Source organism: Amborella trichopoda, chromosome 13, assembly GCF_054954075.1.
Source record: "Amborella trichopoda isolate Santa Cruz 75 chromosome 13, AtrichopodaSantaCruz75HAP2 v2.0, whole genome shotgun sequence".
Classification (NCBI taxonomy): domain Eukaryota; kingdom Viridiplantae; phylum Streptophyta; class Magnoliopsida; order Amborellales; family Amborellaceae; genus Amborella; species Amborella trichopoda.
In genome coordinates this window covers 22,701,664-22,845,842 of record NC_142348.1, presented here as the reverse complement: position 1 = coordinate 22,845,842, position 144,179 = coordinate 22,701,664, and the positions used below count along the sequence as shown (strand labels likewise).

Below are 144,179 nucleotides of genomic sequence, written 5' to 3'. Positions count from 1 at the left end.
CAAAATTTCGTATTTCTTTGCATAGAATTAGGCATAAGAATGGGCTTCTTCTCTTGATGAATTGGGTACGCTAAATACCCAATTATGATAGACTATCTAAATTTTTTTTCTTATTTATACTTGTTTTTCTTATTGTTGATAAGTTTCATCTTCATCGAGTTTGCTTGTAAACCAACAACAATGAAAGCAGCTTTTCATCGAGGCAGATCTCTTTATGCTATTCATATTTGAGATCTTGATCTTGCATGCTTCATTTTATACAGTTGATTGCTAGCAGTTATATACAATTATCAATGTTTGTATACACATGATATTCCCACGCACATGCATTCGTACGTGTTGATAAGTGCATATATGCTATGTATGTTTATAATATAGACTGATATATATGACCATATAGACCCTTATTATCAGTTTGTATATATATACAGTGTGTATATATACGACATGTATATACTGAAGTGTTTATGCATGTATGTATAAACTTGCTATCAGTTATATATACACTGATATGCATATACACATGCACCATTACGCATTGATAGTGCATACAAACATTTATATATACACACCCTTATCAGTTTATATAGTTATTAACGTATATATACAGTGATATGTTTATTCGCACACTCATGTGCATATGTATAAACGATTTATGTGTACACCAATGTATAAGACCATGTATATACTTTATTATCAGTGGTACATAAAGTTATTAGCACAATTTGTGTATGTATTGATGTATAGTAGTATATACTATAGATTCAGTATATACTATTAGATTCAGTGCACACATATATTTTTATTTACATTGATATATATGACCATGTAGACTCTTATTATCAGTTTATACATTTATTAACCTATATGTACACTGATATGTAAATACGTACACTCATATGGATATGTATAAACGATTTATATATACACTAATGTATAAAACCATGTAGACATTTATTATCAGTGCTATATATAGTTATTAGCACAATTTGTGTACGTATTGATGTATCGTAATGTATACCATTGTTTTCAGTGTATATTTATTTACTGATGCATTTATCGTTACATAACATTAGTTATCAGCTTTATATACAGTTATTTGTGTATTAAAAATACAATGTTATATGTATGTGTGTGAGCGTTATGTCTGTATATATATGATGTGTATATATTGGTATGTGTGTGTAAAGTGCATAACCGTATATATACACTTATTATCACTTTATACTATTGTCAATATATATGTCACTCACACACGGTCACACTCACAGACACACTCACGAACACACACACACACTCACATGGACACATTCACTCACTCACAGACACATACACTCGCTTATATATTATACATACGTATATGAGTATACGTATATACATATCAGTGTACATATAAGCTAATAACTGATAAACTGATAATAAGTGTCTGAAAGGTCATATATATCAGTGTATATATAATGTATATATGAACTTATCAATGCATAATAAAGATGCATGTGCGTGTGCATATCAAGGTATATATAACGGATGCAAGTGTATACGTATACGCATAAATATATCAGTATATACATATCAAATATATAAACACTGTATATGTAACTGATGGCAAGCGTATACATACATGAATAAATGTATCAGTATATACATATCGTATATTAAATACTGTATGCTAATAAGTGTCTATATTATCATATATATCAGTGTATATAGAATACATGTATTATACATACTTTCATACACAATATATATTTACTTATCCACGCATAAAGGTGCATCTACGTCCGTTTATCAGTATATATATACATGTATAATTGTATATAATTGATAGCAAACAAGTGTATACATACACGCATAAACATATCGTAAATATACCTACATCAGTCCATACACAACACGCATATATGTATAGTATATATATATATATATATATACATAAACGTTAATAACTGTATAACCTGATGATAAGTGTATATATGGTCGTACACATAAATATATATATACTACACATATATGTTGTGTATTTTGATATTTATATATATATATGATATGTATATACTGATATGTTTATGTATACTATATATATTGTTATTAGTGTGTAAAAATGCATTGTTGTGTGTGTGATGTCTGTATAGACAATGTGTACATACTGATATATGTGTATGTGTGAAATGCATAACTGTATATATACAGTTATGAACATATATGTATACTGATTTATATACTACACCCACACACACACGTACTCACACTTACACTCACACTCACGATCACACACACACTCATATTCACAGTCACATACTCAGATATATATATTACACATATATGTGTGTTTATATACGATATGTACAATGATTTATATACTACATCTATATACCCACACACACGTGCACTCATACTCACTCACACACATTCACATCTCACTCACACTCACAGATATATATATATATATATACATATATATATATATATATTACATATATATGCATGTTGTGTATGGACTGATGTGCGTATATGTATGATATGTATATACTGATATATTTATGCATTTATGTATACAGTTGCTTGTTATCAGTTATTTACAATTATCAATGTATATATAAACTAATATGCACATGCATACACCCTTGCGCGTTGATTAATGCATATACAGTTATGAAGGTATATATGTATACTGAGTTATATACTACACCCACACACACATACGTACTGACACTGATACTCACACTCACACTCACACTCACACTGACACTCACACTAACACTCACATTCACTCACACTCACACTCATACTCACAGATGTATATATTACACATATATGCGTGTTGTGTATGGACTAATGTGTGTATATATATACACATATATATGATATGTATATACCATGTATACAGTTGCTTGCTTTTAGTTATATACAATTATCAAAGTATATACGCACGTATATGTGCACGAATGTACATTCCATGTACTTATTAGTAGTTTATATTTATATATAGTGTGTATAAACACGATATCCATATACTGATATGCTTATACGTTTATGTATAAACTTGCTTTCAGTGATATAGACACTGATATACATACACATATGCACCTTTACGTATTGATAGTGCTTACATATATTTCTATATAGACAGATATAAATGACCATATGGAGACTTTTTATCAGTTTTTATAGTTATTAGCGTATATGTACACTGATATGTATATACGTACACTCATATTCATGTGTTCAAAGGGTTTATATATACACTAATGTATAAGACCATGTATATACTTATTGTCAGTGATATATACAGTTATTAGCACAATTTGTTTACGTATTGATGTATAACAATATATACCGTTGTTTTCGGTGTGTATATATATACTGATGCATATAACCATACAATACATTAGTTATTAATATGCATAAAATACAATACGTATATACTGATAGGTGTGTATATGTAAACTGCATAACTGTTTATATACACTGCACTAATATATAGTTTTTTACATACATTGATGTGTATGACCATATATACACTATTTATCAGTTTATACGGTTATGAACGTATATGTACACTGATTTATATGGCACACACACACACTCACACTGACACTCATACTCACATACACACTCACACTAACACTCATACTCACACTCACACCGACACTCATACTCACACACAGTCACACACACACACTCACTCACACACACTCACACTCATTCACATTTACACACAGACACTGACACCCACACTCACACTTACACTTACACTTACATTCACTCACTCACACCCACACTCACACTTACACTTACACTTACATTCACTCACACACGCACCTCACACACACACACACAATCACAGTAACACTCACACTCTCAGATATGTATACTACACATATGTGCGTGTTATATATTGACTGATGTGAGTATATATATAAACTGATGCATTTAACCTTTCAATATACATTGATATATGCACTTATTATCAGTTTCTACAATTATCAACGTATATATACCTTGATTTATATAGTACACACCACACACTCACACTTACTCATACACTCACACTCACACTCACATTCACACTTACACACATTCATACACATTCACACTCACACTCACACTCACACTCACCCTCAAATATATATACTGCACATATATGCGTGTTGTGTGTGGAGTAATGTGTATATTTATATGATATGTATAAACTGATATGTTTATGTCTGTATGTATACAGTTGCTTTCTATCTGTTATGTACAATTATCAATGTATATACACTACTACGTGCATGCACATGCACCCTTACGTTGATGTGTATATATATACGATATGTATGTACTGATATGTTTATGCGTGTAAGTTATATTTGCTTGCTATCAATTAGATACAATTATCAAAGTATATATACATTGGTATACACATCCAGGCACCTGTAGGCGTTGATAAGTGCATCTATACTGTGTATGTGTACACTAATAGATGCATTCTATAGACATTGATATATATGATCATATAGATATGTATTTGCTGATTATATATATATAGTGTGTATATATGCAATGTATATACTGATATAGTTATACGTGTATGTATAAGTTGCTATCATTTTTATATACACTGATATGCGCATACATATGCATCCTTATGCATTTCATATATTTCGATTTACACTAATATATTCATATACAATTATTAGCGTATATGTACACTGATATGTATATACGCACACTCAAATACATATGTACAAAAGGTTTATATATACACTAATGTATAAGACTACATATATACTTATTATCAATGATATATACAATTATTAGCACAATTGGTGTACGTATTGATGGATAACAATATATACCATTGTGTTCAGTGTATATATATATACTGATGCATATAACCTTTCAATACATTAGTTATCAACTATATATACAGTTATCAGGGTGTATAAAATACATTGATATGTGTGTGTGTGCTTGATTAATGTATATATATGATGTGCATATCCTTATATGTGTGTGTAAAGTGCATAACTGTATATATACAACGTACTAATATATACATTTCTAGTAACATTGATGTATATGACCAAATATACACGTATTATAAGTTTATACAGTTATTAACGTATACGAACGCTGATATATATATATATACTATACACACACTCACATTGATATATATACTACACACACGGTCACACTCACACTCACACTCACAAACTCTCACACTGACACATTCACTCACTCACTCACACACACACACACTCACACTCACGTTCACACTCGCACACTCACACTTACACTCACATTCACACTAACGCTCAGTTATGTATATTATATATATGTGCATGTTGTGTATAGATTGATGTGTCTATATATACGACATATATATACTGATAGAATTATGCTTGCATATATATAGTTTGCTTGCTATCAGTTATATACAATTATCAATGTTTATATATACTGGTATGCGCATGCACAAGTGCCTTTACGTGTTGATAAGTGCATATGTACTGTGTATGTATACACTAATACATGCATTCTGTATACACTGATGTATTTAACCATATAGACCCTTATTATCAATTTATATATATGTAGTGTGTATATATATACGATATGTATATACTAATACGTTTGTGCATGTATGTATAAACTTGCTATCAATTATTTATACACTGATATGCGCACAAACATGCACTTTTACGCATTGCTAGTACATACGTACATTTTCTTACACACTGATATATATATGACCATATAGACATTTATTATCAGTTTATACGATTATTAGCATATATGAACATTGATATATATATACGCAAACTCATATGTATATGTATAAAAGGTTTATGTATAGACTAATGTATAAGACCATGTATATACTTATTATCAGTGATATATATAATTATTAACACAATTTGTGTACATATTGTTGTATAACAATATATATCATTGTTTTCAATGTATATATATATATACTGATGCGTATAACTATATCACACATTAGTTATCAGCTATATACAGTTATTAGTGTGTAAAAAATACATTGATGTATGTGATGTCTGTATCTATATGATGTGTATATATTGATATGTTTGTGTGTAAAGTAAAAATTGTCTATATACACTCACACTAACACTCATGCTCACACTCACACACTCACATTCATACTCATACTTACACTCACACTCACACTCTCACACTCACACTCACACTCTCACACTCGCACTCATACTCACACTCACAATCACAATCACAAAAATATATGCTACACATATGTGTTGTGTATAGACTGATGTGTGTTTATATACGATATGTATATACTGATATATTTATGTGTGTATGTATGCTTGCTATCAATTATATATAATTATCAATGTATATATACATTGAAATACGTATGCACATGCACCCTTACGCATTGATAGTGCATACATACATTTCTATTTATATTTATATATATGATCATACAATACATTAATTTATACAGTTATTAGCTTATATATACGCTGATATGTTTATACGCACACTCATATGCATATGTCTAGACGGTATATATTTAAACTAATGTATAAGACCATGTATATACTTATGATCAGTGATATATATAGTGATCAACACAATTTCTATACGTATTGATGTAAAGCAATATATATCAGTTTTTTCAGTGTATATAACCATATAATACATTAGTTATCTGCTATACATTAATTATACTGATGCATATTACAATACAATACATTAGTTATCTGTTATATATACAGTTATTAGTGTGTAAAAAATACTTTGCTGTGTGTGTGCGTGATGTCTGTATATATATGATGTGTTTACTGATATGTGTGTATGTGTAAAGTGCATAACTGTATATAAATAATGCATTAATATATGCATTTCTATATACATTGAAGTATATAACTATATATGCACTTATTATCAATTTATACAGTTATTAACGTATATGTCCATTGATTTATATACCACACACACACTCACACAATCGTTAAACACTCACTCACACATACAAACACACACACACTCACAGATATATATACTACACATATGTGCGTGTTATGTATGGCTTGATGTCTGTATATATACGTTATATATATACTCGTATGCACAGTTACTTGCTATCAGTCATATACAATTATCAATGTATATATACACTGCAATGCGCACGCACATTGATACGTACATGTATATTATCTGATGAGTATAAAATACGTGTATTAATTAATGTATACATACACAATATATATGCACTTATCAACTCGTTAGGGTGCATGTGTATACCCATATCAGTGTATATATACATTGATAATTGTATCTAACTGATAGCAAGCTACTATATAAACAAATAATAAGTGTATATATATGGTCATAAACATTAATGTATAAAAAAATGTATATATTAGTACACTGTATATATATAAATATGCACTTTACACAAACACACATACGTTATATATACAAACATCACACACACACGTATCAATGTAGTTTTTATTCGAGAGACCATGATGTCCAGTTTTTGGGTGCTGGATTGGGTGCATCGGTTAGACCGAGGATTATTTACCAGCGAACAAGTGCACTCTTTCTCCAGATATGGATACCTGGTTCTGAAAGCGGCTATATTGTGTGTATTCGAATTTTGAAAACCCTCATTAGTGCTTCTCTTTCTTCCTCATGGGTGGCCTTAAATGAAAAAGAGGGTATATATCACTGATTATCAGTTTATACAATTAATAATGTATATGTATATGGATTTATATACTACACACACACAAACACACACACACACACATACATATATATATATGTATATATATATATGCTACACATATATGCGTGTTGTGTATGGTTTGGTGTGTGTATATATACGATATGTTTATGCGTGTCTGTATACACTTGCTTACTATCAATTATATACAATTATCAATGTAGATTTACATTGATAAGCGTATGTACATACACCTTTACGCGTTGATAAGTGCATATATACAATGTATGTATAAACTAATATATGCATTTTATATACATAGATATATATAATCATAGAGACACTTATTAGTAGTATATATATATACAGTGTGTATATATAATATATGTATATACTGATTTGTTTATGTGTATATATAAACATTTGTTATAAGTTATATACACTGATATGTGCAGGCGCATGCTCTCTTACGCATTGCTAAGTTCAAACATACATTTCTATATACACTGATATAAATGGCCATATAGATACTTATTATCAATTTATACAGTTACTAGTGTATATATACATTAATATGTATATACGCACACTCATGCATATATATAAAGTGTTTATACATACACTAATATAAAAGACCATGTATGTATATAGAATTCATGTATTAGTGTATATATACCATATATATATATATATATCAATGTGTAAGGGTGCTTGTACGTGCGCATATCAGTGTGTATATACATTGATAATTGTATATAACAGATGGCAAGCAACTGTATAAGTACATGCATAAACATATAAGTATTTTACAAATCGTACATATACTCACAACAGTCTATACACAACACGCATATATGTGCAGTATATATATATATGTATATGTATATGTGTGTGTTTGTGTAGTATATAAATCAGTGAACATATACGCTAATACTTGTATAAACTGATAATAAATGTATATATAGTCAGATACATTAATGTATATTGATATGTTTATATTAGTGCATTGTATATATACAGTTTTGCAGTTTATACATACACACGTGTCAGTATATATACATTGTATATATACACACATCACATACGCATACATAAATATCAATGTATTTTTTACATATTAATAACTGTATATATAGCTGATAATTAATCTATTATATGGTTATATGCATCAGTAGATATACTGAAAACAATAGTATGTATTGCTATCCATTAATATGTACATAAATTATGCTAGTAATTGTATTTATCACACATAATAAGTAATACATGGTCTTATATATTAGTGTATAAATAAACACTTTATATATATGAACATGAGTGTGCGTAGATACATATCAGTGTACATATACGTTAATAACTGTATAAACTGATAATAAGTGTCTGTATAGTCCTATATATCAGTGTATAGAGAAATGTATGTATGAATTTATCAATACGTAATGGTGCATGTGCGTGCACAAATCGACGTATATATCACTGTTTATCAATTTATAATTTTCATAGCGTATATGTACATAGATTTATATTCTACACACACACACACACACATATATATATATACTACTACACATATATGCGTATTGTGTATGGACTGATGTGTGTATATATACGATATGTATATGCGTGTAATACGCTTGATTGTTATCAGTTATATATAATTATCAATGATATACAGTGATGTGCACACGTAAATACACCCTTACTTGTTGATAAGTGCATATATATTGTGTAAGTATGTATGTATACACTAATACATGCAATTCTATACACTGACACTCACACTTACACTCACACTCATATTCACACTCACACTCACACACATACTCACTCTCACTTGCAGTCTCACTCATGCTAACACTCTCACTCTCACTCTCAGTCTCAGTCTCACTCTCACTCTCACTCACACTCACACTAACAATTACACACACACACTCACACACACACACACAAACTCTCACACACAGACTCACACTCACACTCACACTCACTCACTCACACTCACTCACACTCACACTCACACTCACACTCACACACACTCACACTCACACTCACACATACATACACTCACTCACACTCACACTCACACTCACACTCACACTCACACTCACACTCACACTTACACATACACACTCACTCACACTCACACTCACACTCACACTCACACTCACACTCACACACACTCATGGACTCGCACACTCACACTCACATTCACATTCACATTCACACTCACACTCACACTCACACTCACACTCACACTCACGCTTATACACTCACACTCATAACTCACACACACACTCACACTCACAACTCACATACACACACTCACACTCACAGATATTTATACTATACATATTTGCATGTTGTGAATTGGCTGATGTGTGTATATATACGATGTGTATATTGATATCTTTATGTGTGTATGTATACAGTTCCTTGCTATCAGTTATAAACCAGTATAAATGTATATATTGTGTATGTATATACCAATAAATGCATTTTATATGTACTGATATATATGACCATATAGACACTTATTAGCAGTTTATATATATATATATATATATATATAGTGTGCATGTATACGATATGTATATGCTGATTTATACGCGTATGTATAAACTTGCTATCAATTATATATAGAATGATATGTAGATGCACATGCACTCCTACGAATTGATAGTGCATACATACATTTCTTTATACACTGATATTTATGACCATATAGATAATTATTTTCGGTTTATACAATTGCTAGTACATATGTATACTGATATGTATATTCGTACACTCATATGCTTATGTATGAAGGGTTTATTAGTGATATATACAGTTATTAGCTCAATTTGTGTATGTATTGATGTATAGCAATGTTTACCATTGTTTTCAGTGTATTTTTATATACTAATGCATATAACCATGCAAAACATTAGTTATTAGCTCTATATATAGTTGTGTGTACAAATACATTGACATGTGTGTGTGTGTATGTATATATACTGATATGTGTGTATGTGTAAAAGGCATAACTGTATATATACAGTGCACTATATGACCATAATATGTACATTTCTATAAATATTGATGTATATGATCATATATACACTTATTATCAGTTTATACAGTCAGTAACATATATGTATACTGATTTATATACTGCACACACTCATACTCACACTCACACTCACACTCACACTCACATTAACACTCACACTCACACTTACTCACACACATACTCACACTCACACTCACACTCACGCTCACACTCACGCTCACACTCACACACACTCACACTCACTCACACTCACACTCACACTCACACTCACACTCACATTTACACGCACACTCACACTCGCACTCACTCACACACACTCACACTTACACACTCACACTCACACTCAGATATTTATACTATGCACATATGTGTGTTGCGTATAGACTATTGTGTGTATATATACGATATGTATATGACTATATATACAGTTATTATCAGTTTATAAATTTATTAACGTATATGTACACTGATTTATAAACTACATACACACACACTCACACTCACACTCACACTCACACTCACACTCACACTCATACTCACAGTCACACACACATACACTGACATACTCACACTCACACTCACACTCACATTCACAGATATATATTTACTATCACTTCTAATCTGATAAGCCTAGGCGAAATTCCATATTACTTTGTATAGAATTCGGCATGAGAATGGGTTTCTTCTCTTGATGAATTGGGTATGCTAGATACCCAATTGTGATTGTCCGTTTAAATTTTTTATCTTATTTGTACATTTTTTTATTATTATTGATGAGCTTCATCTTCGTTGAGTTTTCCTGTAAATCAACAAGCATGAAAGCAATTTGTCTTCGAGGCGGATCTCTTTCCGTTATTCGATATTTGAGATCTTGATCTTACAAGCTTGATTTGCTTAATGGTTCTTTCTTCTGTAGTATAACACTGCTCTTGCTTCTTTCATGCAAATATGGAGTGATATATTACTGCTCTTGCTTCTTTCACACACTCACACTCACACTCACACTGACAAATATATATACTATCACCTGTAATTTGATTAGCCTTGGCGAAATTCCTTATTACTTTGTGTAGAATTAGGCATCAGAATGGGTTTCTTCTCTTGATGAATTGGGTATGCTAAATACCCTATTGTGATAGTCCATGTAAATTTGTTATCTTATTTGTACTTGTTTTAATTATTATTGATGAGCTTCATCTTCGTTGAGTTTTCCTGTAAATCAACAAGCATGAAAGCAATTTGTCATCGAGGCAGATCTCTTTACGTTATTCGATATTTGAGATCTTGATCTTGCAATCTCGATTTGCTTAATGGTTCTTTCTTTTGTAGTATAGCACTGCTCTTGGTTCTTTCATGCAAATATGGAGTGATATATTAGTGCTCTTGCTTCTTTCACACTCACACTCACACTCACACTAACAAATATATATACTCACCTGTAATTTGATTAGCCTTGGCGAAATTCCTTATTACTTTGTGTAGAATTAGGCATAAGAATGAGTTTCTTCTCTTGATGAATTGGGTATGCTAAATACCCTATTGTGATAGTCCATGTAAATTTGTTATCTTATTTGTACTGGTTTTCTATTATTGATGAGCTTCATCTTCATTGAGTTTTCTTGTAAATCAACAAGCATGAAGCAACTTATCATAGAGGTGGATCTCTTTACATTATTCGATATTGAGATCTTGATATTGCAAGCTTGATCTGCTTGATGGTTCTTTCTTCTCTATTATAGGACTGCTTTTGCTTCTTTCATGCAAATATGGAGTGAAATTTTTGGAGCTTTACTTGTGGTTTGCAATTTTATTAAGTATCGTTTTCTTAACACACACACTTTTGCTTCATTCATGCAAATATTTAGTGAATTTTCTAGAGCTTGACTTGTGGTTTGCAATTTTATTAACTTTTTCTTTACACACACGCACACACACCACACGCATATACTCGCACTCACACTCACACACACACACACACACTCACAGTCACACTCACACTCACACTCACACTCGCACATTAGTTATCAGCTATATATATAGTTATTAGTGTGTAAAAATAATATTAATATGTGTGTGTGTGTGGGATGTCTGTATAGATGCGATGAGTATATATTGATATGTTTGTATGTAAAGTGCATAGTGTGTAAAATGCATAACTATATATATACAGTTATTAGTGTGTTAAAATATATACGTTTCTTTATACATTGATGTATATGACAATATATATATACTTATTATCAGTTTATACAGTTAGTAACCTATATGTTTTCTAATTCCTATACCATACACACACTTATATACACACAAACACACTCACACAATCTCACTCACACTCACACTCACACTCACAGATATATATTTTACACATATGCGTGTTCTGTGTGGACTGATATGTGTATATGTACGATATGTATATACTATATGTTTACATATGTATGTATACAATTGTTTTTATCTGTTAAGTACAATTATCAATGTATATGTACACTGGTATGTACACATACATGCACCTTTACACGTTGATAAGTGCGTATATACTATGTATGTATACACTAATACATGCATTCTATATACACTGATATATATGACCATATGGACACTCATTAGTTGTTTGTGTATATATATACGAAATGTATGTATTGATATGTTTATTCGTGTATGTATAAACTTGTAATCAGTTATATATATACATTGTTATGCGCAAGCACATGCACCCTTAAATATTGATATATATGACCATGAGGACTCTTATTATCAGTTTATACAGTTATTAGCGTATATGTACACTGATATTTATATACGCACACTCATATGTATATGTATAAACGGTTTATATAGACACTAATGCATAAAACCATGTAAACACTTATTAGCAGTGCTATATATAGTTATTAGCACAATTTGTATACGTATTGATGTATAGCAATGTATACCCTTATTTTAAGTGTATATTTATTTACTGATGCAATTATCGTTACATAACATTAGTTATCAACTTTATATACAGTTATTAATATGTTAAAAATACATTATTATAAGTGAGTGTGTGAGTGTTATGTCTATATATATGTGATGTGTATATACTGATTTGTGTGTATGTAAAGTGCATAATTGTATATATACAATGCACTAATATATACATTTCTATATACATTAATGTATATGACTATATATACACTTACTATCAATTTATACTATTATTAACATATATGTACACTGATTTATGTACCACACACTCAGTCACACGCATAGTCACACACACTATATACATTGAAAACAATGATATGTATTGCTATATATATATGTACACAAATTATTTTAATAATTGTATGTATCATTGATAATAAGTATATACATGGTCTTATACATTATACATATGCGTTTTGAGTGTGCATATATATATATATATATATCAGTGTACATATAAGTTAATAACCGATAAACTGATAATAAGTATTTATATGCTCATATATATTAGTGTATACGTAATATATGTATGAACTTATCAATGCGTAAGGATGCATATGCGTGTGCATATCATTGTATATGTAACAGATAGCAAGTGTATACATACACGCATAAATATATCAATATATACATATCGTATATATAAACACTATATATATTAATGACAGCAAGTGTTTACATACACGCATAAATGTATCAGTATATATATATCGTATAGTAAACACTGTATATATATACATATAAACTGCTAATAAGTGTTTATATTATCATATATATCAGTGTATATAAAATGCATGTATATACATTTACTAATCAACGCGTAAGGGTACATCCACGTGCGCATATCATTATATATATACATGTATAATTGTATATAACTGATAGTGAGCAAGTGTATACATACACGCATAGACATATCGTAAATATACCCACATCAGTCTATACACAACATGCATATATGTGTAGTATATATTTAAATGTGTGTGTGTAGTATATAAATCAGTGTACATATACGTTAATAACTATATAAACTGATAATAAGTGTATATATGGTCATACACATAAATATATATATATACACATATATACTTGTGTATTTTGATGTTTGTATATATACGATATGTATATACGATATGTTTATGCGTGTACGTATACATTAGGTATCAGCTATATATACTGTTATTAGTGTGTAAAAAATACATTGATATGTGTGTGTAATGTCTGTATAGACAATGTGTATATACTGATATACGTATATGTGTGAAGTGCATGCCTGTATATATACAGTTATGAACATATATGTATACTGATTTATATACTACACCCATACACACACACGTATTCACATTTACACACACACACTCGCACTCACACTCACAGATATATATATTACACATACATGCGTGTTGTGTATGGACTGATGTGTGTATATCTATGATATGTACATTGATTTATATACTACATCCATATACTCACACACACGTGCACTCACACTCTCACTCACACATACTCACATTCACAGTCACAGTCACAGTCACACTCACACTCAAAGACATATCTATATATTACATATATATGCGTGTTGTGTACGGACTGATGTGTGTATATATAATATGTATATACTGACATATTTATGCGCCTATATATACAGTTGCTTGCTATCAGTTATTTACAATTATCAATGTATATATACACTGATATGTGCACGCACATACACGCTTACACATTAATTAGTGCATATACAGTTATGAAGGTATATATGTACACTGAGTTATATACTACATCCACAGACACACACTCACACTCACACACTCACACTCACAGATATATATATTACACATATACGTGTTGTGTATGGACAAATGTGTGTTTATATACACATATATACGATATGTATATACTGATATAGTTATGCGTCTATGTATACAGTTGCTTGCTATCAGTTATATACAAATATCAAAGTATATACGCACGCATATGTGCACGCACATGCATTCCATGTACTTATTACCAGTTTATATTTATATATAATGTGTATATATACGATATGCATATACTGATATGGTTATACGTTTATGTATAAACTTGCTATCAGTTATATATACACTGATATGCTCACACACATGCACCCCTACGCATTGATAGTACTTACATATATTTCTATATAGATCGATATAAATGACCATATGGACACCTTTTATCAGTTTATACAGTTATTAGCATATATGTACACCAAAATGTATATATGCTCTCTCTTATTCATATGTTTAAAGGGTTTATATATACACTAATGTATAAGACCATTTATATACTTATTATCAGTGAAATATACAGTTATTAGCACAATTTGTTTATATATTAATGTATAGCAATATATACCGTTATTTTCAGTGTGTATATATATATATATACTTATGCATATAACCATACAATACATTAGTTATTAGTATGTATAAAATTCATTGATATGTGTGTGTGTGATATCTGTATATATACGATGTGTATATACTGATATGTGTGTATACGTAAAGTGCATAACTGTTTATATACAGTGCACTAATATATATATTTTTATATACATTGATGTGTATGACCATATATATACTTATTATCAGTTTATACAGTTATGAACGTATATGTACACTGATTTATATACTACACTCACACACACTCATACTCTCACAAACACACACATACACATACACACTCACTCACACACACACACTCACTCACACTCACACTCACTCACACTCACACTCACACACACACATTCACACTCACACTCACACACACACACGTCACACACATACACACTCACACTAACACTCACACTCCTAGATATATATAATACACATATGTGCATGTTATATATGGACTAATGTGAGTATTTATACGATATGTATAAACTGATATGTTTATACGTGTATGTATCTAGTTGCTTGTTATCAGTTATATACAATTATGAATGTATATATACACTGCTATGCTCATACACATGCACCCCTACCTCCTTGATAAGTGCATATATACTGTGTATATATACACTAGTACATGCATTCTATATACATTGAAATATGTGACCATATAGATACTTATTTTATATATATATATATATATATATATATATATATATATATATATATATATATATATAGGCCCAATGCACAACTTTATAAGGCTTCAACTGTCTATGATATATGACTCTAAACTATTTATTATATGGTCCGTGATGCATGACTCTAAAATGCCTATAACTAGGTCCACAACATATGACCTAAAGCATCATCACATACTTCATGTATGACTATAAACTACAGTACTCCTTAGAGTCTTATGACTCCAAGTATTGTCCACCGTACGCATTTTAAGGGTGTGGAAGGGTTTTATATAGTCCTTCTTGTATGACTATAAACGACAATACTCCTTAGAGTCTTATGACCAAGCATTAGCTACCCATACCTTTTATAAGGGTGTGGAAGGCTTTTATATACAGTCCTTTCTATATCCCTATAAACTATAGAAAATCTTAGTGTCTTACGACACCAAGCATCGACTTACTCTTTTGTCGTAGGGAAGGCTTCAACACAACTCCCTCCCTATTCCTTTCCAGAGCACTAATTGGGGTGTAGTTTGTTTAAATATGAGGACGTTGCGAAAATACCTTTGAATTTCATAGGGCAATGGACGCTACCAAACCAAGAGATAGGATGCTTGAAAAAAAAATATATATGTGTATTTTCGATGTCAAAGGAAAGAAAAGCATAAGCAAGTTTATACATGCCACCAAGAGTTAAAATATATACACAAAACCACAAAGCCGTTTGTCTTCTCAAAAGAAAAAGAAAATAAAAAGTAGAGGAAAAGTGCATCAAGCACCCCTAAAGCACCTATGCCAGCACCTTCTCCTCTATTTGCTTCCTAGAAGTCCCATGGTTTTCCTTTGCTTCGTTAAGACTATTTAAGGATTCCTCGAAATTTTTGACGACATTATTCGCACGCTGCACAACTGTGAGTCATTAAGATTAACCATGTAAGCCTCCTGCTCATGGAGCTCCCTCTTCTGAGCCTCAAGAAAGGTTTTTGCCCATGCAATGTTCTCCAACATAATCTGTTGGTGAACCTGTGCCGTTACAGATTGAGCCTTAAGTTCTTCAACCCTAGCTTTAACTACTTAAAAGTCTTAATCAGCTTCTAGGATATCACTTCGATGATTTTCAACTGCCAATTCCCCTGAGGAGATGACGTCAGGGAACACAGTAACCAAAGCCTCTTGAGCGAAAGCAACTTCCTTAAGCATCTTAAATAATCTTGTTCACCGGTTAACGAAGCTTCTCTTTGTTAGCCCCCCATGAACCTACAACTGATATCAGTTGGGACATAGAAGTTGAAGTTGTCCTCAGGTCTGCCAATAAATAGTTGCCCAAAGATCTAAAACGGACCTCACCACTTCCTGACCCATCTTCTTCTGCCCTTCCCCTAGGTTTGTCGAATACTTCATCGTGAATTGAACCAAGGCCTCTGGAAGAGCAGGGACAATGACCAAATCCGTTTCAGGGTTAATGGCCTGCACCTCAGGAACATTGACCTCGACCAATGGAGGAGGAACAACATCAGTCTCATTGGAATCGGGAGCATTGGCTGTGGAAATGTTGGCCTCAGCTAATAAAAGAGGTTGGGCATTGACTTCACTTGGCTCAGTAGAGGGAGGAGTAGCAACCAAGACTTCTGCTTCAGTGATAATAATCTCAGCAGAAATAGTAGATGGTGTCTCGGCACCAATGCTGGTAAGCATGGGCTCAGGAGTATCCTCCGGGGGAATGAGCAAAGAAGTCCTTGTAGAAAGCCTAAAAGTTAGAAATGAAAATAGTCATGTAAAGAAGTATTGCAGCACGATGGTTCAATCAAATGCTTGAGGAACTGGCTTCGTCCATGCGAAGTATATAAATAGAGAATGGCAGACTTACATAAGAACAAGAGCTCAGGTTGTGGAGGTTGGATGAAAGCAAAATATTTGTTATTGCCACAATACTGACAGACACCTCAACCTGAGACAAGCCTTCTCTATAACGCTGGGGAGAAATACCACTGTTAGACATCATGATCATAAGGCATGGGGATATCCTCAACCGTAGGGGCCATTCGCCTGATTTTCCTTAACTACTCCTTAGTGGGAGGCTTGGGCAAGCCAGGAATACCTTTTAGCGCATCTATTAGCTCTTCGTCACTATCAAAAGAAGTTGCTTGCTTGGTTCATCACAGACAAAAAAAATCCTTCTCCTTGTGGTTCTGTCCCATGAACTGGAGAAGATGGTGCCATAGGAGATGGAGAACGGGTGTCCAGCTCAATCGTCTTCTTCTTAGCTATGCTTTTTCAGTATAGGAAAGGAGAAGGACTCAACTTCTTAGGAGGTATATGCTTCTCACTCCTCTTCGGAGGAATGGACATTGGATCACTGACTGCATGAACGTGAGCCTTTGAGATGTTCGTTAATTGAGAGCACCTTGTTCTACCCTCAGAAACCAATTTGGTAGCTGGTTCTTTGAGAGATGACTCTGAAGGCGAGATGCTACTTAATTTTCTTTTCCCCTTACCCTTTGGATCGGCTTCATGTTGTTCCGATTTGATAAATGGAGCATTTGATTCCTCGCAAGGAACCTTTGAAGCTGAAGGACTTTGAGCCTTCCTTTACCCTTAGCCGGTGGCTCAGTCTCTGAATGTGCAAAACTTATGGCTAAGTTCTTCGGCTCTCTTTCTTAAAGGAGACGGAGTCTTAGCTTTTCTTTTAATGGATTTGGCATGCCTGGGGTCAACCACCATTTTGATGTTTCAAACGAGAGGGTGTGAAATCTGTCTTGAACCCCTAGCTAGTTGGCAAACAATTTGGCTAGGTGATGATAGAAGGAATCCCTGCCTTCATCCATTTGTTCCACTATGAACTCAATGTCCATAGGATGTTCAACACTGAGGGTGTTCCAGTCAAAAGGAAAACTCATTCCACTGTCCAGTAGCTAGAGCCATCAGCGATGTGACTCTTAAAATTGGTTACTATCTTCCCATCAAGCCGAAACATAGGCATGTTCTGCATCGACTGAACATAATGGCCTCTTTGTGACCCGTGGTACCAATATTTTCCATAATGGGGAACAATGAACTTGCACACATGGTTAATCGTGGTGCAAGAATCCCACACAGTCTTCACACTATTCTAGTGCCAATTTGCTTGTAAATGATAAGGGGCAGTGTTAGTTCATCCCGTGCTGCCATATGCATTGGTGAGGACTGTATAATTCGATCATCTTCTTGATGCCAACTCGGTGGGAGTGTGGCACCATGAACGCTTAGGAGATACATTATCTCCCGATTGCTGGTTGGGTCATTGTCAACCTGAGATCCATACTCATCTTTGAAAAGACGGTCAGTTGGGCCCCCAATGGGAAATGGCTTGCCCTGAAAAAAAGTTTATCACCTTGGAAAAGCTTCCTCGCAATATTATCGGATTGAAAAACAACCTTGTGTCCCAACAAGTGCAGTAAAATTTGGAAGGTACTGCAATCTATGTCGCTTGCTAGATGGTAGGTGCTTGGAAGTAGGCACCCAGCCACCTATAAACATAATGGAGAGGGAAAACCCATGCGAGCATGTCCCAAACTCTTTGAAGTGTTAGTCGCCACATTGAGCCCATTATAGATACTGCATAAGTCGGGTTGGACTTATGGCCTTGGCCAAATCACAAGCCATATAAAGGTACTCGGTCCTAACTTCAGGACCCAATATAGGACGTCAAGTAGATGGTATCAACTAGGTCTGTGGGACGGGGAGGCATCTCAACCTTAAGGACAGGGGGCTTGTTACTTGAAGTTAAAATAGGGTTGCCTGGTTCCCCTATAGCCCTGTCTGAATCGAAGAAATGGGTGATCCACACTTTAGGGCCTCCTTAAAGAGAAGCCAACTTCCAAAACTCCTTGAATGGCCTTCTCAAGGCTGTCGGCTTTCGAAGGCCGGGATAAACTTTATCCTCAAGTATGATGTCATTATCTGGGATAAACTCCTCATAACGATCTCCAAGAAGGGAAAGATCGTCAATGAAATGAAGATCCAAGAGAGACATGACGGCCTCCCCATGGTCAAAGAAGTTGGTGTTTTTCGCTCAACACTAGGTCTCCAAGTATGCCCTCACCACGTTAGTGTAACGATCATATGGCTAGGTCAAACATTCGCAGGCGCCTAAGAGTTCTGTGCTTATGAGATCATTTTAGAAGCTGCTCTCTTCCTCACATCTAAACTTGAGGGATCCTGTCAGGCAGTACGCTTGGCAATTTGATGTGCAAGTATAGGAAATATTCTATTTCCAACGACAATTTTATGCTCATAATGGAGAAGGAGGCTTTATGGAGGAAGACCCCGATGATAATCCTTGCTAAACTTGCCAAGGCCAAGAGGCTCGATCAAATAATTGATAGAAAGGGGCCATCTTAGATATTCATTGACATTGCCGTTAGCTTGGCATACGGGTCTATGACGAGCTAATTCAACCCCGGTGGACTTTTCCCACCAATCCTCTACTCCTTCAAGAATTTCTTGGGACACATGACATCTAAAATAGGAGAAAAGAGTTTCATTTAATCGGAATTTATCTGCATATCATTCATATTAGTCTAAGGCTCTGACCAACTATCGATGCCTGTCATGGCTTTAGTCGAAAGTCTGACCTTACATTTCTCATATATTGGGTTAAGAATCTGACCGATCATTGATGTTTGTCACAATCACACACACACACACACACACACGCTCACACACACATACTCGCACTCACACTCACATTCACACACACTCAAACTCACACTCACAGATATATAAGCTATCACCTCTAATCTGATAAGTCTAGACAAAATTCCATATTACTATGTATAGAATTAGGCACTAGATTGTGTTTCGTCTCTTGATGAGTTTGGGTATGCTAAATACCCCAACTGTGATAGTCCATGTAATTTTTTTTCTTATTTGTACTTGTTTTTATTAATATTGATGAGCTTCATTTTCATCGAGTTTTCTTGTAAATCAACAAGCATGAAAGCAACTTATCATCGAGCCGGATCTCTTTTTGTTATTTGATATTTGAGATCTTGATCTTGCAAGCTTGATTTGCTTAACGGTTCTTTCTTCTCTAGTTTATTTCTGCTCTTGCTTCTTTCATGCAAATATGGAGTGAATTTGCTGGCGCTTTACTTGTGGTTTGCAATTTTATTAAGTAACGTTTTCTTAACACACGCACTCTCGCTACTTTCATGCAAATATAGAGTGAATTTTCTAGAGCTTTACTTGTGGTTTGCGGTTTTATTAATTAACTTTTTCTTAACACATACACTCTTGCTTCTTTCATGCAAATATGGAGTGAATTTTCTAGAGCTTTACTTGTGGTTTGCGATTTTATTAAGTAACTTTTTTTTAACACACACACTCTTGCTTCTTTCATACAAATATGGAGTGAATTTTCTGAAGCTTTACTTGTGGTTTGCAATTTTATTATGCAACTTTTTCTTAACACACACACACACACATGCACACCAAACACACACACACGCTAATGCATAAGGATGGGTTTATATATACACTAATGTATAAGACCATGTATATACTTATTATCAATGATATATACAATTATTAGCTCAATTTGTGTACGTATTTATGTATAGCGATATATACCACCGTTTTCCGAGTGTATATATATATACTGATGCATATAACCATACAATACATTTGTTATCCGTTATATATACAATTAATGTGTAAAAATACATTTATATGTGCGTGTGTGTGTGTGATGATTATACGATGTGTATATACGGATTTGTGTATATGTAAAGTACATAATTGTATATATACAGTGCATTAATATATACATTTCTATATACATTGATGTATATGACTATATATACACTTATTATCGGTTTATACATTGATTAACGCATTGTACATTGATTTATGTACTACACACACACATGCACTCACACTCACACTCACGCATTCACACTCACACTCACACTCACACTCAGACTCAGACTCACTCACACTCACACTCACACTCACACACTCACACTCACACTCACACTCACACTCACATATACGCACACAGACACACACACACACTCACACTCACACTCACTCACACTCACACTCACACTCACAGTTATATTTAGTATCACCTCTAATCTGATAAGCCTATGCAAAATTCCATATTACTTTGTATAGAATTAGACATAAGAATGGGTATGCTAAATTCCCAATTGTGATAGTCGATGTTAATTTTTTTTCTTATTTGTACTTGTTCCTTTTAATATTGATGAGCTTCATCTTCATCGAGTTTTCTTGTAAATCAACAAGCATGAAAGCAACTTATCATCGAGGCAGATCTCTTTACGTTATTCGATATTTGAGATCTTGATCTAGCAAGCTTGATTTTCTTAATAGTTCTTTCTTTTCTAGTACAGTGCTGCTCTTTCTTCTTTCATGCAAATACGAAATGAATTTTCTAGAGCTTTACTTGTGGTTTGCAATTTTATTAAGTAACTTTTTCTTAACATACAACTCTCTCTTCTTTTATAACTTTTTCTTAACACACACACATACATGCACACCACACACACACACTCACACTCACACTCGCACTAATGTATAAGTATGGGTTTGTATATACACTAATGTATAAGACCATGTATATATACCTATTATCAGTGATATATACAATTTCTTCTCTCCCAATTGTGATAGTCAATGTAAATTTTTTTTCTTATTTGTACTTGTTTTTATTAATATTGATGAGCTTCATCTTCATCAAGTTTTCTTGTAAATTAACAAGCATGAAAGCAACTTATCATCGAGGCGGATCTCTTTACGTTATTCGATATTTAAGATCTTGATCTTGATCTTGCACGCTTGATTTCCTTAATCGTTCTTTCTTCTTTCTTGCAAATACGGAATGAATTTTATAGAGCTTTACTTGTGGTTTGCAATTTTATTAAGTAATGTTTTCCTAACACACGCAATCTCTTGCTTCTTTCATTCAACTATGGAGTGAATTTTTTGGAGCTTTACTTGTGGTTTGCAATTTTATTTACTTTTTCTTAAGACACACAGCCCGCACACACACTCACACTCACACTCCCACTAATGTATAAGAATGGGTTTGTATATACGCTTCTGTATAAGACCATGTATATACCTATTATCAGTGATATATACAGTTAATAGCTCAATTTGTGTATGTACATACCATCGTTTCAGAGTATATATATATACTGATGCATATAACCATACAATACATTAGTTATTAGCTATATATACAGTTACTAGTGTGTAAAAATACATTAATATGTGTGTGTGTGATGTCTGTATATGTACGATGTGTATACACGTATTCGTGTGTGTAAAGTGCATAATAGTAAATTTTCAGTGCATGACTATATATATTTCTATATACATTGATGTATACACTTATTATCAGTTTATACATTTATTAATGTATAATGTACACTGATTTATATACTATATACACACACACACATGCATTCATACTCACACTCACACTCACACTTACACTCACATTCACACCCACGTACACACACACTCACACTCACACTGATATCGTACGCACATGCACCCTTATGCATTGATAGTGCATACATACATTTCTATATACACTGATATGTATGTCCATATAGATACTTATTATCAGTTTATACAGTTATTAGTATATATGTACATTGAAATGTATATACATACACTCATATGCATATGTATAAAGGGTTTATATTTGCACTAATGTATTAGACCATGTGTATACTTATTATCAGTGATATATACAGTTATTAGCTCACACTCATGCATAATCACACTGACACTTAGAAATATATATACTATCACCTCTAATCTGATATGCCTCGGCGAAATTCCATATTACTTTGTATAGAATTAAGCATAAGAATGGGTTTTTTCTCTTGATGAATTGGGTACGCTAAATACGCAATTGTGATAATTCATGTTAATTTTTTATCTTATTTGTACTTAATTTTATTATTATTGTTGAGCTTCATCTTCATCGAGTTTTCTTGTAAATCAACAAGCCTGATGCAACTTATCATCAAGGCGGATTTCCTTACGTTATTCGATATTTGATATCTTCATCTTGCTAGCTTGATTTGCTTAATGGTTCTTTCTTCTCTAGTATAGTACTGCTCTTGCTTCTTTCATGCAAATATTGTGTGAATTTTCTGATGGTTTACTTGTGGTTTGCAATTTTATTATGTAACTTTTTTTTAACACACACACATATGCACACCAAACACACACACATACTCTCACTCACACTTAGGTATATGACCATGTATGTACCTATTATCAGCGATATAGAACGTTATTAGCTCAATTTGCGTATGTATTGATGTATAACAATATATACCATTGTTTTCAAAGTGTATATATATATATACTGATGCATATAACTATACAATACATTAGTTATTCAATATATATACAGTTATTACTGTGTAAAAATACATTGATATGTGTGTGCGTGTGACGTTTGTATATATACGATGTGTATGTACGGATTTGTGTTTTTGTGTATATACAGTGCATTAATATATGCATTTCTATATATATTGATGTATATGATCATATATAAACTTATTATCAGTTTATACATTTATTAACGTATATGTACACTGATTTTTATACTACACACACGCACAAACACTCACACTCACTCACACGCACTCACACTCACACGCACACTCACACATATACACACGCACTCACACACACACACTCGCACTCACACTCACACTCGCACTCGCACTCGCACTCGCACTCACACTCACACTCAAACTCACACACTCACACTCACACTCACACTCACAGATATATATATTATCACCTCTAATCTGATATGCCTAGGAAAAATTCCATATTACTTTGTATAGAATTAGGCATAAGAATGGGTATCTTCTCTTGATGAATTGGGTATGCTAAATATCCAATTGTGATAGACCATTTAAATTTTTTTTCTTATTTGTACTTGTTTTTATTAATATTGAAGAGCTTCATCTGCATCGAGTTTTCTGTTAAATCAACGAGCAAGAAAGCAACTTAACATCAAGGTGGATCTCTTTACGTTATTCGATATTTGAGATCTTGATCTTGATTTGCTTAATGGTTCTTTCTTCTAATGTATCGTACTTCTCTTTCTTCTTTTATGCAAATACATAGTGAATTTTCTGGAGCTTTAGTTGTGGTTTGCAATTTTATTAAGTATCATTTTCTTAACACACAAACTCTAGCTTCTTTCATGTAAATATGGAGTGAATTTTTTGGAGCTTTAGTTGTGGTTTGCAATTTTATTAAGTAACTTTTTCTTAATACACACACACACCACACACACACACACTCACACTCACACTCACAGTCACACTCACACTAATGTATAAGAATGGGTTTGTATATACACTACTGTATAAGACTAAGTATATACCTATTATCAGTTATATATGCAGTTATTAGCTCAATTTGTGTATGTATTGATGTATAGCAACGTATACCAGTAGTTTCAGAGTTTATATATATACTGATGCATATAACCATACAATAAATTGTTATCAACTATATATACAGTTACTAGTGTGTAAAAATACATTGATGTGTGTGTGATGTCTGTATATATACGATGTATATATACAGATTTGTGTGTATGTGTAAAGTGCATAACTGTATATTTTCAGTGCATTATTATATGCATTTCTATATACATTGATGTACATGACTATATATACACTTATTATCAGTTTATACATTTATTAATGTATATATACACTGATTTATATACTACACACATATATACGCACTCACACTTGCACTCATACCCACACTCACACTCACACTCACACTCACACTCACACACATACACACACACTCACACTCACACTCACACTCACACTGATATGCGCTTGCACATGCACACTTATGCATTGATAGTGCATATATAAATTTCTATATACACTGATATGTATGACCATATAGACACTTATTATCAATTTATACAGTTAGTAGTGTATATGTATATTGAAATGTATATACATACACTAATATGTATATATATAAAAGGTTTATATATACATTAATGTATAAGACCATGTATATACTTATTATCGATGATATATACAGTTATTAGCTCAATTTGTATACGTATTGATGTATAACAATATATACCATTGTTTTCAGTGTATTTATATTTACTAATACATATAACTATACAATACATTAGTTATCTGCTGTATATATAATTATTATGCGTGTGTGTGTGTGATGTCTGTATATATACGATGTGTACATACTGATATGTGTATGTGTAAAGTGCATAACTGTATATATACAGTGCATTAGTATATTCATTTCTATTTACATTGATATATATAAAGATATATACACTATTTATCAGTTTATACAGTTATTAGTATAAATGTACATTGATTTACTCCCACCCACAATCATACTCCCACCCACACTCTCTCACACACACACTCACACTCACACTCACACTCATACACACACACACACACTCATACTCACACTAACACTCACACTCACACTCATACTAACACTCACTCACACACTTACACTCACACAGACTGACACACTCACACATTCACACACTCACACGCACACTCACACTCACCGCCACACTCACTCTTGCAAGCACACTCACACACTCTCACATACACTCACGCACTCACACTCACACTCACACTCACACTCACACTCACACTCACACACTCACACTCACACTCACACTCACACTCACACTCCCACTCCCAGTTACACTCACACTCACACTCACACTCACACTCACACTCACCCTCACACAGACACAGTCACAACTCACACTCACACTCACACAAACACTAGCACTGACATTGACCCTCACAGAGATGTATACTATACATGCGTGGTGTGTATGGACTGATGTGTGTATATTTACGATATGTATATGCATATCTTTTTGCGTATATGTATACAGTTGCTTGCTATCAGTTATATGCAATTATCGATGTATATATACACTGATATGCGCACACACATGTACCCTTACGCGTGGATAAGTGCATATATAATGTGTATGTATACACTAATACATGCATTCTATATACATTGACATATTTGACCATATTGACACTTACCATTAGTTTATATGTATATATGATGTGCATATAAATGATATGTATTTACTGATATGTTTATGTGTGTATGTATAAACTTGCTATCAGTTATATATGCACTGATATGCGACACACATGTGCACGCTCACCCATTGATAGTACATACATTTATTTCTGTGTACACTGATATATATGACCATATATAACACTTATTATCAGTTTATACACTTATAAGTGTATATATACAATGAAATGTATATACGCACATTCATATACATATGTATAAAGGGTTTATATGTACACTTATGTAAAAGACCATGTATGTACTTATTATCAGTGATATATACCGTTATTCGTTCAATTTGTGTAGGAATTGATGTATAGCAATATAGACCATTGTTTTCAGTATATATATACATACTGATGCATATAACCATACAATACATTAGTTATCTGTTATATGTATAGTTATTAGTGTGTGAAAAATACATTGATATGTGTGTATGTATGCGTGTGATGTCTGTATATATACGCTGTGTATATACTGATATGTGTGTATGTTTAAAGTGCGTAACTGTATATATACAGTACATTAATATATACATTAGTATATATGATGATATATATAGTATTTATCAGTTTATACAGTTATTAACATATATGTATTCTACACACACACTCGCACTCACACTCACCCACACACACACACTGGCGCTTACACTCACACTCACAGTCACTTACACTCACAAATATATATACTACATATATATGCGTGGTGTGTATCGACTGATGTGTTTATGTATAATACGATATGTATATACTGATATTGTTATGTATATGTATACAATTATCAATATATGTATGCACTGATATCCGCATGCACATGCACCTTTACGCGTTGATAAGTGTATATATACTGTATACACTAATACATGCATTCTTTATACACTTATATATATGACCATAAGGACATATATTAGAAGTTTATATATATACAGTGTGTATATATACGATATGTATATATTGATATGTTTATGCGTGCATGTATAAACTTGTCTGTTATATGTAACCATGGTATGCGTACGCACATGCACCCTTATGTATTAATATTGCATATATATATTTTTATATACACCGATGTTTATGACCATACATACACTTTTTATCAGTTTATACAGTTATTAGCGTAGATGTACATTGATATGTATATGAATGCACAGGTGGCAGTTGCAGCCAACAAGGTAAAGGGACAGATCCCTTGCCCCCTCCTTTTTGATTAGTTTTCCTCTCAATTCGTACCATTCGAATCATTATCTTCTCTGTAAATGATTTTTCCTACCATATACAATTTCCAAATTGTGATAAAATCAGGTATTAAAGAAGGAGATTATTTCTTCTGGCTATCACGTCTAATCAGATAAGCTTAAGCGAAATTCCATATTACTTTGTATAGAATTAGGCATAAGAATGGGTTTTTTCTCTTGATGGATTGGGTATATGCTAAAATACCCAATTGTGATAGTCCATCTAAATTGTTTATCATATATTTGTACTTGTTTTTATTATTGTTGATGAGCTTCATCTTCATTGAGTTTGCTTGTAATTCAACAAGCATGAATGCAACTTATCATCGAAGCGGACCTCTTTATGTACACTGATTTATATACTACACACACACACTCTCACTCTCACTCACTCACACACACACACTCTCACTCACTCACACACACACACACACTCACACTCGTGTTGTGTATGGATTGATGTGTGCATATATACGATATGTATATACTGATATGTTTATGCATGTATGTATACTGTTGCTTGCAGTTTTTGTATAAACTGATATATGTTCACTGATATTTATATATGCACACTCATATGTACATGTATAAAGGGTTTATATATACACTAATGTATAAGACTATGTATTATTCTCAGTGATATACACAATTATTAGAGCAATTTGTGTACGTATTGATGTATAGCAATATATATCATTGTTTTCAGTGTATATACAACTATTAGTGTGTAAAGAATACATTGATATGTGTGTGTGTGTGTGATGTTTGTATATATTCGATGTGTATATACTGATATGTGTGTATGTGTAAAGTGCATAACTGTATCTATACAATGCGCTAATATATATATTTCTATATATTGATGTATCAGTTCATACAGTTATTAACGTATATCTACATTAATTTATATACTACACACACACTCACTCACACTTACACTCACACTCACCACTCACACTCATACACACACAGACACATACACACTCGCACACACTCACACTTACACACACTCACACTCATACACACTCACACTCACAGATATATATACTACAGACATACACACACTCACACTCACACACACACAGATATATATACTATACATGTTTATGTGTTGTGTATGTACTGATATGTGAATATATACGATGTGTTTATACTGATATGTTTATGCGAGTATATATACAGTTGCTTGGCATCAATTATATACAATTAGCAATGGATATATACACATATATGCACACACACATGCACCGTTATGCGTTAATAAGTGCATATATATTGTGTATGTGTATGTTATTACATGCATTTTATATACATTAATATATATGATCATAGAGACACTTATATATATATATATATATATATATATATATATATATATATATATATATATATATATACAGTGTGTCTATATAAGATATGTATATACTGATATGTTTATGTATGTATACACTTGCTATTTATAAACACTGATATGCGCACACACATGTACACTTACGCATTGATAATGCGTACATACATTTCTATATATACTGATATATATAACTTTATAAACACTTATTATCAGTTCATACAGTTATTAGCGAATGTTATCAGTTTATACAGTTTATGCCTTTATTGACGTATACGTACACTGATTTTTATACTACACACACGCATTCACACTCACACTCACTCACAATCACACTGATACTCACAAATATATATACTATCACCTCTAATCTGATATGCCTTGCGAAATTCCATATTACTTTGTATAGAATTAGGCATAAGAATGGGTTTCTTCTCTTGATGAATCGGGTATGCTAAATACCCAATTGTGATAGTCCATGTAAATTTTTTTTCATCGAGTTTTCTCATAAATCAACAACCATGAAAGTAAGTTATCATAGAGTTGGATCTCTTTACGTTATTCAATATACGAGATCTTGATCCTGCAATCTTGATTTGCTTAATGGTTCTTTTTTCTCTAGTATACTACCGCTATACTACCGCTCTTTCTTCTTTCATGCAAATATGGAGTAAAATTTCAGGAGCTTTTCTTGTGGTTTGCAATTTTATTAACTTTTTCTTAACACACACAAACTCTTGCTTCTTTGATGCAAATATGAAGTGAATATTCTGGAGCTTTACTGGTGGTTTGCAATTTTATTAAGTTACTTGTTCTTAACACACACATACTCTTACTTCTTTCATGCAACTATGGAGTGAATTTTTTGGAGCATTACTATTGGTTTCCAATTTTATTAAGTAACTTTTTCTTAACACAGGCACACACACACACCACACACACTCACAAACACACTCACATACGCACACACACTCACACACCCTCACAAAAGCACACACACACACACACTCTCGCACACACACACTCACACTCTCACTCATACACTCGCACTCACACCCACACCCACACCCACATACACACTCACACACCCACACTCACACACACACTCACACTCACTCACATTCACACTCGCACTCACACACACCCACACTCACACACCATACACACTCACACTCACACTCATACTCATACACACACACACTCACTCTCACTCTCACTCACTCACTCACACTCACACTCACGCACACACTCACAATTACACTCGTTCACACACAAGCTCACACACTCACACTCATACTAATACCCGCACTCACACTCACACTCACAATGACACACACACTCACATTCACACTCACACTCACACACACACACACTCATACTCACACACACACACACACTCATACTCATGCTCACTCACACTCACATAGACTCACACTCCCACATTCACACACTCACACTCACACACACACTCACACACACACACTCACGCACCCTCACACTCATGCACACACTCACACTCAACTCACACTCACAGTCACAGTCACTGTACAGTTACACTCACTCAGATATATACTACACATATATGCGTGTTGTGTATGGACTGTTGTGTGTATATATACGAGATATATATATTGATAAGTTTATACGTGTATGTATACAGTTGCTTGCTATCAGTTGTATACAATTATCAATATATATATATACAATTATCAATATATATATATACTGATATGTGCTCATACATGCACCCATACGCGTTGATAAGTGCGTATATATTGTGTATGCATACACTTATACATGCATTCTATATACACTGAAATATATGACCATATAAACATATATTAACAGTTTATATATAAATATATATATACAGTGTGTCTATATATTATATGTATATACTGATATGTTTATACGTGTATGTATAAACTAACTATCAGTTATATATACATTAATATGCGCATGCACATGCACCCTTCTCAAGTATAGTACTTATCTTGCTTCTTTCATGCAAAAATGGAGTGAATTTTCTGAAACTTTACTTGTGGTTTGCAATTTTATTAAGAAACTTTTTCTTAATACATACACACTCTTAACACACACACATTCTTTATTAAGTAACTTTTTCTTAACACACACACACTCTTTCTTCTTTCATGCAAATATGGAGTGAATTTTCTAGAGTATTACTTGTGGTTTGCAATTGTATTAAGTAACTTTTTCTTAACACTCACCACATACACACACACTCACACTCACATTCACATTCACACTCACTCTCACTCTCACACTCACTCACACTCACTCACACTCACACTCACACTCACACTCATTCTCACACTCAGACACACACATATACACTCACACTCACACACACTCACACTCACACGAACACACACTCACACACACTCACACTCACACACACATACTCATACACTCACACACGCTCACTCTCACACATTTACGCTCATGCTCACATTCACACTCAGATATATAGTACACTTATACGCATGTTGTGTATAGACTGATGTGGGTATATATACTATGATGTGTTTATGCATGTATGTATATAGTTGTTTGCTTTCAGTTATATACAATTATCAATGTATGTATATAATGATACGTGCACGCACATGCACCCTTACGCATTGATAAGTGCGTATGTACTGTATATGTTTACACTAATACATACATACTATATACAGAAATATATGACCATATAGACATTTATTAGCACTTTACATATATATACATAGTGTGCATATATACGATATGCATATAGTAATATGTTTTTACGTGTATGTATAAACTTCCTATCAATTATATATACATTGATATGCGCCTGCACATGCACCCTTGCGCATTGATAGGGCATACATACATTTCTATATTCACTTATATGTATGACCTTATGGACACTTCTTATCAGTTTATACAGTTATTGGTATTTATGTACACTGATATGTATATACTCACACTCATGTGCATATCTGTATTGGGTTTATATATACACTAATATATAAGACTATATGTGTACTTATTATCAATGATATACATAATTATTAGCTCAATTTGTGTACGTATTGATGTATATCAATAGATACCATTCTTTGCAGAGTACATATATATATATATACTGATGCATATAACCATATAATACATTAGTTATAAGCTATATATACAATTATTAGAATGTAAAAATACATTGATATGTGTGTGTGTGATGTCTATATGTATATGATGTGTATATACGGATTTGTGTGTATGTGTAAAGTGCATAACTATATATATACAATACATTAATATATACGTTGATGTATATGACCATATATACACTTATTATTACTATATACCTTTATTAACGTATATGTACACAGATTTATATACTACACACACTCACAGTCACACTAACTCTCACCCTCACCTTCACAATCACACTCACACTCACACTCACACTCACACTCGCACTCGTACTCTCACTCTCACTCTCACTCTCACTCTCACTCTCACTCTTACTCGCACTCACACTGACACTGACACTTATAAACACTCACACTCACACTCACACTCACACTCACAAATATATATACTATCGCTTGTAATCAGATATACAATTGCGAAATTCCTTATTACTTTGTATAAAATTAGGCATAAGAATGGGTTTCTTCTCTTGATGAATTGGGTATGTTGAATACCCTATTGTGATAGTCCATGTAAATTTTTTATCTTATTTGTACTTGTTTTTTATTATTATTGATGAGCTTCATCTTCATTGAGTTTTCTTGTAAATCAACAAGCACGAAAGCAACTTATCATAGAGGCGGATCTCTTTACATTTTTTGATATTTGAGATCTTGATATTGCAAGCTTGATTTGCTTGATGGTTCTTTCTTCTCTATTATAGTATTGCTCTTGCTTCTTTCATGAAAATATAGTGTGAATTTTCTAGAGCTTTACGTGTGGCTTGCAATTTTATTAAGTAACTTTTTCTTAACACACACACATTCTTGCTTCTTTCATGCAAATATGGAGTTAATTTTTTGGAGCTTTACTTGTGTTTTTGCAATTTTATTAAGGAACTTTTTCTTTACACACACACATGCACCACACACACACACACTCACACTCACACTCACACTCACACTCACTCTCACACTCACACTCACACTAATGTATAGGAATGGGTTTATATATACACTAATGTATAAGGCCATGTATATACTTATTATCAGTGATATATACAGTTATCAGCTCTATATGTTTATGTATTGATGTATATAAGCATAGAATACATTAGTTATTGGCTATATATACAATTACTAGTGTGTGAAAAATATATTGATGTGTGTGTGATGTTTGTGTATATATAAAGTACATAACTGTATATATACAGTATATTAATATTTACTTTTATGAAAATACTGTTAATGGCACAAATTAAAGCTCAAAGCATAATTTTTTACTGATAAATAAGAAGCAGAGAGTGTGACTACAGGACCAAGTAATCAATATTTTAATGTTGATTGTGTAAACTGTAAACTTACAGGAGCAAGCAATTGTACATATAGGATTAGTTCCCCAAACTTAATCCTTCAGCTCTGTTTCCTCAAGAAAATGAAAAGCCCTCTTCAAACTATCCCAAATCAGAGAGAAAAACCCTTTTCAAACTATCCCAAATCAGCTTTTCATCTTCTTAAATCAGCATCCCATCTTCCTTTTCTCTCTCTAAAAATCAGTTAAGGCCTCTTCCATTAGAGTTCTTTCTTTTCTCTCTCTAAAAATCACTTAGGGCGGCCCCTTTAGGGTTTGTGAAAACTATTTTCTTCTTCTTTCTTCTTGCTATAAACCCTAATGGCCATGAGCCGAGCCATATTTTCTTCTCTTCCTTTCCTTCGTCGTTCTTCTTCTTCTCTTTACACAGTAAACATAGATGTAAATCCCAAATTTATATGAACTTCTTCCAACTAAAGAAATTTATAAAACTTTAACCATAGTTATGGAGTGACCATAGACACCATACCATAATTAAATAACTATCGTGACAAAACAAAAATCGTGTGTTTATTTTTTAGTACCTGCTAAGTAGGAGTTATGTTTAAGTATTTAATAAATAAATTTGTAGTATATTTATTTGTTTTTGTATGTAATAAGTAAGTGTGATGTTTCTTAAAGTATTTAATTGGTAGATTTATATGGTACTTTTTTTGGTATATACTAATTACTTATGTATTTAATATTGGATGAGAGTCACAAGACATCTAAATTAATTGACTTAATTATATTAGTTTAGTAAAGTTTTTATAGATGAATTAGTAAATTGATGGCTTTGACAAAATTTTTATTTTTTAGAATTTCAAAAATTCTAATATGATAAATTTATTCGATTTTTTTACTCTGATTTTTTTAGCCTAATCCGATATATTAGCGATATCTTTATATGAAGTATTTTTACCAATCCGTATTTTTTATCCGATTTTTCATCTGATTTATTAAAATAAAAAACGATTTATTTCCGATATGTATATACTTTATGCATGTATGTATAAACTTGCTATCAGTCATGTACACACTGATATGCGCACACATATGCAACCTTACGTATTGACAGTGCATATATACATTTCTATATACACTGATATAAATGACCTTTTAGACACTTATTATCAGCTTATACAGTTATTAGTGTATATGTACACTGAAATGTATATACGCACACTCATATGCATATCTATAGAAGGTTTATATATACACTAATGTATAAGACCCATGTATGTATTTATTATCAGTGATATGTACAGTATTGAGCTCAATTTGTCTACGTATTGATTTATAACAATATATACCATTATGTTCAATGTACATATATTTATACTGATGCATATAACCAAACAAAACATTAGCTATTTGCTTTATATACAGTTATTAATTTGTAAAAAATACATTGATATGATGTGTGATGTCTGTATATATACGATGTGAATATACTGATATGTGTGTATGTGTATGTGTATGTGCAAAGTGCATAACTGTATATATACAATGCATCAATATATACATTTCTATATACAATGGCATATATGACGATATATACATTACTTATCAGTTTATACTGTTATTAACGTATATGTATATTGATTTATATGCTACACACACACTCACACTCACACTCTCCCTTACACTTACATCACACTCACACACTCACTCACATACACACACGCACACACACTCACACACACTCACTCACATACACACACACTGACAATGACACTGACACTGACACTGACACTGACATTGACACTGACACTGACACTGACACTGACACTGACACTCACACTCACACTCACACTCACACTCACAGTCACAGTCACACTAACACTCACTCACACTCACACTCACACTCACTCACACTCACACTCACATTCACACTCACTCACACTCACATTCACTCACACTCACATACACTCACACTCACAGATATGTATACTACACATATGCATGTTGTGTATGGACTGATGTGTGTATATATACGATATGTATATACTAATATGTTTATGCCTATTTTTGCGATCTTGATCTTGAAAACTTGATTTGCTTAATGGTTCTTTCTTCTTTAATATAGTACTTCTTTCATGCAAATAAGAAGTGAATTTTCTGGAGTTTTACTTGTGGTTTGCAAGTTTATTATGTAACTTTTCTTAACACACACACTCTTGCTGCTTTTATGCAAATATGGACTGAATTTTTTGGAGCTTTAATTGTTGTTTCCAATTCCATTAAGTAACTTTTTCTTAACACACACGCACACATACACAATCACACTCACACTCACACTCACACTCACACTCACACTAACACTCACACTCACACTCACACTCACACTCACACTTACACTCACACTCACACTCACACTCACTCACACACACACTCACACGCGCACACACACACTCACACACACTCACACTCACACTCACACTCACACGCGCTCACACTCACTCACGCAGTCACAGTCACGGTCACAGTCACTATCAGAGTGACACACACACTCGCACACTCACACATTCACACACATAGGCACACACACTCACACTCACAACTCACACTCACACACACTCACATTCACACACACTCACAAACTCACACACTCACACTCACACTCACTCACACTCACTCACACTCACACTCACTCACACTCACTCACACTCACACAGACACTCGCACACGCTCACACATACTCACACACTCACACTCACACTCGCACTCACACACACACTTTCACACTTACACACACACACACTCATACACACTAACACACACTCACACAGACTCACACTCACACGCACTCACACTCACAACTTACACTCACACTCACAGATATATGCTACACATATATGTGTGTTGTGTATGGACTGATGTGTGTATATATACGATATGTATATACTTATATGTTTATGCGTTTATGTATACAATTGCTTGCTATCAATTATATATAGTTATCAATGTATATATACACTGATATACACACGCACATGTACCCTTGCACGTTGATAGGTTCATATATACTGTGTATGTATACACTAATACGTACATTCTATAAACATAGATGTATATGACCTTATAGACACTTATTTACAATTTATATTTATATATGGTGTTCATATATACTATATGCATATGTTGATATGTTTATGCATGTATGTTTAAACTTGCTATCGGTTATATATACACTGATATGCGCACGTACATGCACCTTTGCGTATTGATTGTGTATATACATTTCTATACGCACACACACTCACACACTCACATAGGCACACACACTCACACACACTCTCGCACACACACACTCACACTCCCACTCACACTCGTACACACACTCACACTTACACTCACACTCACACTCACACTCACACCCACACTCACATACACACACACACACACACACTCACACTCACACACTCACATTCACACTCGCACTCACACACACCCACACTCACACACACTCATGCACCGACTCACACTCACACTCATACTCATGCACACACGCACACTCACTGTCACTCTCACTCTCACTCTCACTTTCACTCACTCACACACACTCACACTCACGTACACACTCACAATCACACTCGTTCACACACAAGCTCACACACTCACACTCACACTCACACTCACAATCACGCTCACACACTCACACTCACACTCACACACACACACTCTCATACTCACACACACACACTCATACTCACACTCACACTCCCACTCACACTCACACTTACATAGACTTACACACACATTCAGACACTCACACTCACACTCACACTCACACTCACACACACACTCACTCACACACTGACACTCATAACTCACACTCACAGTCACAATCACTATCACAGTTACACTCACACTCACATATATATACTACACATATATGCGTGTTGTGTATGGACTGTTGTGTGTATATATACGAGATACATATATTGATATGTTTATGCGTGTATGTATACAGTTGCTTGCTATCAGTAGTATACAATTATATATATATATATATATATATACTGATATGTGCATACACATGCACCCATACGCGTTGATAAGTGCGTATATTGTGCATGCATACACTTATACATGCCTTCTTTATACACTGAAATATATGATCATATAAACATATATTAACAGTTTATATATAAATATATATAATTAGTGTGTCTATATATATACTGATATGTTTATACGTGTATGTTTAAACTAGCTATCAGTTATATGTTTAAACTAGCTATCAGTTATATATACATTGAAATGCGCACACATATGCATCCTTACGCATTGATAGCGCATATATACATTTTTATGTACATTGATATATATGAATATATATACACTTATTATCAATTTCTACTGTTATTAGCGTACACGTACATTACTGTGTATATGAATGCACAGGTGGCTATTGCAGCCAATAAGGTAAATCGACATATCCCCCCACCCCTCCGTTTTGATTATTTTCCTCTCAATTCTTTCCATTCGAATCATTATCTTCCATTTGAATGATTTTTCCTTATACAATTTTCCAAACTGTGATAAATTCAGACCTTAAAGGATTATTTGCTCTAGCTATCACCTCTAATCAGATAAGCCTAGGCGAAATTCTATATTAATTTGTATAGAATTAGGCATAAAAATGGGTTTCTTCTCTTGGTGAATTGGGTATGCTAAATACCCAATTGTGATAGTCCATCTAAATTGTCTTATTTGTACTTGTTTTTATTATTATTGATGAGCTTCATCTTCATCGAGTTTTCTTGTAAAGCAACAAGCATTAAAGCAACTTATCATCGAGATGGATCTCTTTACATTATTCGATATTTGTGATCTTGATCTTGCAAGCTTGATTTGATTAATGATTCTTTCTTCTCTAGTATCGTACTTATCTTGCTTCTTTCATGCAAAAATGGAGTGAATTTTCTGAAACTTTACTTGTGGTTTGCAATTTTATTAAGTAAATTTTTTTTAATACACACACACTCTTTATTAAGTAACTTTTTCTTAACACACACACACTCTATCTTCTTTCATGCAAAATATGGAGTGAATTTTCAAGAGTATTACTTGTGGTTTGCAATTGTATTAAGTAACTTTTTCTTAACACACACCACATACACACACACACACACACTCACACTCACATTCACACTCACACTCACACTCACTCTCACTCTCACTCTTTCTCACCCTCACACTCATACTCACACTCACACTCACTCTCACACTCAGACACACACACACACACTCACACTCACACGAACACGAACACACACTCACACTCACACTCACACACACTCACACACACGTACTCATACACACACACGCTCACTCTCACACATTCACGCTCATGCTCACATTCACACTCAGATATATAGTACACTTATACACATGTTGTGTATGGACTGATGTGTGTATATATACTATGATATGTTTATGAGTTTATATATACAGTTATTTGCTATCAGTTATATACAATTATCAATGTATGTATATAATGATACGTGCACGCACATGCACCCTTACGCATTGATAAGTGCGTATGTACGATATATGTTTGCACTAATACATGCATACTATATACAGATATATATGACCATATAGACATTTATTAGTACTTTACATGTATATATAGTTACGATATGTATATACTGATATGTTTTTGCATTTATGTATAAACTTCCTATCAGTTATATATACACTGATATGCGCCCACACATGCACCCTTACGCATTGATAGGGCATACGTACATTCCTATATACACTGATATGTATGACCCTATGAACACTTCTTATCAGTTTATACAGCTATTGGTGTTTATGTACACTGATATGTATATACTCACTCATGTGCATATCTGTATTGGGTTTATATATACACTAATATATAAGACCATATGTGTACTTATTATCAGTGATATATATAATTATTAGCTCAATTTGTGTACGTATTGATGTATATCAATATATATCATTCTTTTCAGAGTATATATATAAATACTTATGCATATAACCATATAATACATTAGTTATAAGCTATATATACAATTATTAGTATGTAAAAATACATCGATATGTGTGTGTGATGTCTGTATTTATATGATGTGTATATACGGATTTGTGTGTATGTGTAAAGTGCATAACTATATATATACAATACATTAATATATACGTTGATGTATATGACCATATATACACTTATTATTACTATATACCTTTATTAATGTATATGTACACTGATTTATATACTACACACACTCACTGTCACACTCACTCTCATTCTCACCCTCACACTCACACTCACACTCACTCACTCATACACACACACACTCACACACTTACACTCACACTCACGCTCGCACCAGCACTCTCACTCTCACTCTCACTCTCACTCGCACTCACACTGACATTGACACTTACACACACTCACACTCACAAATATATATACTATCACTTGTAATCAAATATGCAATTGCGAAATTCCTTATTACTTTGTATAAAATTAGGCATAAGAATGGGTTTCTTCTCTTGATGAATTGGGTATGTTGAATACGCTATTGTGATAATCCATGTAAATTTTTTATCTTATTTGTACTTGTTTTTTATTATTATTGATGAGCTTCATCTTCATTGAGTTTTCTTGTAAATCAACAAGCACGAAAGCAACTTATCATAGAGGCAGATCTCTTTACGTTATTCGATATTTGAGATCTTGATATTGCAAGCTTGATTTGCTTGATGGTTCTTGATTTGCTTGATGGTTCTTTCTTCTCTATTATAGTATTGCTCTTGCTTCTTTCATGCAAATAAAGTGTGAATTTTCTAGAGGTTTACTTGTGGCTTGCAATTTTATTAAGTAACTTTTTCTTAACACACACACTCTTGCTTCTTTCATGCAAATATGGAGTTAATTTTCTGGAGCTTTACTTGTGTTTTTGCAATTTTATTAAGGAACTTTTTCTTTACACACACACAATGCACCACACACACACACACACTCACACTCACACTCACACTCACACTCACTCTCACACTCACACTCACACTAATGTATAGGAATGGGTTTATATATACACTAATGTATAAGGCCATGTATATACTTATTATCAGTGATATATACAGTTATAAGCTCTATATGTTTATGTATTGATGTATATAAGCATAGAATACATTAGTTATCGGCTATATATACAATTACTAGTGTGTGAAAAATACATTGATGTGTGTGATGTTTGTGTATGTGTAAAGTACATAACTGTATATATACAGTGTATTAATATTTACTTTTATGAAAATACTGTTAATGGCACAAATTAAAGCTCAAAGCATAATTTTTTACTGATAAATAAGAAGCAGAGAGTGTGACTACAGGACCAAGTAATCAATATTTTATTGTTGATTGTGTAAACTGTAAACTTACAGGAGCAAGGAATTGTACATATAGGATTAGTTCCCCAAACTTAATCCTTCAGCTCTGTTTCCTCAAGAAAATGAAAGCCCTCTTCAAACTATCCCAAATCAGAGAGAAAAACCCTTTTCAAACTATCCCAAATCAGCTTTTCATCTTCCTAAATCAGCATCCCATCTTCCTTTTCTCTCTCTAAAATCAGTTAAGGCCTCTTCCATTAGGGTTCTTTCTTTTCTCTCTCTAAAAATCACTTTGGGCGGCCCCTTCTATTAGGGTTTGTGAAAACTATTTTCTTCTTCTTTTTTCTTGCTATAAACCCTAATGGCTATGAGCCGAGCCATATTTTCTTCTCTTCCTTTCCTTCGTCGTTCTTCTTCTTCTCTTTACACAGTAAACATAGATGTAAATCCCAAATTTATATGAACTTCTTCCAACTAAAGAAATTTATAAAACTTTAACCATAGTTATGGAGTGACCATAGACACCATACCATAATTAAATAATTGTCGTGACAAAACAAAAATCGTGTGTTTATTTTTTGGTACCTGCTAAGTAGGAGTTATGTTTAAGTATTTAATAAATAAATTTATAGTATATTTATTTATTTTTGTATGTAATAAGTAAGGGTGATGTTTCTTAAAGTATTTAATTGGTAGATTTATATGGTACTTTTTTTGGTATATACTAATTAATTATGTATTTAATATTGGATGAGAGTCACAAGACATCTAAAGTAATTGACTTAATTATATTAGTTTAGTAAAGTTTTTATAGATGAATTAGTAATTGATGGCTTTGACAAAATTTTTGTTTTTTAGAATTTCAAAATTTCTAATATGATAAATTTATCTGATTTTTTTACTCTGATTTTTTTAGCCTAATCCGATATATTAGCGATATCTTTATATGAAGTATTTTTACCAATCCGTATTTTTTATCCAATTTTTTCATCTGATTTTCAAAATAAAAACGATTTATTTCCGATATGTATATACTGATATGTTTATGCGTGTATGTATAAACTTGTTATCAGTCATGTACACACTGATATGCGCACACACATGCACCCTTACGTATTGACAGTGCATATATACATTTCTATAAACACTGATATAAATGACCTTATAGACAATTATTATCAGCTTATATAGTTATTAGTGTATATGTACACTGAAATTTATATACACACACTCGTATGCATATCTATAAAAGGTTTATATATACACTAATGTATAAGACCCATGTATGTACTTATTATCAGTGATATATACAGTATTTAGCTCAATTTGTCTACGTATTGATTTATAACAATATATACGATTATGTTCAATGTACATGTATTTATACTGATGCATATAACCAAACAAAACATTAGCTATTTGCTTTATATACAGTTATTAGTTTGTAAAAAATACATTGATATGTATGTGTGATGTCTGTATGTATACGATGTGAATATACTGATATGTGTGTATGTGTATGTGCAAAGTGCATAACTGTATATATACAATGCATCAATATATACATTTTTATATACATTGACATATATGACGATATATACATTACTTTTCAGTTTATACTGTTAGTAACGTATATGTATACTGATTTATATGCTACACACACACTCACACTCACACTCTCCTTTACACTTACACTCACACACTCACTCACATACACACGCACACACTCACACACACTCACTCACATACACACACACACACACTGACACTGACACTGACACTGACACTGACACTCACACTCACTTGCACTCACACTCACACTCACACTCACACTCACACTCACACTCGCACTCACACTCACTCACACACACTCACACTCACACTCACAGATATGTATATTACACATATATGCATGTTGTGTATGGACTGATGTGTGCATATATACGATATGTATATACGAATATGTTTATACCTTTTTTTGCGATCTTGATCTTGAAAACTTGATTTGCTTAATGGTTCTTTCTTCTTTAATATAATACTTCTTCTTTCATGTAAATAAGAAGTGAATTTTCTGGAGCTTTACTTGTGGTTTGCAAGTTTATTATGTAACTTTTCTTGACACACACACTCTTGCTTCTTTTATGCAAATATGGAGTGAATTTTTGGGTTTACTTGTTGTTTCCAATTTCATTAAGTAACTTTTTCTTAACACACACGCACACACACACACACTCACACTCACACTCACACTCACACACACTCACACGTGCACACACACACTTACACTCACACACACTCACGCTCACACTCACACTCACTCACACACTGTCACAGTCACGGTCACAGTCAGAGTCACACACACTCGCACACTCACACATTCGCACACACACGCACACACTCACACACACACTCACACTCAACTCACACTCACACTCACACTCACACACACTCACATTTACACCCACACTCACAAACTCATACACTCACTCACACACACTCACTCACACTTGCTCACACTCACACTCACACTCACACTCACACACACACACACACTCACATACACACTCACACACGCTCACACATACTCACACACTCACACTCACACTCACACTCACACACACACACTTTCACACTTACACACTCATACACACTAACACACACTCACACAGACTCACATTCACAACTTACACTCACACTCACAGATATATGCTACACATATGTGTGTTGTGTATGGACTGATGTGTGTATATATACGATATGTATATACTTATATGTTTATGCGTTTATGTATATAATTGCTTGCTATCAATTATATATAGTTATCAATCTATATATACACTGATATACACACGCACATGTACCCTTACACGTTGATAGGTTCATATATACTGTGTATGTATACACTAATACATACATTGACACTCACACTCACACTCACACTAACACTGACATTAACACTGACACTCACACTAACACTCACACTGACACTCACACTCACACTCACACACACTCACAATCACACTGACACTGACACTGACACTGACACTGACACTCACACACACTCACACTCACACTCACACTCACACTCACACTCACATTCACACTCACACTCACTCACACTCACACACACTCACACTCACACTCACAGATATATATATTACACATATATGCATGTTGTGTATGGACTGATGTGTGTATATATACGATATGTATATACTAATATGTTTATGCCTGTTTTTGCGATCTTGATCTTGAAAACTTGATTTGCTTAATGGTTCTTTCTTCTTTAATATAGTACTTCTTCTTTCATGCAAATAAGAAGTGAATTTTCTGGAGCTTTACTTGTGGTTTGCAATTTTATTATGTAACTTTTCTTAACACACACACTCTTGCTTCTTTTATGCAAATATGGAGTGAATTTTTTGGAGCTTTACTTGTTGTTTCCAATTTCATTAAGTAACTTTTTCTTAACACACACGCACATACACACACACTCACATTCACACTCATACTCACACTCACACTCACACTCACACTTACACTCACACACACTCACACGCGCACACACACTCACACTCACACTCACACTCACACTCACACACACTCACACTCTCACACACAGTCACAGTCACGATCACATTCACTATCAGAGTCACACACACCCTTGCACTCACACATTCACACACACTCACGTGCACACACACACACACACTCACACTCACAACTCACACTCACACTCACACTCACACACTCACAACTCACACTCACACTCACACACACAACTCACACTCACACTCACGCACACAACTCACACTCACACTCACACTCACACTCACTTACACTCACATTCACACGCACACTCACAAACTCACACTCACACACACACACGTTCACACTCACACTCACACTCACACTCACACCACACTCACACTCACACACACTCACACACGCTCACACATACTCACACACTCACACTCACACTCGCACTCACACACACACTTTCACACTTACACACACTCACATTCATACACACTAACACACACTCACACAGACTCACACACACACACTCACTCACAACTTACACTCGCACTCACAGATATATGCTACACATATATGCGTGTTGTGTATGGACTGATGTATGTATATATACGATATGTATATACTTATATGTTTATGCGTTTATGTATACAATTGCTTGCTATCAATTATATATAGTTATCAATGTATATATACACTGATATACACACTCACACTCGCACTCGCACAAATATATAAGTATGGGTTTGTATATACACTACTGTATAAGACCATGTATATATACCTATTATCAGTGATATATACAATTTCTTCTTTCCCAATTGTGATAGTCCATGTAAATTTTTTTTCTTATTTGTACTTGTTTTTATTAATATTTATGAGCTTCATCTTCATCAAGTTTGCTTGTAAATTAAGAAGCATGAAAGCAACTTATCATCGAGGCGGATCTCTTTCCGTTATTCGATATTTAAGATCTTGATCTTGATCTTGCACCCTTGATTTCCTTAATGGTTCTTTCTTCTCTAGTATGGTATTGCTCTTTCGTCTTTCATGCAAATACGGAATGAATTTTATAGAGCTTTACTTGTGGTTTGCAATTTTATTAAGTAATGTTTTCTTAACACACACAATCTCTTGCTTCTTTCATTCAACTATGGAGTGAATTTTTTGGAGCTTTACTTGTGGTTTGCAATTTTATTTACTTTTTCTTAAGATACACAGCCTGCACACACACACACTCACACTCACACTCACGCTCCCACTAATGTATAAGAATGGGTTTGTATATACGCTTATGTATAAGACCATGTATATATTATCAGTGATATATACAGTTATTAGCTCAATTTGTGTATGTATTGATGTATAGCAGTACATACCATTGTTTTCAGGGTATATATATATACTGATGCATATAACCATACAGCACATTAGTTATTAGCTATATATACAGTTACTAGTGTGTAAAAATACATTGATATGTGTGTGTGATGTCTGTATATATATGATGTGTATACACGTATTTGTGTGTATGTGTAAGTGTATAACGGTAAATTTTCAGTGCATTACTATATACATTTCTATATATATTGATGTATACACTTATTATCAGTTTATACATTTATTAATGTATAATGTACACTGATTTATATACTATATACACACACACACACACATGCATTCATACTCACACTCAGACTCAGACTCACACTTACACTCACACTCATACATACGTACACATACACTCACACTCATACTGATATCGTACGTACATGCACCCTTACGCATTGATAGTGCATATATACATTTCTATATACACTGATATGTATGACCATATAGATACTTATTATCAGTTTATACAGTTATTAGTGTATGTGTATATTGAAATGTATATACATACACTCATATGCATATGTATAAAGGGTTAATATTTACACTAATGTATTAGACCATGTGTATACTTATTATCAGTGATATATACAGTTATTAGCTCAATTTGTATATGTATTGATTTATAGCAAAACGTACCATTGTTTTCAGAGTATATATATATATACTGATGTATATAACTATATAATACATTACTTAATTGCTATATATACAATTTCTAGGGTGTAAAAATACATTGATATGTGTGTGTGTGTGATGTCTATATATATACGATGTGTATATACGGATTTCTGTGTATGTATAAAGTGCATAACTGTATATATAGAATGCATTAGTATATACATTTCTATATACATTGATGTATATGACCATCTATACACTTATTATTTGTTTATACTTTTATTAACGTATACGTACGTTGATTTATATATTACACACACACGCTCTCATACTCACACTCACACTCACACTAACACTCATACATACACACACTCACGCTCACACACTCGCACTCGCACTCGCACTCACACTCCTCGCACTCACACACACACTCATGCTCACGCTCACACTCACACTCATATTCACGCTCACGCTCACACTCACACTCAAACTCACCTCTAATCTGATATGCCGCAGCGAAATTCCATAGTACTTTGTATAGAATTAAGCATAAGAATGGGTTTTTTCTCTTGATGAATTGGGTATGCTAAATACGTAATTGTGATAATTCTTGTTAATTTTTTATCTTATTTGTAGTTGTTTTTATTATTATTGATGAGCTTCATCTTCATCGAGTTTTCTTGTAAATTAACAAGCTTGATGCAACTTATCATTAAGGCGGATCTCCTTACGTTATTCGATATTTGATATCTTCATCTTGCTAGCTTGATTTGCTTAATGGTTCTTTCTTCTCTAGTATAGTATTACTGCTCTTACTTCTTTCATGTAAATATGGTGTGAATTTTCTGATGGTTTACTTGTGGTTTGCAATTTTATTATGTAACTTTTTCTTAACACACACATATGCACACCAAACACACACACATACTCACACTCACAATAAGGTATATGACCATGTATATACTTATTATCAGCGATATATACCGTTATTAGCTCAATTTGCGTATGTATACTGATGCATATAGCCATACAATACATTAGTTATTCAACATATATACAGTTACTAATGTGTAAAAATACATTGATATGTGCATGTGTGTGTGTGACGTTTGTATATATACGATGTGTATGTGTGGATTTGTGTGTATGTGTAAAGTGCATAATTGTTTATATACAGTGCATTAACATATACATTTATATATATATTGATGTATATGATCATATATAAACTTATTATCAGTTTATACATTTATTAACGTATATATACACTGATTTATATACTACACACACGCACTCACACTCACATTTACGCACACGCATTCACACTCGCATACGCACTCACACTCACACGCACACTCACATATACACACGCACTCACACACACACACTCACACTCACACTCACACTCATACTCGCACTTGCACTCACACTCACACTCACACTCACACTCACACTCACACTCAAACTCACACACACTCACACTCACATATATATATTTACGATCACCTCTAATCTGATAAGCCTAGCAAAAATTCATTATTACTCTGTATAGAATTAGGCATAAAAATGGGTATCTTCTCTTGATGAATTGGCTATGCTAAATACCCAATTGTGATAGACCATGTAAATTTTTTTCTTATTTGTACTTGTTTTTATTAATATTGATGAGCTTCATCTTCATCGAGTTTTCTTTTAAATCAACAAGCAAGAAAGCAACTTAACATCAAGGTGGATTTCTTTACGTTATTTGATATTTGAGATCTTGATCTTGCAAGCTTGATTTGCTTAATGGTTCTTTCTTCTCATGTATAGTACTGCTCTTTCTTCTTTTATGCAAATACGGAGTGAATTTTTTGGAGCTTTAGTTGTTGTTTGCAATTTTATTAAGTAACTTTTTCTTAACACACAAACGCTTGCTTCTTTCATGTAAATATGGAGTGAATTTTTTGGAGCTTTAGTTGCGGTTTGCAATTTTATTAAGTAACTTTTTCTTAACACACACTCACACTCACACTCACTAATGTATAAGAATGGGTTTGTATATACATTACTGTATAAGACTAAGTATACACCTATTATCAGTGATATATGCAGTTATTAGCTCAATTTGTGTATGTATTGATGTATAGCAACGTATATCAGTGTTTTCAGAGTTTATATATATACTGATGCATATAACCATACAATAAATTGTTATCAATTATATATACAGTTACTAGTGTGTAAAAATTCATTGATATGTGTGTGTGTGATGTCTGTATTATACAATGTATATATACGGATTTGTGTGTACGTGTAAAGTGTACAACTGTATATTTTCAGTGCATTATTATATGCATTTCTATATACATTGTTGTACATGACTATGTATACACTTATTATCAGTTTATACATTTATTAATGTATATATACACTGATTTATATACTACACACATATACACGCACTTACACTCACACTCACACTCACACTCACACTCACACTCGCACACATACATACACATTCACATGCACACTCACACTCACACTGATATGCGCTTGCACATGCACCCTTATGCATTGATAATGCATACATAAATTTTTATATACACTGACGTGTATGACCATATAGACACTTATTATCAGTTTATACAGTTAGTAGTGTATATGTATATTGAAATGTATATACATACACTAATATGCATATATATAAAGGGTTTATTTATACACTAATGTATAAGACCATGTATATATTTATTATCGATGATATACACATTTATTAGCTCAATTTGTGTACGTATTGATGTATAGCAATATATACCATTGTTTTCAGTGTATTTATATTTTCTGATGCATATAATCATACAATACATTAGTTATCTGCTGTATATATAATTATTATGTGTGTGTGTGATGTCTGTATATATATGTTGTGTATATACTGATATGTGTGTATGTGTAAAGTGCATAACTGTATACATATAGTGCATTAGTATATTCATTTCTATTTACATTGATATATATGACGATATATACACTATTTATCAGTTTATACAGTTATTAGTATAAATATACATTGATTTATATACTACACACACGCACATTCATGCACAATCATACTCCCACCCACACTCTCTCTCACACACACACTCATACTCACACTCACACTCATACTCATACTCACACTCATACACACGCACACACTCATACTCACACTAACACTCATACTCAGACTAACACTCACTCACACAATCACATTCACACAGACTGACACACTCACACAATCACACACTCACACTCGTTGGCACACTCACACTCTCACATACACTCACACACTCACTCACACACACACACTCACACACTCTCACATACACTCACATACTCACACACTCACACTCCCACTCCCAATCACACTCACACTCACCCTCACCTAGACACACTCACAACTCACAGTCACACTCACACAAACACTAACACTGACACTCACAGATATGTATATTTTACATGCGTAGTGTGTATGGACTGATGTGTGTATATTTACGATATGTATATGCATATCTTTTTGCGTATATGTATACAGTTGTTTGCTATCAGTTATATGTAATTATCGATGTATATATACATTAATATGCTCACCCACATGTACCCTTTTCGTGTAGATAAGTGCATATATAGTGTGTACGTATACACTAATACATGCATTCTATTTTATAAAAGGAGGATCATGCCTCAGAAGGAAGACACCTCGGGATTTCCTTCTGAATATCATAGCTAGGGTTTTAGTATTCTAAGTGATTGTTGTAAATTTGAGTGATTATAATTTCTGAGTGATTGTTGTAAGCCTGAGTACTTACTAGGAGTACTTCAAGTTTGTTTTCTGCCTCTCACCCCTATTTTGAGCTTTTTTTTTGTTTTCTGCCTCTTACCTCTACTTCGAGCTTTCATGTAAGTGCCTATCTCTGTGGTTTTATACTTCTGTTCATGGTTATTATATATGAATGCTACTCTTATGAATGTTGTTATTTTTTTTTTATGAATATTCTTATGAATGTTACTCTTTCTTATTTATGTTTATGCTTTCGCTATTTATGGTATCGGAGCCGAGTTTATTCAGTAGAAAACTGAACTAATTTGTACATTTATCTGGTTAACATACCTAAAGCCGTTGTGACCCAAAGACCACCGCGATCCTGGAAGGCCATAAGGTGCAGGGACTATTTCTGGTTGACTCAAGGAAAGAACACTAAGATAAAATGGCAAATTTGTTTAGAACACTATCGGATAGAACAGCTTTTGGTAGTTTTAGTAATAATACTCTACGAGTAAATAATAGAGCAGAAATATATATATATATATATATATATATATATATATATATATATATATATATATATATATATATGTGTGTGTGTGTGTGTGTGTGTGCGTGTGTGTGTGTGTGTGTGGGGCAAGCTTTTTATGCTTCTCCTACAGCATAGAAGTTTTATCCTTCCCTTTATCCAACCATCCATTCTGAATGGAGGGTTAAGATTGCTTCAATTACAATGTCACGTCTGTACACTGTTTTATTTTTAAAAGTCTTTCTATAAACTATTTTGACACCAAATTTTGGACGTCCATTCCTCTATTAAAATTGTACTAACAAAAAATATAAAAAAAAATATTTTCAATAAAATAAAATGACCAAATACCCCTGAAATTTTCAAGGGGTATTTTGATCATTAATTTTTATTCAAAAAATTATATTTAGTACTTTTTATAGGTGCCCCTCAATGAGAAGATGGCACATACCAAATTTCATATTCATACAATTTGTATTAAAAAAATTAAAAATAAAATACCTTGAGACATTGGATCTAAGATCAAACGGTGAGTGGTTCTCTTGATCAAAATTGGACGGCTGGATAATAGGGGGAGGATAGAACTTCTATGTTGTAGGGGAAGCATAAAAACATTTCCCATATATATATATATATCTTCCTAACGCCTATAGGCGAAAATGAACAATGACTTCTCCTATGTTCATAACCGTCCAAAGTTTATCGTATGGTCACGATTATTCAATATTGTGTCATTTTTCATTTTTTTTTTTGTAACTTGGAATGATATGAAATTTGGAGCATGTGTATATCTTATTGAGGTGCATCTAATATAAATTTACCAAAATACCCCCGTAAATTTTTAGGGGTATTTTGTCAAATTATATTTTTCGATTTATTTTTTTTATATATTTTTTGTAGATTTTTTTTATTTTTTACGAATACAAGCTCCAAATTTCAAATTATTTTGATTTATTAAAAAAATGAAAAATGAAACACTGTCCGACAACTGTGATAGTTTGATGAACTTTACACGGTGATGAGAATAGATAAAATCATTGTTCATTTTTGTCTATATATATATAAGAAAACACCACGCAACGCCTATAGGCGACAATGAACAGTGATTTCGTTTGCCCTCATCATCATTCAAACTTCAGTGCACGGTCACAAGCGCGTTTTATTAAGATGTACACACGTTCCAAATTTCAGATTATTTCGATTAGTAAAAAAAATATGTAAATTGAAACACTACTGGACAACTGTGACCGTACGATGAAGTTTGGATGGTGATAAGGTAGACAAAATCACTGTTCATTTTTTCCTATAGGCGTTTTGTAAAATCTGTTATATATATATATATATATATATATATATATATATATATATATATATATATATATATATATATATATATATATATATATATATATATATATATATATATATATATATATATATATATATATATATATATAGGTAAGATTTCTATGCTTCCCTGACAAGAAAAAACTTATATACTTCCCCTTATCCAACCCTTCATTCTGAATGGAGGGTTAAGATTGCCCCAATCACAATGTCACGTCACTACACTATTTTATTTTTAATTTGTTTTCTATAAACTATTTTGGCACCAAATTTTGAGCGTTCAATCCTCTATTAAACTAGCACTAGTTAAAAATATAAAAAAATATTTTCAATAAAATATAATTACCAAATACCCTTGAAAGTTTTAAGGGGTATTTTGATCATTATTTTTTATTGAAAAATTATTTTTAATATTTTTTTATAGGTGCACTGCAATGAGAAGATGGCACATATCAAATTTCATATTCATACAATTTGTATTAAACAAAACTAAAAATAAAATACCCTGAGACGTCGGATCTTAAGATCAAATGGTGAAGATCATATGGTGAGTGGCTCTCTTGATTAAAATTGCACGGCTGGATAGTAGGGGGAGGATAGAACTTTTATGTTGTAGGGGAAGCATATAAATCTTTCCCATATATATATATATATATATATATATATATATATATATATATATATATATATATATATATATATATATATATATATATATATATATATATATATGGAAAAGTCTTCCCAACGCTTATAGGCGAAAATGAATAGTGATTTCATCTATGCTCATTACTGTCCAAAGTTCATCGCACGGTCACGATTGTCTATTAGTGTTTCATTTTTTCATTTTTTTTTCTATAAATTGAAATGATTTGAAATTTAGAGCGTGTGTATATCTTAGTGAGGCGCATTTAATAAAAATATGAAAAATATTTTGTAAAATATAAATTGACCAAAATATCCCCATAAACTTTCAGAGGTATTTTGTCAGATTATATTTTTTGAATTATTATTTTTGTATATTTTTATTAGATTCTCCTATTTTTGATGAACACAAACTCTAAATTTCAAATCATTTTAATTTGAAAAAAAAAATGAAAAATGAAATACTACCAGACAACTGTGATAGGGCGATAAACTTTGGACGGTGATGAGCATAGGCAAAATCACTATTTATTTTCGCCAATATATATCTAGAAAAACACAATGCAACGCCAATAGGCAAAATTGAATAGTGATTTCGCCTACTCTCATCATCGTCCAAACTTCATCGCAAGGTCACAATTGTCCGGTAATATTTCAAATTTTATTTTTTTTCTACAAATCCAAATTACTTGAAATTGGGAACTTCAAGGTTATTTTGGTTAATTTATATTTTACAATTTTTTTTTTTCATATTTTTATTAGGTGCCTTTTACTAAAATGTACACACGTTCCAAATTTCATATTATTCTGATTAGTAAAAAAAAAATATGAAAATTTAAATACTATTGGACAACTGTGATCGTGCGATGAAGTTCGGATGGTGATGAGGGTAAAACAAAATCACTGTTCATTTTCCCCTTTAAGCGTATTGTAGTATCTTATATATATATATATATATATATATATATATATATATATATATATATATATATATATATATATATATATATATATATATATATGGTCAAGCTTCCTATGCTTCCCCTACAAGATAAAACTTTTATACTTCCCCTTATCCAACCCTCCATTTTGATTGGAGCGTTAAGATTGCCCCAATCGCAATGTCACGTCTCTACATTATTTTATTTTTAATTTTTTTTTCTGTAAACTATTTTGACACCAAATTTTGAGCGTTCAATCTTCTAATAAACTCGCACTAGCGAAAAATATAAAAAACTAATTTCAATAAAATAAAATGACCAAATACCCCTGAAAGTTCAAAGGGGTATTTTGGTCATTATTTTTTATCGAAAAATTAGTTTTAATATTTTTTATAAGTGCGCCTCAATGAGAAGTTAACACATACCAAATTTCATATACATACAATTTGTATTTAAAAAACTAAAAATAAAATACCTTGAGACGTCAGATCTAAGGTCAAACGGTGAGTGGCTCTCTTGATCAAAATTGGACGGCTGGATAGTAGGGGGAGGATAGAACTTCTATGTTGTATGGGAAGCATAGAAACATTTCTCATATATATATATATATATATATATATATATATATATATATATATATATATATATATATATATATATATATATATATATATATATTAAGTCTTCCCAACGCCTATAGGCGAAAATGAATAGTGATTTTGCCTATGCTCATCACTGTTTAAAGTTCATCGCACGGTCACGAATTTCCCATAGTGTTTCATGTTTCATTTTTTTCTATAGATTGGAATGATCTAAATATTGGAGCATTAGTGAGGCGCATCTAATAAAAATATGACAAATATTTGGTAAAATATAAATTGACCAAAATACCTTTATAAATTTCAGAGGTATTTTGTCAATTTATATTTTTCAAATTATTTTATTTATATTTTTTTTAGATTCTTGTTTTTTTTGATGAACACAAGCTTCAAATTTCAAATCATTTCGATTTGTAAAAAAAAGTTGAAAAATGATACACTACCAAACAACTGTGATAATGCCATGAACTTTGGACGGACATGAGCATAAGCAAAATCACCGTTCATTTTCGCTTATATATATATATATATATATATATATATATATATTGGAAAATACCACGCAACGCCTATAGGCAAAAATAAACAGTGATTTTGTCTACCACCATTATCTTCCAAACTTCATCGTACGGTCACAATTGTCCGGTAGTATTTCAATTTTCATTTTTTCTCTATAAATCCAAATTACATGAAATTTAGTACTATGGGGTTATTTTGGTCAATTTATATTTTTCGAATTATTTTTTTCATATTTTTATTAGGTGCGCTTTACTAAGATGTACACACGTTCCAAATTTCAATTTATTTCGATTAGTACTGGACAACTGTGACCGTCCGATGAAGTTTGGATGGTGATGAGGGTAGGTAAAATCACTGTTCATTTTTGCCTATAAGCGTTTTTGTAATATATATATATATATATATATATATATATATATATATATATATATATATATATATGGGCAAGCTTTCTATGCTTTCTCTATAACGTAAAACTTTACAACATAAAACTTATATTCCCCTTATCCAACCCTCCATTTTGACTGGAGGGCTAAGATTCCCCCAATCACAATGTCACGTCTCTATACTATTTTATTTTTGATTTTTTCCTATAAACTATTTTCACACCAAATTTTGAGCGTTCAATACTCTAAACTCGCATTAGCAAAAAATATAAAAAAATATCTTCAATAAAATAAAATAACCAAATACCCCTGAAAGCTTCAAGGGGTATTTTGATCATTATTTTTTATTGAAAATTTATTTTTAGTATTTTTTATAGGTGCAACCCAATGAGAAGATGGCACATACCAAATTTCATATTCATACAATCTGTATTAAAAAAAGAAAAAATAAAATATCTTGAATCGTCGGATATAGGATCAAACGGTGAGTGGCTCTTTTGATCAAAATTGGACGGTTAGATAGTAGGGGGAGGATAGAACTTCTATGCTGTAGGGGAAGCATAGAATCCTATCTCATATATATATATATATATATATATATATATATATATATATATATATATATATATATATATATATATATAGGCGAAAATGAACAGTGATTTCGTCTTGCTCATCAGTGTCCAAAGTTCATTGCACGACCATGATTGTCCAATAATGTTTCATTTTTTATTTTTTTTATAAATTGGAATGATCTGAAATTTAGAGCGTGTATATATCTTAGTGAGGCGCATTTAATAAAAATATGAAAAATATTTTGTAAAATATAAATTGAACAAAATACCCCCATAAATTTTAAGGGGTATTTTTTCAATTTATATTTTTCGTCTTATTCTTTTGATATTTTTATTAGATTCTCCTATTTTTGATGAACACAAGCTCCAAAATTCAAATCATTTCGATTTGTAAAAAAATAAAAATGAAACACTACCAAACAGCTGTGATAGTGCGATGAACTTTGAACGGTGATGAGCATAGGCAAAATCATTGTTCATTTTTGCCTATATATATGTAGGAAAACACCACGCAACGCCTATAGGCAAAAATGAACAGTGATTTCACCTACCCTCATCATCGTCAAAACTTCATCGCACGGTCACAATTGCCCGGTAGTATTTCAATTTTCATTTTTTTTCTACAAATCCAAATTACTTGAAATTTGGAGCTTCGATGTTATTTTAGTCAATTTATATTTTACGAATTAGTTTTTTCATATTTTTATTAGGTTCGATTTACTAATGTGTATATATGTTTCAAATTTCAGATTATTCCGATTAGTAAACAAAAATATGAAAATTGAAGTACTACGGGAAACCTATGACCGTGTGTTGAAGTTTGGATAGTGATGAAGGCAAGCGAAATCACTTTTCATTTTCGCCTATAGGCGTTTTGTAACATTTTGTAGTACCTTATATATATATATATATATATATATATATATATATATATATATATATATATATATATATATATATATATATATATATATATATATATATATATATATATAAGGTAAGCTTTCTATGCTTCCCCTACAATATAAAACTTATATCCTTCCCCTTATCCAACCCACCATTATGAATGGAGGGCTAAGATTGCCCCAATCACAATGTCACGTTCTTACACTATTTTGACACCAAATTTTGAGCATTCAATCCTCTATTAAACTCGCACTAGCGAAAGATATAAAAAAAATATTTTTAATAAAATAAAATGACCCAATAACCCCTGAAATTTTTAAGGGGTATTTTGATCATTATATTTTACCTAAAATTTATTTTTAATATTTTTTATAAGTGCACCCCATTTGAGAAGTTGACACATACCTAATTTCATATTCATAAAATTTGTATAAAAAAACTTAAAAATAAAATACTTTGTGACGTCGGATCTAAGATCAAACGGTGAGTGGCTCTCTTGATGAAAATAAATAGTGATTTTGCCTACCCTCATCACCGTCCAAATTTCATCGCGCGGTCACGATTGTCTGGTAGTATTTTATTTTTTATTTTTTTTTACAAATCGAAATGACCTGAAATTTGACGAGTATGTACATATTATTGATGCGCATCTAATAAAAATATAAAACAAATTATTGAAAAAAACTAAATTGACCAAAATACCCTCGAAACCTTTCGATGGTATTTTGGTCAATTATTTTTATGTAAAGTATTTGTTTATATAATTTTCGAAGATTCCCTTGTTTTTTATAAATACACACTCCAAATTTCAAGCCATTCTGATTTTTAGAAAACAAATGAAAAATGAAACACTACCGAACAATCGTGACCGCGCGATGAACTTTGGACGGTGATGGAAGTAGGCGAAATCACTATTCATTTTCGCCTATAGGTGTTGCGTAGTGTTTTCATATATATATATATATATATATGAAAAAAGATAACAATAGCTGACCAGCTATAATGAATAGTGTTATAGGTGAAATAGGAATCGTCAGATTTTCATCATACGGTTCAGAATGCATATCACTATTTTAATTTTAATTATTTTTTTATTAATCGGATAATAATAAATTTCAGACATGTGCACTAAAAAATCAGGTCCACAAATAAAAAATATATAAAAAATATTTCTAAGAATATAAAAATGATCGAAATACCCCTAAAAAGTAACAGGGGCATTTTGGTCATTTGAATTATTGAAAATAATTTTTTTAAATATTTTTATATGGTGCGCAATAATGTTAGATATATACACCCAAAATTTCATTTTAATCAGATTTATATAAAAAAATCTTAAAATTAAAATAATAATATGTATTCTGAACCGTATGATGAAGATTTGACGGCTCACATTCTACCTATATACTATTCATTAAAGCTCAATAGCTGTTGTAAGGTTTACCTTATATACTATTCATTTTTGAGATGGATTTTTAGACTAAAGTTTTAAGGACAGGAGATGAATATGAAAAAATAAGTAAATTTTAAAAGCTAAAAATAATAATTGTAGTAAGAAAATATTTGGACCATTAATTTTCATTATTTTAGATGGAGCACCTACTTGCATCCTTCTTAAAGATGGATGCTTTACAATTTGTGGACAACATATGTAGTCATGTGGATCTAGCTCGTAGGAAAACTCTTCCCAACGCCTATTGACGAAAATGAAGAGTAATTTTGCTTACCCTCATCAACATCCAAACTTTACACAGTCACAGTTGTCTTGTAGTAATTTTTTTTTTTTTTTTTTTCTCTACAAATCTAAATTACTTGAAATTGGAGTATGTGTACATCTTAGTGAGGTGTACTTAATAAAAATATGAAAAAACTAATTCGTAAAATATAAATTGATCAAAATACCCCCAAAAAGTTATAGGGGTATTTTGATCAATTTATACTTTGTGAATTATTTTTTTCATACTTTTATTAGGTGCGCCTCACTAAGATGTACACACGCTCCAAATTTCAGATCATTTCAATAAGGAAAAAAAAAAAATTAAAACATTACCGGACAACTGTGACCGTGAGATGAAGTTTGGCTATTGATGAGGGTAGGCAAAATCACCGTTCATTTTCGCCTATAGGTGTTTTGTAGTATTATATATATATATATATATATATATATATATATATATATATATATATATATATATATATATATATATATATATTGTATTGTAATACGATGCAACAACATTAAAAAACTATCGTATGACTATTTGTTTGATCCAAATTTTGAGATATACTCTCTTTTCATTCTAATGAACAATCACAAAAAAATAAAAACACAACCTATAAAGTATTTTTTTTAGCCCAATTAACATAAGCTGTTTATTTTGGTGAGATGTTTAGATCTAGACTTTAGAAGGATTTTTTCATTTCCAAATTTTTTGGATGGCTTTATTATCATTAGATGAACAATGTTAAAAAACAAAAAAAAGATTTCGAGTTTATAAATGCTAAGATCTTGAAAGTCACAAAATGAATGGTCTAGATTAGTTTTTGGAGGGGACTCATTTTGATCATATCTAGGATTCAAATTGAATTTTGTTTTTTGAAGGGATTGATTATTGAGATAAAGAAACTGTGTGTGCAAAATTTGAGGTCATACAAATACCACAAACATGCTTTTCGAGAAGTGTCATCGCATTGTACTATGATATAACTGTTGCATTGGATCATTGCTCTCTCTCTCTCTCTCTCTTCTCTCTTTATATATATATATATATATATATATATATATATATATATATATATATATATATATATATAGGCAATGATTTTCATGCTACAGTTGCAACAACCTTCAAAAATCATGTTAGGGCTATCTGTTTGATCTAAATTTTGAAATATACATTATTTTCTTTCTAATGAACAATCACAAAAAACAAGAATTTGAATACATAACCTAGAAAATATTTTTGTAGCCCAATTAATATAGGCCATCCATTTTGGTGAGATACTTAGATATAGGCCTTAGAAGGATTTTTTTCTTTACCAAATCTTTTAGATGGCTTTATTATGATTAGATGAATGATGTTAAAAAAGATAAAAATGATTTTGAATTAGTAAGGCTAAGATCTTAAAATTCACCAAATGAATGGTCTAGATTCGTTGTTGGAGGGGACTCTTTTTTACCAAATCTTGGATTCAAATTGAACTTTTTTTTTTTGAGATTGATTATTGAGATAAAGAGAATGTGTGTGCAAAATTTTGGGTCATACAAATACCACAAACATGGTTTTCTAGCAGTGTCGTTGCATTATACTATTATACAACCGTCGCATGAAATCATTGCCCTCTATATATATATATATATATATATATATATATATATATATATATATATATATATATATATATATATATATATATATGGAAAAGCCTTTTCAATGCCTATAGGCAAAAATGAAGAGCGATTTCGCCTACTCTCATCACCGTCCAAATTTCATCACGCGGTCACGATTGTCTGGTAGTGTTTTATTTTTTATTTTTTTTATACAGATTGCAAATGACCTGAAATTTGGAGGGTATGTACATCTTACTGAGGCTCTTCTAATAAAAATATAAAAAACATTATCCACAAAAAAAAAATTGACCAAAATACCCCATAAACGTTTTGGGGGTATTTTGGTCTAAGTTTTTTCTTGCATAGTATTTTCGATATATATATATATATATATATATATGAAAAAAGTTTATATAGAGTTGGGGCTCTAAACAATGAAATTAGAGCGCACATCAAATATTTCACTAGAAGATGTTGTTTTGATGGCTAAATATACTCAAATTGATTATCTCGACATCAGATACATAGACATGAGAAAAAAATGGATTTCAAGTTTTGAAAATAGCTCGTCTTGTAATGCATTTTTGGACCGTCAATTTTCAAGTTTTCATAGATCTGCTCGATCCATATTCTTTTTTAAGCTTTAAATTTTATAATTAAAGATGAAAACATATTTTAAAGACAAAAATTTCCAATATTGAAACCGCCATTCTAGACATTATTTAAATGTTCGCTCTACTCTCACTGAGGCCTTTCAATGGATGTGGTTTTTGTCCTAGGCCTTGGAAGATGCTAAACCCTAGAGAATGTGAAGTTTGATGGGGGAAGTTGAGTGCTTTAGGAGAGGCGGAATTTTTATGGGAGAGGAACTTGGTGTATGCAAACCCTAGTGAAGGTGAGGCTTTTTCACTTGCATGATGCTGAAAGTTTTGCCAGCTTGCTCATTCACCGCACTGAGTCGGGCAAGTGGAATCAGATCCAGTGGGTTAGTGGTAGAATGAACCGGTCTACCTCTTTAAACATTATCGAGGTCTAATTTATTTTTGGAAAATTATCAGAAATATAATTTAATTATAGTTTAATTGGAAAAAAACTCTCAACTTTCGTAAATCTCGTCTACACTTCTTTTTTTTCTTTTTTTGGTTTTTTTTTATTATCAAAATGACCTTCATGGTAGTCGTATTATCGTGAAAAATATAACAGTATTTTAAGTACCGTAATGTTTAGCCCATTTTATACAGTACTTCAAGTACCGTAATGTTTAGCGCATTTTATACGGTACTTTAAGTACTGTAATGTTTACATTTTATATAGTACTTTAACTACCGTAATGTTTAACGCATTTTATATGACACGTTTATTACCGTAATATCTCTAATTACTGCACTCAAACTACCAAGCGTTGAAAGGTTAAAAGAGAACAGTGGGGCAGATCTAATGAGCTCCAATTTTGAAATCAATTTCTCGTTGAGTAGATCTTCATTCATGAGTAGGGGTTTGGATAAGATAAATTCAGTTGATGATGATAGAGAAAATATGGTTTGCAGAATAAGAAACTTGGATAATGGCACTGAATTCGTCATCAATAACACAAGTGGCAATCGAGTTTTAAGCAGGCTGAGAAGAGTAGGCTCTAATCGTTTGGTCACCATCAACGAATTTTAGAGAGACCTTGGGCGCTCTCCATTTGTGCAACATTTCATGCGACGAGATCTTGTTGAGTCTCGCATTTCTATAGAAGGTTTGAAGCGAAAGAAGGGTTGGTTGAGAAGTTTGAGAGTAGCAGCAAGCATTCTGAAGAGGAACAAAGAGGGTGGTAGTTCTAGCAGGTCATGTAATTCTGAAAATACTTTTGGCTCATCAAATTCTGCGAACTCAATTCACCAAATGCATCAGAGTGTGAGAGTTCGCCATTGTAAAAAGCTGTGTAAAGAGTTCACACTCTTTAAGGGAATATGTGAAATCTATTACGAGCAAAATGGCTGTGAAATCCATTACGTGTGGGTAATCTAAGCACGTTATTTGCCTAAAACAAATCCACTATCTCTTGCCATTCGCTCTCCTATGTACATCCATTCTCCTCTCATTTTCCTTCCCTCTTGAGCATATCCATTTCTACTTTCTCTCTCAACTCCACTTATAACCGATAAGTGCTTAAATTATATAAAATTTCTCCAAAATGCTCCCTCTCTCCTATGTACATCTACTTTCTTTCTTTAACTTCACCTATAAGCTCTCTTATGTACATCTACTTTCTCTCTTAAGTCCACCTATAACTGTTTAAATTATATAAGATTTCCCCAAAATACTCCCTCTCTCTTATGTACATCTATGTACATCTACTTTTTCTCTTAACTCCACTTAACGGGTAATCTAACTATGCTCATCTTTTACCAAAAAAAAATCATCTATCTCCTGCCATTCTCTTTCTCTCCTTACCCACCACTTACAAAAAAATCATCTATCTCCCGCCATTCTCTTTCTCACCTACACATCCATTCTCTTGTCATTCTACACAAAAAAATCATCTATCTCCCTCCATTCTCTTTCTCACCTGCACATCCATTCTCCTGTCATTCTACACTCTACGGTGCATATCCATTTCTACCTACCTTTGTAACAATTTGGGTCCTAGCCATCATATGAAGCCATCAGCTCTCATATAAAAACAAAAATAATAACAATAATAATTGGTAATCAAATGAGAAATTACATAACACAATGGTAATAAAAAATTTCACATAATATAATCATCATAAGAGATTAGTAAAAGCTCAATTGAATACCTCTTTACTCTCCTCCAATGCCTCAAATTTTTTTACTACAATTACCAACATTTACTAATCAAACTTCGTTCTTAATTTTTAACTTGTACCATAAATTTTTTGAATTTGGTATCAAAATTTATTGCTTATTTAAAATTATATAAAGAGATTTGAAATATTTCTATAAAAAATAAATAAAAATAAGGCTTATCACAATAAAAACATGTTACTCCAATCATATTATTCCAATGACTTATCTTGTTGAAACTAAAGTTTAATCATGTTAGAAAACATGTGATTCCATGTAAGTGCCAAAGACATGCAAAATAAGTAGGAAATGTGATTCCATGTAAGTGCCAAAAACATGCAAAATAAGTAGGAAATGATGTGATGATGACTTTAGAATGGTAAAAGTTATTATTAAAAAATCTATTCAGAATAGTGATGATGTTATTATTAAAAAGTCTTTTTGGAATGATGTGATGATGACTTTAATTCCGTATTTCAGTAGAATTTTGTGACAAAAAAAAAGAAATGATAGTTTATAAGTAATTGCTCGTAAAATATTGATAATGAATTTCTCATATCTCTTCCGGACATAGCCAAATAATAGCAATGTATTTACCTGGTTGCATCTAAATACTACCCAAATGGTAACAATTCATTTGGTAATGTATTACGCAAGCAATATATTTCCAAGTATCCAAACGATCCATAAAAGTGGAGATATTATGGTATTAAAAGTGCCGTATAAAATGCATCAAACATTACGGTAGTTAAAATAACATATAAAATGCAACTGTTACGATACGTAAAGTACCGTATAAAATGCGCTAAATATTACGGTACTTAAAGTACCGTAATGTTCTTCAGGGTAATATGACTACCGTGAATGTTATTTTGGTAAAAACAAAAAAAAACCGAAAATAAGAAAAAATAGTGTAAACAAAGTTTACGAAAGTTTGAGTTTTTTTTTTTCCAATTAAGCTAAAATTAAGATATATTTATGATAATATTCTTTTATTTTTTGAGTTATTTTCACTTATTTAGAATGAAAGTCTAACTTTTAAACTGCTCTAAATAAAAATTGATGTATTTGAACTGTTCTATAATTAAGACTTTTGAATTGCCCGAAACATATGTTTTAGTGATTCTAAGCTCAAAATCTTTAACCAACCAAAATACAAGATAATTAATGCGCTCGGGTAGTTTGGAAGTTAGAAGTTCGAATTGTCTAAATACACCCGTTTTTTTGGTGGGTGGTTGAAAAGTTTAAGGCTTTGAATGGGGAAAAATGAGAAAAGAAATATTAAAAAAAGTAGAACCCGAACATAATGACCCAAAATACATCGCAGAAAAAATTTGATGTTATCCCATGGTCCATATTTTGGCTGCATTATGATGAGGTGTTATTTTTGTTTTTTGAATTTCTTTTTTCTTTCTATATTACCCCCAATATGAAATTTTTATTTTAATTTTTTTTTAAAAAAAAAAAGAAAGAAAAAGAGAAGATGTGGGCATGAAAATTGGACTTTCAAAATTTTCATATGAACCTGAAATTTGGTGGGTCAACATCTCAATGGGGGGCGTCTACAAAAAATATTTAAAAAATATTTATAAAAAAATAAAAAAGACCAAATTACCCCTGAACTTTTTTGGGTACTTTGATTCGTTTATCTTTTCAAAAGTATTTTTAAGTGACTCTATGAGAGTATGGCATGTCCAAACTTTGGTGTAGATATGATATGATTTGTAAGAATAAACTAAAAATAAAATAGTTTTTAGGCGTGATATTTTGATGGGGCTATCTTAGCCATTCATTCGGTTGAGAGAGAGGTGGCATATATAAAATCTCTATACTTGTGGTGTAAAGAAAAGTTTTATCGAGTGGGTAAGCTTGCTCCACGTACATAAAAAATCCATTGATAGGGATGCAGTGTGGCTGGGGTGGAGGGATTATGATGGCGTGCTTGCATTCACTCCACGAGTTTCCTGGTCAAATACCCAATCCACACGACACGCACAGAGGCTCGATTATCTTTAACTCTTAGGGTCAAATTTTAGAAGGACACGGCATTATGGAATTTAGTGAAGCTCCACTACAAAATACAGTCGAAAAATAAAAGGAAAATTATAAATGTCTTTTTAACCTTTCTTTCCTAGGCATGGCCCTCCAATAGATCGTAAATCACACTCCTAATTTCATTTTCACCCACCCGTCAATGTCAAAAAGTAAGTTTTTCTAGGACTAAATCATTTTCTTTTTAAGCCACGTTTTTCACCCTCTCTAAGAAAGTTGTTTTTGGGTTGGGTCGGTTCTTTATTCAAGTAGTGCCGGTTCGGCTTGCGCCGGTCTGACACATTTTTGTGCCAAACCAACACATATTGGCATCACATTTTGGAATCACGGGTTAAAATGAATGCTATTTTGATCTAAAAAAATTACTATTTTTACTTAAGGGATGGTTGCAAAAAAAATGGCGTTGAGGTTGATAGTTTCGGGGAATAATTTCATGCAACAATTGTATAGTAATATTATGCAACCACACTTCTAGACAACCATGTTTGTAGCATTTGTATTACACCAAAAATTGTACATGCCTTCTCTCCATTCTAATAGTCAATTTAAAAAAAAAAAAAAATCAATTTGTATAATAAATATAGTTAAAATGAGTCCCCTCCAACGTTGAATCTAGACCATCCATTTTATGAACTTTAAGATCTACGCCTTTACGAACTCAAAACTATTTTTTATCTTTTTCAACATTGTTTATCTAATGATAACAAAGCTGTCTAAAAATTTTGAAAAGAGAAAAATCATTCCATGGCCTAGATCTAGGCACCTTAACAAAATGGACAGCTTATGTTGATTGGGCTAAAATAACACTTTCTATGATGCATTTTCAAATTTTATTTGTTTGTTATTGTTCAATGGAATGAAAATAGTATGTATTTAAACTTTGGGATCAAACAAATGGAACTAGCATTGTTTTTGAAGCCTGTTGCATTATAATGCTATACAAACGTTGCATGATATCATTGAAAGTTGGACTATTTGATCAAGCGCGGTATATATAAATTAAAATTTTTCTTTTTTTTTATTCTTACACCAATAAAACCCCTCACAATGTCCAATTACAAATAAATAACTCTTCAAACAAATAAACAAAAAAAGAGAAATACGATTCTCACTTACTATATTTATTGAATACAATTTCTTGAGTCAAAACCTTGACTCATTACTTTAAGGGAATAAAAGAGCCCAACACAAAATTGGGAATACAAAAGCCTAATACAAAATAAAATTTAAAGAAGTAAAATTGCTAGAGATAACTTCAACCGGACCCCACACATATTCTCCTCTTTCCAATGGTGCTCGGGATCAATGCTCGGTCTCTTGATTCTCTTACTTGTAGTAAAATTCTCTCAATGGCATATGGATCTTGATTTTAGTCTTGCTCAAGCCCCTTTGGCTTAACCTTTAGAGAGATGAGATATAGAAATCAAAGAGAGAGGGAGATATCTACTAACTAGAGGATCTTTCCCTTTGCTACTCACAAACAATAGATTCAAGAAGTTAGGGCTACGCCCCTTTTCAAACCCAAGAGAGATCAACTAGGTTGAGGTGCACCACTTAAAAGACTTAGAGAGAGTGAGATGATGCTCTAAGTTGGGGCGTGCCTCCTTTAGAAAAATCTTGAAGAGAGACAATTCTTAAATAGAGATGTGTAGAGATTTATGAGGTGGGAGAACCTCTATTTATAGATTTTATATGCCTTAGGATTTGCCATAATTAGCATGATCAAATCTTGATTGTCGATCTCATGAGACTTGTAGGGTGAGAGATGTGAGACATCCATTCCTTTGATCCACCATCAAAATTCAAATGAAAGTTACCATCAAGATTCAAAAGAAGGTGCTAGAACCTTATCTTCCCTTTCCTAAACCTATTCCCGTCAAATCTTTAAATAATGAAAATATATTTCTTACTTTCTATTTTAGTATATCCATTTCTTATTTCTTGAATCAAACAATCTTAGATTCATGAGACTTACTAAATATTTCAAATATTTCATTGTATTAGGCTAACGTCTCCCAAAATTAGAAAGCCAACTTGCATGAGATAATTATCACCTTATTTGGTGATCAAGTAATCCTTACTTGTGGGGTGTGCCACCCCTTGGTGGCCTCTCATGGGCCCCACTCAATTACCACATGTGTAAAATGGGATCCCATATTTTATAGAGGGTCCCACATAATTATAGAAAATACAAAATTTGAATTTTACAATTTTAAATCTCATATGTATATTTAAAACATTGGAAAATTACTGTCTTAATTCATAAATTCAGATGAAAAAAAATGAAATATCAAGAGATTCACAAAAATTTAAATAAACATTCTAGAAATCATATAACCTAAATTAATTAAAATTAATTAATTTTGATGGGAATCGGATCTGTCTAGGCCTAAGAATTTATCAATGCAAAAAAGCACTCCACCTTCAACTGCGTATCACGATCAACCTAGATTTTTTAAATTGACCCAGCAGTTCCCATAATCCACAGTCCATTGCAGAAGCTTATGATTGGACCATCAAAGTCAGTCAATAGACTAAAGGATGCAATCTCAGCATATGGATTTTAGTTTCTCCCCTAAAGACAAAATCATAGTCCATTAGACCATGATGCAACCACGACTCAATTGTGCATAGGGGTCATCTCTCGCACATGTACACGCTTCACTCTCAATGGTGAATCTCAACACAACTATCTATGTATATATCATGTGAGGATATAACGATGAAGTTTTAGCCCTATCTCTAGAGGCTATTCATCACATACAAGGTTCATACTATCCCTTAGCTCTCATCCAAACATATTCCAACATTACCAACGGCTAACTCACTAAACTCTTTTCAATTACATCCCTATGCCTAGGTACCTTGGGTTTTTCAAACTCGCCTGGCCTAGTACGTCGAGCCTAGTCTGAGTATCAGCAAATAGCATTTGCCTATTATGGTTCACACAAGACCATACTCCCACTGAGTTTACGTTCCACTATATAAAATGCTTTTACAAACTCTCGTAAGGCCGTGACCACATAAACCCAACATCTCCCGCTTGGCCTTTGAAGACCTTAGAATATCTCTTTCTCACTTTTTCATCCCCTTAATTACAATCTATCTCTCAAGCATGTTTCACTTATTCTCTCTTATTATATTAATCATGATTTTTTGCATCAATCCTTTCACAAAGCATTTATGGAAGCAGCGCCCATATCTCTTTGCTGCTAGAATCTCATCTCAAACGTGGTCATAGTCCATCTTTCATGTCTCATTGCGAATCACAGACTTGTTGTCGCAGAAGATCATCACATACCCTCATCGCATGGGGTCGTATCTTCAGGAGCTTAAAGCAATTATTCAATCAAGCTGCTCTCTTCTGCAGCTATACAACTAGCGTCATGCATCCTGGTTCCATAGGTGAACAATAGTATATTGTTCCAGCTGAACCATCAAACACAAGCAGGCTCTCTCATTGGAATATTGAGTTCATCTGGATCTTTCATAATAGGATACTTGTATATTTGAATATCCAAGTAGCTAAAGATAATCATAGGATTGTTAACATCTCCCACTTCAAACATAACACATAAGAAATGTTATCTCAACATTCTCATGCTTATGTCATGAGTTAGTATCGCAAGTCTCATACCAAATAGTAACTCAATGCTCGTTTGGTTTCACAGTATGAAAAACCTTCTTGAATAACAAAGGTTCAGCCACACTAGTCTTCTTGGTAGTATACCCATACAAACCAAGTTATCTAATCCACACAGCACATATCAAGGAGACCTAGCAAGATGGACATCCTATGATATACCCTACGGTTTATAGTCTTAAGTAATCGAGAATTCTAAAAAACTCAAAACCAGGTCACATAATCGGTACTATAAAAACATGAGTTAAGACATGCAGGTATTTCAAAATAGTGCATAGATTAATGATACCTCTTCATATGTACATAAAACACTTTCAAGGCCCAATGTTTTTTTTTATATATATATTAAAACTCTTGACATGGTATATTTTCACAATAAAACTTAGGTTTTTTACAAATGATCCAATTTAATTTTAAATATATGCTTAGTCTTCATAAATCATTTTGACAGCATTCACCTTCAATTACTTACTAAGTCATGTTTATAGCCGTAAAACAAATCATAAAGTCCATCTTATAATTTTATCCAAAATAAAGCATGACTAAAGAATGATTATCAAAACCTGACAAAACACTTCTTATTGGCAAATATGAAGATTTTATCATGAGATCATCATCACATGCAGCACATCATATTATTAGACATTATTGGGGGGACGGTCATTAAGACCGGATTCCATCGGAACACTCTCTTTGTGCTTACATATTTGAATGAGTCACACTCATCTCTCGTCTTTCATACTTAAGCTTATAGTCCTTGATCAAACCACATCTCCATGTGTATCACTACCTTATGTAGTTCTTAAAAGCACAAGTAGGTACTGAAAGACCAGGTATTAAAAAAAACTGGCTCTTTCAAACTTCTTAGTTATTTCCTAATGTCATACACTTCATACATATTCATAAAAAAATAGCCAAAATATAATCAAAGAAGTATATAAAGCAAAAAAGAAAATGTTATTGAATCATCTTTCCCCATATGACCTTACCATGCAATGTGAAATAGATTTCATACCTCAAAACCATGTAGTGTGATACTTAAACTTTCTTGATTCTTTGCTTTTACGTGCTGACGAACTTTTATGAACTTGAAAGAGCACACAACTGATGAAAAAACACTTGGTCATCATGTTTTACACGTCGATGAAGCATCCACCTCTTCAGCCTTTGGATTCTCCTATACATATATAAAGAAATACTCTTCTTCATCATATCTCACAAATTTAATTCTCCCACTGAGTTTTAAAGTTTCTGTGTTGTCACCTAGTCTCTCTACATATCCCTTCATTGTGAAGAAACCAAGATGTTTTTACATGCATTACAAAATAGTGCTCTACTCCATCCCTAAATCACACAATTTAGTAGGTCTTCGATTTAATGACATTCACATCACAATACAATTTTCATAGTAGAAAATCAAGTTGTGCACCTCTCAATAAAATAATTGTTTATCTTAATACATAAATGATTTCTTCCTGAAATGTTTTTTTGTTGAAAACTAGACTCAAACCAAAGCATAACATCATGGTGTAAATCCCAAGTAATATTTTCTTCAAATAAATAAATAAATGACATTCACATCATAAAATATATCATACTGCAGAATTCCAGGATGAACACTATTTAGTAAAATTGCCTTTCCTCTTCACCTTCATAGAGTTTCCCTTTCAAACCTATTTTGTTTAAAAGTAGACACAGAATAACAACAAATATATCTTTACAGGCCTCATATCACTATGTTAAGTAGGCTTAATAAATATAAATATTTACATCTCAATGAAAATACACCAAACTATAAAAAATTCAAGATGACCTCTCTCCAATCCAAAATTTCTATTTTTTTTTTCCCATGGATATGTCTCTCTCAAATAATTTATATTAGAAATTAGACTCAAAATGACAGTTTAAAAACTTTGTGTGAGCCTTAAAATATTCTATTAATAATAGAAATAAAATCTTGACTTCTAAATCATTAAAACGATTTTCATTGCAGAACACTTGCACACATTTGAATAAAATGACTATATCTTTCAAACCACAAGGAGCTTCATGAAACTATTTTTGTTTGAAAGTAGACTCAATTTGATGAGTTACAGTCAAATTTTAACTAAAAATAAAGTCATATGGTTGGTGTTTCACGGAACTCAATGGACAATTTGATCAGAACTAACACCATTAATTGATGAGTCCATAACTCTCAATTCCCCCAGGATCTCCCATTGAAATTGGAGGTCTTCCTCTCAAAAATACATAATATCATTGAAGTATGTATCAAATAAATACCTTATTATCTTCTTCATATCATTGCTTCAAAACAACACAAAATACCTCATTCTGCAGACTGTCTTTTCGATGATTGAACATGCCAATAATTGAAAGTTGGACTATGTAATCAAGCACGGTGTATAGAAAATAAAATTTTTCTTATTCTTACATCGGCAAGACCACTCACAATGTCCATTTACAAACAAATAACTCTTGAAATCAATGAATAAATAAAAAAAGAAAGATACAGTTCTCACTTGCTACCACTATTGAATACAATTTCTTAAATCAAAACATTGACTCATTGCTTTATGGGAATAAAAGAGCCCAACAAAAAATAAAATTTGAAGAAGTAAAATTGTCGACGATTACCTCAATTAGGCTTAGTACACCCCATGCTGAGTCACCTCCTTCTAATGGTGCTCGGGATCAATGATCAGTCTCTTGCTTCTCTTACTTGTGGCAACACCTTCTTAATAGCATATGGATCTCGATCTAGAATTAACTACCAAAGGCCTCAATGTCTTAGCGTTGCTCAAGCCCCTTGGATTGATCTTTAGAGAAATAAAAGATAAAAATCAAAGAGAGAGAGAGAGAGTGAGAGAGGGAGAGATCTACTAGCTAGGGGATTCTCCCCTTTGCTACCTACAAACAATCGATCCAAGAAAGGGTCATGCTCCTTTTCAAACCCAAGAGAGATCAGCTATGTTGGGGCATGCCCCTTAAAAAACTTAGAGAGAGAGATGATGCTCTAGGTTGGGGTGTACCCTTTTTAGATAGATCTTGGACAGATTGATAATTCTTAGAGAGAGAGGATAAAAGAAGTGTAGAGATTTATGCAGTGAGAGAACCTCTATTTATATATTTTATATGCTTTTGAGATTGTCATAATTAGTAGGATTAAATCTTGACCGTCGATTTAAGGAGACTTGTAGGGTGAGAGATGTGAGTCATCCATACTTTTGATCCACTATCAAGATTCAAATGAAGGTGTTAAAATATTATCTTCTCTTTTCTAAACATATTCCCGTGAAATCTTTAAATAAGGAAAATATGTCTCTTACTTTCTATTTTAGTATATATCAATTTCTTATTTATTGAATCAAGCAATCTTCATAAACAAAACTTACTAAATATTTCAAATATTTGATTTAATTATGTTGACTTCATCTAAAATTAGAAAGCCAACTTACATGAGACAACTATCACCTTATTTGGTGATCAAGTAATCCCTATGTGTGGGGTGTGCCATCGCGTGGTGGCCTCTCATGTACCCCAACCCAATTAGCACATGTGTAAATGGGTCCCCATATTTTATGGAGGGTCCCACATAAATTTAGAAAATATAAAATTTGTATTTTAAAATTTTATATCTCATAGTTTATTTAAAGGGATTATATACAATGAGACCATTTACCTTTGGAATAAAGAGACCACAATTACCTACAGACAACCGATGTGAAATCTGATAGCTTGGATGTCACAAAGTTCAAGAAAAACTCTTTTGAACTTTGAGTTGGTCAATGAAATAATGCAGCCACCCAAATTCACATCCAGTGGTCAGATTTATTGTGCCCATCTTGTACCGAAGGTAAATGGTATCATTATATACTTTCCCTTATTAAAAACATTGAAAAATGATTTTTTTTAATTTATAAATTCAAATGACAAAAATAAAATATCAAAAAATTCACAAAAATTCAAATAAACATTTCAAAAATCATATAATATAAAATTAATTAATTTTAATGGGAATCAGATCCGATCTAAGAATTTATCAATGCACATAAGCACTCCACTTTCAACTGCGGACCACGATTAACCTACTTTTCTCATTCTGACCCAGCAGTTTTCATGATCCACAGTCCACTGCAAGGGCTCATGATTGGACCACCAAAGTTAGCCAATAGACTAGGGGACGCAATCCCAATCTATGGATTTCAAGTTCTTCCCTAGAGATAAAACCATGGTTCCTCAGACCATGATGCAATTACGACTAAATGGTGCATAAAGGTAATCTCTCGTACTTGTACATGCTTCACCCTCAATGATAAATCTCAATACGTTCTATGTACATGTCGTGTGATAATATAACGATAAGGTTTTAGCCTTATCTCTAAAGTTATTCATCATACAAAGGTCACACAGTCTCTCGGCTCTCATCTAGGCAGACTCCAACCTCATCAAGAACTAACCAAGCAAATCTTTCTCAGTGATATCTCTATCCTCAAATACTTTGGTTTGTCCAAACTCAACTGGTCTAAAACATCGAGCCTAGTCTGAGTATCGACAAATAGCATTTACATAGTATGGTCCACATGAAGACCACACTCCCACTAAGTTTATGTTTCACTATATAAAATACTTTTACAAGCTCTCATAAGGTCTTTAATGACCACATAAACCCAACAATCATTCCCCTAGAATGTATATTATTTTGAAATACTACACGGTATTTTTCAAAACTAAAAATGTTAATATTTTATATGAGTTTGAGATGGTCGTTGGAGGTTTGTAATCTTTTGAAATTGATTGTTTCTTTTGTAATTGAGATTTGTTGACTAGTATATTTCTTCCCGATATTGTTGGTTAGCACGATGAAAAAGTTTTATCTAAAGCCGTAACTCCAAACTTTGCCAAAAAATTGTTGTTTCTGCGTTGGATTGGAACTAAAATTTATTTCTGCCCCTGATTTTTCAAACTCTTGAAGTTCCAAAAAGGTATAGATTTTGAACATGTGAAAAAGGATTGACCCAAATAATATGTTACAATACATAATTTTAAGGCTTAATTTTTTTTTTCCAGATCTATAATTGCCGAGGTCTAAATGTTTGATTAGACGGTTTTTCTTTGTACCAACATTTTTCTTTTTGATATGGTTTTGCGATGATCCTTTACTTTACTAGTGTGAATGCTTGGCCATTAATTACTTTTTAACCACAGTGAATCCGCTTGACATGGAAACGAGCCAAAGTAAAAACAAGAAAGGGAATTTTACAAATAAATTCCCTTGTAAGATGCATATTTTTTTTTGAGAAAATATTTTTGTAGACTATTTTTAATTTTCATCTATCTAATAAAGATTTCCAAATGTATTTCGAAACATAGAGATCCGATCTTTTAGGAAAAAGTTTATATAAGGATGCAACTTTATAATGTAGAGCTTCGGATGCACTTCAAAAATCCATCGGAAAATGTAGTTTTAATGTTGAAAAATTGTTTGATTGATCATCTCGACATCGAGATGTATGACTATGAAAAATAAAAAGATTTTCAATCTAAAAAATAGTGCTTTTTATACCATATTATCTACACCGTCCACTTTTAAGATTTTCATTTGTTTATAGATCCACTTGATTTTAACTATTTTTAAAATTTAAAACTTTATAATTAAATATAAAAATAAATTTTGAGATAATCCTAAAAACATTTTACATCAAAATTATATACCATGATAAAATTAGAAAGCGCACCTTACCTCTACAAATACGGATGGATCCGTATGCCACCTGCACCCTATCTTTTAACCACTTAGATACGGATGGATCCGTATGCCAACTGCACCCTATCTTTTAACCACTTAGATGAACTTTACCCACTTTCCTCCTATCTTTCATAGCTCAAATTTTATTTTAAAAAAAAAAAAACTTTTTTTTTTTTTCTTCTAAATCCCTTCTCTCTCTTCACTTCGCGTGTTTCTCCCAACCCCGTGAATCTCCCCAACTGCTCCTTGTAAGTCCACTTCGCGTGTTTCTCTCTCCCCTGTGAATCTCCCCAACTCTTCCTTTTAAGTCTAAATGCCCTTCCCTACACTATCAACCTCATCAAGAAGCTCTTGAGTCGCCTTTAAATATTTTTAACCCATCGGAACCCCCTGTAAATTTGATGAAACCGAGTCCACAGTCCCCTGTTTCATTCTATGAGATAATCCACGGCCATTCGAATGCCATTCGATGGTTGTTGGGAAAAAAGACTCAAAGAGTGAACCCCTTGTTATGTTTGATCAGACGCCATGGGTGTGCTATTCAAATACCCATATGAGAAATCGTGATTTCCTGAACAGGTTGGAAATGAGAGATTGAGGCTGAACTGTTCATATTTACGATTTGGGGAGGATTAATATTGGCCTTAGATTGATCAGTTGCTTGGAGAAGGGTGGGTTCATTGCCCTATTTCCTCCATTGATTGTCTTGGTGATGGCCTGAAATTCGATAGGCAAGCAAATTCGGGTTTATGACAGGCAGGTTTACAATGAGTACCTGGCGTTGTGCGCCTGAGGTTGTTGGTTTGAGTTTTAAGAGAGATTGGTACCAGTTGTTAAGGGATTTCTATTAACATGATTTACAAACACCATGTTTCTTGGATTTGCAGAGGGCATCGCCTCTGCATAACCCACATATCCAGGGTTCATGCTATAGAAGGTTTAGGGATTATACTATAATGGGCTTTGACTTTGTCTCAATTTGTAACATCCGGCCATTGGAGTGATTCATTTTTTTTACAATGGCTAACTGTAAATACGTTCCAATAATTATGAAGGATACTTATATTATTGCCGTAGAAGATAATGGACGTACAATTGTTACGCAGGTTTTCAGCTGGTTGTCTCTTCTCCTTCTTCTCTTTCTGATTCTCTCTATAGCCTCTACTTCTCCCATGACACTCTCTCTCTTCTTTAAATAGAGGGTGATGTAGGAAAAAATAAATAAAAATAAAAATAAAAAGAATGGTTGAGATAATATACCCTATCTTAAAGTCTATAAGAGAATCTACACGATATCAAAATTTATTAACTCGTTAACTTTTTTACAATGAACTTTTTTTATCTCCCTCCAAATATACTAAAAAAAAATAAGAAATAAAATAAACAACGGACTTTCCTATTTTATCTCTCCCCTATTTTCTCTTTTTTAACCTAGCAACCTTTTATCCAAACCTTCTCCTTCAACAGATAGCCACGTTTTACCCATAATCTACCGTCTTCAATAGATAGCCACATTGTCAAAAATAAACCCTCTAAATTTAACATTATTCTATTTATGCCCTTAAACTAACCCGATTTAACCTTATTCTAATTACATTTTTAAACTACCTGGGGAAAGTTTTCTATGTTTCCCCTACAACATAAAGTTCTACCTTTCCCTTACCATCCAACAATCTATTTTTTATCAAGACAGCCACTTACCATTTGATCTTAGATCCAACGTCTCAAAGTATTTTATTTTTAATTTTTTTAATGCAATTTTCTTGAAATTTGGTATATATTATCTTCTCTTTGGGACGCACCTATAAAAAATAGTAACAATAATTTTTCGATAAAAACTAATGACTAAAACACCTCTTGAATCTTTTAGGGGTATTTTAGTTAGTTTATTTATTAAAAATATTTTTTTATATTTTTTTATTAGTGTTAGTTTAAGAGAGGAATGGACATCCAAAATTTGGTGTCAAAATAGTTTATAGAAAAAAATTAAAAATAAAATAGTGTAGAGACATGATATTGTGATTGGGACAATCTTAACCGTCCATTAAAAAATGAACGATTGGATAAGGGGGAGGATAGAACTTCTATGTTGTAGGGGAACGTATAAAGCTTTCCCAACTAACTGATCAACATCAATTCACTCACAACTCATGCCCACCTATCCCTGCACAACTCTTGCCCACCTATCCCCGTGCACCTCATGTTCTTGAGTTAAAAAATAAACACAAAAATCTTAATAATAATAATATATATATATATATATATATATATATATATATATATATATATATATATATATATATATATATATATATATATATATATATATACTTTCTCTAGAGGGTGCCATAATGCTTTTACGAATACTAAAACTTAGGTTTATTGATGATTAGGTCATGCTAGCAGCTTTTTTTTTTTTTTTTTTGGCTAACCGTGATACAACTTCATTGCTTGAATAAACCCTCTCTTCCCAATCGTCTGCTTCATCAGAGACTGCAATCATAGAGGAGAACTCATAAAAAGGCAACCCCAACTTTTAACGTTGCCAACTATATGAAATAGCGAGACAGCTGTGCAAAACCTAATGCAAGAGAGAGGGATTTTCGTTCGAACTGCCGGTCGGAACAAGTTGAACCACACTAGCCTCTACGCTGGTTTGATAACCAATCTAGTTTTAAGAACACTATAGCCGTTATTCAAGGGATCTCCAGTAAAGTGGATGCTCACTCTAGAAAGTAACTAGTCTTAGTGACGAGATTAAGATGTTCTTCTTTATTATAGCCATTCAAGGCTCCGTGAAATATATTATTGGTGTAATACATTACTGTATAATGCATTACTTGTAAATGGATTATTACTATTTAGGTAATATTTAGATGCAACTTAGGAAATATATTGCTATTGTTTCGTTATGTTTGGAATAAATATGGGAAATGCATTACCAACATTTTACCAGCACTCCCTATAAATTATCATTTCTTTTTTTTTTGATCATAAAATTCCATTCAAATACAGAATTAAAATCATTATCACATCATTCCAAAAAGATTTTCTAATAATAACATCATCACCATTCCAAAAAGATTTTCTAATAATAACTTGTACCATTCTAAAATTATAATATCATTTCCTACCTATTTTGTATGCCTTTGCTTGACTGTGGTTTCAATATGATAAGTCATTGGAATAATACGATTGGAATAATATGATTTTATTGTGATAAACTTTATTTTTATTTATTTTTTATAAAAGTCTTTCAAATGTCCCTCCATATAATTTCAAATAAACAATAAATTTATGACATCAAATTCAAAATCTTTATGGTACAAGTTAGAAATGAGAAAAAATTTCATTAGGAAACTAGAAGGTTTGGTAATTGTAAAAAATTCTAAAATATCAGAGGAGACTCGAGAGGTATCTTATTTCAATTGAGCTTTTACTAATTTCATATGAAAATTATGTTGTGTAATTTCTCATTGATTACCAATTATTATTTTTATTATTCTTGTTTTTATTACATAGGTGGCCAAAAAATACACATGAAATGATAGACTATTTACTATTAATTTTTGAAATTATGGTGTAAATACAACTCACACCTCCTAAGTTTGGCCATAAGTCATCATATTTTTTCTTATTACCTCTAACTATGTTCTTTTGGGCCTACACTTTGCCTCTTTTGAGGCTTCCACTTAAACTAACTCGCACTTCCTAACGGGTGTTGTACTGGGTTTACGCTACACAAGGCCAGTCTGCTTAAGTCTACTCTTTCTCTCATCTTATCGTCTATTGGTGCTACACCTAAAGTTTTTTTTGATGTATCCATTACGAATTACCTGGCTGTTTGCTCAAAATATGCATCAACTTTTGCAATGATACAAACACATATGACCAAAACAGATTTTTTATTATTATTATTATGTTTGTTATTTGGATTCTTGGGATTAGAGTTCTTGGGCACCAGTAGACACCCTGTTTATTTTAAATCCAAAAAAACATTCTATCAAAGAACCTCTGTTTAATTGACTTCATTGTTAGAATGGAGAGAGAGAGAGAGTAATTAAAAGAAAAGACGAATGGAATTGTGGTAGATAATACATTTTGTATATTATCCTTATACCTTACTCAGCAAAAAGGCACCTCCTTAGTCTCCTTTTCTTTCTCCCTTTTATTCAATCCTACTTTGTCACTCAAATTGTCCTCACATGAAGCTTCCTTAGGCACCAATATAGATTCTCAAGAGTATGGCTCTTAATGGAGACAGTTGCTCAATGGTAAGGCTCTTAATGGAGACAGTTGCTCAATGGTATGGTTCTTAATGGAGACAGTTGCTCAATGTGAGCAGGTGTTGTCGTAGTGAACGGATAAAGGCAGTTTATTGAGACCATATAAACCCGGATGAAGTGGGCTGTGTGCTTGACTTTTAGAATTAGGACATGTGTCCTCGGGAAAGTGTGCTCCTTGCCTACTTCCCACGTCTTAGCTGCTATTCCTTCTTTCATGGGACTGTGGTCTTCCAACTCAACATTTCATCCAAGTACCTCCTCTAACAATGGATACTGGCAAGAGCTGACTTGATGAAGCGTTAAGTCGCTGACGTGATGTTGCCTATAGGTAGCATCAAATCATTGACTTGATATCTCATTTAGGTCAGTGTCACAGTATATGGACGAGAGTTTTCCATGTACACTCATAAGCTGTTTCCCACAGGCCTTGTAGAGTGTGCCATGAATGCAATCATGATAGTCACAAGATAGAACAGTTCATAAAATATTAGTGATCTATGAAAGACATGAGCCATATTGGGCATATGCTATTTTAGAGATAGGCTATATGTCAGAACCATGAGTCATGTTAGACACTAACCACTTAAGGCATCGGCATAATGCGAACATTTTCTCATGGGCAATTGTGGCTACTCCAAGCCATCGTTGTTGGGATCTTCCAACCCAAGTCGTGATCTTGCTCCGGAATATTGCTCCGGTGCTCTGGGAAAGGAATCTTAATGGGATCTCAATTTTTAAATTTTGGAATCTCGATCCCCGTTATTAGGGAACCCAATCTCCAAAGTGATTATTTGTTTTATTTATAGCCAACTAGCATTGCAATTATGCTTTTAATATCTATGCATTGCTTACTGGCTATAAATAAAGAAATTCTATTTTAAGCTCAGGAGCAAGATCCCCTATAACGTTGAGATTGAGATCCCAAAAGGCAGTATGGAGATCCCCAAAAGGGGGGATTGAGAGCCCAAAACTTTAAGGATCTCAATTCGTAACATATGATTTGCGAATTTGAATTGATTACCAATTGCAATTAAACCCCAAATTGAATTTTTTGCAAAACCAACTTTTGTTTTGCAACAAAATTCAACTTGGTTCTTTCTCTCTCTCTCCCTCACTTTGTCACTCTCCACCCACCACCACCATCACTTTTGCCAGCACCACACTACCAACCCATCATCATATGCTCTCCGCCCACCACCAACATCACCATTGCCACCACCACACTACCACCCCATCATCATACCTCCACTACCACTGCCTACCTGCCACCACCATAACCACAACACCACCATCACTCCACCACCATCCATCTGCCGCCACCACCAACACCACTGTCACTCCACTACCACCACTCCAATGCTTACTCGGGGACACCACCACCACCACTACTACACACCCCAACACAACCACCACCACCATTGCATCTCCACCATCATCACTGCCTCACTATACAGCTGCCATCACACCATCACTATCACCACCACCACTATCAAACCACATAAAAACTATTTGTCATTCCAATTTTAAAATTAAAGGATAAAAGAGGTCCCAAGCTGGTCATTCCAGTCCCAAGCCCAGATAAAGGAAAGTGGTTGTGTTAGATAAGGCAGCCAACGTAAAACTTTGCTACACCTTTTCATAATAGCTGACTCTAAATAGTTGGGATAAGGCTTGGATGATGATGATGATGATGACGATGATAGAGCAAACAGATAATTGACCAAATTGACATTTGGTCAGTTACAAATTGAAAAATTCCATTTGACAAAATTTAATAATGAAGCAGTCCCTTACAAATAATGTTTAGAGGAGTACAAAAACCACCTAAACACTAGCAACTATAGATCAAACTACCCAGTTGAATACCACAAATAGCATGATTTAAGAATTGTTGAAGTGGCCCTTGCATTTACAACTACCACATTACACATCACATCAATCCAAGGCCTTTAATTAGATTTTGAAAGCACTTGTGCCATGGTACCTCAGAGAAAAATTCCAAGCTTTATTCTTAGTCAACTACAGGTTTAAATAATCTATCCAACATTATAATGGTGATCGCAGGAGATCTAGATTATCGGTATTTTCACCCATCTTTTTGGATGACAAATTAAAATAACAATGAGCAGATCATTGGGTGGATCAATGAAAAGGCACTGGCCAAATCTACCTCCTTCCTAAATACATGACGACCATCATCATCATCATCATCGTCAAAGTCTTTTTCCAACCAATTGAGGTCGGGGCTACACGAATCCTGATACACCATTCTACTCTATTAAGTGTCATACCCTCTGTGGGGCTATAAATCCCAATATTTTTTCTCATTACTTCTAACCATATCCTTTTAGGCCTATCCCTTGCCCTTTTTGAGCCTTCTACTTTAACTAACTTGAACTTCCTAATAGGTGTTGTACTGGATCTGCACCACACATGACCAAACAACCTAAGTCTACGTCTATCTCATCTATCGATTATTGGTGTCACACCTAAATTTTCTCAAAGTATATATTTCGAATTCAATACCTTCTTGTCTTCACCACTCATCCATCTCACATCTTCATCCCTACTACGCTCATTCTATGGGTATATTGTTGTTGACCGCCCAACATTCCGCTCCATTGAGCAAAGCTGGTCTCACAATTGTCCTATAGAACTTACGTATTTTTCTTTTAAATGTTTACTCTGTATTGAAGAACGAAAAAAGTACAAAATTGCAACCCAAGAGATTAGGAGCTATATACAACAAAAAATAAGGCTCCCCTAAAGGGACGGTGTATAAAGACCAGACGAGTAGAGAGAAGAGGGGTGATCCACTCGCAGCAAGGAAGGACCAATGCTACAAAAAATCACTTAGTCCCCTAAATGTGTAGCTCCTTGTTTAGCGAAGGAGTCTGCCTGAGAGTTGTATTCACACCAAACATGTCGCCATGACACAATGAGACCCAAACATTGGCAAGAGATTTCTTCAAAATTGAGTGCTAGGAACCAAGGGTACGCAGCAGTGCCAAAGGCCCAGCAAATTACATTCTTTGAGTCACCTTCGATTACAAAGGTTGAAGACCAATTGCGATCGAAGAGTTTGAGGCCTTTTAGGAGGGCCCGGGCCTCATCCGAGTGAAAGTCAAAGTCACCAATAGGTTTAGAGAAGGAGGCAAGGATAGTGCCTTCATGGTTCCTGAACAGACCGCTTATTCCAGCTGGACCCGGGTTGCCTAGGGAGCAACCGTCAAAGTTAAGCTTGATGGAATCACGATCAGGTGCCTTCATGGTTACCGGAATTTACATATTCCATTGGAAATACAATTAATCATAAAAATCTGACATATTATTTAATTTCTTAGGATAAACAAGCAGTCATAATATGGCAATCTGCCATGAGATCATAATAGGTAACTAATGATTAATGAGGGGGAATGAACGATTATCTTCTATGCTTGCAGATGACTGATATGAAAAATGGAATCTAATGTGAAAGAAATGATAAGCTCATACCCATATCAACCAGCGTAGAGACTGGCCACCTTTGGCTAGAACACTGCTATCCAGTTCTTCCCATGATTCCTCCTCTACAACCTCCAAACTTGGCTTTAAAAACTTCAAGCATCTCCATGCTGTAAAATCACTTCTGTGACTGCCTCTGCAATTCTCACAGTAAGGTTTACTAAGTTAATTGAATGAGCTACAACCTACCATTAGAAATTAGGAAAATGAAAGAAAGTGAAACAATCAGCACCACCAAGACGTCTGTGAATGTGTTTGCAGATAAATATGTGATATTTCAATCTCAGAAACTAGATTCAAGAATGTCATTTGTCAAGGCCCATAACAGCCTTCCATACTTGACAGTTACCAACAGTTTCATATCGGACCTTAAAGGATTTTGCTACTCATGAATTGAAACCTGGAGCAACGATAATAGTAACATAACAAAGAATTTTTGAAGAGTACATACCCACAACGCAATATCTCCAATCTATGGCACTGGAACAGAAGGTGTGAAACAGCATCTGCAGTTATTTTGTCACATTGACTGCACAAATGAAAAAGAAAAAACTAAAGTAACAACAACCCAAGTCAAAGGTGACTCTGGAACTCTGCCCTAATAAACTGAAAGCTGTAATCCAATTGTAATAAATTTGGCATTAGAAAATCAAAGAATAATAATAGTTCATGGTAATTTCCAAAAGCAAAATCAACATACAACCATTTAACAAATACATGAGATATTGTTCCCAGACCAGTCTTCTTTTGCACCATTTTGTTTACAACTCCAGCCTCACTTCTAGGAGGGACTGGAAATGATTAACATGTTATATTGAGATGGCAAATGCATAACTAAAGGTCATCAAGATTTAGGATGGGTGCCAAAGAGAAGGTTTTTGGCACCCATCTATGGGAAATTGGACTATTGTGGCTTCCTTCAACAATATATGCACCAAGAAATCTAGGAATCACAGAGAAGATGTTAGATTGGTTTACCCGAAGGAGACAGATTCCCCCTTGGAACATGGGATGTGATTTTAACGCCATTAATCTTTCGCAGGCAAGCAAAATCTGCAACCTAGCATAAAATACTTTTTGAGTTTGTAGGAGGAATGAGCTGGTTGGCTTGTCTTTTGGGTCTTGCGGCCTTTTAAGGCCTTACCACTTGTATTATTACCCTATGTTGGTTGGAAACTGTGGGCAAGTCCCAACGCAGCAGAAACACAAAAAGATTAAAAAAAAAATGAGAATCAGATAAAATTACATACCTTTGGAAGTCCAATCGCCCTTTTGTGGACCTCCTCTTACTTTTTGCTCTTGTGGCTACTCCTTTTTTAAGGGTCGAGAGTTTGATGCTCGCAACCTCCGGTCAACCTCCTTGATTACAATAACCAACAGGGTTACCTCACAAAGCAAGTCACGGCCCTCAATGGAGATGGCCCGAGAGTTCTTGCAAAATTGTATGGTTAAATTTCTTTTTCCCTATAGAGAAAAGTGGGAAAAAGATGGTTTGATGGGGCGGTAGAAAGAGGGACCTAGAGACGGGTGTACCACTTTGGCTGGTAAGTGATCTCTATACAAAAGAATCTCCTCTCTGTCTAAATTCTCTAATATAGAGACGCCCCCTTTCAAGATTCCCTACTCTGGATAGTTATCTTTTCAACCTAGAAATCCATCCAAATCCAAGATCTAGATTCATATTTTCAATTCAAACAAGATTCTCTCAAAATATGCTATCCAGAAAATAACTATCCTAATCTTATAGGATTCCTTTTTCAGAGGAAGATGCCGCACATAAAATTAGAATTAGGTGGGCAAAGTGGAGATATGTAACCGGAGTTTTATGTGATCACCGCATAGTTCTATAGAACAGTTGTGATACCAGCTTTGCTTTATGGGACAAAATGTTTGGCGGTCAAGAAACAACATATCCATAGGATGAATGTAGATGAGATGAGGATGTTGAGATGGATAATTGGCAAGACAGGAAGGGATAAAATTCAAGATAAATACATTAGGGAGAACCTAAATGGGCTGGCTAGTGTGACACTGACCAAGTACAATACCTGTTAGGAGGTGTGAGCTAACTCATGTGGAAGGACTAAAAAGGGCAAGAGAAAGTCCGAAAATAACGTGGTTGGAAGTAATCCAAAAAGATATTGGGATTTATGGCCTCACTGAGTGTATGGCCTTTAATAGAGCAGACTCGCGGACATGATTCGTGCAGCTGACCCCAATTAATTAGGAAAAGGCTATGATGATGACGATTAGGGAGAACTTACGTGTGGCTCCAACAGGCGATAAGATGAAAGAGAGAGTAGACTTTGTGAGCTAGCCATGTACAGCATAGACCCAGCACAACACCTGTTAGGAGGTGCAAGTCGGTTCAAGTGGAAGGCTAAAACACGACAAGGGATAGGTCTAAAAGGGCATGGTTGGAAGTAGTGAGAAAAGATATAGGGACTTATGGCCTCATTAAGGGTATGATCCTTGATAGAACATAATGGCAAACCAAGATTCGTATAGCCAACCCCAAATAGTCGGGAAAAGGTTCTGATGATAATTTATGGACCATAAATCTTTTTCTCTCTCACTTGGTGCACTCATTCTTTTCTTTCACTGTGATTTCGTACCTTCGTTAAATGGAGCTCCCCCCTTTTAACCTCTTATCATGTGGGCCATGTTTTCCCCTCTACTTTATGTAATACATTACTTCTTTGTCTTTATTCTCATGTGGTTTAATAGCTTTAATGGTCTTCCATCTATTAAAGAAGAGCATGCTCACTACCTTCTTTTGATGTGGCATTTCCTCTTTAATATTTGTTATTTTATTACTCATCTTTTTCTCTCCCTTACCCAAGTGGGGTGAAAGCTTTTTATAATTCTTTAATTATGGGGGCATTAAGAAAGGGGCTATTTTACTCTCTCCCTCTCTCTCAACGATATGAGAAAAACTCTTTCTCTTTTGTTTCTAGACATTGTCTCGTTTACCTCTCTTGTTGGAAATATACAACAAGCACAAGATGCAGAGAAGAACGGATAGGAGAGACAGACTATGGCATTGGGCTTGACGGAATTTCTCTCTCTCTAATGTTCCATCTCCATTGAGTATGTAACTTTTGATATTTAAAGAGAGAATGAACGATTAGAGAAAATTAAGAGAGATAAGGAAAAAATACACATATTTGGTACTCTATTTTGTGCGGGAATGTTCAAGACCTTTCTTATATCATCCATTGATCAATACACATTTAATTGGATCATTTCTTGTATCATCCATTGATCCGATCAAAGTAAATTTATTCCGGCATTCATGCCCAATCGATGTCTTACGAGTGAAATTACTGATTAGAGATCATAAAAAAGATCATAAACATAAAGTCAAATAATTCCGTAAGAAAAATAAAAATTTTAAATATAAAAAATCCAATAACAAAAAGAAAGACCTAAGAATATGTTGGAATTACAAAGAAAAGGGTCATTATAACACTACAGCGTAAGCCCGACGGCCCATATTGAATCTAGGACAATCCAATTACATTTTTTACTTGAATTTTAATTTTTTTTCTACGAATCCAAATCACTTGAAATTATGAGCGTCTATTCTTTAAAAATAGAAGAATCAAATAAAAACATCAAAAAAGCAATTCGCAAAAAATAAATTGACCAATATCCCCAAAAACATTCAAGGGTATTTTGATCAATTTATATTTTGCTAATTATTTTTTAATATTTTTATTATGTGCACCTTGCAGAGAAGAATGGACACCTCAAATTTTATGTGATTTGGATTTGTAGAAAAATATTAAAATTATATTATAAAATGAGGTTGTGATCGTCAGATCGGCCCAGATTCAATAAGGGTCGTTAAGCTAACACTATAGTTGTTAGCTAGTGGGCTAACTTTATATATATATATATATATATATATATATATATATATATATATATATATATATATTGTACGGGACTTGAGTGTGCAACTCAGAGACTCAAAAATATTATATTTGTTCTAATTGTATCCTGGAGTTGTACTAGTCGGAACCGTTGCGCTTCGAAATTTTACCGAGACGGGGCATTTAACACTCCAAAGAAAACAAGTTCACTCATGCCTCCAAATCCCCTAATTTTGATCTCAGCGACTCCTTACTAAATATCGAGGTCAATTGACCACTGTAGGGCCCAGTTATATGGGAGTTTTGTTCCACCATGGTGAATAGCCACTAGGTGGTGAATGGTCACCGTTGTGAGGTCCTACCTATGGGGTGAGAACCCCAAATAACAAATAGGGAAGACATGCTAAAGTAGCACAATCAAGTCTCCAATTCTTAACCTAGTCACCAGATCTATGAAGGCACTCAAGGTCACTTGGTGACGGGCAATTATCGACGGTATAACAAGAGGCAGGGAATATCGTATGCACCTCAATATGAGTAATAACGGCACGTGTAACTCATGTCACACTATGAGTCGAACTACATGATGTAAATGATAAATAATACAAGATACTATATCAGATTTCACCAAACATGTCTCAATTAAGTCACATTCGTGTGTCTTGTCGCAAGCAATGCATCAAGTGGGATGCTAATTGGAGCGTGTTGACGCACAACAGAGAGTCTATTACCACCCTACGCAGGGGAATTTATGTCAAGAAAACCTCTTTCTTCTCAATGACATTTCACACAAGATAATTTTTTATCTCCAAGTGCTTTCACTTATTGTGATACTTTGGATTCTTTATAGAAGCTAGTGTTGTCGAGTTGTTACAACACATGGCAACAGGCTCTCTAGCACTTGATCCGACCCCTAACATTGCAAGAACCTCCTAGGCCATCAGCCCTCCTGCAAATGCTACACAATAAGCAATGTCCTTTGCCTCTAAGGAAGTCAATAGCAAACACGTTTGCTTCTTATTATACCGAAAAAGCGCTCCCACTCCAAGCGTAAAAAAATATCCTAGAGCGACCATAGCCATGGAACTAATCTCTTGGGACATTGTGGCAATCCAATTGGCTACAACAAAGAATTGCAGTGCTTTCCTGATATAGACCTGATTCATCCTCATTAATGGAGATACATGTCAGGCATTCCCCTTCAATCTCAAAATGTCTATGGGGAACTCTGTCACTTGCACTCCTTTGATGCTTGAGAATGAATGGTGGTTCATTCCCGCTATTCTTGACGACTATAGGAATACTCACACTATAGCCCTTTAGTAGAGGAATCACTTCACCATTCCCTATTTAAGATCCCACCGACCTCTCAGTGCTTAAGTACTTCGACAAAATGAAGTTCACATCATGAGATTCCACCCATTTCAAAATCATAGATTAGGATATACCTTTGAAGTAACATATCATATGAAAGGACATTCCATGGACCTTTAATCTAGATTCCTAGTCATATGGGATGTGATAGACCAAGTTTTCTACTGGTCCACAACTCATAAGAGGTTTTAGGCACAGGTTTTGAAGGAATTCTAGTAAAAATGTACATAACAGTCAACAAAGCATCTCCTAAACAAAAGGTCAATACGATATGTGTTTCTGCCATCATGGAACTCCCTTGTAAATTAGGGAAAAATTCCTTCCTTTTGCGATACCATTTTGATGCTGAGCATAGGATATCGTTTCTTGCGGAACCTATCCCTTGATCCGCATTGGACTTACCAAACAGTTAAGGGTGTACTTGTATCCCCCATCACTTCTAAGAACTTTACTTAGTTTCCTTGACTGAATCTCAAACCCCCAACGTAAATCTCTTGAAGCAATCAACCAAGGAAAGAGAAAACAGCCAATCTATCAAGGTGGGGTGCCCCTGAGAGGCCTTAGCGCCGCCCCAAGCAGATTGGACGTCGCCTAAGCGGGCTCCCAATGCCTAGACCAGGGCGTCCGCCTAGGTTTTGCCCTTGCCCAACGGTAGAAAATGTCGAGCATTTCCACAAAAATTCCTCCTTAATAAGGGAAGAAAAGAGGCTTAGGTGTGTTTCCAACCTCCCTTAAGTAATTTTTTTCTTTTGAATATTACCTTAAAATAATTTTAGAGGCATTGAAACCCAAAAAATTTAGAAAAACAACCATAAATTTTGGATTTTTTTTTATCAAAGAATTTTTCCAAGTTTGAATCATCTCAAACTTTGTCTCTTTTATATGAAGCATTGTGGAACACAAAAAAGTAATAAGGGTTATTTTAAGGTGATTTAAAGGTTCATACGCATCCAAAACATTGCAGATCGAAGATCGCACAAGGTTCGTTCTTATCTCTGCATTTGATATTTCTTAATTTCTCCAAAAGTCTACAACAGGTTCTAATTGGAGTGGAGATTCAGGATGGAAATATGGTTTTTGCTCGGGACAAAATGACAACAAAATCCATTGCAATTTTTGTTGTAATTAATTTAAATAACACTTCATTAGTACTAAGGGGGATATTGCCCCATGTAAGGAGGTCCTAAGAGAAGTTAGGAAGGAGATTCTTGAGAATATGGATGCCGAAAAAGGGAAGAAGGAAGAAAAAGAGGAGAGTATCGTAGAGTTGAGGGAAGGGGTGAATATCTATGGTGACAATGGGAGTGATGATGATGATGACGGAGGGGAAATAAAAGTGGGTTCCTCTCGAAGTTCAATGAGAGGCTTGTAGATGAAGAAGCCTTGTATGAAGGAGCCAATGGATGCCTTTGCCCCCCAATCCCAACGATGCAGTTGAGAAATAGAAAAAGCAAGTTACGATCAAAAATAAGTTCAAGACAGAAGTTTATTATATTCATCGGTTGTTTATCAGGCAGGTATTGCCCTTAATGCATCTCACTTAAGTAGCTTTTATACAATATTGGAAGCAATTTTGGACCAGGGTTGAAGGGCCCAATCCTTATAAGCTTAAAAAGCCATTGCTTCATAAGCAAGCTTTACAAAAACACTGGGCGGTCCCTAGGCGCCCCCCAGGGGGGGGGGCGGGGTTGTCTCGAGTGCCCAGCACCCAAGCGAGCTACCCAGAACCTCAAGTGCCCAGAGGTTTGAAACATACACATATATGCATATATGTGCTTTCTAAACGGACATATATGCCTATGCGTATTTATACATTTATCTCTATTCTAACCACCTTTTTTATGCAAATTTGTGTGTGAATGTTGACACTTTCAAATCACTAAAACTTTTGCTTAAATAATTAAAAAATTGAAAAAAAGAAGAAGAAACAAAACAAGTACATGATGTACTAGTCCTTTAGTGTCCATGCAGCATACTCAGTAGTCCATATTTCAAACAATCATGCTTATGGACTCCAAGTGTCCAATGAGACCAAATACCAATACAAAATGATGCTGTAAAAAAAATGGCATGCAAATGAAAAGAAAGAGATCTCTAATTATTCAATATTTTCGATGTTTTATGCTCAATTTTTCAATTGTCTAACAAGCTCAGAATTACCCCAAAGATCTTTGTAAGAACTTCATTTGGACCTTAAAATTTATTGCAATAATATATTTCAAAATTTCGCATTCCCAAAACATAGAAATATCCAACAAAATCCAAAAAAAATTGCATTTCCAAAGAAGTCACATTAAGATATGGTACGGCTCAGTGTTCCAGAAAGCGAACCACCCAGCGCCTAGGCGGATCTGGGAGCCTGGGCACATCACCCAAGCCTAGGTGCCCAAAAAAAGCGGTGGTCCTTGGGCGCCCGCCTACAAGCCCAGGAAACCGCCAAGGCGGCCGCCTAGGCCCCAGACTTGGGCGGAGCCCAGGTCCAGCGCCCCACTCAAAGGCAGAAATTGCTTTCGGTGGGGGTATTTTTTGTCCATATTTTTTTTATGGGTTTTAGGTCCATTTGAAACCTAAAACTTATTGGAGCCCATTTAAGAGAGAGAAAGCCCCCAAAAAACTAGTTTTTCGTGATTTCTTTGAGATCGAAGGGTTCCTCAAAGTTAAGAGAAATTGATCAAAACATCACCCATTGATATTAGACTTAATTTTTGATGTTTTATAAATCTATTGGGGGGTTTTTTAGAAGATTTTGAGTCCTTAGAAGCATCTTTGAGGTGGAAGTTTGAAGATTGAGCAATCAAACTCAAAGTAAGTGATTTTTTTTTTATTACTTGTATAAATTGCATTATTTTGAGATGTCTTCTTCGAGATCTCATAGGAGTGGCGATCCCGGTTGGGAATATGGCTACAACCTAGATCCTAATGATAAAAATTGTATAAGATGCAATTTTTTTGAGAAGGATACAAAAGGGGCATAAATTGGTTCAAGAAACATCTTGCTAGTATCAGGGGGGATGTTGCGCCATGTAAAAAGACTGCTGATGTTGTTAAAGAAGAAATAACCAATTTTTTTAATATGGTAAAAATGAAAAAAGATGAGAGATTTGCCTCCATAGCAGAGATTAGGTCTGGGGCTTGGGTCAATTATGATGATGATGATGATAGTGATGAGGATGGGATTGGGGAGGAATGTCAAGAGGTAGAAGTCGAACAATCATTTAGTGGAAAGGGAAAGGGAGTCGTAATTTTTTATGGTTCTGGTTCTAGGAGTAAGAAGCCTCGGGTTATGGGCCCTATGGATAGTTTTTAACCTTGGTCTGACCTTGAGGTTGCAGGAGAGAAAACAAAAAAGCAAACCACCATTGAAAATAGAATGACAAAGGAAGAGTGAGAGAGAGCTACTTATTATCTTGCTACATGATTTTATGAGGCGAGCATTGCTTTCAATACCGCTCGCTTAAGCAACTTCTATGCCGCGGTAGAGACAATTGGCCAATTTGGGCCTGGGATGAAACCCCCAACCCCAGCTTTCAGAGCCTCTTTTGAAAAAGGCGGTGAGTGTCACGAAGGAAGCTGTAGAAGTTAAGAAAGATGCATGGGCTCAATATGGGGTATCTATTATGACTGATGCTTGGAGTGATAAGAAGAGAAGAAGTCAGATGAATTTGCTTATGAATTGTCCTTTAGGGACTGTTTTTTTGAGGTCTATTGATGCCTCTGATCATATCCATGATGCTCATTACATATTCCAAGTTTTAGAGAAGGGAATGAAGGAGGTTGGGGAGCATCATGTTGTACAGGTTGTCAAGACAATGTTGCTCCTAATGTTGTTGCACCTAATTTGTTGCGCATAGCTTATCCTAAAATCTTTTAGACAATATGTGCAGCACATTATATAGACCTCATGCTTGAGGCTCTTGGCGGTTTAACCGAGATATCAGGTGCAGTGAAGAAGGCAAAGTCAATTACAAATTTCATTTATGGCCACCATCCCACCCTCAGCATGATGCGTAGATTTACAAGGAAGAAAGAGATTGTGAGGCCTGGGGTCACAAGATTTGCGACCTGGTACTTATGCCTAGATAACATACATTTGAGGAGAGTGCAATTAAGGAAAATGTTTACCTCGGATGACTGGAGAGCATGCAAGTGGTCCAAGGATCAAGTTGGGAAAAAGGTGACAGATATTATCCTTTCTAAGGCTTTTTGGCGAGAGGTGAAGGGCCGCTCTTAAGGTATTTTTTCCTCTTGTCAAAGTCCTTCGCATGGTTGATAGTGACAAGCCTTATATGGGCTATATATATGAGGCCATGGAGAAATGCAAGAAAGAGAGCTCAAAATTTTGATGATGATGAGAACTGTTATAACCCTGTTTGGGAGATTATTGATGAGAAGTGAGATACGCAGCTACATCGGCCATTGCATGCAGCTGGTTATTATTTGAACCCAGCTTTGTTTTATGTTGACAAAGATATACACACAAATGATACAATTATGATTGGATTTAATAAGTCTGTAGATGTGCTAGTCCTTGATCCTGATATCCAAGATATTATATGCGCTGATGAGCTGATAAATTACAAGTGCTCATTAAAGTCTTTTGGGAGTCCAATGGCAATGAGGTAAAGGGCCAAAATTGATCCAAGAAGTAATAATATTTTTAAGCTCATCAAGTTCACGTAATCAAGTTTCTTTTATAATTCTATTATTTATTTATGATTTTATTATATATCTTTGCAGCCAATTGGTGGAGCCAACATGGGTGTAGTTCTCCAAATTTACAAAAGTTGATCATTCAGATCTTAAACCTAACCACTTCCTCATCCGGTTGTCAGCGCAATTGGAGTGCTTTTGAAGGGGTAAGGTCGTAAAGGTAATTTGTATAATTGTATTAATAATACATGAACCATAGACTTTAATTAGTTTCATTTGATTTTGTTAGATTCATACAAAGAGAAGGAACAAGCTTGAATCAAAAAGTATTTAATGACCTAGTCTATGTCAAGTGTAATCGATTCTTGAAGGACATGTTTGATAAGAGAGACCCCATTAGATCAAAAAATATGGACAACGCTATGGAGCGGTTAGTTGATGATGATGAGTCGAGGGGTATAAAGGATTGACATGGGACATGGTTATAGATGCTTCAGGGACATCAGCTGACCTTCCTAGGGCCACTAGATCTTCTGCACAGAGAACGAGGGTGGAGGAAGAAAAGGCAGATTCAGAAGAGACAGATGAGGACGACCAATATGTCGACGAGGATGACAATTCCGATGAATATGATACCAATGCAGCTGACCCTAATTTTTCTGATGATGAATGATGAATGTTGAATAATTATTAAACTTTGAACTTTGATTGAACTATGAATGGTAAATTTTAAGTTTTAATTGGATATGGATTATGGACCGACTTATGGTTACTTATGGAGTGTGCTCTAATTTGTACTATACTTTGAATTCTGATGTGCCCCAAATACCTAATTCTTATATTTTATACAATATATAACTGTAGAATCCTTTTTGGATTCAACTGGGCTGCCCAGATTCTAGGCGCAAAATGACCCCAAACATGCAAAAAAAAAAGGTCGTTTTTATGAATGTTCCTAAGCACCCACCTAGCTTGCTAGGGAGAACGCCTAAGAACTTCCGCTCGGGAAGGCCTGCCCAAGCGTAGGCGAGATAGCCTCCTAGGCACTGGGCAAGCTGTTTTTTCAAACAATAACATAAGGAGGTACAATTCACAAAGGAGTGCCCCAAACCCACAAGGATGCGAGCATCCAATACAGGATCACAGGATCATGATTATGACAGGTACATGGAGTGATGTGAACAGAAGTGTAATGAACATAAAGGTGAATTGTCCTTTAAGGACACGAATTCTAAAGTTTATTGATGCATTTGATAATGTACAAGATGCACAATTCCTTTTTACTTTAATTGACAAGTTCAATGAGGTTGGGGAAGAGAATGGTATTCAAGTGGTAATTGATAATGCTACAGAAAATATGGTTATTCCTAATTTATTGGACTAAAAGCGGCCTTGTAACTTTTGAACTCCATGTTTAGCAAAGTGCATAGACCCATGCTTAAGGCTATTAGTGAACTGCCTAGGGTATCAAGTACACTTCCTAAGGCTACAGTCGTGACAATGTTCATAAATAGTCACACCATTGCCTTCAGCATGATGCACAAGATCGCTTAGAAGAGCGATATAGCAAGGGCTGGGGTAACAGGATTTGCCACTTCTTTTCTAAGTTTACAAAGAATATTGCAGAAGAGAAAGCAATTGAGTTTGACGTTAACTTTAGAAGAGTTATCTAGATGTAAGTGGCCTAGATGTGCTAAAGGGGAAAGGGCATGTGACAGTGTGTTTAAGAGTTTGTCAAGTGGGTAGTCTACTAGGTTAAAGTCTTTCTACCCTTAGTGAATTTTAAAAATAGGTTAATGGTGACGTGAAGCCCATTATGGGCTCTAAATATGATGCACTAGATGGAGGTAGCAAAGGCTTTGGTCAATGATGAGAGTACGTATTGCTCAATATGGGAGATAATAGATTACAAAATGGGATAGGCAGCTTCATCAGCCCAGAAATTGTGTCGGCCATATGTCTTGATAGCCATACAGCACCCAACTTCGAAGGGCAGGAGTGGCATATTTAGCCAACCGACCCTTTTTCTTAGGCAGCTTCATCAGTCATTACCTGAAATTGTACTATTTGAGGTTTTGAACCTGAAGTTCTTCTGCACAAACTTAGGTATTGAGAAAAAGGATGCAATTATGGAAGGCTTTGCCGTTAATGAATGTCTTGAGAGGCTAGATCTACACAATGATATCCAAGATAAGATATATGCTAACGAGTTACTTTTGTATAAGTGTACTATGAAATCATTTGTGAAGGAAATGGTGGTGAGAACAAGGACTAAATCAAATGTAGGTAATTTCCTTAGTATTTATTAATTTTGCATAGTTTCATATGAATTTAGATATTAAATTTGGAGTTCCTTTGATATGGTAAAAATTTAAGACTATCATAGATTTAGTGATTCATATTATTAGGGTATTATCTTAGTTTTATAAGTCTGAATTGTGGCTCATATATTTTACTACAGTTCCACACAAAAGCAAGAACCAGCTTGAGAAAAAGAGGCTCAATAATTTAGTCTTTGTCAAGCATAATCTGATGCTATAGATGAGCATTTTTAAGATCCCAAAGAGAGATCCCATTTCATCCAAAGACTTGGATGATGCCAAAAGAGTGGTTGGTTGAAGATCCTTCGTGAGGGTTGACCTGGGATATGGTCGAGGAAGTTTAGGACCAGCTTCCACCCATAGGAGGGCTAATGACCACCACTACTAGTACACAAAGGAGGAGGAAAGAGAGGTTAGGAAGAGGAGGCCGATTCACAAGAAACTGAGGAGGACCATTATGTTGAAGAAGATGACGATTCTAATGATGGTTTGGAATCGGATGAAGGAGACAGGAATGAAGCCAATAATTATGAAGAAATTGATGATAATGATTGAAATATAAATCCTACTAATTTTCTTTTCATCTTTTGTCCATTTTTATGACATCCTAGTCATCATTAAATTGTGGGTTTGAACTCAGTTTTCTTTTCATATGTGGCCGGTCTTCCAACATTGAAGCAAGTCGAAGCCGACATATCCCTTGGAGCACGACACTTGCCTCACCATCTCATGGAATTCTAGCCCTTTGCATCCTCAACCTTCATTTCCTCTTTCATTTTGGGATTCTAGCCTCAGAGCCAAACTGGCAAGGCGATTCTTGCACCAAGTTCTCTCCTTTACAGAACCATGGCCCCCAAGTCTAGTTCAACCATATCCAAACTTAAACGATTCAGATGGATCCATCACTTCACAAAAACAAGAGATCATCAATGAAATTAACTTTGTTTGTTTTTCGAGGAATTGCTCGGCACCATTCAGCCAATTTCCTTCACACCTCCAACACCTAGTGACACCAAAATAATTAAATAGAAAATTGTAATTAGGGAGGTAAGTCAGCAATGAGGAGATTGCCTCTACCCTCATGAACCTCAGCACAAATAAATCTCCCCACTCAAATAGTTCCCAACCCAATTTTTCCACAAACCGTGGCATATAATGAGTGATGAAATATGGCTAACCATCAATCCATCATAGCTCTCTCCATCTTAACTCCATCATGAGATCTCTTAGATCAACATTTATCACCTTCATTCTAAAGAAAATAGCTGCAATTTCTGTGATTGCTTCTAAACCGATAGACCTTTGTAATCTGCATTAGAAGATTTTCAAAATCATTGCTAATTAGTTATATCAGCGCAAAAGCTAGATTGATCATCAATCAATACAAGATGCCTTTGCCAAAACAGAGGCATATTCAAGCAAGCTATTGTTGGCCATGAAATTGTTCACAGCCTGTGCAATGAACAACTAGAGAATGCGGTTTGTTTTAAGATAGATCTTCAAAAGGACTAAGTTAATTGAAAATCCTTCAATTAACTAAACTGATGTCTTTCTTTGGGGAAACCTTTAACAATTGCATACGAATGTGTTTCACCTCCCCTGGATTTTCTGTTATCATCAATGACTCATTTGGAGCTTCCAAAGGCAAGAATGGAACAGGACAAGACAACACACTCTTTCCCTACTTATTTCTCATCGGTCTGGAGTGCTTTAGAAACCTCCTTACTAAAGAAACTAAGGGTCTGTTTGCGCACCAGGAGATGCCTCTCCAAGATGATTAGCGATCTCAGACGTTTGGCTCACAAAAATGCAGCAGAGATGCATCTCGCTGAGAGAAGCGTCTCCTTATTTTGGGGCCAAAAATGAGACCACACCTCCTCAAAAAAAGGTGGAATATGAATCCCCAAAAGAGCCGCTTGCCAAGCTCTCTCTCTCTCTCACCTCTATTAATATTTTGTGTTTTTAATTTAGGGCATTTCTCTTTTATTGTTGATTTTTCTAGTTTAGGATTTTTTTTGAGAGGGGGGGCGGGAGCCGGGGCTAGGGGTGGGGTTGGTTTAGCTGGTTTGCTGTTGGTTTAGGGTTTTATTTCTAATTTGATTTTGGGTTTTTATAACTGATTTTAGCCCCTTCTCTTTTGCTCAGTTTACTGATTTCTAGCAGTAACTCTATACTACTTGGGATAACATGTTCCCTTACACTGGTTAGCCAAGTAGTTAGGGTGCTTTGATGGAAGAGGCAAGTAATTATTTTCATAGATCATGAGTGTAGGTCTATCCTCCTCCCGGTGGTTAGTCTAGAAGTGTTACATTGAATACCTACAGTTTCCCCCTTTTCCGGGCACCCAGAAAGCACATTGATCATGTGATCCAAGACTTTGGGTGGCTAACACAACAGAATGGTTGGTCTTTAGAGCATCCTCCTCAGTTGTGGATATGACGAACTTAGTAATGGAGACAAAATCCCAGCCAACAGGTTTGATCCCATTTTAGAGTCAGACTGTGTTGTACTCTGATGAGTCCATTTGGGCCAAAAAATATTTCCTTACATGATTAAGCACTAAGCTTATTTTCTCTTTGCAATTCATTTTTGCATTTATTTTTTTGTCAGTAAACATTATTTTTTCTTCATGTTTTTATCTGTTATCTATAAAAATTATTTTATTTATCAAAATAAAAATAAATAAAGGTCTCATTATTTTGAGATCTGGTTTCCTGTTCCAAACCTTATATCGAGAGCTTTCAGATTGGGACAGATGCCTGGGACCCTTTCCAAGCCAACATTGCTGACAGCAGACCCCGAAATATCCAATAGCTCCCATGAGGTGTCTGCTAGGGCAAAATGAGGCTGTAATCATCTAGTAACTTCCTTCTCCTTGAGATGCTCAATATTGCCATCTGCAGTTCATGAGACATCAAACAAGATGAGGTTGTGATTTTTAAGCCACAAATAAATTTAGAAGACCAGAAGCACATTCCAGATGTTTACTTGTTTACAAGAAACACATATATATCATTTTATAAACCAGAATCATAGCGAGTTGCAAGATAGAAAGAGACTCCAGCAAACAACAAAAACACAGTTACATGACTCATCAAACGAACAAAACGCAAGGCTATGACTCCAAACACAAGCCCATACTCATCAAAGGAACAAAACACAGTTACAAGACAATCAGAAGTGCTTCTCGAAAATAAAGTAATCATATATGCCATAATTGCACTGCAGTGACCAACAAAACTCCCATAAAGTAACTATTCAAACAGTTAAAACACAGTTACAAGTCTCATTAAAGGAGCAAATACAAGGCAATAACTCCTACTGCAAGGTATTCATCGAAGGAATAAACCACAGTTGCAAGACAATCAGAAGTGTTTCTCGAAAATAAAGGAACCATATATACGCAATGATTGCACTGCAGGGACAAACAAAACCCCACAAATATACGCAATGATTGCACGGCAGGGACAAACAAAACCCCACAAAGCAAGAACCTCATGAAGCATACATAACCTAGATCTTCAACAGATATAGAAAATCATTGGGAAGAATATTCTATTTTTCCCTCTTTTCTTTCTTTTTCTTATTTCTGTTGGGTGGGTGTAAACTTGTATGTATGAGGGATAAACTTCAACTGTCCATTTCTATTTTTTTGGAGAGTAACGTCATCTCTCCATTTCTTTCACAGAATCTTGAGTACGTTGTCACGTTACTTGTTCCTCATATGTTCGTTTAAGGGCAATCTGACACACGAAAACATGGTGTTTCTGCTCAAACTAAATTCCCACCCATGTGCCAACCTTACTATAAAAGTTTGAGGGCCTCTACATGTAATATATTTATTAAAGAAAGCGCGACTTCTTTTTCACAAAAAGTCCAAATTAGTCATGACCAAAAGATAAATGCCTTGTAGTGATAGTCCACTACCCACAAGTGAGATGAAATTAGGGCTACTGCTCAACTGTCTGTATGCCATAGGCATCTTTAACTTCCTGGTGGAGCAGTGTGGCCAGCTTTAAGTTTTCATAAAATGACTGGCAAGTAATCAAGGCACATGTTGGCTTCTTTTCTGGCTTCTCAATAGAAACTTACACTCTTTCATCAGCATTAAAGGTATTACCTTGTTGATCTCCCTGAAAAAGTACTACATATTGGCTTTGCCATCATGCTTCATTTTGTTTTCATATTGCCCAGATCTACACAGAAAAAATAAGAGAATAATTGGCAACATACACCATACCTGGCTTTTGTATTTCGACCACATAAAAAAGTGACTAGGCACAACGAGTCACAAATATGGTGCTGTCATTCACACAAGCAAATTTATACAGCTGGGTGCTTCCCAACCTGCAAATTGGCTCGTGAACAAAACCCCTATGAGGCTATAAAGCTCTAGATGAAAAATATAAAATATTAAATCTACACTTATCCACAAGTATTTGATGGTGGAAGGGGAATGAAGGGAAGAAAGAAACAGAGGTGTGTGTGAGAGAGAGAGAGAGGAGAATGACATGACCCATTTTTTTGGAATCCACCATATGTTTATATTATTAAAGATTACACACAGTATCTTGGTGTGACTTTATAAATCACACATAACCCTATTGAATCAATTATTCCATTTATGTCCCTAACTTACAATTGTAAATTGAATACATGACATATAGAATCAATTATTCTATTTAAGTCCCTACCTTACTGCTGTACTTTCGACACTTCCCCTCAATATGGAGCACAGACATCAATTATGCCCAGCTTGAGAACACTATTTTGCAGTCTGTCACAGACAACTATTTTGTTGAAGATATCTTCCAAATGATCTCTTGATTTTTCACATGAGTACAAATAATTCTGGCTGCAAGTTTTTCCCTTGTGAAAAAATAATATACCTCAATATGCTTTGATCTATCATGAAAAACAAGGTTCTTAACAATGTGAATAACTGCTTCATTGTCAAAATAAAGGGTCACAGGTAACTGAACTTTAACTCCCGGATCAGCCAAGATAGTTTCCACCCACATGACTTCACATGTTCCATGTGCTATAGCTCTATATTCAACTTCAACACTTGGTTTGGCCACATTTTTACTCTTCCATGAAACCAAAATTCCTATCAACAAGGTACAATAGCCTCTAATTGGCCTTTTATCAATCTGTGAACCAGCCCAATCTGCCTCAGTGTAGATTGCAACACCCATATGACCATGAGTAATAAACAACAACCCTCTACTAGTAGATGACTTTAGATACTTTAGGATATAGTTGACATCTAAATAAGGTTTTTGAGGGGCATGCATGAATCCTAACTACATAAACCGCATAAGATATATCTGGCTGCATAATTGTGAGACATGTAACGCCCAGTAACCTTTGCTATTGACAAGAATCCTTCAGTAACTCTCCCATCTGTTCATGAAGTCTATGATTGGTTCGCATAGGTGTATCCATTGATTTGGCACCCAACATTCCAGTTTGTTGTAACAGATTTAGCACATACTTCCTCCGGGAAATAGTTATTCCCTTCGTTGATCTTAACATTTCAATATCCAGAAAATATCTCAGTGGACCCGAATCTTTTATTTCAAACACTTAGGTAACATTTAAGTTTTTTGATGAGTGCCAAGCTATCCCGTCACTAAAATATTATTTACAATATGAGTGTTATAATCCCAACATTATTCTCCTCACAAATAGTGTATGATCAACTTGACTCCTTCTAAATACAATTTTTACTAAGGCTTAATTGTATTTGTCAAAACCAAGCTCTCAATGATAGTTTAAGTCCACATATTGCCTTTTTCAATCTGCACACCCTTCCTATCTCCAATTGAAGTTGAAAACCTAAAGGCATGGGCATACACTCTTCCTCATGAAGATCCCTACATAAAAAGGCATTTTTCACATCTAGCTGATGCAAGGACCAAGATTTTTTTGCAGCCAATAAGTGCATGATTCTAAACAGTATTTAACTTTGCCACAGGGGCAAAAAGCTCTTTGTAATCTATACCATGAGTAAAACCTTTTGCAACCAACCTAGCATTGTATTCGTCAATCATGTCATCCGCCTCGTATTTCACTGTAAACACCCATTTGCATCCTAACACCTTTCCTTTATGAAGCTCACGGATCTCCCAAGTATTGCTCTTTTCAAGAACTTGCCGTACCTCCCACATTACAGCCTCCAATTGAGGTTGTGATAGAGCCTTTGTTACATGGGATGGAATGCTAACGGTAGGCAAAAGATGATAGAAAGCATGATAAGAAAGTGACATATCATTTGATGATGCACAAAGTGCATCAAGTGGACAGGGTGGCATGTATCTTCCATGGGAGCAGCAGATTCCTCCTAACTCTTGTGTATAATTTGAAGGATGTAAACCCTAGGAGGGCTACTACGAAGAACAATAAGGGCAAGAATTGCTTAGGATGATTCTCAAATTATTTTAATGGCTTTTATTTTCTGGACCAGTTGGGGATTTTCATTTTATTTGCAGGGTCATTATTTTAAAAGTCACTTAAGTTTAGGACTTTTGGGTTATTTCATTTATTTTATGGACATTTAATGTCTGATCATTAAGTAATAATATTTAAGAGGTGTGTGGGGCTATGGACAGCCATTCACGTGACTTTTCAGAATGAAAAAGACAGAAAGCTTGGGCTTTTGGGAGCACTAATTGTGCTTTAATAAGAAACCCTAGGCTCCTATTTTGATGCATGTGCTTGACCTGAAATTTGCTGATATTGGAGTTCTCTAAAAAGTTTCCCACATCAATTTCGTGTGGGAGCCCAAGTTTCTTCAACAACAAGACCAGAGAACTATAACCAAGTCTAGGGTGTTTTGTTGATTTTGGGCCATGTTTTGCTAATTTCATCCAAAAGTTTACTGATCTCAACCCAAGGTTTGCCAAATTTTGCCTATAACTTGTTGATTTCTGCTATATAATATTGATTATCTAGGCTTGTGATTTTGGTGAACCCATAGCCGCGAGAAGGCACTAAGGAAAGGGAGCTCTCCTAGATATTGCCCATGACCCCAGAGAAGAGGCGATTGAAGACCTCAAAAGGCAAGTCCAGCAGCTTACACAGAAGTGTGCGGACATCACTCATGGGCAAGATGGGATTTATTTGCCCACGAAGAAGCCAAATTTAATCTCCTTCACCATCCCGCTGCTGGCGTGAAGTCAAGTTATACAGACAGCAATGGAAGGCCTAGACACCAGGGAGGCACCAATCTACGGTTTTCGACAAGAAGGTTGATATTCCTCATTTTGACAGTAATCCTCAACCCAAGGGGTTTATAGATTGGTTAAATACTGTAAGAAGGGTTCTTGATTACAAGGAAGTTCTCAAAAATAAAAAAGTAAAAATTGTTACTATAAAATTGAAGAAGGGTGCCTTGGCATGGTAGGAAAAAACTTAGGTCTAGAAGGGAAAGAATGGCAAAGCCAAAAATTAATGCCAAGGAGATGATGAAAAAGAAATTAAAGGAAAAATACCTACATGAAAATCATCTACAATCCCTTTATCATAAGATGAATAACCTTCGTCAAAGAGAAAAGAGTATAGAAGAGTACAACAATGAATTTCATCAGTTGATGGCTCGATGTGACGTTGTTGAAAAAGAGGAACAGTCCCCAGCTCATTAAGTAGGAGGGGCAAAGAACACCTATACAAGATGTGGTGGTCATATAATGTTACTGGACTTTAGATGAAGCTTACAACCATGCAGCTAAAGTGGGCTGCAGCCTAGGCAGTACAACTGCCAGCATAAGCGAATGTAGAGAAAAGAGTGGGAATTTGGTAGCTCGACAAACCTCACAGCCTGTTAGTTCATCCAAACATTAGGATATTGCGAGTGTTGGGGGCAGTTCTAGTAGCCTAAATAGCCCAAAAACCAACATTATTTAAGTGCTTTTAAGTATTTGGGAATCAGCCACGTCTCCTCTCAAGGCCCAAACAGAACATTTGTAAACCTTGCTGAGGAATTTCTTGAAGAGGACACCAAGCAATTAATTGCGAGAGACCTAGTTTATGATGAGCCACTAGAGAAAGAAGAGCTCGAAGTGACATTTAGAGATCATGGGGAAGCTTTGGTGATCCAGGGTAGTATGATTCTACCCCAAGAAGTAGAGGAGGCAAATTGGATGCGCACTACTATCTTTCACACATGATGCACCACCTATGGGAAAGTTTGTAATCATGATTGGCAGGGGGCATTGTGAAAAAAATATGTCTTAGGAGATGGTGAAAGTTGAAATTGAAGATGGAAAACCACCCAAAGCCATACAAGATGGCTTGGTTCAGGATGTGGATGGATTGGAGGAGTCCAAGATGTTTTATGCAGTGGTCTAAGTAGAAGGGTTGCAGCCATCTATGAGAGATTTTTGTGATGTCATCCCCAATGAGCTTCCTTAGGGATTACAACCTATGAGGGACATCCAATATCACATAGACCTTGAACAAGGTCTAGCCTACTGAACAAGGCTGCATACAGAATGAGATTAAAGGAGCATGAAAAATTGTAGAGACAAGTCAAAAAGCTTCAATAGAAGGGGTTCATTCGAGAGAGCATGAGTCCATGCACTATCCCAGCCTCATTGACACCTCAAGACGATGGGACTTGGCACATGCATGTGGACAGTAAGTCTATTAACAAGATAACACTCAAGTACCGCCTCAATTCCGCATCTCAAAAATATCTCGGATATTATAGCTGGTGTTACTATGCTTTCGAATGAAGATTTGAGAAGTGGATACCATCAGAACCGTACTTGTCCAGGAGATACATGGAAGACAGTGTTCAAAACATGAGAGAGCCTTTACAAGTGGTTGGTGATGCCACTTGGCCTCTCCAACACTTCTAGTATTTTTATGACGGTGATTAAAGGTCTTCAAACCTCTAATCGGTAAATTTGCGGTGGTCTACTTTGATGATATTCTAGTATACAGCATAAGTGAGCAAGTGCATACGGAGCACTTGCGATTGCCATTTGACTTGTTACGGGAAAAGCAGATGTAGGCGAATCTTAAAAAGTGCGAGTTAATGACAAACAACTTAATATTTCTTGGTTATGTTGTCTCGGTTAAGGGCATTAAAGTTGAACAGAAAAAGGTAGCAGCCATCAAGGATTAGCCTACTACAGTGCTTGATGTTCGCAGTTTTCATGGATTGGCTACTTTATACAAGAGGTTCGTCAGGGGCTTCAGTTCAATCATAGAAATTATCACAGATTGCTTAAGAAGGGGTTGTTTGCATCAAATGATAAGGCCAAGAAGAGTTTTCAGTTGGTGCAATGTTAAGTTCAAAGGGGAGTCCTATTGCCTTCTTCAATGACACCCAGCACCGATATTCCACATATGATGTGGAGTTTTATGCTATTATTCAAGCCTCAAGACATTGGTACCAATATGTGATCCAAAGGGAGCTTCTTTTGTTCTTAGATCATGAAGCGCTGAAATATATTAGTGGGCAACATAAACTAAATCAATAACATGCTCCGTGGGTAGCCTATTTGCAGGAGTTTACTTTCGTCATTCAGCATAAGGCAGGGAATCAAAACAGAGTGGCAGACACCTTGAGTAGAAAATCGGCCTAGTCGGCTACCATGCCGGATGCTATTACTGTGTTAACTTCAAGGAGATATTCGTTTGGTGCCATGATAGAGTTAGTGGGGATTTTCTTATTCTAAGACAAATCTCTCTTTAAAGGATTATAGTTGCAAGTTCCCCTAGAGAGACCCTTGCAATAGAACTTCATGAAGGAGGTATTGGCGGACATTTTAGTTAAGATGAAGCCATAGCATTGGAGTCAAGTATTAGTTGCCAAAATTGAAGAGGGATATTATGCAGTTTGTCAAGAAAATGTCGTACGTATCAGCTCATTTAGGGGCAACAATAAAATATATCACTCTCACACAAAGGGCAGCGGGCTAGGGCTTTATTCTCCACTTCCGATTCCCAATGCATCTTAGGAAAATGTTGGCATGGATTTCATGCTAGGACTTCCACGGTTCTCAACAAGGTATGGATTCTATATTTGTGACTCATTTTATGGCTTGCAAGAAGACCTTGGATGCCATGCATGTTGCAAATTTATACTTCAGAAAGATAGTGAGTTTCCATAATGTTCTGAAAATGATAACTTCATATGAGGATACTAAGTTTCCCAGCCATTTTGGGGGAATTTTGTAGAAGAAATTGGATACTCGATTGTCGTTCAGTAGTGCCTATCATGCACAGACAAATGGGCAGACTGAACTGGCAAATCTTGGAAATCTTCTCCGAAGTATTGTGAGGAAAAAGAAGAAATAGTGGGATCTAGCATTGCCTCAAGCCAAGTTTGCCCATAACAGTGCTCATAGCAAGTCAACTGGTAAGATTTCGCTCGAGGTGGTATATAGGAAGAACTGAATCCATTAGCTTGACTTTGTTCCTATCTAGACTAATGGAAGGGACATGCTACTGCTTCTTCTTTTTTATAATGAAGGGTCATGCTACTGTTGACGAGTTGGTTGAGCAGATGAAAGGTATCCCACAGGCAAATACAACAAGTTGAATTACCACACGATAGGGTTGTTTACGGTTTGAAGATGGGCAGCAACACATACAAGGTCGTTTTGCCTTCAATATGGAGACTTCGGATATCTTCAACATTACTGATTTGTCTGAGTATCTTGGGCTAGGGATAGATGAAGATGAAGGTTCCAAGTCGAGGGTGAGTTCTCCTCAACCCAAAGGAGAATGATGATGCACAAAGCACATCAAGTGGACAGGTCAAGTATCTTCTATGGGAGCAGCAGATTCCTCTCAACTCTTGTGCAGTGTTTTAAAATGCAGGATGCAGACCCCATGCTGTCAACAGCCAATGGGGTCACATGACTTGATCTGGTCAATCAAAAAAAACAAATGCAATTTTTTCCAGCTTAAACTCTTTCCATCACACATATAATAGACCCTGAACAACAAAAATATGATCTATTATTTTACACAATGAAAGATTTATAGAGACAAGAAGGATTTTTAAATTATTAAATATAGATTCTAGGGAAATACATAGAATTATCATCATTTGTATCATTTCTCTCCTATTTTCATGCACCAAAGAAAAGTAAAAAGAATGCACAGGCATAAATTATTTACAAAAGAAAATGATTGGACATATCACTTATCAAGGAATGATGACCTCACACAATAGAATCCTCTTAAAATGGGAAGAATGAATGCTAAAGACGTGCAACTTGAAAATCTAAGCTTGGATATTCAAATGGCTTCGATAATCAAGTACTCACCTTGATGTCTGGTGGAAAGATCGAAGAAACCTCACATAGATCAACAATGATATCCTCCAAATGTTTGCCAAGAACTCCAAGACATAAGGCAACTAGACTTCTAGGTCTCCTGCTTCCAGTATGTAACCCTGCAATGAATAATGTAGAGACTACATATTAAGATGTTATTAATAACTTATCCAGTTTTAGCCTCAGTCCATACTGATCCCTCAAAAGAAAAATGAAAAACACTTATAGAAGTAAAAGAAACTTATTCTATAGTAACTACAAGAAACACAAAGTTTTAGAGAATAATGGGCATTCATTCAAAAGAGAAATAAATGCAAATTGAAGGAATAATAAACATCCTAGAAAGGGCAAGGAAAGTGCAAAGCAAGAGAAGTTTTATGTCTGTGTTGTACTCAAGACTTTGAAATTTCTGACCTAAGCATAACGAAAAAAAAATAACATGAGAAATCTGATGCATCAAACACTGAGAAGCATAGATTGTGTTAGAGAAGCACTGGAATAACGAGACATATCATCGTGACAAAACTTCATTTTGTCAATATTCTGACTATAGAAACCTAGCCATACATGCACCAATCAAAACGAATATCTAGTATGACATGGCTAACGCATCTCAAATTCCAAATTAGCCACTCTCAAGAGCTGAATAGACTCAGGAATTTTAGGATTACATCTATCATATGCTAAATAATTTACATGACCTAAAACTGCTGCTATATGGAAGCACCCCCATCAGCATCAATGAGACCAAACTATGAAAATGACAAAATGATTCAATTGGATTTTTTATCTATAACAAAATTCCAAAATGGAAAACAAATGCAAGCGTTGTTCATAAAGGTAAAAGGATCACCGCCCATCTTGAACCACTAGGAATTTCTTTTTGTCTCCACGATTGGCTAGTGACATTAAGACAATCCTTTTCAATAATGGAAGCCTAACTGAAATGTTTAAACATTAAACCTCTGAGCAGCACTTTGCTTCTGCAAACCCAATCACAAATGCACAAAGGCCTTGGGAAAAACTTACAGATTTTCCCCCTCTCCATCCTGAATAAGACCACCAAATAGAAGACAGAATGCACTACCAGTAAAGAGCAAATTATGCCTAGGAAAGTGAAATGCCATGCTAGCAACACCCAGGCCAGAAAGGAATTTTCTCCTTTTCTTTGCTTTTTTTCCTTTGTTTTTTTTTATGTGTTTGTGTTTAGGGGAGAGGGGTTTGTTTTTCTTGTGGCAATAGCCGACTTTGGAAAAGGCCCTCTAAAGGCACAGCGGTGACCTATTGCCACTCGGAAATACCAAGAAAGGACCATACCTGTGAGGCAAACTGGAAACGTAGTAGAAGGTGGTTGACCGTTTCTCCATCTATGCACATGATATAGCAGTTTGAAAGCAGGATGCCTCTATTTTTAAATCGTCAGACGGTCAAAGGATTGTTGGATTCAGCAAGCCAATTTAATGCGTGCAACTTTGACAAGGCAGGGATGGACCAGACTCTTCGGACAATTAATGGTTCACGAGCCAGTGCTGTGAAGTGAGGACTCTTTAGGAGGAGGATACAGAGAAGGCACCTGCTGAGGTGGGGCACCAAATAATCTCAGCCGCCTCTAAAGGGGATGAAGTGGCTTCTTAGAGCCTCCAAATTCACCTCTTCATCATCCCAATGATGACAAAAGAGAGGAGCTCAAACTTGTTATGCCCCCTCCCATGCCCGCAGAGCGCCCCCCAGCACCCTACAAAAACTGTTCCACACCATGTGCAACACGGGTTACATAGAAAGTGGACCTCCAAGTCTGTTGGTTAAGCTACAAGCTCTCAAAAATCTGGTTTCTTCACCTGACTTGGCAATGAAATGAACATGGTATGAGTAGAGGAATGGCGAAGAAAATTGATACCCTTCCATGAGCCTGATGTCCGAGACGTAGATGGTCTTCTAGGAAACCTTCATGAAGGTTCCGTTGCATAACTATGGTTGGATGATGGATAAGCCAAATGTGGTCAAGGTGCACTGTGAACCACCACCATTTCCCTAGCTTGATACACTCTTTACCTCCTGATCCCCTGACCAAATGGCTCCTTGAGTTAGAAAGCCTTTTACCAGTTCAGCAAATGGAATTCATGTAGGTCTCTAGGCGTGCTCCAGAGGAACTAACACATCAGTCATTCATGTTTTTTTAGTCATTCATGTTTTTCTTATTATGCTCATAGGCTTATGAATCAAGGACATGTAGAAAATGGGAATGCTTTAAAGGGTGGCTTTAATGTGCGTAAGACAACCTTCCAGGAATAAGAATAAGCTTTTCCATGATGCCAACCTTCTTTGGGACCTTCCTATAATCAATGCCATTGAGCTTTATTGGGTTTACCTACACATTAGTGAAGACCAATACATTTGTTCCAAAAAATTGTCCTATATCCTTTATTTCATTCGTTTCGCCCACTCTCCAAGCCTCCACTTTGAAACCTATTCCTATCAAATGAATCTTGCACACATTGTTCGAGCCTATTGTTACACCATATAGCACCTGGTAGGCCACACATGGCAAACCTGTAGCAAAATGCCAGTTTGAAACCAGAGGACCGGTATCCATGCCACATTGTACCCAAAATCCTTGAGAAGTATGGTAGATGATGTTTCCCAGTCTAAGGCAGCCCACAGATTGCAAACAAACTAATGGTAGTCCAGTCTGATAGCAATATGATAGTATGCATCGGAAAAAGCCGGACATATCAAAGATGGTATAGGGGGCCCCAAACAGAAACGTATTGGGCCTAAATTCAAGGGATCATTTTGGATGATGGAAGGCCCAACAAATAAAATCCATGAGTTATGAAGTCAGTTATGACCCAGATCTATTATCAGATCGTCAATAATAGAGCATGACAAAAGCATGACTCAAATCTAATCCAAGATAACCCTAAGATATCCCCTAAAAATCAGCTCAAAAGGATGCTCGATGATGAGAAATAGGGAGAACTATTCTCAGACTATAGTACATCGCCTATCAAGCACACAAAAGATAGCAAAGTTACAAAAGAACAACCAGAAATTGGAACCTGACGGGCCCGAGACTTTCGAAAATAGTAGCACGAGGCCAAAAACCCATAACTTTAAAATTTAACATCAATCTGACGCCATTTGACCACATTTACTAAAGGTAATGTGTCATAGCAAACTATTGAAAAGTTAATTTCACGCAACTATTGTTTTTAAGTAGGAAATACAGCACAATGGCCCATTTCGATGGTTTTCTAACTGTTGTAAACAGTCCAAACAATGCAAATAGCTTCCAACCATTGTCCCCACCAGGATTTTATATAGATGCCTTGAACCATGGATGGATTATTTAAAGTATGGGCCTTACATGGCTGAATTATCACCTTTTTGTCCCGTTATGATGCAAAAAGGGCAATTTTCTTGACATAAAAATGCCCAAAATATCTATATTTGTCCTTGGAAAACTTGGTTTAACCCATACCCATACAGGCACTTACTATCAAACAAATGATTGGACACCACCAAATTGTAGAGGGTCACGTAACAATTGTTTTGCAACAAATTTGAATAAAAGACTTCAAGCTTTGAAGGAATTTTGAGTCTTTTATGGATGAACATCAAATATCAGCAACGTGCCACTTTCCATACATGTCTTCTTCTTTATTCTGTTGCCCTAGAATTGTAGAGCTCGATCCTGCAATGATTTGCAGCAAGAGTCACCCCAAAACTCCTCAAACCCGATGAGTTATTGGTCATTGAAGGTGTCCAAGCCAAAAGCTAGACATAGATAGGCCCCAAAATCACCTCCCATCTCTGGGTTGATCGTGGCTTGATATTTATGAAAAGAACAGTTGTGGAATCCCGATTCATTTCATCGAAAATCTCCTCCCAGATGGTGAGAAATCACCGAAAAACCGAGCATAGATCATGAAACTTGAAGATTGCATGATGCCAAAAAATCTCAATTTCTTTCTAAAAATAAACCACATTTCAGCAAGAAAATGCCCACAAAATACACTGCATTGGAAAGCACTCGACGTGTAGAACATATTTGAAGCCTCAACACTACCTCCACAGAGAGAGAACCTTAACCCAAGCCCATTAACCACAATTCCCAACAAACCCTAACCTTAGATAGAAAACATCAAAATACCAAAACCACCCTTAGGCCATTAAATAGAGGAAACCAACCCACTTCCCTAAAGCCGTTGGAGAGATAGGGACTAGGGTACAACTCCCACTGAGAACATATAACTCGAAGGCTATTAGACATTTGGCCCAATATTGCTCTCCTTTTAAGAGACATTTTTGTACTTCTTCACCTCTCTTGAACACATTGGTTATGATTGAGAAGGAAAAATGACACTTGGTCACCTTGACTCAAGCCCCTAACAGATGGGATACATTCATGGGGACATCCATTTATGAGGAATGAGAAATGAACACTTGATATGGAACTAGTCATCCATGTTCCCCAATCATAATCAAACAACATATTTTTCATAACTAGTTCCCAGATATCCCAGTTAACATGGTCGTCTGCCTTTTCAAGGCCCAATTAATAGATCAATGTAGGCGGCTTCCAGACTTATGCCTTTTATCAATTCACTTGTTAGCAATGATGGCTGCATCCAAGATTTGCATACCTTGTCCAAAAGTACCTTGGGGTGGAGAAACAACGTCGTTAAGCAGGCGAAGCCCGGATGCAACAACCTTGGCTAAGACTTTTGTAGGAATCATTCAATAAGCTTATAGTCTGAAGTTTAAATTTCTTAAGCAACTTCAACCTTGGGGTTTAGGGCCTTTGTAAATCATAACTCTTTGGTGTAATTTGGCAAACATCTCCATCACATCAGAATGAAGAGGGGTAAAGATCCCCATCACATCACGCCCCAAAGACTCCCAAAAGTGGCAATTGGGAATACCTTAAGCCAGGGCTTTGTCTTGGCCAAGCTTTGTGATAGCTTTAAGTACTTCAAACTCCAAAAATGGCCACTCTAGCCATGCTTCATCACTGTTAGTGATTCTTCGGAACTGGAGATTGGCTCCACCTCTTCTACCGAGAAAATCTTTCAGAAATAACTACTAAAGGTCATCATAAATTCTGCCCGTCTTTGATTTAGAGGAGTTGTCTCTGCTTCTACAATTTGCATCTCAATCTTCGTTGCCAATAAAGTATTTCTTGCTTAGTATTTTGTATATTGGCTTGGCAATGGTTCTCTTGGTCCTCTCTAACGACTCTTGAACTTTGGTTTCATGATGAAACCAACAGATCTATATCCTCAATGTTAAGCATCAAAGCTTCATTCTTTATATCGACTTCACCAAAGTATTCATGGTCTTTCTTTCAGCGACTGTAGTTTTCTAGAAAGCCAAAAATCAGCACATCTTCAACCGCAAAAGACAACCACCATTGGGGGATCAATAGATGAAAACATTTGTCCTCCAGCCACATCGTTTCTAAACCAAAAAGATCAAGGTCCATTGAAGACCGGTTCAGAGTCTAGGATGACTGCGGCATTGTCTGATAAAGTTTTGCGCAAGGTTCTAGTGTGAACGCTTTGGAAAGCGGCCTCCCAATCCAGGCTGAACATAAGTGGATCGAGCTTCATTAAGGTGTGGTTGACGAGGTAATTTGACCAAGTGGAAGAGGCACTATTGAGTTAGAGGTGTATGAGGTTATGCTTAGACACATGGGAAGAGAAGCCTATCAGCTAGATGTAAGCCACCATTATTATATTCAAAATACCAACTTATGACATTGACGTCACCACCTACACACCACAAATTTTTTTTTTTTGATAATGTTAACATTTGTATTGCTGAGAAAGGGATCTACAGTATATTCTCTCTCCAAGAGAATCCTCTAGACAACCCGATAAAAAGAAGATCGAAAACCCGTGTACAGTAATAGGATTTCCCCCATAAGTGCGGTTTACAAAAAGAGGCTACGATTTATAAAATTGCCCCCCCCCCCCCCCCACCCCACCTTCAGATGTACAATGACAAGGAAAAATAAAAGGGCCCAAAAAATTAAAAAGGGGCTTCACTGGTCCAAAGCAAAAAAGAAGGTGGACCCAGTTTGAACTGCCTCACCCTGTCTTCTAGCACCCTCCTTCGCCAACCAATCCGCGAAGTCGTTGGACATCCGCTAGGTATGCTGCCATGAGAAGTACATAGCCCTGCAAATTTATTGAACCTCGTTAAAAATTTGGATCAAGTACCATGGAGGATCACATGTCCTACTAGCCCATGAGATGACATTCTTGGCATCACCTTCCACTATCAAGCTAGAGCCCTAGGAGGAGTTGAATTTTTTTAGAGCAAGGAGGAGGGCTAAGGCTTCCGCATCGTGAGAGTCCTTGATGTCGAGGTAATCGGAGAAGGTGATGAGAATATTGCCTTCAAAGTCTCTTAAAACCCCTCCTGACCCTGCTGGGCCAGGGTTCCTCAAGGAGCACCCATCGTTCGGTGGTAACCAGAGACTTGGTCTAGCTGCCCCTGCTGGTTGGTGATGAAGGATATTTCCCCATTGGGAAAGGAAGAAGGATCTTGGAATTCCAGCTAAGAACTTCATGTTGGATGCCCAAAAGGTCACCAAGGTGGTTACCTTTTGAAAAATGGCCGGAATTGAAAGCTTAGTCCCTCGAAAAAATCTGGAGTTTCTTTCCATCCATACTAGCCAAATGGTAGCAGCTAAGGTCGCTTTCCACAGGATTCTACCTGCCTTTGGCCAGCTTGATTCAAAATTGATGGTAAGGAGGCCTTTTACCGAGGGTGGGGTAACCCATTGTAAGCCAAAAAGTTGTACCCTGCCCCATAAGTCTGAAGAGAAGGCACAAAGATGGAACAAATGGGAGTTTGTTTCCTCCTCACATTCACACAAAACACACTTATTCAGAATGGGCACCCCTCTTCTTTGTACTTGATCAACTGAGAGAGCTTTTTGTGAGAAGGCGAGCCAGTTGAAGGCCTGTACTTTGGGTGGTGCAATAGTGGACCAAATTCTAGAGAAGTGTTCGGATGGGGAGGGGAAGGAGGAAAAGTTTTTGTAGAGTGAAGCCACAGAGAATTTGCCCGAGGGAGTTAAGGTCCAAATGATATCATCTCTTCCTTGAGAAATGAAGAAGAGAGAGTGCAGGGAGTTCAATAGCGCTGGAAATCTGCCGTCTCGACTTCGTTAGGCTCCTTCTAAAGGAAGGATTCCAAACTCTGCAGCCTCCCAAGGTGCTAAGTTCCTGGGCCACAGAAGAATCTTGGTTTTGTGCGAGAGAGAAGGGAGTTGGGAAGGCCTCACGAAGAGGGGAAGTCCCTAGCCATATATCTTGCCAAAATTTAACTCTCGACCTTTCTCTCAGGTGGAACCTAATGTGTATCTTGAAACAGGACAGGACTGTTAAAAGCGACTTCCAGGCCCCTGAGGTATTATGGACTTGGGCTCTTCCCGGGAGACAATTTTCTGATGTAATCTTATACTTGAGTTTTAAGACCTGCGCCCAAAGGGCGTTTGGCTGAGTGACTAAGCGCCACCACCATTTCCCAAGCAAGGCTGCATTGTGATTGCGCAGTACCTTTATCCCAAGACCTCCCTGTACTTTTGGTTGGCAAACCTTGTTCCAAGCAACAAAGTGGTATCTCCTCTTGTCTTCTTGCCCAGACCAAAGGGAATTCCTCATGAGTTGATTCAGGCGGTTCGCCACATGAGCAGGCATATGGTAAAGGGACATGAGGTAGATTGGGGAGTTTGCTATGGTAGCTTTTATCAAGGTAGTTCTTCCTGCAAAGAAAAGGTATGTACCCTTCCACCCGGCCAATCGTTGATTGATCTTGTCCAGTACTGGGGACCAAAGCTACTTTCTTGGCTTACCAACACCCAAGGAAAGGCTCAGGTAGGTTGTAGGCAGGTTTTGGACTTTACATTCCCAATCTGAAATGAGATCCCGAATCTCACCAAGTGACAAAGCCACCCCCAGCATACAAGATTTTCCACATTAATCTTGAACCCAATAGCTAATTGGAAACAGCTGAGGAAAGTTTTTAGATTTTTTGCCTCAGCAGCAGTAGCTTCCAGGAAGACTAAAGTGTCGTCCGCGTACTGTAGGTGAGTGATAATGGGCCCTTGTCTACTAGTTTTGAAACCTATAATAAGGCCTGCTTGGTAGACTCGAGCAATGGAATGGCTAAAGACTTCAGCAGCTATGTCAAAAAGAAAGGGAGAAAGGAGGTCTCCTTGTCTGAGATCCCTAGAAGAGGGGAAGTAGCCTAGAGGGGTTCCATTGATGAAGATGGAGAAGTGAGGGTTCGAATAGCAACCCCTCATCCATTTCCTCCATCTCTCCCTAAAACCCATTCTGGCCATAGTCGCATCAAAGACTGACCAATCCACATGATCATATGCCTTCTTCTAGTCAATTTTGAAGATGAGACCTGGTTGTTTGGAAATGTGTCTCGAATGGACACATTCGTGGGCCACAAGGGCCCCATCCAGAATTTGTCTACCTTTGATAAAGGCAGATTGTGAGTTAGAGATGATGGAAGGCAAAACATGTTGCCGTCTAAACGCTAAAACCATTGCCAGGATCTTGTAGGAAGAGTTGAGGGGACTAATACGCCGAAAGTCTTTAATTTCCTGAACTCCTTCTTTTTTGGGCACCAAGGCTAGGAAAGTGGCATTCATGGCTGTATTTAAAATGCCCCTATGGAAGAAATCCTCAAAAAATTTGACGAAGTCATGGCTGACTACGTCCCAATACTCCTTGAAGGGGGCAATCGAGAAGCCATCAGGCCCAGGGGCCTTGTCACTTGCTAGAGCTTTGACCGCTTTAAGAATCTCAGGTTCAGAAAAAGGTTGCTCTAGCCAAGCTGCTTGGCCTTCATTGACTGAAAGGAAGTCTAAGGCCGAGAATCTAAGTCTGGGTTCAGGGGGAGCTGAGTATAAGTTCTGAAATAACTGTAGGATGGCTTGTTGAATATCACCAGCTTGGGTAAGGTAAGTATTGTTGACTTTTATTGTCATGATAGCGTTGTATCTGCGATGACAGTTGGCTATCTGATGAAAAAAGCCAGTGTTATGATCCCCTGCTTTCAACCACGAAACTCTGGATCTCTGGAACCAAAAGATTTCTTCTTTTTTTAGGGTGGCGAGATACTCCATCTTAGTCTTAGACCTAAGATCGTGTTCTGAGACGTCTAAGGGTTTGGTCTCTTCAATATCATCAAGGTTATTGATGGTTTCCAGTAAAGAGGACTATACTTGCGCGAAGTTCTCAGGAATGGTTTTGCTCCAAGATTTGAGAGCTCCTTTGAGAAGCTGAATTTTCCTTTGGAGGATAAATCCCGCTCTCCCCTAGACCTGAGAATCGAAGGAAGTCCACCAGGATTTAACAAGGGCTGGGAGGTCTTTCTCTAGGAGCCAATGCAGTTCGAATCTGAAAGGTCGGGTGCCCCTATTTACAGGATTCGTGTCGAGAAGGATGGGACAGTGGTTCGAAGTAGGTTTAGGTAGGGCCAAAGATAGCGATCTAGGGAAATGTTCCTCCCAATTTGCTGAAATCAAGAACCTATCAAGAACCTATTAAGTTGTGGTTGGACCATGTGTATTTGCAGCCTTGAAGAGGGATATCTATCAACTGATTACGGTTAATAAAATCTAAGAAATCCCTCATTTCTTGGGTGATTGAAGACGAGGAGTTCCTCTCGTGGGACCAGCGGACCACATTAAAATCTCCCCCAACACACCAAATGGGATGTGGAAGGGAGGCAATGTGATCCAACTCAGCCCACAATCTTTGTCTGATGGTGTTTGAGTTCAGGCCATAGACAGGCGAAAATTTCTAGGGGATTCCATCTGAATTATTAGAAAGGAGGAGAGTCATAGAAAATTCCCAACGAAATGTTAGATGAGAGAAAGGTCTGATGGATGCCAAATCACCCATATTCCTCTTGAGGCTCCAATAGACGGCAGAGAGACCCATTAGCAAGGTCTCCTGCCCCAGACCCGACGAACAAGCTTTAGGTCAGGGTCTAGAAGGGCAAGAATAGTTGGGAAGAGTTTCAGGGTTAAGGCTTTGACGACGTCTTTCTTAGAGTCCTGACCAAGGCCTCTGATATTCCAAATTAGTCGTTTCATTTGTGATAGGTGATAGCAAGGGAGGATGACAGTTTGGGGGACCTCCTCGGGCGACCAAGAATGGATGGGGAAGGGCTGAAATCAGTTACTTTCCCTGGGAAGGAAAAGAAAGAAAAGAAGTTGCTTAACTCTCTTTGTCCTTTGATTCTCACCTACATTCTGCTTTCTGCGTCCGCCATGATGAACCTGTGCTGGTCCTTCAGGTCCATTGTACTCAAAACCCATTATCATGTACATTGTTCTCATCCTATCTTCCTCTCGGTTAGACCTGTCTTCTAAATTTTCTTCTGCATCCTCGGCACCCTGGGACCAAGGTTCAACAAGATTTTCAGAGGAAGAGTTGAAGGGCTGGGCCGACGGGTAAAGGTCAGAGGGTAGGGTTGGAAGAGGAGGGGAGCTAGAGCTAGTATGAGCGGGAGGAGAGAAGGTCAGCACAGGGTCAATGTCGTGAGCGGAAGGATGGAGAGGTTGACCAGAGGAACTATTCGGAATGGGGTATAGTGGAGAGTTATCAACCGGAATGTTTTCCAGGTCCTGAACATTAGGAGTAGTAGGGTTAGCCGAGATAGGGGAAGGCATTATCAGTAGGAAGGAGAAGGCAGGAATATAAGTCAGGAATTGGTAAGTCTGGATGGAGGTGTAGGAGGACAGAGGGTAAGGGGAGCTTGGGGGCCACACATAGTGGATGATCTGGGTTCTTTAGATATGAACAAGGTGAGGGGTAAAGGAAATGTGGGGGGCCAGGATGTCTGCGACTGAAGCAGGATCAAGAGGGGAAGGGTCCAGCGATTGGGCGGTGATGATGCCAACTGGGAAGAGATCGTTGTCCATCTTCTGTGCGGGGGAAGGTCTGGAGCCCACGGGAGAGAGGGAGTCAAGGTTTAGCAGATAGAAAGAAAGAGAGAGGAAGGTAGAGTGAAGATGAGGACCAACCCACCAAGTAGCAGATTGAGGCGAAACAAGGCTAGATTCGACGTGCTGCACCACCCCAGAATCAATGGATGAGATGGAGGTATGAAGGGAGACTGACCCAGATTCAGGGTGAGGTGGTTGAGAGGAGGGACATATAAGGGAGGAGATTGGTGGAGTAACAGAGCCTCTTGATGACTGCTCCGTAGGAGGTACGTCAATACTATTCGACGGGGCCTTCTCGAACAAAGGCTGGATGATGGCCAGCTGGCTGGGATCAAGCGACAGAGGACCATTGCAATAACATCGGGTAGGGCCCTTCTTTGGGGGATGAGAGAGGGGTAGAGCAAGGGATGGCGGGTCGGGCTGAGGCTCGCCACCAAGGGGGAAAGGACATGGGGTAGGTGAGGGGTCAGAGTTGTCGGAAGGTGACACCTGGGGGAGAGAGAGTGAGGAGGCAGCCTGAAGCAGGGACAGGGGATGGCCTCGGGTTGCTCCCTCTGCTGCGAAGAGCTATCTGATGCCACACGAGAGGAGGCAGTCAGCTGAGGCGGCCGCGTGGGTTCCAAGGCATGCAACATATGTGAGGGGGTAGGTGCGGGAGTGGGGCACGTGGTAGCCTCAAGAGAGGAGAGAGAGGCAAAGTGAGAAGGGGAGATGAGGGAAATGGGGTAGGATGGGTCGGGTAGAAGGGACGACCCAGAGACTTACGAAGCAAAAGAGGGGGAAGGGGGGACGATGGGCCGGGTCGATCGTCTAACCCCGAACAGTTTTGAGGCATGTTGTCCACGATTACCTCTTTCCCCAAGCATTGATTCAAGTCGACGACAACACTCGCGTCTTCCAAAGGACTCGAAGACACCATCTAGTCCATCACCGATTCCTGAGAGGTAAGAGAGTCAAACTGAGTTTGGCCTTCCTGTGAATCCCTTACCAGGATCGAAGAGGATTTCCTAGCCGTTTTCTGAGTAGGATTCGACTGGCGAGGGCGCCAAGTTTGTTGATGCAGCATTTCTGGGGGTCTCCGACGAGGTCTCAAACGTTTGTGTTTCTTCTTTGTCACCACCACCCACTGCTGAGAAGAGGTAGCCAGAAGAGAATCCCCGAAAGGTTGGTGACGGAAATCGGGGGAGGGAGGCGAAGCAGAGGACCATGAGATCGAAATAGGGTAGAAGAGTTCGTTGACATCCAGCCAAAGCGTGCTCGGAATCTTTGTGGTGTCCAGGACCTCGATCAAGAGGTGAATGAAGCCCAAAGGCAAGGACTCCAGCAAGATCCAGTGGATGGAAACTAGGCTACCATAGGATGCCGCCAGTCTCTTAAAGGTTTCTAGAAACCAAGCATGCAACGGGATATGATGAAGGGTAAGCCATACCCTTTACTTCCTGTAGGAACTTTCTTTAGGAGACCAACGGCGCAAGGAGCAGGGAACACCTTTGAAGGAAGGGTTAGGTTCTTTGAGTAAGGGGTGGTTAGCCTGTTCCTAAGAGGGGAAGGAGAGTAGTCTCCATTAGAGAGCCGTCTACTGATAAGATAGGGCTCCCCCCAAAGGGTTCTGGCCCACTTCTCGATCCCTGTTGAGTCATCGCGCCCCAGGTGAAAACTCCCCACCAAGGATGCTGAAAGCTTCCTGACTAGTCTATCTGTCTCTTCTGGGATTGTGGTAATACAGTAAGGTAAAAAAGGGGAAATCTGAGAAAACGCGGTAGGGGTGGAAGACTCCTGATGCTTCTTCTCCAGTAGAATAGGAGGGGGGGACGATGCAACTCGAGCATAGGACAGAGAGATGGACAAAGATGCAGGCGGAAGTCTCTTCTGGTGGGAGGTGCGAAGATGGGTTATTGGGTATAACGCGTAAATTTCATTCCAAGAGAAATGGGGAAGACAGTGGCGATGAGGAAGACGTTGGCGACATCGACCTTCCGCCATTTGAAAACGACCTTCTGCCATTTGAAACAATTCAAAGCTTTTCTTTTTTATTTTGTGGGGGGGGTGTGGGGTGTGTGGGGTGAGTCATCCGTACATGTCTAACTCTTGATTAATTGCAATGAAGGTCCACTAGAAGTCATTCGAGGGTTGAGCATAAATGTTATATGGAAATTAGACACTGGACAAGATTAGGTTTGGAAAAAATATAATCCAGATCAGTGGTTTAAAAAACGGATCTGTGCCCCGGATCGAGCACCCCAAAAACCCATCCGAATCGGTGAATCGACGATTCGGATCGGGAATCGACCGAATCGATCGGATTCGGCTTGAAAAAATCCAAAAACGAATATTAAAAAATATATTAAAATCATTATAAATGTTATTTTTTAGGAATCCAATAAGAAATGGGGGTACTCCATTAAAAACTTTCATTTTTTTTTGCGAATATTGAGATATTCTTTCTTTGTATGAACTACTGTTAACCATTAAATTTACATCACACAAAAAGAGAAGCATAAAAGTGTCATGGATGTAGTATATTGTCATACATGGACTATAATAAAGCATACAATTCGTAAAATATGACCTAATACCAAAATGAAAGACGATGTCGTTCTTCATCTTGGTCACACTGGTGCCATCGATTGAATTCGCATGACAATTCATTGAATCGATCTAGAAACGAATCATCCAAATTAGTGGGCACATGACTATACCTAACTCCTTGAGTGTTAGTGTTTTGTTGCGCTCATAATCCAAAATCCCCGAAGCTTGTCCATTATTCATGCTCACCTTATTTTAATGTTATGACATTAAATATGTATATCCGAAAAAATTAAGTTATCAAAATCGCCTCTTTGTGGCCCAAATAGCTACGAAGAGAGAGAGAGAGAGATAAGGAGACGGATGCTAACGGGGGGAGAGAGAGGGAGAGGATAAACTAGGTAAAAAAAAAAAAAAGATCGATCGATCTGCCTATAAATTACTACAAAGAGACGGAGAGTAATCTCTTTAGAGTATCTGGTTCTGAAGGCAGGGCTTCTGTTACGGCCATTTTTATCAGTTTTTCCAGCTTTTGTTTGGGTTGGGTTTTTGGGAGATTTGGTTTTGGGTGGTGGAGTTTGTAATGTAGGGGAATGCTAATTTTATACAGAGAGAAAGGGGTCCAAAAGGTTATGTGAGTCTTGTTAAAGAGAGAAAGATAGGAGTAGATAGAGGGTGGGGAAAAGAGTGTTGACTGCAATGTAAAATAGAGGTAGAGAGAGATGAGTATTGATGAGAGAGAGATCTAAATATTGAAGAGAGAGATGGGTGTACTGAGGAAGATGAATATTGAAGAGAGAAAGAGAGATGGGAGTTTGGAGACTGGAGTGTACTGACGGTTGATGAGAGAGACAAAGGGGGTATGGAAGGGCATCGAAGCTATTGTTTTTTATTTATGGATGAGAGATGATTGTTGTGTGCCACGAAGACTTGGGATAATTATCCCACATTGGGAAATCTAAAAAGCGTGAAGCTCTATAAAATGAAAAAGCCCTCATGATCAGTACACGTGTTTACGGATGGAGGCCACTTAATGCTCGGGGTCCATTTGTATAAAAAACTCTTTTAGAGATGGCATCAGAACAGTACGGACATGTGAGGTGTCCGAACCATGTCATAATAGCGACTCATTTCCGAACCATAACATCATCATGATGATTCACTGTAGAAAATGCAGGATCCTGTTTTATTAGTGTATCCGAGATGGCCTGAACGATACCCGATCCGAATCGCCCGATTCTGGATTGGATCGACGATTTTTTAAACATTGATCCAAACGCCACCATAGGAACTGCACTGTATGCCACTAGTGCACACCAGGCGAGCAATCTACCCAACAAATAATCCATGCTGGTATGGGTCTTAATATTTCTCTGACACCCTTACAGTACCCAAACAGAAGAATCCATGTAACCTAGATTGAAGTTATCAAACCATCAATTACATTGATTCCAAAAAGCTCATGTTAAGCACTTTTATGTGAATTATTTTTTACCACCCTATCTATTGTATCAAGTTATGGGATTGATATAAATCAATCCACATGCAACTGAGATGATAATGCAACATGTATGCACAGAAAAAAGGAAACTATTATTCGGTTCCTCTTTATGGAAGAAGAGTTAAAGAAAGGGGGAATGTGACTAAAAGAGATTTAATAAGAGCCGATATGTGACAGATTTTATTTAAGAGTATAGAAGAGAAATTGATTGTTGAAATTTAAATCACTTATATAGTTGGATATCTAGGAGAGAGAGAGAGGGAGGGGGGAGAGGGAGATGGGAGGATTTTTGGGAAGAAAAGAAAGAAATTTATTATTTTTTTATTCGAAGAAGATATACCAAGGCAAGAACTCATGAGGGTAATTCAAATTTTTGTTCGTTTCCTTGTAAAGAATTAATGGTTGCTATTAAATAGAATTGCAAACAATACAGGGTGGTCTCCACCAACTAAGAAACACATATGGTAATTGAAGAGCACTAGGAATTTCCTTTAAGATTGTTTTTCCTTAAAATAGTTGATGTCCATAGAGCTAATTATCCAGCTCCTTCAAACACCACGTTTAGTGTCCATCTAGACCACACTATACCATCTATATGGGAATCATGCAGGAATAATTGAGGGCTGAGGCTGTCATTTGTGCCTGAAAATTGTGGATAACAAGTGGATTAAATGGTAGTAGTTACTATAGAGTCCTTTAGGGAAAAAAAATAGTTGATTTCCATGGAGCTAATTATTAAATTCTTTCAAGCACAAGGTTAACAGTCCAGCTCTACCACATTAATCTATGCTATGCAGGGCCATAACAGAAAAATCCAAGTGAAAAAGCCAAAGATAAACCTTAATAGCTTCCAACAATGTTACACCTACCAGGTACCACCACTACTGCAGCATCTAGGATGGATATCAAACATTGGCAATGAAAACATACCATGATGACTCACTTCTTAAGAAACTTAGTCATCATCAATATAACAAGACACACAATTCAATGGTTACTGACTCTCAAAGCGATGCTATTAACTTCACATTCTAGCCCATAAAAGAGCCCAATTATACTTAGAATTAGAATGAGAAAAGTACATATGATTGACAATACAAATGGCACTTAACACTCTTTTCTCGTCAAAAACATAAAAGCACCCCAATTAAAAATTATCAAAAACAATAAATTATCCATGAATGTCAAATTTGATTGGGATCCAGAACAATCAATGCCTCCAGCCCTAGACAACACATAAAATCACCTCATACAATAAAAAATAATTAGTAGAAAACAACTGAAATGCATCTAAGTCCTAGCAAACCCGGCACTAGAGATAACTGGTAGCAGGCACCTACATAAAAGGATTCAAGCACAAACAAATGGATTGATCATAAAAATAACCAATGAGTTCATCATTAAACAATTCAAGTCAAAATACAAGTTCTTGGTACAGAATGCGCTCTTAACATCTCATTTCGTGACTACTCAAACATGGACAGATTATCCCTGGAAGAGTCTACACGACCCATCTCGGATCAAAAAGAGCATAGAGCAGAGATGCTGATTATATTGACATCACAATTCTGTTAGAACTGAAAACACATCATTTTTATAAAAAAAAACAAGCATTTAGGTTCCAACATCAGTGTGATTGGTAACGGCAGTCAGGTCCTGAATTTGTATCATTGCCCCATGGGCATAAAAGAGGACAATGAGAACACAACCAGTATAGAAGAATACATAGAGTGTTCAGGTTCCGAGGTTTCTTTTCCGTTTGGGGGCATTTCATGGAACCTCCTCTACCATCATTGTCACCAATCTATCATATCCTCACCACGCATAAGTTCATCATAAAGAAAATACAGAAATGGAACCTCCTCAACCATCATTGTCACCAATCTATCATATCCTCACCACGCATAAGTTCATCATCTATGAATCAGGTCATCACACACAAGTTTTGATAAAACAGGATGTTCCTAACAAAAGAAACATCTGATATGAGAAACACAAAGTGGGAAACACAAAAAGTTACAATCAAAATGTAGTCAAGAATCCGAAAGAATGAAAGGAGAGAAAATAAAAAGAAAGCTCACCGCCAAGTGACGTGGAATCAGGGAAGAAAGAATTAAATGGAGTGGAGGTCGATGTTTGTATAGAGGGAGATAGTCTTTGTGAGGTGGAGTTGAGATGGAATTTTTGCAAGGAATTGACACCTGCTCCTGCTCTCTCCCCTTCAAAATTCCCTCCTTCCATGACTGAATACGAGGCTTGCCCTCCCTTTTTCTGTTTCCATTGTATGCAAACCCAATCTTGTGCTCATCTCCATCCTCACAAGTCAGAATAAAATAGGGAAGAAGAAATATGCATCAGCGACTACAATCAGGCCCCGTTGGATGCCGGCTAGGCCGTAATGCTGCATTTCAAGTGGACAATTGTCATTTTATTTTTAAAATAATATTTTCATCTTTGTTTAAAGCTTCAAAATAGTGTAGATGGACAAATATATGAAAATCTTGAAAATTGACTATCAAAATTGCTTTACAAAATACATCATTTTCAAAACTTGAAATCTATTTTTTTCTCATGTCTAATTTCGAGATGATCAATTTGATGATACTTGGGCATTAAAACAACCTCTTCTACTAAAATTTTTGAGAGAGGCACAAATTTGATTGTTTAAAGACTCCTCTCACGATAAACTTTTCCCTTATCTATCTATCTATCCATCTATCTATCTACTATATCTTAAACCAGAAGAGAACCTGCACTATTTTTATGATATTGTCATCTCCCTCTTAGTTTTTGTTTTTTGTTTTTTTTTAATTAGTAGTTACGAATATCATAAAGATACCTTTCCACCAAAACATATGTCATTTCTTCCCCATCCTTTTTTTCGGAGATTAGTAGCTATGGATATCACAAAGATACTTTTCCACCAAAAGATACATCATTTTCTCCCCATCCTTAAAACTAGAAAACTACACTGTTATCTCCCTCTTTCTTAAGAGGACTTGCCCTATTTTTATGGAATGGGTCACCTCCCTCTTTTTTTGCAAAATATTACAAAGATACCTTTCCACCAAAAGATATGTCATTTATAAACATCTCATAACTACCGCTAATATTATAAAACGTATGATATTGATATTTTCAAGTCTCCTTCATTTCCTCTCTTTCCTCATTCTCTCTACTCCATTTTATCCATTTTACTTTATACTTGGCAATTCTCTTCTTTGTTAAATCATCATACTCTCCTTCTACTCTCACTACATCGCACAATCTCTTAAACTTTCACTACATCGCACAATATCTGAAAAATTGATGAAGAGAAAAAACAAGTAAAACTAAAAGTAGGCTTTTATCCCACTTTGCTTGATTCAACACTAGTGGTTTTTGTGTCCCCTTAGGAAATTTCTGATATTTATTTTTCTATTTTGTAAAGTTTACTATATTATACCGGAAATTTGAAATTCACAACATCGCACAATATTAAAAAATCCTGGAAGTCAACTCATTGCATCGAAAATGGAAAATCGTGGAATTCAACTCTCACTGCATTGAAAAAACAAAGTGGAAAAAATTATGCATTTATCCCTTTCCTTCTTTGTGATGCTTTTACTCTGAAGTTCACATTTTTACAGTATTAATCATGCAAACCCATGGTCCTCATGAATATATAAGATGATATATATTATCTAAATTTTACCATTGACAAGTAGAGGTGGATTGGGAGGAGAGATAGAAGAAAGAAGTTTGAGAGAGAGAGAGAAGGATTTTATGGGTTTAGAAAAGGGAGAGAGAGGGACGGGAGAAAGAAGTTAGAGAAAGAGGGCATGCGAACATGCAGTGGGCCATGTACTATTGAGGCGAACCAGTGCCATCAAAGACCGACAATCTCCTTTTTTAGTATTTGATAGGAAAGGGGATTTGATCAATAAAAGGTGGATAAGGCTTTTGGTATGAAACACTTTCTTGTGTTTTTGACGCCTGTAAGTCCTGGATGCTTTTATTGATCATCTGTGTACGTCCTCTTGTGTGAACATCGATGGCGTAGCTTGGGGAGCTACGTTGGGCTGGTCCTCAAGAGAGACAGGGGTTTTCGGAGGCCTCAAAGCCTAGACAAGAGGGGAAAGTTGAGGTCTTTCCTCTTCTCCACATGGCAGCTCAAGAGGAGAGTTCACCTCCTGATGGGAAGACACCATAGGACAGACGTCTTCCAGCCCTTTGAGTTTGTCAAGAATGTTGTTTACTACATTCTCATAGCAAGCCATTGGGTTTTTAGGGTCTTCCCCGTCATGGCTCACCACCATTACCTCAACTTGCTCACCAGAGTCGGGTAATTCAGCGGGCAATGTGACCCTGGTCCTCTTCGCACCTCGATCAGACATCCCTACAAGCAAAGGCTGGAATTGCCCCGCTTAATCCTGAGATTGCTTTAAGGTGCGCGTGAGTGTTGTACGTCATTTTTTACATACTTACATCTCCCAAGTGAACAAGGAGAGAGTCGGCAACTGCCTGGTCCCCTGAGTACACAAGACACCGGCAAGCCGAAGTTGTGCCTAAAATAAAGCCTCAAATCCAGTGAAGCACAGCTCAACATCCAAGCATCGAATCAACGTGGGGACGAGTTCAATGCAACTGCCTCTCAAAGAGCTACAGACTGGTATGACTCTTGCATTTAATCCAAGGGCCGATGAATGCAAGTCCCCAGGTCATAGAATAAGTAAATCTGCTCGGTTGCCGAAATCCCTCTTTCCGGAGACCTCCCAAAATAGGCAAAAACGTAAACCAGAACAAAATCAGCCCAAACTTAGTGCAAAATGACTGCGACTATCTCCTCTCTCATTTGCAAGCAGAGCCAGGAGCTAGAACATCGTGAGTTAAACTGCATTGGCAAACAAAGTTCACAAATTTGGCCACCACAGCACGACTAAAGGGCATCAAAACGCTTAGAGTCGCAAGGACATTGAAGATATGCTTACGAATCATCTGAACCATCACCACAAGTTGCAGAAAAAGCTTCCAAGATCTGGCCATGGCAAAACAACCTGCATGCAGGGACGGCTTCGACATTAACCGAAAAGATCTCAGGAACATTTTGGTCATTGTGCCTAATTTCGGGATTTATTTCCAATTTCCTAAATTGTAATTAAGTTTTGTCTTTAAGCATTCACCCATTTTTTAAGCATTCACCCATGGGATTGATCTTTTCAGGTCTGCAAGCGGAATGGGGGCCAATAGGTGGGGGACATCCTGTTATGCAGGATGAGAGATGGTAGAGGTAAGATGGGGGATGAGAGGTGGTGTGGTGGATTTACTTAGGAAAGGAGGGGGGTCAGAACCTGCATTGATTGTGGGAAAGTAGAGCCTTAGGGGAGAGTACATGTGGATGAGAGGGAGGTGGTGATGAGTTCGGTGACAGGGGATTGACATGACATTGGAGATGGCTAGAGGGTGCCTCCCACAGTAGCACGCGCAACTCTTTACTCAAGAGAGGTGGAGAAGGGTGAGTTAGTTGACAAGTGACAACCAAAGAAATAGGTCGAATGGAAACATGAGAGGACAAGGTTGGGGGAACAGGTGTCACAATCCCATGAAACTGCAGCCTTCGATTGTATCGAGGAGACGTGGTGGAATATCACATGATGGGCGAAGGGGGGGCGATTGTGGGTTATCAGATGGGATTAGGGGAGCCAGTTGTCTCATGTATTGGTTGTAGGGAAGATCGACAGGTCCAGGATGGCAAGTTGATCATCCCTCTACATGAACTAGCAGGCTTTTTAGCACACATGATGATGGTAGTCTTGAAGTGGAGGTGTTGGGGGAGAGCTCACTAGGGCATGTGTCAGCACTACACAAAAGAGATTAGGGGGCGTCAATGTTGAGATGCATTCGCATCTAGAATCTAAACTGAGGTGGTACGAACATAAGGACCCCCAAGATTTACCATTCGATAGTTACAAGAGCTCTCCTTGGTGTCTGTGGATTACAGCAGTCCACCCTTCATGGACTTCTGTTGTCTGTTCTAAATGGACCTTACCATAGTCCCTCTTCAACTTTACACCATGGTTCTGCCCATGGCTGCCAAGAGTATATCATGTAGAATGCGAGGCTATCATCATCTTTGTCCTAGCTTTATCCCAACTATTTTGGGGTCAGCTAGTATACCAAGCAATATGAACCCAAAAAAAGTGGCCTTTATGGCAAGCCATGACTTGGAAGGTATGAGCAGGGGATCTACGACTTCAATGAGCAACTGAATGGTGTCCAATGGGAGAAATTTAGAAGACTTCCAATGGATCGCAAAGAAATTGCCATTGGTCTACCAATCTGTCTAGAAGTATTGTTATGCCACACATGGAGGGGGATATCAGTGGCTCTCAGCCAAATCTTCCGTTTGTGGAGGGAACCCATAGGATTAGGCACAAGGTCCCTTTTTAGGGTTCCTATTACATAGGGCACTAATGGCACACCCTTCCATCGGGAAAGAGAATAGAACGACACCATTGATTGTCTACGACAGCCCAGGTATGGTTCATCCCAAAACCGCTAGCCGTGTCAGTTTGAGTTACCGTGCCTATCTTGCTACCACGCTAGGTCAGTCACCATACCAGTCTAACCACTGTGTCAGGCTAGCCACCCCGTCAAATGTCTCTTTTCTCTATTCTATTTCTTTCTTCTCCTTCCATCACCCCAATCTTCATCTCATCACTTCTTCCCTTTCTCCTTTGTATGTGCACACATGTGTGAATTCGCCCAAAGATAAGGTGAGGTCCCTTGGCCCACTTGTCTTGTAAATTAATCGTGTATGTGTGATTGCAAAAACAGGAGAGTACATGTCAATGGAGTCAATTTTGAACTAGTTGTAAGACTAGGGGGCTTTCCGTCGTGATCTAAGAGGGTGCCCACGTGAGTTAGCCCGAGTGAGTCACGAACCCAGGTGAGGTGTGTCCCGCCTCACATTAAATTCCTCTCTCACTGGTTGGTGTACCTACCATTGTTTCTTAACAAGATTTTCGAGAGAGCGATCTCAAGTCTCGGGTTCTCCTTGAAACCCGAGCCATATGCCACCTGGTCATTACCACTCGGAGGGCGAGAACCAGCTTGGCAACTCCGCTGCGGATGACAGACCGGGGCACATATGTAATTCTACTAGGGATAACAGTAGAACACAAATGGCGGTAGCCATGCTTAGGCACGCACGACGCTAGTGTGGTCGACGACAACATGCGCGACGATAAGCAAGGTGAAAATTGCACAAACAGCGCTGAGCAGCCCTCATAAACGACGGTCATGCACGACGTTGGCCAGTGACTTTCATGCGCAGTGCTAGGTTTGGGCCTAAGGCCTGAGCTCGACCTAGTCTTGATCCGGCTGACACTGGATGTTCGGCGCTACATGGGCAGCAGTGACCTGTGTTTGGGCTTCCGGTCCAACCCATCGCCTTTTTGCCTTTAAGGACCTGACTGACATTTTCAATTGTTTGGGGCACTTCAAGGGAACGTCGTATATTTAAGGGGGTAAAACTCCTTTTCACTATTTTACCAAAGGTAAAATGTTTAGAGGTTTAGCAGTGAGAGAGGGAAACTTCCTGATGGTGATTTTGGCAAGAACGTAGGGCAAGAGTAGCAAGAAAGAGAGTTCTGGCTGGGAACACAGAGGTGTTCGCGGGGGTCACTATTGTTGGTGTCTTGTTAGCTAAGTTATTATGGCAAGGGTTCTGAGATACCGATCGAGCTAGAAAATAGGGATTGAGGGTGTAGTTCCGCAAACTTCTGACGGTTTTCCGATGGTGTGGAGGTAGGGGAAAGGTCCCACTAAGTGGCAGAGTTCCTTGATGGGTATAAGGTTTCCCAGCTAGAAACCGAGAGGTCGTAGGGTAGTGAGCAATCACTGGGGGAGACGAACAGTCACTGGGAGGGTGCAAAGAGCCATGAGCAACCGAAGGGTCACAAAAACTGAAGGGAGTTGAATAGTCTCTGGGGAGACGAAGATTCACAGGGCCTGAACAATTGCAGGCCAACACGTACAGTGGTAGGTTACACACGGCTCTCATAGTGAGCGGCAGTAACTATGCCCTCATGCCCACTCGGCGATCCTTTCATGGACAGCGGCAAGTCGTGCCCGACTGTGGTCATGCTCGGCAATGAGTTGAGGACGACAATTATCGTGCATGGTGCTGAGTCATGCGCGACGATGATCACGCTCGGTGTTAAGTCATGCGTGCCGATGATCACGCATGACACTAAGTCATACGTGACAATGATCACGCACGGCGCTGAGTCGTGCGTGACGATGATCACACATGGCACTGAGTCACGCGCGGCGATAGTCATGCATGACGATGACTTGGGTAGGCAAAGGGTGGTGACCAATGGTAAGGCCAGGCTTATGAAGTCTGTTGGAAGCCAAGTCCTCCTGCACAACTGTGAACTCCATGTTGTTCTGTGGAAGGATACTCACTGTGAAGGGGGCGTGCTCTCCATCATAGGCTAGTTCCTTGTTAGAAGGGTTTGCCTTGAATGTCTGATAAAAGCCATCTAGAACCCTTTTTGCCTTCCTCTGCAGCGAGAGCATCATCTTTTTCTCATATGCAAGAGCGATGCTCTGGAGCATCTACTCTCTTTTCTTCTGATGCGAGACCAACTTTTTGGCCTATAACCATCATCTTTTCCTCAGATGCAAGGGCGAATCTCTGGCACAACTACCCTCTTTTCTTCTGCTGTGAGAGCAATATTGCTTGCTAGATTTGTAATCTCCCTAATAATGGGATTTTTCGCTTGTAATTCCTTCTAATGCAATAAAAAGAGTTAAACTTTGTTTGAACTGTCTTGCTTCTTTTCTTTCCCTCCTTTTGTTTTCTTTTTGTTCTTACTTCCTTTTTGTTGTTTATTGAGTCTTTTGAGAGAGTATCAAGGAAAATACTTCTTTAAGTATCACCCATTGATGGGGGGCATCGCCTCCTCTCCATTAGGATGGGCCAGTAAGTAAGCCCCATTTGGCGAGACTTTCATGGCTATGCCCATGCATAATGATCGGCCTTTTGATGGCGGGAACCAGATCTCTATGAGAGAATGAGCAGACTTTGACAGACTTATCAAAGGCCCTCTTCATTCTCCCCTGGTTGAGTTCGAGATTCTGCTGAGATTCTAACCTCTTTTCATCGAGGCCATCTAATTCTTGATAGCAAAGCTTAGCCCTCTCATCTTCGGTCAGTCCTTGATGTATGGTGAGACACAACGAAGGGAGTTGAATCTCAAGAGGTAAGACTCCTTCACCTCCATAGACCTGAGAATAAGGAGTGGAATCGGTGGCATTTCGTGTGGTGGTGTGATAGGCCCACAATGCTTCAAGAAGCTTCTCCTGCTAGTTCTTTTTCGTCTTTGATACTGACTTCCTTAAAACACTGTGCAAGGTCTTATTGAAAGCCTCAGCTAAGCCGTTCGCCCGAGGGTGGTACACAGTTGAATACTTCCACTTGAAACCCAAATGGTTAACCAAGCGATCAATGTGATGATGGCTTCTGAATTGAGGGCCATTGTCAGATACAATTCGGTCAGGCACCCCAAACCGGTATATGATGTGATACCGCACAAAGTTGGCCACTGTAGCCCTAAGAACTTGCTTGAGGGGGACCGCTTCAGCCCACTTGGAGAAATAGTCTGTTGCCGCTAGAATAAAGACATGACCCATTGCAGAAGGAGGGTCGATAAGACCTACAATGTCCATACCCCTTTGTGAAAAGGGCCATGATGCCATTGTAGGGAGTAGGCGCTCTAGACGCTAATGAATAAGGCTCGAGTGCACTTGGCACACCTGGAACCTCTTGGCATAGTTTAAGGAATCAGCAGCCATCGAAGGTTAATAATACACCAATCTGCGTATCCGTACATAGAGCTTAGGGTCGGACTGATACAGCCCACATATGCTTAGGTGTACTTTTTCCAATACCTTATTTGCCTCTTGTGCATTTGCACATCTGAAGGCCTTCCCCAAGAGTACCATCTTGAGACAGCCCCATCAGCTCGGTCATGTCTCTAAAGCCCATAAGAGAGCTCAGGGCAATGACCCCTTGGGAGATCAAGTCCTTCGTCCTCCTTGGCCTAGGTTGACTCCAGTTCCTGACCCACACCCATTTCTTCATCTGATGGAGACGGCTCTTTCTTGCGCAAGAAAAATCGGCCAGTCGCAATCCCAATCGCAATTCTGGCATAAGGTCCATAAAAGCCTCAAAGCTAAGCACGACAGTGGTCAGAAAATCCTGATCAGAGAAGCCACTAAAACAATCGAGGCAGCCAACTCTGATGACCCTCTTCACTAGAACCCCTTCTACCCTCTTCAAATCACAGGGCCCGAAGAGGAAGTGCGTGAATCCGGCATAGTGGTCAGCATCATAAAATATGACCTGACCACCAAACTGTCACGATCCCAAGACCATCAAGAACCGGTCCTTACGCGATCAGCATATAAGACTCGAGTTCAATAGGGGCATACTGAGCCCATGCTAACCGATCTGCCGCGCACGACCCGCCAAGCTCGGAAGCCTTCAATATATCAATATATACCATTGTTTTCAGTGTAAATATAAAAACTGATGCAAATAACCGTACAATACATTAGTTATCATCTATATGCTGTTATTAGTGGTTAATACAATGATATGTGTGTGTGTATCTGATGTCTATATATATACGATGTGTGTATAATGATATGTGTGTATGTGTAAAGTGCATAAATGTATACATACAGTGCATTTATAGTGCATACATATATTTGTATATACACTAATATATATTACTATATAGATACTTATTATCAGTCTATACTGTTATTAGCGTATATGTACTCTGATATGTATATACACGCACTCTTATGCTTATGTAAAAAGGGCTTATATATACACTAATGTATAAGACCATCTATTTACTTATTATCTGTGATATATACAGTTATTAGCACAATTTGTGTACGTATTGATGTATAACAATATATACCATTGTTTTCAGTGTGAATATATACACTGATGCATATAACCTTAATCCGCATTAGTTATCAGGTATATATACAGTTATTAGTGTGTAAAAATAATATTGATATGTGTGTGTGTGTGTGATGTCTATATAGATGCGTTGAGTATATATTGATATGTTTGTGTATAAAGTGCATAGTGTGTAAAGTGCATAACTATATATATACAATTGTTAGTGTGTTAAAATATATACGTTTCTATATACATTGATGTATATGACCATATATACACTTATTATCAGTTTATACGGTAATTAACCTATATGTTCACTGATTTATATACTACACACACACATATACACAAACACCCATTCACACACTCACACTCACACTCACACTCACAGATATAAATACTACACATATATGTGTGTTGTGTATGGTCTGATATGTGTATATGTACGATATGTATGTACTGATATGTTTATATGTCTATGTATACAGATGATTGCTATCAGTTATATACAATTATCATTGTTTATATACACTGATATTCCCATGCACATGCACCCTTACGTGTTGATAAGTGCATATATGTTGTGTATGTTTACACTAATACGTGCATTATGTATAGACTGATATAAATAACCATATAGACCTTGATTATCAGTTTGTATATATATATAGTGTGTATATATACGACATGTATATACTGAAATGTTTATGCATGTATGTATAAACTTGCGGTCAGTTATATATACACTGATATGCACACGCACATGCACCCTTACGCATTGATAGTGCATAGAAACATTTCTATATACACCTTTATCAGTTTATACAGTTATTAACGTATATATACATTGATATATTTATACGCACACTCATTTGCATATGTATAAACAGTTTATGTATACACTAATGTATAAGACCATATATATACTTTATTATCAGTGATATATAAGGTTAGTAGCACAATTTGTGAACTTATTGATGTATAGTAGTATACACTATTATTTTAGTGTGTATATATATATATTGATGCATATAGCCTTACAATACGTCAGTTATCATTTATATATACAGTTATTAATTTGTAAAAAATATGTTGATATGTGTATTTGTGTGATGTCTATATATTTACGATGTGTATATTTTGATATGTATGTATGTGTAAACTGTATATGTATGTATGTGTAAACTGTACAGTGCACTAATATTACATTTCTATATATATTGATGTATATGACCATATATACATTTATTATCAGTTTATACAATTATTAACGTTTATGTATACCGATTTGTATACTAAACACACTCACTCACACACTCACACTCGCACTCACTCACACTTAGTCACACACTCACTCACACACACATCCATACACTCACAGATATATATTCTATACATATGTGTATTGTATATGGACTGATGTGTGTATATATACGATATGTATATACTTATATGTTTATGCATGTATGTATACAATTGTTTTGTATCTTTTAAGTACATTTATCAATGTATATGTACACTGGTATGTGCACGTACATGCACTTACGAGTTGATAAGTGCATAACTGTGTATGTATACACTAATACATGCATTCTATCTATATTGATATATATGACCATATAGACACTCATTAGCTGTTTATATATATATATATAGTGTGTGTATATATTACGATATGTATATACTGATATGTTTCTTCGTGTATGTATAAACTTGTTATCAGTTATATACATTGTTATGCACACGCACATGCACCTTTTAGCATTGATAGTGTATACATACATTTCTATTTACATTGATATATATGACCATGTAGACTCTTATTATCAATTTATACAGTTATTAGCGTATATGTGCACTGATATGCACTCATATGGATATGTATACACGATTTATATGTACACTAATGTATAAAACCATGTAAATACTTATTGTCAGTGTTATGTACAGTTATTAGCACAATTTGTGTACGTATTGATGTATAATGATATATACCATTGTTTTCGGTGTATATTTATTTACTGATGCAATTATCGTTACATAACATTAGTTATCAGCTTTATATACAGTTATTTGTGTGTTAAAAATACATTGTTATAAGTGAGTGTGTGAGCGTTATGTCTGTATACATATGATATGTATATATTGATATGTGTGTATGTGTAAACTGCATAACTGTATATATACAGTGTACTAATATATACATTTCTATATACATTGATGTATATGACCATATATACACTTATTATCAGTTTATATTGTTATTAACTTATATGTTACTCACACACACAGTCACACTCACACTCACAGAAACACTCACTCACACACACACACACACACACTCTCTCTCTCACATAGACATACTCACTCACTCACAAACACATACACACTCGCTCATACTCACACTTATACTCACGCTCACACAACTAATATATTGTATAGTTATATGCATCAGTATATATATATATATACATTGAAAACAATGGTATGTATTGCTATATATCAGTATGTGTACAAATTGTTTTAATAATTGTATGTATCACTGATATTAAGTTTATACATGGTCTTATATATTATACATATGCGTATGAGTGTGCGTATATACATATCAGTGTACATATAAGCTAATAACTGATAAATTGATAATAAGTGTCTATAAGTTCATATATATTATTGTATATGTAATGTATGTATGAACTTATCAATGCATAAAGATGCATGTGCGTGTGCACATCAGGTTATATGCAACTGATAGCTAGTATATACATACAAGCATAAATATATCAGTATATACATATCGAATATATAAACACTGTTTATGTAACTGATGGCAAGTGTATACATACACGAATAAATATATCAGTATGTACATATCGTATATTAAATACTGTATATATATATAAACTTCTAATAAGTATCTATATTGTCATATATATCAGTGTATATAGAATACATGTGTTATACATACTTACATACACAATATATATTTATTTATCAACAAGTAAGGGTGCATCTACATGCGCATCAGTGTATATATGCATGTATAATTGTATATAACTGATAGCAAGCAAGTGTATACATACGCGCATAAACATATCGTAAATATACCCATATCAGTCCATACACAACACGCATATATGTGTAGTATATATATATATATATATATACATATACACTAATAACTGTATAAACTGATTATAAGTGTATATATGGTCATACACATAAATATATATATACTACACATATATGCTTGTTATGTATTTTGATATTTGTATATGTACGATATGTATATACTGATATGTTTATGAGTGCATGTATACATTAGGTATCAGCTATATATATTGTTATTAGTGTGTAAAAAGTACATTGATGTGTGTGTGTGATGTCTATATAGACAATGTGTATAAACTGATATATGTGTATATGTGAAATGCATAACTGTATATATACAGTTATGGACATATATGTACACTGATTTATATATTACATCCACGCGCACACACACACTCACACTCACAATCACACTCACACTCACTCTCACACTCACACTCGCACTCGCACTCGCACTCGCACTCGCACTCCCACTCACACTCACAGTTACACACACTCACTGATATATTTATTACATATATATGCGTGTTATGTATGGACTGATGTGTGTATATATATGATATGTACATTGATTTATATACTACATCCATATACCCATACACACACACGTGCACTAATACTCTCACTCACACACACATTCACATCACACTCACACTCACAGATATATATATATATATATATATATATATATATATATATATATATATATTACATATATATGCATGTTGTGTATGGACAGATGTGCGTATATATATGATATGTATATATTAATATATTTATGCTTTTATATATACAGTTGCTTATCATCAGTTATTTACAATTATCAATATATATATACACTGATATGCACATGCACATACACCCTTACGCGTTGATTAGTGCATATACAGTTATGAAGGTATATATGTATACTGAGTTATATACTACACACACACACACACACACACTCACACTCACACTCACACTCGCACTCACACTCGCACTCACACTCACACACACTCACATCCACTCTCACACTCACACTCACACTCACACTCACAGATATATATATTACACATATGTTTGTTGTGTATGGACTGATGTGTGTATATATAAATATATATACGATATGTATATACTATGTATACATTTGCTTGCTTTCAGTTTTATACAATAATCGACGAATATACGCACGCATATGTGCACGCACATGCATTCGCTGTACTTTTTAGCAGTTTATATTTATATATAGTGTGTATATATATGATATGCATATACTGATATGCTTATACGTTTATGTATAAACTTGCTATCAGTTATATATACACTGATATGCACACATACATGCACCCTTACGCATTGATAGTGCTTACATATATTTCTATATACACAGATATAAATGACCACACACATTCACATCACATCACACTCACACTCACAGATATATATATATATTACATATATATGCATGTTGTATATGGACAGATGTGTGTATATATATGATATGTATATATTGATATATTTATGCGTTTATGTATACAGTTGCTTGTTATCAGTTATTTACAATTATTAATATATATACACTGATATGCACATGCACATACACCCTTACGCGTTGATTAGTGCATATACAGTTATGAAGTTATATATGTATACTGAGTTATATACTACACCCACATATACACACACTCACACTCACACTCGCACTCATGCTCGCACTCACACACACTCACATCCACTCTCACACTCACACTCACACTCACACTCACAGATATATATATTACACATATGTGTGTTGTGTATGGACTGATGTGTGTATATATACATATATATACGATATGTATATATTATATATACAGTTGCTTGCTTTCAGTTTTATACAATAATCGAAGAATATACGCACGCATATGTGCACGCACATGCATTCGATGTACTTATTAGCAATTTATATTTATATATAGTGTGTATATATACGATAGGCATATATTGATATGCTTATAGTTTATGTATAAACTTGCTATCAGTTATATATACACTGATATGCACACATACATGCACCCTTACGCATTGATAGTGCTTACATATATTTCTATATACACAGATATAAATGACCATATGGATACATTTTATCAGTTTTTACAGTTATTAGCGTATATGTACACTGATATGTATATACGAACACTCATATTTATATGTTTAAAGGGTTTATATATACACTAATATATAAGACCATGTATATACTTATTATCAGTGATATATACAGTTATTAGCACAATTTGTTTACGTATTGATGTATAGCAATATATACTGTTACTGATGCATATAATCATACAATACATTAGTTATTAGTATGTATAAAATACATTGATATGTGTCTATGTGTTTGTGATATCTGTATCTATACGATGTGTATATACTGATAGGTGTGTATTTGTAAAGTGCAGAACTTTTTATATACATTGCACTAATATATAGTTTTTTACATACATTGATGTGTATAACCATATATACAGTATTTATCAGTTTAAACAGTTATGAACGTATATGTACACTGATTTATATGCTACACACACACACTCACACTGATACTCATACTCACACATACACACACACTCACACTCACACTCATACTCACACACACACACACTCACACACACTCACACACACACTCACATTCACACTCACACACACTCACACACACACACACACCTCACACACACACTCACACTAACACTCGCACTCCCAGATATATATAGTACACATATGTGCGTGTTATATATGGACTGCTGTGAGTATTTATACGATATGTATAAATTGATTTGTTTAAGCGCGCATGTATATAGTTACCTTCTATCAGTTATATACAATTATGAATGTATATATACACTGCTATGAGCATGCACATGCACCCTAACTCGTTGATAAGTGCATATATACTGTGTATGTATACACTAATACATGCAGTCTATATACACTGAAATATGTGACCATATAGAAACTTATTAGCTGTTTATATATATATACAGTGTGTATATATATACGATACGTATATATTGATATGTTTATGCGTGTATCTATAAACTTGCTTTCAGTTATATATACACCGATATGCGCATACACATACACCCTTACGCATTGATACTACGTACATACATTTGTATATGCATTGATATATTTGACCATATAGTCACTTATTATCAATTTTTGCTGTTATTTTTTACCCAAAATTTTTTACTGTTATTGGCGTCTATGTATACTGATATGTATAAACGCACATTCATATGCATATGTTTAAAGGGTTTATATCTACACTAATGTATAAGACCATGTATATACTTATTATCAGTGATATATACAGTTAATAGCACAATTTGAAAACATATTGATGTAAAGTAATATATACCATTGGTTTCAATATATATATATATATATATATATATATATATATATATATATATATATATATATATATATATATATATATATATATATACTGATGCATAGAACCATACAACACATTTGTTATCAGTTGTACATATAGTTATTAGTGTGTAAAAAATACACATTCACACACTCGCACTTGCACTCACACTCACACTCCCGCACTTACATTCACACTAGTACTCACAGATATTTATTCTACACATATATGCACGTTGTGTATGGACTGATGCGTGTATATATATGATAGGTATATACTAATATGTTTATGTGTGTAGCAAACAGTTGCTTCCTATCAGTTATATATAATTATCAATATATTATATATATATGGATATGCACACGCACATGCACCCTTATGTATTGATAAGTGCTTTTGTACTGTATATGTATACACTAATACATGCATTCTACATACACTAATATAATGATCATGTAGACCTTTATCAGTGGTTTATATATATATACAGGGTGTATATATATATACTAATATGTTTATACGTGTATGTATGAACTTGCTATCAATTATATATCTACTGACATGCGCATGCACTTGCACCCAGACGCATAGATAGTGCATACATAAATTTCTACTTACACTGATATATATGACCATATAGCTACCTATTATTAATTTATATGGTTAATAGCGTATATGTACACTGATATATATATGCGCACACTCATATGCAAATGTATAAACGGTTTTTATGTACACTAATGTCTAAGACCATGTATATAATTAATATCAGTTATATATATAGTTATTAGTACAAATTTATACGTATTGTTGTATAACATTATATACCATTGTTTTCAGTGTATATATATATACTGATGCATTTAACCTTTCATTATACATTGATCTATATTACTGTATATACACTTATTATCAGTTTATATAATTATCAACGTATATGTACCCTGATTTATATACTACACGCACACTTACACTCACACTCACACTCACACTCACACTCACACTCACTCACACATATACTCATACTCACATTTACACTCACACTCACACACACACACATACACATACACATTCACACTCACTCACACTCACACTCAGATATATATACTGCACATATATGCGTGTTGTGTATGTACTTATATGATATGTATAAACTGATATGTTTATATCTGTATGTATGCAATTGCTTTGTATCTGTTGTTATGTACAATTATCAATGTATGCACACTATTACGTGCATGCACATGCACCCTTACGCATTGATAAGTGTCAATGTACTGTGTATGTATACACACTCTCACTTACACTCACATATATATGTACTACACACATATATGTGTTGTGTATAGACTGGTGCGTATATGTACAATATGTATATACTGATATATTTATGCGTGTATGTATATAGTTGCTACCTATTAGTTATATACAATTATTACTGTATATATACAGTTATATGCGTATGCACATGCACCTTTACGTATTAATAAGTGCATATATATTGTGTATGTTTACAGTAATACATGCATTCTATATATACTGATATATATGACCATATAGATCCTTATTAACAATTTATATATATATATCTATAATGTCTATATATACGATATGTATATGCTGATATGTTTATGCATATATGTATAAATTTGCTATCAGTGTGTGTGTGTATATATATATACATATATATATTGATGCATATAACCATACAATACATTAGTTATCAACTATATATACAGTTATTAATGTGGAAAAATACATTGATATGTATGTGTGTACGTGGTGTCTGTATATATACGATGTGTATATACTGATATGCGTATAAGTATAAAAGGCATAACTGTATGTAAACCGTGAACTAATGTATACATTTCTATATACATTGATTTATATGACCATATATACACTAATTATTACTTTTTACAATTATTAACGCATATGTATACTAATTTATATACTAAAACATACACACACACACCCACACACTCACACCCACACTCACACACACAGACACACAAACACACTCACTCACAAACACATACACTCACACTCACACTCACACTCACACTCACACTCACACTCATAGATATATAAATTACACATATATGTGTGTTGTGTATAGACTTATGTGTGTATATATACGATATATATGTACTGATATGTTTATGCGTGTATGTTATAATTGCTTGCTGTCAGTTTTATATAATTATCAAAGTATATATACACTGGTATACACACGCACGTGCACCCTTACGCGTTGATAAGTGCTTGTGTATGTGTACACTAATAGATGCATTTTATATACAGTGATATATATGATCATATAGATACGCATTTGTTGATGATATATATATACAGTGTGTATATATATATGATATATATATTGATATAGTTATGCGTGTATGTATAACTTGTTATCATTTATATATACATTGATATGCTCATACATATGCACCTTTATTCATTTCATATATTTCGATTTACTCTGTATTCATATACAATTATTAGCGTATATGTACACTGATATGTATATACGCACACTCAAATACATATGTACAAACGGTTTATATATACACTAATGTATAAGACTGCATATATACTTATTATTAATGATATATACAATTATTAACACAATTGGTGTACGTATCGATGGCTAGCAATATATACCATTGTGTTCAGTGTATATATATATACTGATGCATATAACATTTCAATACATTAGTTATCAACTATATATGTAGTTATTAGTGTGTATAAAATACATTGCTATGTGTGTGTGTGTGTGTGCGTGATGAATGTATATATATATATATATATATATATATATGATGTGTTATCCTTATATGTGTGTGTAAAGTGCATAACTGTATATATACAACGCACTAATATATACATTTCTAGTTACATCGATGTATATGACCAAATATATACGTATTATCAGTTTATACAGTTATTAACGTATACAAACACTGATATATATACTATACACACACTCACACTGATATATATATTACACACACACTCACTCAAACTCACACTCACGCTCACACTCACTGTCAGACACTCTTATACTGACACACACATTCACTCACACACACACACACACATTCACACTCACCCACACACACTCACACTTACACTCACACTAATGCTCACAGATATGTATATATATATATTATACATATATGCATTTTGTGTATAGACTGATGTGTCTATATATACGATATGTATATAATGATAGGTTTATGCTTGCATGTATATAGTTTGCTTGCTATCAGTTATATACAATTATCAATGTTTATATACATCGGCATGCGCATGCACAAGTAGCATTACGCGTTGATAAGTGCATATATACTGTATATGTATACACTAATACATGCATTCTATATACACTAATGTATTTAACCATATAGACCCTTATTATCAGTTTATATATATGCAGTGTATAGATATACGATATGTATATACTAATACGTTTATGCATGTATGTATAAACTTGCTATCAATTATTTATACACTGATATGCGCAGCACGTGCACTCTTACGCATTGATAGTGCATACATACATTTCTTAACATACTGATATATATGACTATGTAGACATTTATTATCAGTTTATACGATTATTAGCGTATATGTACATTAATATATATATATATATATACGCACACTCATATTTATATGTATAAAAGGTTTATAGACAGACTAATGTATAAGACCATGTATATACTTATTATCAATGATAAATACAATTATTAGCACAATTTGTGTACATATTGATATATAACAATATATATCATTGCTTTCAGTGTATATATATATATATATATATATATATATATATATATATATATATATATATATATATATATACTGATGTATATAATTGTACTACACATTAGTTATCAGCTATATATACAGTTATTAGTGTACAAAAAATATAATGATATGTGTGTGCGTGTGTGATGTCTGTATCTATACGATGTGTATATATTGATATGTTTGTATGTAAAGTAAATAATTGTCTATATATAGTGCACTAATATATACAATTTTTTATACATTGCGGTATATGACCATATATACACTTATTATCTGTTTATAAAGCTATTAACGTATGTGTACACTGATTTATATACTACAGACACACACACACTCATACTAACTCTCACGCTCACACTCACACTCACACTCACACTCACACTCTCACACTCACTCACACTCACACTCACAATCACAGAAATATATGTTACACATATATGCGTGTTGTGTATAGACTGATGTGTGTTTATATACGATATGTATATATTGATATATTTATGCATGTGTGTATGCTTGCTATCAGTTATATAAAATTATCAATGTATATATACATTGAAATACATACGCACATGCATCTTTACGCATTGACAGTGCATAAATACATTTCTATTTACAGTGATATATATGATCATATAATACATTAGTTTATACAGTTATTAGTTTATATATACGCTGATATGTTTATACACACACTCATGTGCATATGT

General features: G+C 35.3%; 4 long non-coding RNA genes and 1 other non-coding gene across 10 annotated transcripts in view; 2 read left to right on the top strand and 3 right to left on the bottom strand.

Moving 5' to 3' along the window:
• LOC148779093 (uncharacterized) overlaps positions 1 to 52,030 on the top strand; it is a 102,993-nt gene extending 50,963 nt beyond the window's left edge. Inside the window, exons 4-5 of the long non-coding RNA XR_016048233.1 lie at positions 25,829 to 25,889; positions 51,738 to 52,030. This is a non-coding gene — a long non-coding RNA (uncharacterized LOC148779093). The remainder of the gene's footprint in view (positions 1 to 25,828; positions 25,890 to 51,737) is intronic.
• Positions 52,031 to 62,031: 10,001 nt separating this feature from the next.
• On the top strand, positions 62,032 to 63,601 carry LOC148779092 (uncharacterized). Its single transcript, XR_016046983.1, has 2 exons — positions 62,032 to 62,504; positions 63,157 to 63,601. It is a non-coding gene; the product is annotated as an uncharacterized LOC148779092 (long non-coding RNA).
• Positions 63,602 to 70,767: 7,166 nt separating this feature from the next.
• Positions 70,768 to 98,693, bottom strand: LOC148779090 (uncharacterized). Of its 5 annotated transcripts, none has more exons than XR_016046909.1 (5): positions 98,585 to 98,693; positions 84,088 to 84,165; positions 83,628 to 83,772; positions 72,735 to 73,007; positions 70,768 to 71,274 (listed from the first exon to the last, which is right to left on the bottom strand). It is a non-coding gene; the product is annotated as an uncharacterized LOC148779090 (long non-coding RNA). The 5 variants fall into 5 exon arrangements; XR_016046911.1 differs by lacking the exon at positions 70,768 to 71,274 and adding an exon at positions 84,887 to 84,995 and having other exon boundaries at positions 72,277 to 73,007; XR_016046910.1 differs by lacking the exon at positions 72,735 to 73,007 and having other exon boundaries at positions 70,775 to 71,274.
• LOC148779091 (U11 spliceosomal RNA) lies at positions 95,438 to 95,565 on the bottom strand. The gene has a single exon (XR_016048720.1). It is a non-coding gene; the product is annotated as a U11 spliceosomal RNA (small nuclear RNA).
• A 6-nt stretch (positions 98,694 to 98,699) lies between the features above and the next one.
• Positions 98,700 to 124,564, bottom strand: LOC148779089 (uncharacterized). 2 transcript variants are annotated; one of them, XR_016046904.1, is made up of 3 exons: positions 124,249 to 124,564; positions 107,148 to 107,275; positions 98,700 to 98,756 (listed from the first exon to the last, which is right to left on the bottom strand). It is a non-coding gene; the product is annotated as an uncharacterized LOC148779089 (long non-coding RNA). The 2 variants fall into 2 exon arrangements; XR_016046905.1 differs by lacking the exon at positions 124,249 to 124,564 and adding an exon at positions 110,654 to 110,672.
• Between the last annotated feature and the right edge of the window lie 19,615 nt (positions 124,565 to 144,179).